Source organism: Amphiura filiformis, chromosome 18 (genome assembly GCF_039555335.1).
Source record: "Amphiura filiformis chromosome 18, Afil_fr2py, whole genome shotgun sequence".
In the NCBI taxonomy this organism is placed as follows: domain Eukaryota; kingdom Metazoa; phylum Echinodermata; class Ophiuroidea; order Amphilepidida; family Amphiuridae; genus Amphiura; species Amphiura filiformis.
Window position 1 is genome coordinate 45302074 of NC_092645.1, and position 144179 is coordinate 45446252.

General features: G+C 37.2%; 5 protein-coding genes and 1 long non-coding RNA gene across 9 annotated transcripts in view; 5 read left to right on the top strand and 1 right to left on the bottom strand.

The window, feature by feature from the left end:
• LOC140138715 (sialidase-3-like) overlaps positions 1 to 4726 on the top strand; it is a 20034-nt gene extending 15308 nt beyond the window's left edge. For both annotated transcript variants that reach the window (XM_072160466.1, XM_072160467.1), the window contains exons 8-10: positions 1 to 21; positions 2577 to 2822; positions 3703 to 4726. The exon at positions 1 to 21 is cut by the window's left edge and continues 113 nt beyond it. In XM_072160466.1, the coding sequence (XP_072016567.1) occupies positions 1 to 21; positions 2577 to 2822; positions 3703 to 3885 (450 nt within the window). In that variant the 3' untranslated portion in view covers positions 3886 to 4726. The remainder of the gene's footprint in view (positions 22 to 2576; positions 2823 to 3702) is intronic.
• A 16799-nt stretch (positions 4727 to 21525) lies between these two features.
• LOC140139483 (sialidase-3-like) lies at positions 21526 to 33332 on the top strand. 2 transcript variants are annotated; one of them, XM_072161219.1, is made up of 9 exons: positions 21526 to 21766; positions 23647 to 23686; positions 24060 to 24230; positions 24590 to 24725; positions 26569 to 26659; positions 28250 to 28336; positions 29074 to 29207; positions 30231 to 30479; positions 32765 to 33332. In XM_072161219.1, exons 1-9 carry the CDS (start codon positions 21586 to 21588, stop codon positions 33125 to 33127), a joined length of 1452 nt encoding a protein of 483 aa, XP_072017320.1. In that variant the 5' UTR covers positions 21526 to 21585; the 3' UTR covers positions 33128 to 33332. The 2 variants fall into 2 exon arrangements, with proteins under 2 accessions (XP_072017320.1, XP_072017321.1); XM_072161220.1 differs by lacking the exon at positions 24590 to 24725 and adding an exon at positions 24774 to 24909.
• A 24984-nt stretch (positions 33333 to 58316) lies between these two features.
• Positions 58317 to 83179, top strand: LOC140138724 (sialidase-3-like). Of its 2 annotated transcripts, none has more exons than XM_072160480.1 (10): positions 58317 to 58369; positions 64733 to 65009; positions 65442 to 65481; positions 66847 to 67017; positions 68204 to 68339; positions 68869 to 68962; positions 71954 to 72040; positions 76027 to 76160; positions 80640 to 80885; positions 81813 to 83179. In XM_072160480.1, exons 2-10 carry the CDS (start codon positions 64832 to 64834, stop codon positions 82206 to 82208), a joined length of 1482 nt encoding a protein of 493 aa, XP_072016581.1. In that variant the 5' UTR covers positions 58317 to 58369; positions 64733 to 64831; the 3' UTR covers positions 82209 to 83179. The 2 variants fall into 2 exon arrangements, with proteins under 2 accessions (XP_072016581.1, XP_072016580.1); XM_072160479.1 differs by lacking the exon at positions 76027 to 76160 and adding an exon at positions 76209 to 76342 and having other exon boundaries at positions 81813 to 83178.
• Positions 83180 to 96556: 13377 nt separating this feature from the next.
• LOC140139185 (uncharacterized) lies at positions 96557 to 116504 on the top strand. Its single transcript, XM_072160966.1, has 4 exons — positions 96557 to 96651; positions 108328 to 108600; positions 115042 to 115158; positions 116302 to 116504. The coding sequence occupies exons 1-4, from the start codon at positions 96576 to 96578 to the stop codon at positions 116502 to 116504; spliced, it is 669 nt and encodes a 222-aa protein (XP_072017067.1). The 5' UTR covers positions 96557 to 96575.
• Positions 116505 to 118181: 1677 nt separating this feature from the next.
• On the bottom strand, positions 118182 to 118676 carry LOC140139187 (uncharacterized). The gene has a single exon (XM_072160967.1). It carries the CDS (start codon positions 118674 to 118676, stop codon positions 118182 to 118184), a length of 495 nt encoding a protein of 164 aa, XP_072017068.1.
• A 19540-nt stretch (positions 118677 to 138216) lies between these two features.
• LOC140139485 (uncharacterized) lies at positions 138217 to 142601 on the top strand. Its single transcript, XR_011857141.1, has 4 exons — positions 138217 to 138339; positions 139369 to 139442; positions 140742 to 140883; positions 140985 to 142601. It is a non-coding gene; the product is annotated as an uncharacterized lncRNA (long non-coding RNA).
• The last annotated feature ends 1578 nt before the right edge of the window (positions 142602 to 144179 follow it).

The following is a 144179-nucleotide window of genomic DNA, read 5'->3' on the forward strand; positions in this document are numbered from 1 at the left end:
ATATTTAGCAATGAAGCAACAGTAAGTTATTGTAGATGTTCCACTTAAAATAACACCCTTTATGGGAGACATGACCTTAATCTACCACACAGGGGGTATGAGTTTCAAATTGGGTTACCTGAATGGTGATTCCATTTGAAATCTACACTCCCTGTGTGGAAGATTAAAGTCATCATGTCTTCCATAGGGGGTGTATGGATTTCAACTGGTGTAGCTTATTCCAGGGGGTTACCCGGGATACCTTGCACTGTGGGTTAATGTCATAATAATTATATAATTTCGTTAAAATTTTGTTACTATTTGCCCAAAATTATGAAATAATATTAATAGCAGAGGGTGTTTTGGCCATTTTAAACATGGGTTTCAAAATGTTTTACTCTGACAATTACATTTGAAAAACATACTCCCTCTGTGGAAGATATTTCCGAAATCTTCCACAGGGGTAGTGTGGATTTCAGCTGGAATAGCCCAATTTAGCCCAATTATTTAAATCTTTGCATGCAAGATTGTTTTTTTATTTCGGCCAAAAAATGTAAAATGTATTTTTCAGCACTTGGTCCCAAAACAAAGATGCCTGTGGTACTCATAGGCAACAAACTGGTTTTTTTTAAATGTCATATGCTATGGCTGATGTTGTCAACAAGGCAGTTGTCGACAAAGCAATTTTCCTGATTCTCAACAAGCATGGACCAATTGTCGGTAAAAAGTTACAAGTTACCAATTTGATTACATGTAATTGACAATAATATTTTGATGTAAATAAACAGCACATAACATGGTTTCTGTACTTAATATTTTGACTTTATCAATGTATTGCTTTGTCTGCAACTTGGCAACGTCGGATCTTGAGATTTGATGATGGTCGACAACGAAAATTCCACTCGACAACAGGCTTCGCCATTTGAAATTTGCAGGGGAGCTTTTGATCACTCTCCTTGAGTGCTTCAGGAGAGCACTAGGAGAGCATTTTTAATGTACTGGATATGTTGTTATTATTGTTACACCAAAGATAGGCAAGCAATAAAAAGCTCTTCTCAGTTTCATTTGATGGGAGTGATGGGGAGCAATCGCTCTAGCTCTCCTCAAACGGCAAAGCCTGCAACAGCCCTATAATTAGGGATGACCATCATAATTTCATGTTGCCCCTTTTGCTACAAAAGATTGTTTTCTGGAAAGAACTCATCAACAGAAGTATTTTGGTGGTTAAATGGTCAAAATCGGTCAAAAACTTTTCGAATTATGAATTTTCAAAGTTTCCCATTCTGACCGGTCATTGGGACGAAATAAATTGACAAAGTCTAAATATAGCAATGTGAGCAAAATTGGTATAAGCATATATTTACCTTTTTATATTTCTGTATTTTAATATAATATGGAAACATGAAACAAGCATATTGTGAAAGTATCAAAGGGTTTCTTATGAAATGGCACTTTACTAGTCAATAGCATTAAGTATTTCTTCAAACCGAGGCACTGAAATCATGCTTTTAGAAAACATTTGCCAAAAATCATCCATAATGGCCAAAGTGGCACAAAATCAAAAGTCCAGGTGAACTTTTTTTCCACAACAATATACACTACACATAAGAAAATTACTAATGTACTACAAGGGATTTTCAACATAGGAATCCAAACAATCAAGTACCAACATGCACAGCTTTGTCCTGATATCACTTCTGGGGTTTTAACAAAATGTTTAACCTCTATTGTGATTGGCAGCAGCATAAGGTATCTCTTTGATAGCTGATAATGCCCTGCCATTCAGCAAGTGGCTAATAACAGACCTTGATAGGCTTGAATGAATACTGTCATGTGCTACAAAACCATCACACTCCAGGGCCTGGTCACTCCATATGCTACTGGGAGCACAGTACTTTAACAATGGAGTGAAAGACTCATTATTGATTAGGCGCATATTTTAAAAGTACAGCTCCTGTGCGTGTATAGCAGCAAGTCAGTGCAGATGGTATAAATATAAGAAAATGTTTAGGGTTGAGATCAGGTGAATAATACAACAAATGAGCATGAAACTTCACATTTATGTTCAGAAAGGTGTCTATTTAACATGATTCGAAAGGTGTTTGGAAATTCCAAAGGGAAGCTGGTGATTTAATTTTTAACTCGAGATCTACTTGTCCGTTTTTTTCCTTTTTACAGAGGGTATGATAGAGGTAATAACAACAACTCTGCCAAATTACAGCTCAGTAGGTCAAGGTGTTCACCTGATCTTTTTATCTGAATATTTTGTGCCATTCTGAGCAGTGCTGCACTGGGCCACTGGCAATTAAGCGCACTGTGGCGATGGACCAATTTTGACTCACACTTACAGAAAAACCAAATAAGTTATGGTGCTGTAATTTGCAGGATAGTTACAAAACATAATTGGCATTAACATCTCCAATTTTTACAGAAAAATTATGAAAAATAAAAGAATGAGCTCAATTTAGAAATGTCTGTGCAAGCAGTGCACAGTTGAGCTCCCTGCATGTCTATGGGAGTGTTCTAATCAAGTTGATGGTTCATTGGTCATCCCTACTATAATGCCTCATACATGAATTTCTTTTTCCCTCAAACAGGTAGTAGAGCTTGACAACGAACTCTGTATAAATTCAAGGACACTACATCCAGATCAGCCTCGCGTTTTGTCATTCAGTAATGACAAGGGCGCAGGTTTTAGTACGCCTAAATTGGAATGGTCACTGCAAGAACCAGGATATTACATAAATGACACAGCATTTTGGAAGAATCGTGCCAACTTACTACAGGGACCTTTCTTATTGAAAGATAAAATCACAAGTCCAGCATTTGTTGGTGGATGTCAGGTATGTATAGTTCAGGTCTTCCTGTGACCCAAATGTTATAAGAAAAATATTGTGCAACCTACAACATAGTGCAAATGCTGTTACTTACCAAAACTTATCAGCGGTGGACCTGGCAAAATTTGTAAAGGGAGCACAATTTTCAAGGCTCCCAGAATGGCTTTACCGGGAAAAGTGCGTCCGAAAGCTCACGAAAATGTGCATTTTTAATGCTAAATGGGTCAAAATTGGGTTACATGACCAATATAATGGTACCCTGCACTTAAATGCATGAGACTTTGTTGCTTTTTATAGAGGGTATGCAATACGACGTCACTCATGACAGAGTCATCCTCATTTAAATAAAATTCTGTCCTCCATAAGGTACCACAGGAAAATTCGCATGATAATACAATATAACGTGTGATAGGTATGAATGGTTGTGGAATCGATCTAGAGACCTGTCCCTCTGTCATCTTAAGTTATCTTAGAACTGTCCGCCAGCATGGCTGCCATTTCAATTGTTATACCGTTCCGGTTGGTTTATTGCATACACTCTATTGAGTCCCATTGTCATTTGTGGTAACCATGACAACTTTTTTCAATTCTGACGATGTTATCGTTCAGATCTTGTTTCTTGTTATTAATTCCGATACGGGCTTGTGGTATTGAAATATAATTTTGGCATTATATATATCATATATTTTTGATACAATAAACTTTTAAAGCTGTAAATTGCATTTGATAGAGGCCTTAGAACTTTCTTTCTTTCTTTTTTTATTTTTATTTAATTTTTTATTTGTTTTTTTTAATATTTATTTATTTATTTATTCATTTATTTTTTTAAAAAAAAAAAGAAGTCTAGTCCTCATTGATAGTATTTTCCATGTTTAAATTCACACAGGCCAGCACGATAGGTTTTACAGCCCCACAGCCACTCTCACCATCCAACACATGGGTCGTCTTTTCTAACCCAGCATCATTTAAAACCAGACGAAACATGGCATTGAAGATCAGCAAAGATGGCTGCGAGCGTGGAGCAAGCCATGGGTTATCCACGCAAATGCTAGTGCCTACTCAGACTTGACTTATTTTGAGACCTGGGACTCGGATGCTAGAGTCTACTCACCAAATATTGCAATTTTATATGAAGCCGGAAAAGAGTTTCCATACGAATCAATTCAATTTAAAATGTTTAGTTTGGAGAGGATGTTGCAAGGGATAGCGCAATCATAGCATTTTCTTCAGGATCAAATTTCTTACGAGGACCAAAACCAAAAGTATTGCAGCAGTATTTATAATCTCACTCTATCGCTGAGTGACAAGCGGTTGGTATTTGACCAATGAGGTAGTACACTTTTCCCAACACAACAAAAAGCATGCTACCTCATAGGCTTGAAACCAGTCGCTCATCGCTCAGCGATGGAGTATAAATTCCGCTTTAAAATGTGACACGATCTGGTCCATGGGGCTAAAGGTGGCACATTTAAAATTTAGATAAATGCAAAAATATGGAATAAAAAAACAATAAAATACTATAAGAAAATAGACATTTAAAACTTCAGAACTTTAGAACTAAATATGCTAGACATTTTGGGCCCCTTGTTCTCGGAGCGTGGCTAGTGTACTATGTTTAGGCTTCCTAAGCCCCCGGACCAAAGCCATCAGGATTTAGCCCAATTAGTTGTAATATATCAGTACTTACAATGTCACATCGTACATCACCTAGAAAGATAAATCAATAAATTGGATCCACATAGGACTAGCCTGCTGGCTTAGGAAGCCGGACCACTAGCCCTGCAAGCTTCCAGAAATCGGACCTTGGTGTTTACAGTATATGATAGCCTAATGTTTGTATAAGGTAATATTTATAGTGTAACTCAATTTTCAAAATGTGCCCTTCCTCCCCATGGAGCAGATTGTGTCACAGATATTAGCACTTCACGAATATATGTAATAATGTATGGCAAGTATAGGGCAAAACTGGCCAATCGCGTAAATAACAATCGCAAAAATGTCTTTCTCACTCCAAATCGTGAAAATAACTGTACGCGAAAATTACCACTTACATAGTAATTCTTGAAAGTGATATATTTTATGTGAAAGCTAATTCTGAAGTATTTTTGAGTGAACATGATAAGGGGTGAATGCATTTTTCTTCTCCTGAAATTTGAATTTCCTTTTGGTATAAGTGTTGGTATTGTATAAAGATTGCATGGTTTTTGTGGTCAGTAAAATTGGTGGCTGAATGTCCAATATTTTATCACCTAATGACATGTATAGATTAGGTGTATGTTGGGATAAATTGGAATTGTCTGTAATTTATCTGAAAGTGAAATGTGTCAAATTTCATCAGACTTATACATCCACAGTTTTGACCCAAATACTGGTGTTACCTGTCTGCAATATTTGACAACAGGGGAAAAAAAACGCTGTTTTACAGGCCAACTTACACTGATTTTGATTTTGAGAAAGTCTTTTGCTGTATGCATATAAAATAAGCCATTTTATGAGCAAAAGTGGACTGATTTTGACTTTCGCCCAAGCAAAGCAAGTGAAAAAAAATTAATGTGATTCAGACATTGTGAAGCAAAAATACCCGTTTTTAATTTTGTTTTGTTAATTTTGTTACAAAATACTGAAAAAGTTACATCTGTAACAAAATCATGATTACCGTATTTGTTCTGGTGGGTGCAGCCTGTCACTCAGAAGACCATAGTTAGAAGACCCGCTATTCAGAAAACCCATTATTCAATAGGCCCGCTAGTCAGAATTTTCTGAGTATAGCGGGCCTTCTGAATAACAGACTTTCTGAATATGGAGCTTTTTGTCGAATTTTATGTAAAAGTCCCACTACTCAGAATTTTTTTCTGACTAGCTGGCTGTATCCAACCCTAACCCTAAACCCTAACACTAAACTTAACCCTAACCCTAACTGTAATGCTAACCCTGCAAAGGGCCTGTTAATCAGAAGGCCCGCTACTCGGAAAATACCAACTACTAAGAAAATATTTTCTGAGTAGTGGGCCTTCTGATTAAGGGGATTTCTGATTAGTGGGTCTTCTGGTTAGCGGGTCATTTTGAATGAAAACAACCCTGCTATTCAGAATACGACAGATTTTCTGAATAGCGGGCCTTCTGAGTAACAGGTCTTCTGAGTGACGGGTGCCCCCCTCGAGGGGGATGTTAGAGTTACATAATCTATCTAATGTTCAGATATCGGTAGGCCTATATTTTTAGAGGATAGATTGGTATAACTATATATTTTACCGTCATGCAAATTAATTGCTAAGTTTTAGGTAAAAAGAAGCTATGTTTTTGCTATGCAAAAAATGCATATGTTGTAATATGGGTGGGTGTGAAGAAATTTCAACTAAAAGGCCTTTTATTCTGTATAGGAAAAAAGATCCTTGAATTTCTCTATTTTTGAGAAGCTATAGATTAGAAAGCTATCAACGAGTTTCGATTAATGGTGATCAAGACTTTGTTGATATTTTTATTGATCTCATCAGCTACATTTTACTCAGCTTAATATTAAGCTCACCTAGTATTTTAGGTCTAAAATGCCTAACTTTTTGACATTGGCAATTTGGTCCATTTTTAGTGACAGAATTTGTTTTTTTCAAAAATGGAACATGCAATGTCTATCATGGTATTGTGTAGGCCTATGTTAACATTAAGTGACAGAAACCATGTTCTACTATGAAAATTAAGCATGAGTGGTTTTGATTTCATTAAAATGGATGTCTTTTCTTCATTAGAAAAGAGTAGACCTAGTATTAGTAGGCCTACATAATATCACAATAATGAAAATCTAGTTGGGTACAATATGTATAAAGTTTGTATTTGGTATACACTGAGGATTAGACCCTATTATGTAAGTGCCTTCATATTGAATCAATATAAGTAGGCCTTTGTATATGCTATTTTTAGTCCATTTAATGAAATCCATATCTGATGCGATCAAGCAAAATCAGTTGGAACTCGGAAATATTAAATTTTCAGTTTCTTATAAGATAGTCACAAAACGTTTACAAAGCTGCATTTTGCAGAAAACGCCATTGAAATTGAACAACCATTTCCAAAGATATGAGCAATTAAAAAGTTTCCAAAACAAAAGGAAACAAAAGGAAATATTTCCTTTGTTTGGCTATATCTCAATATCAATATGTCTGAGTTCCGACTGAATTTGCTTGATCGCATCACATATGAATACCTGAGTGGAAGAAGGGCCCAACTCCATCAAAACTGTTTTTGAGATATTAAGAAAAAACTTAATATTTGGAAAAGTTTTATAGGCAGAACGTTTTTATCTTCAGGGGACCTTTAATACATGAACATACAATAGTACATACATTCGAATTATATATGATGTTTCCATGGCAACGGTACAGGTCTTAATACGAGCTAGAGTTGGGCCCTTCTTCCACTAATATACCACAAGTACCAGTTATGTGTTATAAATAGCTACAGAAATTAGATAATCACCATTAATTGCACAAGTAGAACTCATGTAATAGGTTGGCAAGAAAATTTATTGTAGTGAAAAGCAGATTTCATGGATGAACAAAATTCCTCTTTTAACACTATATTTGTGGAAGAAGGGCCCAACTCCATGGAGTTGGGTCTTTCTTCCATGAAAACCATGATTAAGTGTACGTGGAAGACTATTTGGAGAGTGAATTTTGGCTCATCCTTCACACACAAGGAAGATCAGTCTGCTGGCAATAAAATGCTGGGTCTAACTCATTTTTGTAAAAAATTGGAGTTGGGCCCTTCTTCCACTCAGGTATTCATATGTTGCGTTGCTTGGGCGCATTTTATATAATGGAGTCATTTACTGGTCTCAGTAAAAAAGCATGATGTTTGAAAAGGTCACAGTAAAGAAATCACAGGCAGCTTAACCAAAAATTGTTTCATGAAATGACATAAACACATACTTTCATGAGATCTTGGGAGCCGATGATCAGCATAATAAGTTTTCGACTAGCAAGTCTTTGTGTCGGAGACATTGGGCATGTTTCAGAGCTAACATTCTACACTTGTTTTGTACAAAAGTATATATAAATAATTTCAGATGTTTTTAGCTGTTCCAGACCCTCCGTTCGCCAAAAACAGATATTTTTTCAAAGACACACTCTCAGGCATGGGCATGCAGGTCTCGCTCAGAGCCAGGAAGAGCGTGTGGAGAAAATTCAGAAATGTGTATGTAAGCTACTCTTGGAAAGGAGTATAAATCTTACTCAGACTCCCTTGCAACTCTGGATCTTGAGCCTCTACACACCCGTAGACCGCAGATTTGCATGAAGTTTGCCTCCAAAGCACATGCATCTGAAAAATTCTCCAGATTGTTCCCTGCCACTGACTATTCATCCTCAATGACCCTAAGAAAGGTGATTAGTTACAGGTGGAAAACCAAAAGATTCAGGGAAAGCCCAGTCTATGGGCTGAACTCCTGATGACTGATCTCCTGATCAAGCTTAGTGTTCTCCTGTCCACCTAGTAATTTGGTTGAATCATTTTATTGTGCGAATGGATGGATGGGAGGGGGCTGGTGTGATTTGGTAGTTCAAGTCCTCAAGTGCAATTCCCTCTCCTGTCATATAGTCATTTATCATATCTTTTTATTATGTTGTCACATTGATATTTTAATAGGTTTTTGTGCAATGATAAGTGTGGGAGTGCATCAGTGGATGTTGGTGGGTGTGTAAGGGTATGAGGGGGTGGGGGAGTGTGTGTGTGTGTGGGGGGGGGTGTGTGCATGTGTGTATTTGAAATATGGTGTTGAGTTGAGAACAGTTGAGTATGAGCAACATCTATATTTAATTTGACCTTTAATTTTTCATTTTATGTTTAATATTGTTTCGTTGAGTATGTATCGTGCAATAATTCAATAATGATCTTGTTATGTATTTTATTATTATTTGTCTATCTTTATAAATTTGATTGTAATTCACCAAGTAATTCAGCGATTTTTGGCAGCCATTTGAGTGTTCTATTAAATATACCTACCTACTGTGAAAGCGCTCTCACTAAGTGATCAAATGTTAGTTGTGGTGAAGTTTAAACAAAAAATCTTCTTATAGTCTATTCCCATTCTATTTCCAGTAATGTTTAAGTTCTAACGAATATTTGGTGATGTAAAATCGATAATATATTTCTACCAGATATTCTATGTAACATATTACTTAATACCACTACATTAAGAAGATCCAATTGGAACATATTGAATAATGAATATTGCATCAAGTATTCAATGTAGAATATATGGAGTATGACTCAGCCCTTTATGGATATTGTGCAGCTGGATAAATATCATTTAATTTTTAATACTCTTCGTGCTAGCCCCGGTGTTATCACTTAACATTGACTATGTGTACGCATGATCGTTCCCAATTTCGAGAAAAAAGGGGTTATGTTTAAACTATGTTCGCGAACATAAAATGTTCGCGATATTTAAAAAAAAAAAATAGGGTTGTTTTTGACGACGGTGTACTCGAAATTAAAAAATAGGGTATGGTATATTTTGTGAATCCTGATGTTGAAATCATTATACCATTTCTTGCTCAATTTACTCCCGGATTTCACTTTTGTGAAACTTTTGTGTATTCCCGTAATATTCAGGAACTCACTTCCCAGTTTGGCCGCTGTGTTCTTGGTATGTGTTCTAGAAATGTTAAAAAAGGGGTGCTTTTGTAAAAGTGTACTTGAAATGCAAAAAATAGGGGTAATTTTTAAGGCTAATTTGTACCCGTTTTTGTGTAAAATAGGGGTAACAAATGCTGAAAATGTTCTTGAAACCGCGCAAAATAGGGGGGTATTTTTGACTTTGGGAACGATCATGCGTTACGCCTTTGAATAGGAAGTGACAACACCGGGGTGCTAGCTATCTCATATTAATAAAAAGTTTTGAGATATTTTCTCAAAATATCCAGAACTATCTTAAGAACCACTGAACCAATACTAGGCTTGTTTGTACTCATTTGAATGCATTTTTCATGCTGATTCCAAATATGGTTATGAAAGTTTACAATTCTGGAATTTTTGAATTTTTTTGAAACTTGTCGTCTGCAGTCGACACCAGCGTGGAGAGAGTTAAGCTACTCATTGTATTGATGTTCATCAAAGTTCATCTGTTGGTATAAATCATGATTTTGATTTAAACTTTTGATCCAAACACAAGGAATTATTTCCTACCTCGGAATTTTCGGATGGTACTCCATCTTTCATCAGCGTGTGAGTGACTTTATCAGGTCGTGATATTTTTGACCTTTGACCTGATAACAGACTCATAGACTCGTGGGAGTTTGAACTGGCTCCCGTCTTTGTCTACTCATTCGCTGATGAAAGATGGAGTACCATCTGAAAATTCCGAGGTAGGAATTAATTCAAAATCATTGTATTGATTTGATGTTAAGTTTTCTTCTCTAAAAAGGCTTGGATTTCTTAAAGGCGGTAACCCTATTGGTTTTGGATATGGATTGTGGATACCAAAACCTCATCAACAATTTTAAAAAATCGGGGGTGATGCTGTCGATCGGGTTACGGACCTTTAAGGACCCAGCAGACTTTTTTGTGGATGTAGAAAATTTGATGTAACATCAACGTTATTTAATATATTCCCATCCGAAATAGGGAGGTCGCAATTTTATTGATGTCGACTTTTTGTAAATTTGAGACCCCCCCCCTTCTGAAGAATATGATAGCCCCCCTTAAGTAATGCAAGAATGGATGTTTTATATATGGTGCTAAATAAATATTATGTTTTGATTTGAAAGATTCTGGACTGTTGATGTCATTGTATTTGATGTTATGTATTTTGTGATAAACAGGGACTTGAAAGACAGGTTTGATAGTGTGTGCATGCAAAACTGAGTTGGGGAAACAATAATGAGGTTCTATAGTCCAGTTGGAATACCCCTTATGGAAGAGTCCGTTTATGGCTTTAACCAGTCTATAATATCGAATTGATTAATTCGAATTAAATAATTCATCGAGTGGCCATGGGCAGCGCCATTAGACATGTTACAAGACTACCAAGTGACAGGTGATGGACCGTACACACACAAAAGAATAGGCACTTTTTTGATAATTTTCATCAAGGTTATTCAAAACTTACCTAGCTAATTTTAAAAATATTTACCGACGGAAATAAAAATCCATCAACGGATAGTCTTGCTTAATATGCTCTCACAAACGTAGAAAAAAATCTGAAAAATCCAAAATTTTGATCTAAAAATTGGCCAAGGTTACTGCTGTCCCATTCAAAAGCACAGGAAGACAGACCACATACAGCATTGAGGTAAACTTTCTAGACTTTCTGTCTACTGGCAGTAATGGCTATATACTATACCCAGTGCTATTAAACATCAATGAATTGTTTAAAACGAATTAATAAATTCGATATTATAGACTGTTAACAGGTACTATGTATGTGTGGTGTGTGTCTGTGTGACCGAAGAAAGTTTATATTGGTATTTTCATACCTTTTATAAGCTCTTTCAGAGACTTGCTACCTGCTTGCTTGTGATCTACTTAAGATCACAGAGATCCAACCTGAAAGGCATATAAACAAGATACATATTTGCTGTTTACTGAAGATAGTAGACAAAATAATAAGCATTGATCAGTTCCCTCTAAATTAAAACTGATGAAATGGTCTTCTGGTGTGAGGAGATGGAGTGCATGTGTGGATATCATGAATATAGGTGTACCTAATCAATTTGATCCCTTCCATGACCAATATTTAAGGTCTTTCGCAAAGTTCCTCACAACCATGACAACAGGTATCAGTGAGGAAAAAAGAACTCTACTTTTCCACCACTCCATGAGGACAGGGTCTTAGCTAGAAATTTAGAGTTGCCCGTCATTTGAATAAAATTGCCTGTCCTAATTTGACCTTTAAAACATTTACCAGACATCGATAGCCCATAGAGTTCAAATATGTGCTGATATGGCCTTGTTCTACAAATTGGGTCTACTAAAAAGGTCAATTAGCTTCTCAAAACATACAATTTATAATATAGCATCTGTCAAAGACATTAATTTTGCCCAGGAGCAAACTCCACGTCTAAAATGACGGCCAGACGGGTGGCTAGCTAAGACCCTGCATGAGGAGTGCCTCTTATCTTCTTAGGCTCGAAAAGGGTATGTATGCATATAACATTGGACCTTGAAAGGATGCACAAGATTATATGGCAGTGATTACTTGAGTTTCCAACTGTCATTTACCCCCCGGTGCACACACACACCCCACCTAATCGCCAAACGTGGATGCAAACGTCAGTAGTGTAGCCAGCGAAGGGGCGGGGGGGGGGGGCACAAAAAAATGAAAGAAAAAGTGCCCCTCTGACAAAAAAAAATGAAGGAGAAAATCAGGAGGGCATAGGAAAAGAAAAAGGGCAAGGAGCCCCTTTTCTAGCAAAATTGTGTAAGATACAAAAATTTTCCGCGCTACACGCGCATAACAATAAAGCCCTTTTTAGCCGGATAATGGGCGAAAATAGTGTAAAATACCATTTTTTTGGCGCTACGCCCGCACATCATCCCAATAAAGCCCTTTTCGGGAAGCTCGAAGACATACAGTCTCTATGTATTGTATGATGCAACTGCAATTCTTTTCGTCTGTGCCGCAAAAATTTAATTCCCCCCCCACCAAGAAAGCTGGCTACGCCCCTGGCAAACGTGGTTGTCTGAATTCAATTGACACACCAAGGATGTTTTCTGCCATTTTCGTTGTGTACACACCCCTCATACACACCCCTCCCCCTCACACCAGAAGACAGTTTTATTGGTTTTAATTCAAGTAATTGGAGGGAAGTGATCAATGCTTATTATCTTGTCTGCTATCTTCAGTAGACAGCAAAAAGGCATGGATAGTGTTTATGCCTTTCCATCTTTGCGATCTTGAGTAGATTGTAAGTTCTTGAAAAAAGCTCATATAAAAGGTATGAAAATAGACAGAATACCAATATAAACTTTTCTTTGGTCAAACACTAGACTATGCCATAGTCGAATTTTATTAAAAATACAAAATGTATGTTATTATTAGTCATGATGAACCCATTTCGTTGGACTCAAAATTATACTGATGTTTATTAAAATTAAAGTATTCAATAGTAAAATGGTCATAAAGAGTTAAAAATATCAGATGATTAGTGACAATAAAAGTAATTGAATGCAACATTATTATAATGGCTCACTTTAATACTGAACAATTCTGATTTTGGAATCTACCAGTTTATTGCTAACAAAGAGAGGGAGTAGGGTGACTGAAAAGATCAGATGTGAAAATCTATCAAGTGGACTACGGGGTAGTCTAGTCAAACACCTAACACGCCATGCACTCCCACCATTCCAATGGACCATTTTATAGGTTTTTCTGTGGTTTTTATTCAAGAAATTGGAGGAAACCGATTTGGGTGTTCTTTTTTCATTTATTTATTTTTGGTCTGCTATCTTCAGTAGATAGCAAGGGGTTTCCAAAAAGGTTTGACGAAAGGTTTGAAAATACCCAAATAAACCTCATTGTAAACTACCAGGGCACTCATTTTTTATTGCATGTTCTATATTTTAGTCCAACTTCGAGAAATCAAAAATGGACTTTTTCACAAATTGTTTAGAACTTTATTCATTTCAAAATTTGAAAATGATCTTGTTACTAAATCTGCAGTCTACCCGATATACATTAAAAAAATTTGGAATGTGCATGCCTTGTCGTATATTTTTGACCCCCTCCCCATTAGGGACTGAATTTTTTTTATCCCCCCCCCCCTTTTTAGACCCAAATTTGTTTTGATCCCCTATGCCATAGTCGATTTTTGATAAATAAGTTATTAATCATGATGAACGCATAGAGTTGAACTTGAATATTTATACATCATAAATATGTAGGCTTATGCAACATTATAATAGCTTATAATGGCATAGGCCTAATTATAATACTCACTTCAGTGCTGAACAATGCTGATTTTAGAATCTATCAGTTTAATCGTGAAAGCACTTGGGAAGGTAACAAACAGATTGAGGGACCTGAGAGTAGGCCTTATATGGAGCGGTGACTGAAAAGATCAGATATGAAAATCTAGTTGTGCATACAAATCAAAAATTTATTAGGCTAAGTGAAAGTTGATTCCAAGTTCCCCATCACCTTTTCAATTTGACCAAAACGTATTATTTTCCTAAAAAAAGTAAATAAGGCTATCTGAAAATTTCATAGATGGAAATAAGGGGATGTGCAATAATTATACGTAAGGGGCTGTCCAATAATTATGAGCGGGGGGGGGTAAAAATTTCCAAACAGCTTGCCAAAAAATCAAAGGAAAAAAGGGTGTTTTTTAGGCAAAGCAAGTTACGCGAGTTTTCAAGAATAAGGGTACAATGTAGTTTACTGAAACTCAACTTGTTTATTTAGGTACCTTTCCAAATTGTTGGTAAATTACGAGTCTAAAAAGGGTAGGCCTACATTTTTTTCATTTTTACTAGCCAAAAAACTCATTATTGGGTAAATTTTATATTATAGGCCTATTACCTTATTAAGGGCCTAATTGCTGGTAGGTAGGTAAAACTCATTTTGGGGGTATTTAAACAACGTTAAAGGAAATTTGGTCACGCATGCGTACACTATCATACTTGAGTACCCCCAGGGTAGGCCTATTTTCACGTGTAGGCCTATTTCAGGGTGCACTACACTAAATCCTTCCGCATTTGGTGTAACCCTTCATAGTTCCGGTAAAAAATAGCGCCTATGCGAAATATATCGGCGTCCCGAGGGAACCAAATTTGAGTGACTCTTGGTTATTTTGATAAAAACGATAGAATAAGAGCTCAACATTACAAATCTGTTCAGAAAATGTTCCGAATCGAATGTACATAGGCCCTCGGAACAATATCATGGCCGGAACTGGTAAGGAGGCGAGAGTGTCGGCTGAAATTCGGGATGGCGATTCGTATCTCTCAAATTTGTCTCAACTTGTCCCAAAAAATCAAATTGAAATAAAAGTTTAATCTTTATTTAATACGTTGATTCGATCAAAATATTAAAAATGTTGTTACATGGGGTAGAAAAACAAACTTACTTTCTTGTATTTTCCCGTGTATTTCAATGGGACGATTATTTAGTGGTGTGCGCCCTTCAATGGGACCTTTATTTAGTGGTGTGCGCCCATTACTGACAGCTCGTGTGACAGAATTAATTAATTAATTTTTTCAACATTTTTCAATAAGAAAGCGTGATTCGTGTAGATCCCTGGCGTGATGCGGCTGATGCCTAGTACATGTAGTAGTACAAGGAGACTACAAGACTGTGACCCATTGAAATACACGTGAAAATACAAGATAATAGTTTGTTTTTCTACCCAATGTAGGAATTGTACAAGGACAAGGTATTTAAAGTACGGGTCATTTTACGGGGTCATATTAAGCTTACCTGTTGACAGTGAAACCTATAGGTTCTTCACTGTCGACTCAGTAAAGCCATAACTCGAGATACTCTAGCTAAAATACAGGTTACATTTACTATCTTACATTATCTTGCTGTATTTCAGCTAGAGCGCCATAGGTAGAGCAACCGGGATTTTTCTAACAATACCTAGGCTCTGCATCACAAAGACAACCAGCTGGTGGAAAAAGTCCAAAGAAGGGCCAGTAAGTTAGCACCACAGTTGAAAGATAAGTTGTATGAAGAAAGATTGAGAGAATTGAGACTCCCTACACTGGCTTACAGACGTTTGAGAGGCGACATGATCCAGACTTACAAGATTGTGCATGGGATTAATGATGTAGCCAAATTAGCCATGTTTGAAATGACAAGCGCCACACGTCGGTGACCAGAGGACATATAGTAGGTATGCTAGGGGAATTCAAATTTGCCATCAAACTGCATCATTTCATATATATCAAATTAAAGCCCTTGAGTAAACAAAGCCAAAACTGAAAACCATTTTTTCATAGCACTTTCCGTAGCAAAGTTACATCTTGTCAAAGATTGACTTTCATCAAAAAGTTTCAGCTAGCAAAATTCCCCAAAACGGCATTTCGGGGTGTTTCTAGATCTTAAGTCTCATTATGATAGCAGCTTTTTTTTTTTTTTTTTGCTATCCAAATCCCTCTAAAATTCCATGTGCGGGTGACTTATCACCATAAAAAATCACATATTTGGGTCAAGTGAAGTATAGAAAACATTTATGTAGGTTTCTTTCTTCGGGCACTTGTTTTAAATTTCTATGTAAAAATGCATTGACATTGTCGGCGAATTTGGCTGACTAGTAAATGTGTTAACTAAGGTTTGCCTGGGTTACCTACATATAGTAAAATGCAGCAAACCTTTGACGAGCGTGACTACCGTGATGTTTGCAAATTTGGCGCTAACAACGCGTACGGCGCACAGTTCATTCATAAATTTCCACTCAGCAACAACATATCGCCTTAGCAGCCAATTAGAGACAAGTGCGTGCAACGCAGTAAATATGCGATGTATCCTTACAATACGCGCTCGTCAAAGGGTTACTGCATTTTAGTATAGCCTCAAAATCATGAAGCAGCACTCAAGACTTATCCAACAGAGTAGTAAACACCTGGAATGACCTGCCAAACGAGAGAGTAAATGCTCCAACAATGAATTGCTTCAAGACAGCAGTGGATAAAGCCCTAGCCAAGAAGTTTAACAAATTTACATTTGGAGTTGGATGTCTCTGGCAACAAGTTTCCAATTAAAGTATTTTCCATGGCATATATCTAAGTTATCATGCAGTGAATAATAGGATGAAATTGGGTGGGCATCACAAGGCAACAACCCTATTTCCAAAGCCCGAAGAACAGGTGAATACAGGTGAACACGCCGATTTTTAGTTGGGTCAATCATGAATTGCCACAACGTTTTAGTATTTTACTGCATGGCATTCCGCAAGCACCATGACAAATATGTAGATATGACGGGTGAATTCAAATTTGCCATCAAATCACATCATTTAAATGGTAGCCCTTGAGTAAATAAGAAAGCCTAAACAGAAAACCGTTTTGTCATAGCACTTTCTGTAGCAAAGTTACATCTTGTCAAAGATTGACTTTCATCAAAGAGATTCAGCTACATGTACATGTAACAATGACGTAGAAAAACATAGATCGCTGAGCTCGAACTGGTACGTTGCCGTTTCATTGACAATCACACACTGAATACATGCGCCGTATTTTAGGGGAAGGCTTTGGGCGCCAGCCCCGGGTCAAAGTAGGGGCGGCAAAAAACGAAGGGCGGCGGAAGAAGAAGGGCGGCAAAAACAGGGGCGGCAAAACGAATTAGCAAAGAAAAAAGGGCGCAAACAATTGAAAAAGCGTAACAGAGTTTGTAAAAAGGTTGCTGTTAGGGCTCTTCACTTTTTCAAACGACCGTGAAAAAAAATTGTGTCAACCTTTTCGGGCTGTTAAGGAAGGGGCGGCAAAATTGTTTCTTCTTCAGCCCCCCGGGGTTGGGGCTGCCACGGTACGCCACTGGAATAAGCCATTATGAAATGAAGGGACCTAACAAAATTAGCATCAAATGCAACTAAAATGGGAACTGAATTTACTCTAGCATGTACAGGTGTATGGATTAATAAAATTAAATAAATTACCGTACTGACGCGAGTATAGTCCCACCTTCGAGTAAAGTCCCACCCCCAAAGTTTCGAATGCTAGGATCATTCATGGTTGACCTAAAAAAAAATTATAAAAAAAAAAAAAAAAAAATTCAAGATGTTTTGTATTTTTAATATGAAAATTGATACTTATATTCATGTCATAATCTATTAATGATTTCAAAATGCATTCAAATTCAATGCATTTTGAAATCATTAATAGACTATGACATGAATACAAATTATCAATTTTTATATTATAAATTATACAAAATATCTTGAAATTTTTTTAATTTTTTTTTTTAGGTCAACCATGAATGATCATAGCATTTAGGTCTAGGTCTAGGGACACTACAAAACCGAAAAAATAAAAAACTTAAAAAAAAAAAATAAAAAAAACCCAATTTTGAAAAATGTTCACCCAAAAACGGGGTGGAACTATACTCGCGTCAGTACGGTACTTGTTTTAGCATATTCAACTTTACTGTGTAGGCCTACCATTTTTTTATCAAAAAATTGCTGAATAACAAAGGTAAGCACGCTCCTAAATCTAGTTCATTCGCCCATCGAGGGCTCTACAGGAACGGCGACTGAAGGCAAAATTTCGAAAAGTGGTAGCGTTGTTTAGCGAGGCAACACTGGTCATATACCAGATTCAGGCGTGCTTGCCTTTATAATTCAGCAATTTTTGATAAAAACAATGGCATACTGGGAAATTTAATGCGTTTTAATACATGATTTGTTCAACTTTGTGTGTTTATACAGCACCCAAACCGGGACCTAAACCGGCTTCACAGATTCGGCGAGCAGGGCACTCTATCCTTTCTACCTCATTGACATGTAACAAAACAGCATTTCGGTGGTGTTTCTAGAGCTTAGTCTCATGATGATAGCAGCTTTTCTATGGGGAACTGGTATCAAAATCCCTAAAATTCCATGTGCGATTGTCTCATCACCATCAATATTCTAGTATTATATTTACATGTATTATCATGTCATTATTATTATTTCAGTGATTTATTATTATTATTATTATTATTATTATTAGGCCAAATAAAAAAAAAGAACATGAAACGTATGTATGATGTATATCGTCAGGAATTTTTCAAAAATCGGTGACTGAGGGATGTCCGAATTTATAACCAAGAACTTCTAAACATTTCTTTTTATCACAACATTTTTAGATTAGAAACAAAGTAAGTAAACGCAAATGAAATATTCTATATAAATTCATCCATAAAATACCAAAATGTCGTTTTTGGCCGGCACCAACTCATTTTTCAACTGATTATTTTTTTCAAAGGTGTCAAAATGCTCAGGAGGATAAGCTGCTTCAAATTAGCCTTGATTTCAAGGCGTAAGTGCTTCTAAGATAGTGGTTTCTACACAGATACTACTCTGAGATCTCTTATCATTATGCCACAGTTAATCCATGGACTACCAGTGTTTTCATGGTTTTTATAATATTAAATAATATAGCCACAAGTCATCTATGGTCAACCACTATGACCATATGTCCAGATATGTCAACTGTCACTCCTTCCTTCAGTTTTTCGGACAACAGCAAGAACTCCTTGAAGGCCTGTCACTATATAAAACAGCTGGAGGGGAGGGAGAACATATCACACCTATTAATCTTCAGCACTTAAAAAGAGATAAGGGCAATTAGCAAAGATAACTAAAGATTATTGGCACACGACAAATATTATAGTAACCAGCATGATCAGGGACTTTGGACACTGGCTGGGTATAGAATACCAGTGGATAGAATACTATTACCAAGTAATTTGGTATGTATTATAATATAGGCCTATTCTAGTAGGCCTATTTTAAACATGTTTAAGAACTTTGGCTTGGTGATGGAGTGACCAGGGCCATATAAACGAAACAAAAGAACAAGATATCATATCACAGACCTCGGGTCCGAAAGGACTTGAGCAAGTCTACTTCAAATAAGACTCTATTTACCATCTGAAACATCAAGGTTTTATAGCCAATCACTAATCATAATTACCTTTGTACAATGCCACACAATCTGGCGACTTTTTAAGTTGTAAATACTTTTTACAGTGCATATTTAAAATACAAACTACCTCTTTTCTTGTCACGCTATCATGTCACATTCAGCTTATTTTAGAAATGGGAATTTCCAATTTGCATTAGGCAGTGCACTTAGCATGTCATGGAATTCCCAAGATCAATTTCTAAACATTATCCTTCATTACATCACTTCCTGGGGCCGGGGGTTTCCCAATGTGATGTCATACCCACTCTGCAATATTGGGGAACACTGGACATTCTAGAGAGCAGGGAATTTCCCAAGAATCCCAAATTTATGGTTCAATTTGTTTTGATCATGAGAGGGGTTTTCCAAATTCTCACATGTAAACTAAGATAAATAACCAAATTAAATTACTCAGGGCACAGCACAACATTAATTGCTTTACTATCATGTAACTTAAATCTTATTTGTATTGCATGAACAATTAGTGATGATTGATATTAGTCCGAATAATCAGACCCAGAACAAAATATTAATTTCTGACATGATCCTGTTCTGGGTCTGAACTGTTTTCATTCGAAATCTTGATGGCAAATAGGACAAAAGAAGCACATGGTCCTACTTCACAGTTTTTGTCTCGCCTGATAAGGCAGGAGACTATATAATCTTTTTTCCGTGCAGATGTGTGTAGGCGGGGTGTATGTGACAAATTTGGTTAAAGTTTTGGTTAAAGTTTGCTTTCCGCCTATTTTCTCGGAGACTATGAGTCGCACGTTCCTCAAACTTGGTGGGTGGGTGCATCTTGACCCGAGACAGAACCGGTTTGTATTGGTTAGTGGGTCAAGGTCACTGAGGTCATCTAGGGTCATCTGAGGTCAAATTAGTAAAACTGTCATATGTCCATGACACTTGGTGGGTCCATTCAACATTTAAAGCCAACTTTTTGGAAGGTCATTTCGAGGTCACCAGAGGTCATCTGAGGTCAAATTAGTAAAAACTGTCGTATGGGCATGAAACTTGGTGGGTACAGTCAACATTTAAAGCCAAATTTTGGAAGGTCATTTCGAGGTCACCAGGGTCATCTGAGGTCAAATTAGTAAAAAGTGTTGGATGGGCATGAAAATTGGTGGGTACAGTCAACATTTAAAGCCACATTTTGGGAAGGTCATTTCAAGGTCACCAGGGGTCATCTGAGGTCAAATTAGTAAAAACTGTTGGATGGGCATGAAACTTGGTGGGTACAGTCAACATTTAAAGCCAAATTTTTGGAAGGTCATTTCGAGGTCACCAGGGGTCATTTGGGGTCAAAGTAGTAAATACAATCGTATGGGCATGAAACTTGGTGGGTACAGTCAACATTTTAAGCCAAATTTTTGGAAGGTCATTTTGAGGTCACCAGGGGTCATTTGAGGTCAAATTAGTAAAAACAGTCGTATGGGCATGAAACTTGGTGGGTACAGTCAACATTTTAAGCCTAATTTTTGGAAGGTCATTTCGAGGTCACCAGGGGTCATCTAAGGTCAAATTAGTAAAAACTGTTGCATGGGCATGATACTTGGTGGGTACAGTCACCATCAGCCAAATAATCGTGCCCAGCCGATAACCGCCAAATTCATTTACCTCTACCAAAAGTAATTGAAAAAGCAGGTGGTCGCAAAAGCAGGCGAGACTCGTGGTTCGAGAACCGCCTTGTTTAATCCCCTATTCATGTTGCATGAATCACTCTGTAGTGGACCATCCTTTTGATACTTGAGTATATTTGGACAAGCGGAACAGTTTTGACAGGCCCTTTGTCTACCTCTCTGTTGAGTTTAACTTCAACACTGCACTATATTTTTCGCTCACTTGGAACGTTTTCACTATGGTAGTTCGACTAGCGTCTTCAGCAGATGGTGATGCTGTGATGATATCTTGTCTACAATCTGCTGAAGACGCTAGTCGAACTATAGTGAAAACGTTCCAGGTGAGCGAAAAATAGTGTAGTGTTGAAGTTAAACTCTTTAATCATTTTATCTACCACTACGTATGAATATCCACTCGTATTATGATTGATATTGTTTCCATTAAATCTGCAGTGTCATGTCACAACCAGATTATATACGAAAACACAAAAAACCCACAGACTACAAGCCTAAATTAAAAAGTAAAACTAGGAGCAACACCATCGTTTATCATCATGAAAAGCAGAGAGCTACTCGTCATATTAGGCTGTGGAGTGTTGGCGTTGATATGGCTAGCAAGTCGTATGAGGACACCAAGGAATAGGGTATATGATGATACATCAGGGAAAGTCAGCAACGATGATGTACGGGCTAGAGGTTTTAAACCAGCAACACCTGTGGAAACAGAAGCAGAGGGTAAGCAATATTAATGGTTAATTCCAGGATTAATTGAGTATATAGGGATGCACAGCTGGGATTTAAGAAACCCAGGGGGGTACTCAAGTTTGGTTTTGGTAGGGACGTGCCGCTGAGACTTTGGAAGTGCATGGACCCATAAATATACCAAATTTTCAAGAAATTTGGACCCATTGATATACCAAAAGTCACAATTTTAGGCCAAATTCAACCAAAATTGTCTTAGTTTTTACAAATTTCTTCAAAATTTTGGGAAAATTTTGGCTAGATTAAAGAAAAATTGGGCTGTTTTCCGAAAAAATTGAGAATATTTTGAAAAAAGGACCCATTCATATACCAAAATAGGCTTTGAAAAAGGAGTCATTGATATACCAAAAGGCTGAAAATGCTACCCATGTTTATGCACGTCCCGTATGGTCATTTGTACTGAGTATCCCCCGGTAAGAAACATGCCCCCAAAATATACCGAAGTTGACAAATTGGCCCACAAATGTGTATACTCATTTTTGGTTATATACAGGGTGTCCCAAAAGTCATGATATTTTTGAACTGTCATATCTTTCCTTAGGATTGGGCGAGGGGAAATCAAAATACATATTTGGAAACATTCATTCATTCATTCATTCATTCATATTTATTTTGCAAAATCGACAAGAACAATAATATAATCAATCACAAATTAACATAAATTTAGCATATGAAATACATGGATACAAGCAAAGACACCAAAAAGCCGAAATGCCAGGATAACCCATAAAGTCTAGCTGCAAATGTGTAAACTTATTTCCAATGGGGTCCAACATAAAGACAAGACGGAGCCTGGGACGTACGGAGGACAAAACAAGCAAAAGGACAGAAAGGAACAGGTTACACAAATGCAGCTGTCTCTTGGGTTAACGACTTCTGGCAAGGTGTTTTTTATGGCATATTTAAAAGTATTTTTGTCAATAATAGCTTTGATTTGGGATGGTAAATTATTCCAATCAAGTGTGGATTGATAGAAAAAAGAATTTTTGGTGTAAGATCCTACTCTCGGGACATGGAAATTTGAAGCACTAGACCTAGTGGTATAATTATGAACATGAGATATTTTTGTAAAGAATTGATCAAGATAAGACGGGGCCAGTGAGTGAAAAATATTAAACATGTGATTTAGCCTTAATTGTCTAGCCCTGTTTTGGTAAATCACAGTAAATTGATTTATTTTTTAATGAGTTCATGTACGTTTTACAAAAAAGTTGTTCTTTCAGCCCTCTTTACATCATAACTCAAGAACCACAGGCCCTATGAAAGTATGTGATATTTTAATTCTTCTACACACTTGCTATGAAATGATCAATGCAATTTTTGCCAAAGCTCACTACCATTTGCAAGATGCTGTGAACTAACAAACTAGCAACAGTTTAAAATTGTTACTAACCTTAATATGCCCAACTGTTTCACCATTGATATTTATTATGTTAGTGGGTTTATATATGTCAAATTTGGTGTTAAAATGATTGCACAAGTTTTGTCTGTGCAACGATACATACATTTGTCGCTTGCTGTATACTAGAGTTATAATATATAGGCCTACGTTTAAAATGGTATCGAGACTTTTGGGACGCCCTGTAACTGTTCAAAATTACATTTGCCAAATTCTGGAAAAATTTAAAAACATTTGCTAAAAAAACAATGAAGAAAATTAATTTACATGTTTTCCAGAATTTTGGGGAAATTTAAAATTGAAAAATATTTAAACTAGGTCATCCACCTTTAATTCTGTATTCATTTATTTCAAATTCAACATAGATTAAGCAATCCTTGTGTGTTTTAATACAATAGAACATATTGTGGAGTTGCCACTGAGACATGTTTCATTTGTTTTACTTTTATTGCAGTATTGTTTTATCAAGATATGAATGGCTACAATACAACAAGGTAAGGAGTCGACCCCCAATATATATATAGCCTCTACAACTTCAAGCAACTCAAAGAAAGTCAATTACCGTATTGTCTGTAATAAACACTCCCCCCCCCCCCTCTAATAAACGTCCCCCTCCAATTTTTCTGTGAAAATTTGACAAAATGCAAATATTTCCATGATATATTGTGTGAATATTTATATTTCACAAAGCCCCTATATGTAGCCTCCCGTTGTGCCTGCAGCAATTTTCTGCTTCAAAATGCACTGCTAGCCTGCGTTATTACACAAATTATGCATTTTGCTGTCCACACACATTTGTATTGCGCTTGTATAGTTTCCAGGGCTTGCATACACAACATTCTTTTTTTTTTCTTGTTTTTTTTTCAGAATACCTGCTCTAGTCTACCATCATGACATGTTCTTTGCCTTTGCTGAAGGGCGTAGAGAAACCTTTCGCGACATTGGAGAAATGGATATTATCTTACGACGTGGAAGAAGAAAAGACTGGAAAGTTGAGTGGGGGCCAGTGCAAATTGTAGCAAGGCAGAGCGGTTACAGGTAAAGAAAATAAAGGATTGAAATTTATATATTGACAACTTGTTGATTAATTCAAATGGACTCGCCCATTCAGATAACCCCATATTAAATATATTCTCCCTGTGTGAAATATTATAAGGTTGTGAAGGTTCTATAGAGAGTGTATGGATTTCAACTGGCTCAATGTTAGAAACATGAGAATAAATAAGACATTTGATGAAAAATAACGCCAATCAAATAACAAAAAAACTTTAGAAGTTATATAATACTTTCCCTGAGAAATTATCTTACACTTCCCACAATGCATTTCTTCCCTATACTGATTTGCTATCCAGTGCAACATGGCTCGATTACTTTTGCATATTACTTTTATTACACAGATTGATGGATCCAGTTCCAATTGTAGACACAGAAATTGACATGATCTTATTGGTTTATAATGCACATCGATCTAATGTTGAAATATGGGATGAGCTTGCCGATGAAATACTCACTACCGAGCTTAAGGTTATAAAGGTATCTCATAAACAGTAATTATTATTACATATTACTTTTGATGCGCAGAATGATGAGTCCGCAAGCAACAATAGACACGGTAGTTGACATGATCCTACTAGTTTATAATATCCATCCATCCCATGTTGATGTATGGGATGAGCTTGGCGATGAAACATTCACTACCAAACTGATGGCTATAAAGGTAAGCCATGTGCTTTCGCATGATGATGCCATCGCATCACATGGAATACTTGTGCTCTCAGTTTCTTGCTCTTGTTGCTTTTTGTGGCTTTTGGTATGGGGTTAGTGAACACCCCGGCGAGGGAAAGGGTGGTTGAATACTTGCGCTTGCAGTTTCTTGCTCTTGTAGCCTTTTGTGGCTTTTCTCCTACACAGGGGGTGTAGATTTCAAATCAAGAACCCATTCAGGTAATCACATTTGAAATTGTGGGGAAGATTCCCGGGGGAAGATTAAGGTCATATCTTCAATCCATAGGGGGTGTATAATGGGTTTCAACAGGAATATCTCAATGTAATCTTGTTACTGAGGGTGGGTCGTTTTGTGAAGTGTACAAATCAAAATTGCTTCTCTATAATGTCACTTTCTTGATATCTTGTCACATAAATGCAAAGGCACAAAACTCCACAATGAGTTGTTAGACACAGGCAGGGTCTTAGCTAGCCACCCGTCTGGCCGTCATTTTAGACGGCCAGTTTGCTCCTGGGATGGGCAAAATTAATGCCTTTGACAGATGCTATATTATAAATTGTTTGTTTTGAGAAGCTAATTGACCTTTTTAGTAGACCCAATTTGTAGTACAAGGCCATATCAGCACATATTTGAACTCTTTGAACCCCCAATGGGCTATCTGGGAAATGTTTTAAAGGTCAAATTAGGACAGGCAATTTTATTCAAATGACGGGCAACCCTCAATTTCTAGCTAAGACCCTGGACACAGGTGATGGAACAATAGACTCTGATGCATATGCTAGAAACTGGTGTATCCTGGGTGTAAGATATGCATGAGTTAGACTAATGCCCCCAGCATACTTTCCTGCCTCTTGCCATTGCGGCAAGCGGCAGGGCGTTTCAACCAATGACAAGCCTTGATTGTGTCCGTTTGTCTGCAATGCGCGTGCGCACCTTGGTCTAGGGCGGACATTTTAAAAATGAATTTAGAAGAGCAGCAACGACATCACTTGCATTACATTCCAGATGTTAAATCTACATCATATGCAAAATTTGAGGAAATTCGCACGAGTCGGTTTTATTTTAGGGCCATTTGTCTATAACTGGTCTTTACATGTAGCCCTATGGAGAGAGTGCCCGTTGAGGGCGCTATAACCCCATTTTAGGAACAAAAATGTGATTTAAAAAAAACAGACTCGTGCGAATTTTCTAAAATTTTCAGGGTATATAGTATGAACATGTAGAAATATAATCAAGTAGTTGCCCTACCTGCTCTTCTCAGAAAAAATAAAAAGTCCTATACCTCAATGATAATGAAACCTAGGTGCGCCACGCCGCTCAGCGGCAAGCGGCAGGGTAGTATGAAACCAGCTTAAGTTTATAAAACACTATTGATGAATTAAGGAACATATAGAATAAAACTGTATAAGGCCAAAAAATTAATAATATTTCTTAAAGCTTTGCAAAGAAAATAAAACTAAAATTGCCAATTTTTCTGAGACAAATGCGCACCACAATATCTGCTTGCGCCAGCTTTATGAAACTAATAATTTGGATGAAAAGATCGAATCCGCGGATATAGATTGAGATTCTCCCTATAACTCTGCATAGGATGTACTCTGTTAGCCCATAAAAGATTTTAATTTGTATTTATGTTACTCTTTATTATAGAGTTATGATTTAGGTTTAACTTGGACAGAACCACAAGATTTGAACCATGCAATACAACTCATCAAACCAAGGGCATCGCTATATGGTCCAGGTACAGTATAGCTTTATTGAATCATGAAGCAATACAACTCATCAAGCCAAGGCCTTCACTCTATGCTCCAGGTACAGTATTGCTTTATTGAATCATGAAGCAATTATAATACAACTCATTAAGCCAAGGCTATCACTCTATTCTCCAGGTACAGTATAGCTTTATTGAATCATGAAGCAATACAACTCATCAAGCCAAGGCCATCACTCTATGCTCCAGGTACAGTATTGCTTTATTGAATCATGAAGCAATACAACTCATCAAGCCAAGGCAATCACTCTATGATCCAGGTACAGTATAGCTTTATTGAATCATGAAGCAATACAACTCATCAAGCCAAGGCCTTCACTCTATGCTCCAGGTACAGTATTGCTTTATTGAATCATGAAGCAATTATAATACAACTCATTAAGCCAAGGCTATCACTCTATTCTCCAGGTACAGTATAGCTTTATTGAATCATGAAGCAATACAACTCATGAAGCCAAGGCCATCACTCTATGCTCCAGGTACAGTATTGCTTTATTGAATCATGAAGCAATACAACTCATCAAGCCAAGGCAATCACTCTATGATCCAGGTACAGTATAGCTTTATTGAATCATGAAGCAATTCAACTCATCAAGCCAATGCTATCACTCTATTCTCCAGGTACAGTATAGCTTTATTGAATCATGAAGCAATACAACTCATCAAGCCAAGGCAATCACTCTATGCACCATGCAGGTACAGTATAGCTTTATTGAATCATGAAGCAATACAACTCATCAAGCCAAGGGTATCACTCTATTCTCCAGGTACAGTATAGCTTTATTGAATCATGAAGCAATACAACTCATGAAGCCAAGGCCATAACTCTATGCTCCAGGTACAGTATAGCTTTATTGAATCATGAAGCAATACAACTCATGAAGCCAAGGCCATCACTCTATGCTCTAGGTACAGTATAGCTTTATTGAATCATGAAGCAATACAACTCATCAAGCCAAGGCTATCACTCTATTCTCCAGGTACAGTATAGCTTTATTGAATCATGAAGCAATACAACTCATGAAGCCAAGGCCATCACTCTATGCTCTAGGTACAGTATAGCTTTATTGAATCATGAAGCAATACAACTCATCAAGCCAAGGCTATCACTCTATTCTCCAGGTACAGTATAGCTTTATTGAATCATGAAGCAATACAACTCATCAAGCCAAGGCCATCACTGTATGCTCCAGGTACAGTATAGCTTTATTGAATCATGAAACAATACAACTCATTAAGCCAAGGCCATCACTCTATGGTACGCAGTGGTGATTGCGCATGCTTGTTTGCGCGTTAAGAAACGATACACAAACACAGGTTATTTGTTAGTGAGATTAGAACAATTGCATCCCCGCAGTCAGTTGTGAGATATGGATGACCTCCATATACGATCACAATTTTACAAATAACAAAACATCTTTGGATCACATGCATTGCGGATATTCATGACATTATGAATTAGTCCCTGAGTTGTTTGGTTTATGGAATGATTGCAGTGGTTCATCTGTAAAGTGTTCACACTATTACCCACCAGGTTTTTTTTTCTTTTCTTCTTTGTAGCTCCTGGGCATGGCATTCAGATGAAATCAGGCAGACTGATAGTGTCCGGTAGATTTTGGTCAAAGGTGACTGACTCAAAACAAAAAGGTATGCAGCACATTAAGGAGAATCAAACGGTATGCAGAGGAGGGGGGGGACAAAACAGCAAATAATAGGCATTAAAAGTTGGTAAAGTTTGATAGCCAAAAATTGCCAGCTCCAAGGCCCACAGAAGTGCCACATCTGCAAAAACAACATGGATCAATGGGAATACAAAAAGTGCACTAGAAATACTGAACAGCAGACAAGGAGGTGTTTCCTGCTGGTTTCTGCAGCTTCACAACACAGCAGGCATGGGGTTAATGTTAAATTGCTTGAACTTTGCCCTTTTCCCTTGTCAGAAGTTTTGCTTTTATTGTTACTCTGTAGACGTCCCCCTGATTTGGTTCATATGTTTCGTATGTTGGGTGTGTCTAGCCAATAGAACATATTACTGGAGAAGACGTTATATTTTACTTAGACTTAGCACTCAAATTTAAACCAAAATGATAGAGCACAGAATATTAACGGCCATCGCTCATTCAATGGAAGCATTGTGGCTGCGTAAGCTGGAGCTTGGCTGGGGAAGCATGTGCATTGGTAAATAGGTATGGGCCCTGAAGAGATATATACCGACTTGGGTGTGCAAGAAAACTGTATGCACTACATGAATGTACATTAATTATTCTTCCCTACTTTCTTCCCTGTTCAAAATGTTTCCAATTCATTATTTTTCTGCCATTTTCTATTGTACTTGAGCTAACACCCATTTCTCACTGTCATTATGTATACATTACACTTTGCAGGTTTTAAACATGGGACATTCCCTCAAACAAATGTGATATACAGTGATGATCATGGTAAAACATGGCATCCAGGAGGCCGCTTTGGCTATAGGGAAGATACAAATGGCATTGCAATATTTAGTGATGAAGCAACAGTAAGTTATACACTATGAGATATTGAGACTGAAAATCACACTGAAACTGCACAGTAACACTGAAAATTATAAATTAGATAATACCATTGGAATAGCACTGAAAAATGCGTCTTTTGTTATGTCTAATCACACTGAGAAATCAACCGCAAAACTTCTGAAAATGAGTGGTCATTCATTAATCCCACTGAAATTGTTGTGTTCCCTATTAAAGAAAAATATAGCACTAATTTTTTGGGATTCAAAAAATATTATCAAGTTCTCCCAAAGTGAAACATAATTCAATCCTAATCAATCGTTTAGTACTAACTGAAGATAAAAGAAAAAGTTCACTATTTTACTAATTTCTTGAAAAAAGAGCCAAAAGCATGCATTTTCGGCATATTTTCGAGTCACAAAAATCAAAGACTTGGAACAAGTCTAAGCATTCAAAATCTTGAGAAAATGCCTAAAATTGCCCTACTTTTCACTTTCTGGTGTTACATTAATTAAATGATTGGTTAGAAGAATGAAACATGTCTTTTCCAAAAACTAGAATGCATAAACTGAAATTAGTTTTAGTGCAAGTCTTTGGGCTTGATTGTCACAGTATATGGAGATGCCGGTTGACCCGGCGAAAGCACTAAGATGAGTGTACCAAATTTGAATAGCGTATAAGTTTGCTTTACATCTCCACGCTATTCCTTTTCCATAGACTTCCATTTAGCCAATAGAAACAAATTAGTTCGATCTTTCCATCGACCATTGATGCTTGGTCGATCCTTATTATTAATTATGAAATCAATTAATTTACCATTGTTAATTTTGATAAAATAGTAATTTGTGCCTGTAGTGATATTGACCAATATAAATTTAGCTTTAACTCTGATTAATTAGTTAATAGTTCATTAATAACAAGCATCGAAGCAGCATCGACAGTCGATCCAAAGATCGAACAAATTTGTTTCTGGTGCCTTAGGTAGAGATACATGTATATGTCATACCTTGATCGTACAAAATGAACATGATTTTTTCCCCTTCAAACAGGCAGTAGAGCTTGACAATGAACTCTGTATTAATGCAAGGACACTACATCCGGATCAGCCTCGCCTTTTGGCATTCAGTAATGACGGGGGCGCAAGTTTTGGTACACCTAGGTTTGCTCGGTCCCTACAAGAACCAGGATATAAACCACGTAATGACACATCATTTGCAAGTAATCATACCAACACTCTGCAAGGACCGTTCCTATTGGAAGATAACACAACAAGGGCAACCTTTGGTGGTGGATGTCAGGTTTGTATTATTTATAATATATATATATATAGCAGTTACTTGCTCTTTGTATCTGTGCAGTAGGAGACAATTTTTACTGCAGTTTCTATGGACATCCGGGCCCTACTCTGCCATACTTGCCCGGGGGGTACTCAAGTTCGTTTTTGGTAGGGGTGTGCAGCTGAGGATTTGAAAGTAGACCTATCAATTTTGCAAGAAATTTTGACCCATCATATATCGATGTACCAAAAGTCAAAATTTTCGGCCAAATTTAACCCAGATTATCTTAGGTTTTTACCAATTTTCCCCCAAATTTTGGCGAAATTTTAAAGATTTTGGCTAGATGGAGGCAAAATTGGGGTATTTTCCGATGAAAATTTTGAAAAAGGACCCATCCATACACCAAAATTGGCCTAGAAAAAGGGCCATTGATATACCAAAAGACCAAAACTGCTACCCATGTGTGCGGCACATACAGAATTATAGAATAGTTTTAGTGGTGGGCGGCATTTAAAGAAAATCTTGCATATTTGGCAATTTTTTGCCAAAATGGACAAAATTCTTGACTTATCCAATAAAATAGTGCAATTTTGGCCTCTGAGTGGTGGGCTCCAGTGCCAAAATTGAAGCTGTGTGATGGGCTCCAAAACGTGAGTGGTGGGCTCTGCCGCCCACCACCGCCCACTGTAGCTACATCCCTGGATTTGTACTGAGTATCCCCCGGTGTTTGGCTGAGTAATGGTACATGAACACAGCCTTTTGTCACTATATTAGTCATTGTGTAAAGCTGAGTTTACTTTATACTCCTTGTAGACTGAATCCTTGTCGTCACAAACTGTGCAATGTGTGCAATGCTTGTTAGTGAACGTTGACTGACTGAGGGCGTCAGTCCATACCCAGTCGCTTTTGCAGAAAAACGAATTGCTTTTGCAGAAAAGCAAATTGCTTTTGCAGAAAAGCAAATTGCACGCATGCTCAGCACGATGGCGATTTTGTACACTGATCATTGGTGCGATTCACTTTTCCACAAAAATGTTCGAGTATAAATTGCAGAAAAGAGTATGTGTTTTCAACAGACACACATTTGTATTGGTTCATTCAAACATTCAATCCCTGATTGGCTCATTATATATGATATAGGCTTTCCAATCTAAAAAATAGTTCTTGAGGCTGAAAATTCAGCTAGTAATGCCTCTGGAGTTAAGATCTCGGATAGTGACGTTTTCACTATTGAGAGCACATCAAACATATCAAACTATATTTGGAATATACGAGGAATGTCCTGATGATGATTTTTTGAAATTCGCAATGTAATACATATTTTATGGCAAACGATTAAAAATTGATATTTTGAAATTTGACAGTCCTCGAAGTAAATTGTATAAATCTAATGATAGGTATTTAAAGTGTATGTAGCTGGGATGAAAAGCGTCCATATCATATGAAAACTTTGACCTTTCATATTGAAAATATAGATATATATTTTTTCCCAAAACACCAAAGAAATGCTAGACTATGCCATAGTCAATTTTTGATAAATAAAAATATGTTATTAATCATGATGAATGCATTCTGTTGAACTTGATATTATACTGATATTTATTACAATTAAAGTATTCAATACTAGTAAATGGTCACAAAAATGTTTATATTAAATTGGTAACAGTAAAAGTAAAGTATACACAGTCCGATATTATTGAATGGAACATATTTTAATGGCATAATTATAATGGCTAACTTCATACTGAATAATTCTGATTTTAGAATCTACCAGTTTATTAATAGCAAAAGCCCAAGTAAAATGTTATAGTTCGAGCAGGACTTTGTCCCTAACACACACCTGAGACGAGGTATATTCGTCTCAGACACACACTGTCAATCATACTTGTTTATCAATTCAATGTAACCGCAAGCACTAAGCATGGAAGTACAAGACGTGCTAGACGTATATGTCCCTGCACCAAGCGAGAGTTTATCTTTCACCTGACTTTTGTGCCAACCGCCAACACAAAGCGCCGCAAATTCCACAGATGTGTCGATGTAGTTAATGGTAATGGCACATGCCCGGGGATTTAAACCATATCAAGATCTTTTGATCTTATTGTCTTGTCCATCACAGATTTGTTTGTTTTTATGTGATGTCTCTTTTCTTGTTTTACCTTTGTTATTTCATTTGACTGTCCGCTATAGGCTTGTGGTATACATGTACATTGCTTGCTTCATATTGTTTTGAAATATAGTGCTTTGAATTTAATTGAAAAAGCCTGTGCTCATTAATCTTATCATCCATGTTTATATTGATACAGGGTAGCACGATAGGTTTTACAGCCCCACAGCCACTTTCACCATCCAACACATGGGTCGTCTTCTCCAACCCAGCATCGTTTACAACCAGACGAAACATGGCGGTGAAAATCAGCAAAGATGGCTGCCGAACGTGGAGTAAGCCATGGGTTATCCATGCAAATGCTTGTGCCTACTCAGACTTGGCTTATTTTGAGACCTGGGACTCAAATGCTGGAGTCTACTCACCAAATATTGCAATTTTATTCGAAGGTGGGGGAGAATTCCGGTACGAATCAATTCAATTTAAAATGTTTAGTTTAGAGAGGATGTTGCAAGGGATAACGGAAACATCACCATTTTCTTCAGGATCTAATTTTTTATGAGAACCAAAACCAAAAGTATTGCAGGAGTATTAGGCAAAAAAAAATTGTTGTGTTGCCCTCAATCGACCGACCCTAAATCCTGAAAAATCAGAGACGCAATTTTCTTTTTGAATGATGATTTTCACAAATTTGTTCAAAAAGTCAATGTTTTTCACTTAAGATTAATGTTTTATTGAAAGACTAGTCTTAAATTGATTATATTACATGTTTATTTATAACAATTCGGTCAGAGACCAGGCGAGAACCCAATAGTGCCTATGCACTAAATTAAAGGGTGGCCTAATTACACCAAACACAAAATAAAAGGGACAGACAAAAATGGATGAGAAAAATAAATCAAGACAAAACAAATGAGGTGGAGAAGGAGATGGCTAGCACACCTGGTCATTAATGGCAGATTTGAAGGCAGCCAGGGATGGAGATTTGACTACAGTGTCAGGAAGGTAATTCCATAGGGTAGGTGCATATGGGAAAAAAGATTTTTTGAGACAGGAGAGACGGGAAAACGGAATAACAAGGGCGCAGCTGTTGAGATTATGAAGGCCAGGGCGCCGGGTGCAGTTTAAATGGGTTTGGCGAAGAGCAAAGCTTGTGAAGGATTTTGTACAAGTGGCAGAGTGTGGCCAGATCGCGACGTTTGGAGAGGAGGGGAGGTCTACTTTTGAAAGTAGATCCTCATGGGAAAGCTTCCATTCCTGCAAGATCATACGGAAGGCAAAGCGCTGGGTGGATTCTAACCGGTTTGTGAGCGTCAGGTTTAAAGGGTGGTATGTGATTGAGCCATATTCAAGGGTTGGACTTAACAAGAGCCAGATATAGAGAACGGCGGATATGGAGTGGGGCATTGTGGAAAGATCTGTGAAGGAAGCCTATAGTTCTACGAGCTTTCTTGCAAATGCTATCAACATGGACTTTCCAGGAGAGATTGTTACTGATCCATATGCCTAGAAATTTAACAGAGCTAACTCTTTCAATGGGCTGTTGATTCATATAGAGTTGCATCTGTGGGTAGGGTTCCTTTTTTGTTGATATTATCATGGTCTTGGTTTTGCTGGCATTGGCTGAGAGATGGTTGGAACGGAACCAGTTATGGATAGCATTAATGTCCTCTTGGAAGCCCGTTAAATCAGAATTGCAAGTAAGAGGCTTATAAAGTGTGGTGTCATCTGCATAGAGCACCAAGGCACTGTCCTGGGAGAAATTAGAAAGGCAAAGATCGTTAGCATAGATAAGAAAAAGAAGAGGGCCCAGGACAGAGCCTTGAGGTACTCCAGAGATGACAGGGGCCGGATCAGAAGTAACGCCATGAACCGCTATTACCTGCGTTCTGTTGGAAAGATACGAACGTAACCAGGACATGAGTGGACCAGTGATGCCAACAGATCTGAGTTTTAGCAGCAAAGGACCATGGGGTACTCTGTCGAAAGCCTTTGTAAGATCAAAGAGGGCCACAGCAACATCGTGCCGCTTCTCCAGAGCATTATACCAGTCATGAAGGGCTGTTGTTAAGGCATCAGAGGTTGAGGACTTGGGGAGAAAACCAAATTGCCGGGAGTGAGAATGTTGTTCTGATTGAGATGTTGGAGGATGTGCTGGTAAATGACTCTTTCCATGAGTTTACTGATGATCGGCTGAAGCGATATAGGGACGGTAGTTGGAGGCAGACTGGCGGTCACCAGATTTAAAGATCGGAATCACACGGGAAAGCTTCCACGCGCTTGGGACGCAGCCAGTATGAAGGGATAGATTGAACAGTTGAGCAAGGAGAGGAGAGACAGAAAAGGCTGTGTTCTTCAGCATCACACTGGTGATCCCATCTACACCGGCGGCAGAGTTGTTTTTCAGTTTGCGGATAAGCTTATGGATTTCACCAGCTGAAAGCAGCTGAAATGAGAAATAGAGGAAACTGTATCATAGTTAGAAATAAAAGGATCAGACACTTCATCTTGGTTGAACATGTCTAACAAGTATCCAGAAGTCAAAATTGACAAATGTCCCCTAATTGGAGAAGTATTATTTAATATTTGAGGGGATTTTTAAAAACTGAAGGTTTAAAAAAATTTAAAAATAAAAAAATCCGACTGACCCAACTTTCCCATTTTCCCACTTGAGGGCAACACAACAATTTTGTTGGCCTTTATACTCCATATCTGAGCAACAAAGGTGGCAAATTTGAAATTGGAATATAATAGGAATAAATGGAATTAAAAAAACACACACAATAAAATACATAAGAAAATAGATATCTCACAACTTCAGAACCAAGGTAGACCTTTTGGGTCGGTTTCTCTGAGCATGGCTAGTGGTCAGGTCAGGCTTCCTAAGCCAGCAGGCTAAGCACAATTAGTCCTATATACCATTCCTTACCATTTAACATTGTACATCATCTACAAAGATAATCAATAAAATGGATCCACATTGGTAGGACTAGCCTGTTGGCTTAGGAAGCCAAGCCACTAGCCAAGCTTCCAGAAATTGGAACTTGGTGTTTTTAGTATTATGATAGTCTAATGTTTGTATAAGGTAAAAATTATAGTAACTCATTCAAAAATGCCTCCTTTGGCCTCCATGGAGAAGATTGTGTCACAAATTATGTATTATGTGAGATATTTTGTCGGTATCAGTTATATGGCATGAAAGTGATATACCGTAAAACCTCATCTACAAGCATATAGAGTGCTTCTGATGAAAGCTAAATTAATCCATGCGCCATTATGGAGTTTGAGCAAATAAATTATATTACAAGCATATACAAACAAGTAGTATTGTAAGAACAATCTATTGTCTTGGCATATTTACGCTTGTTTTGTAATAATTGAATACCTGAGTGGAAGAAGGGCCCAACTCCATCAAAACTGTTTTTGAGATATTAAGAAAAAACTTAATCCTCATCTTCAGAGGACCTTTAATACATGAACATACAGGGTGTCCCAAAAAAAAGAGGCCCCTCATTGCGCCCTTTTTTCTCCTATTTCTGACAAGTTGATTAAATATATTTTGGTCTGTAAAGAAACCTTTAATCGTTAGCTTTAATAAACCGAAACAATTATTTCAATCGGCTCAGAACTTTTGAAGATATGCTCTTTTGAATAAAAGTACCTGTTTTTCACTCTGTCCACGGATAGCAAACAGCGTGGTTGGGATGGCTCATGCTGTGGAGTGGCCTGCACGATCACCAAACCTCACACCACTTGATTTTTTTGTGTGGCAATATGCAAGATCTTCGCAAACGACATGAATGCATTTGCAGGTATCCGGGCGCACAAGGATGGTACGCAAATGCAATTGATGCAATGAGGACCAGGGCTGAAACCTGTATTCGCCAAGGAGGCAACCATGTAGAGGGCAGAGCAGCATAGTAAACTCACTTCAGAAGAACCAAAGACAACCCAAACAGCCGTTTAGGGCTACCTTTTATCCTAAAAAAATAAATGACTTATGTTGTAAATAAAAAAAGAAAACAAGAAACAACAAAATAAGAAAGTAAGAAACATAATAAAAACAAAAAGGCATAAATAACCAAGAAAAACTAAGTAATTGCAAGTAAAGCAAAAGAAGTCTCATTCGGCATCCATTTTACCCACAAATTAATGACACTATTAACAAAATCCATTGCCCATAAACCCACCGGCAAAGCCCATTCCATAAATAAAGTCATTTTATAAAGTTATCATTGAGAAATGTTTGATATTCATGCATGGTATGTGTACCTTTTCAATCTTTGAAGTAGCCAAACCTTCTCCGTGGACAGAGTGAAAACAGGTACATTTCTTTAAAAGAGCATAACTTCAAAAGTTGTGAGCCGATTGATATAATTGTTTTGGTTTATTCAAGCTAACGACTCAAAGTTTCTTTACATATCAAAATATATTTGATCAACTTTTCAGAAATAGGAGGAAAAAGAGGGCGCAATGAGGGGCCTCTTTTTTTTGGGACACCCTGTACAATATTACATACAATCAAAATTATATATGATGTTTCCATGGCAACGGTACAGGTCTTAATACGACCTGGAGTTGGGCCCTTCTTCCACTAATATACTGCAAGTGCCAGTGCTGTAAGCAGATGTGTTAAAAATAGCTACAGAAATTTGGTAATTATCCATTGATTGCACATGTAGAAGCATGTAATATGTTAGCAAGAAAGTTTATTGTAGTGAAAAGCAGATTTCAAGGAAGAACAAAATTCCTCTTTAACCCAATATTTGTGGAAGAAGGGCCCAACTCCATGGAGTTGGGCCTTTCTTCCATGAAAACCATGATTAAGTGTACTATAGAGAGTGGATTTTGGCTCATCTTTCACACACAAGGAAGAACAGTCTGCTGGCAATAATATGCTGGGTCTAACTCATTTTTGTAAAAAAAATTATGGAGTTGGGCCCTTCTTCCACTCAGGTATTCAATTTAGCTTTCATCAAAAACACTACATATGTTTGTAGACGAGGTTTTACGGTATGTGATTTGATCAAGCAAAAAAAGTTGGAAATATTGATTTTCAGATATAGACAAACAAAAGAAATAACTTCTTTTGTTGCCTGTTGTTTAATTGTTTCAACTGTTCATATCTTTAAAATTAAATGTTCAATTTCAGTGTGGCAAAATGTAGCTTTACAAATGATTTATGCAATCATATAAAAAACTGAAAATTAAATATGCCTGACTTCAGACTGATTTTGCTTGATCACATATTATGTGAAAGCTAATTCTAAAGACAAGTACCATATTCATTCCATTAACTGCCTAGGGCGCTTAACAAAGTCACTTAAAGCCTTAATGTACGATCTTTTTAAATTTTTAGATTTTTCTTTTTTCTTCCAAAATGATAATATGCAATCATTATGAAAGTTCCCAATACATTAGGACGCGAAAAACATTGGGAATTTGCAAAGAAACAACATCATAAACTTCACCTCTATCACTCAAACATCTTGCACTATTTGGATTAGGACAGCGAAAAGCGGCCTCAGAGTTAGTCTCCTCACGAGTTAAGTTTGGTTACGCCCCTCTACATGTGGAGGGAGCGTAACCAAACTACCGTAAACGTTCGCCTAATGGCGCTATGGAGTGCATGGAAATGAGAGAGCGCCATCCCTGTAAAAGCTGACTATTATCACTGATCATTAAGGGTACGTGTAGTTAAAGGGTGAAACCTATCGACACATACAATTATGAACAAGATCGAACAAACTTGTTCATGATAATGCGGTAATCATTCACCTGATACGCTAGGCCCTGTGAGCAGAGCATTAGACTATAGTGCGAGGATAAAGAGAACTTGTGGAGAAGATTGATGGTTCGAATCTCATGCAGTAATTTCTGACAGATTATGATGTCTGTCAATGTTTTTTTCTGATTTGAGGAAATTTTATTCTCTATTTTATCTTTAACATTGTTTATATAATTTTATTATTTTATCTTGGATGTGTCTTTTTTCATGCTTTGTTTTTATCGTTTCATTTTAATCAAATGTTGTAATGAACCTATTTAATTGTATAAGCATTTGTTATGTGTGTGAGACGAACTGTCGTAAAGCGACAAGTCTTTCAATTCATGCGAGTGTCCTTGCCTATGCATCAGTGGTCATAAGAGGTATATCATTTTATTCGAAAGGGGAGGGGTGTCCCAAATATACGGGGTCATAAAGTCTTGGAAAGAATAATAGGAGGGGGTCATAAAATGTTTTATTTTCTGATTTTATAAAATGTTTTATGACCGAAATGTAGGGAGTCACACGACGACCACAGAAAGTGTGTTATTTTATTCAAAAAGACGAATTTCAATACAATTTTGGGGTTTGGTATCATAAAATTTTTGTTGTCGAAATAGGGGGTGCGCAATTTTATTGACGCAGACTTTTTGTAAATTTGGGACCCCCCTTCCGAAAAAAATGATAGCCCTCTAAGAGGATTCAAAAGATAACCTCTGCCCCAATAATGCCTAGCTATATTTGTTTGAAACTGTTCCACAGAGGATGTATCATAATAGGCTCAGTCTTCAAATGATATAAATAAAATTTGAATGAGTGAACGAACAAAATCATACAACGACCAACTGAATAGAGGCTGTGCATATGGCGATCATCCCGTAAATATGGCGGACTACTCAAATGCATTCAACAAAAGCATGATTGCATCTACCGCGACAGTTTGTCTCACACACATAACAAAATGCACTACGATCAAATAGGTTGATGACAACATTTGATTGAATGGACTACACTGCGCCATGATTACGGGGAAGAAATCGGTTCAAATCCTTTGTTTGGAGCCAATCGATAAACGCAAGGCCTCTATAGCTATCATTGAATACTGGCTAGGATTCCACAACACAATGAGAACATGTTATAAGGCTTTGGAAGGCACACAATACCCAAATGGCTTTCCATATTATGTGCACTCAACAACTATTCAGTATCGAAGCCCGCATCGGGTTACGTAATGTTACTATGTCAACGGGATCACGCGCTTAAGTAATGAGCCACGATCGAAACAATCAGTACACAAAAAGGCATATCAAAATAGCGTGATCGTAATGATCGCCATTCAAACAGTGCTTGGTTCCGATACCATCACAGAGTTACGTAACTACTTCGTGGGTCTGATAGTTATATGATCAATGGTCTGATCTACTTGGGTTCGATCCTTTTAATAAAAGAAAAATAGCTGATCATTTATAATGCATAAATGAATAAAGTAATGTAGTTACACAATTTGAAACATTGAGGACGTTCTATTTTTCAAAGGTCATTTAACTGTTAAATGTAGTGGAATATATCACGCATTGATAGGTAGCAGGTGGAGCAAATTTTGTCAGCGGTTTTTGTTGCCGTTTGTTCGCAGTGCCTATTTATCTATAAAAAATAAGAAAATTAAAATTAAATTAAAAAAAATCACAATATTCATTCAGTAAAATGGGGACAAAATCCAAAAACATTTCTTGACCCTTCTTCACATAAAAGTGGGAGCAGAAGTCAAGATTCGAACAAGTACCATTCACCATTCAAGGCGCACCCTCTACCGACTGAGCTAACGGGTCAGACAATAGAAGGTGTAATTTTCAACTGAAGAATATTAAAAAATATGAAGAAATTACAATGTTATAAAAAGATTTACCAAAATGAGTTAGGTATAACGTTATGAATCGATTTACAAATTAAGTCAAATGGCACTTTGAGAAAGAATACCTGAAGAAACCCCAAAACATCTGCTGCTCTAGCAACTAACCTAGTGACCTAAAGTATTGGGTCATGTCACGATATTTTTTCTGAGGCATTATGTCCAGGTTGCTCAATTCCACATACACGTATCCTTAATGCTGTTGAGATTTTACAAGGATGGCGCCTCACATTTCTAAGAATCCAAAAGCGCCATTAGGCGAACGTTTACGGTAGTTTATTAGGAGACTACGTAGCCGACATAAAATCATAATCTAAAAAATTATGATTTTATGTCGGACCAACAGAAAATCATCCTGTTTTACTACAAATAGGGGGAATTTGACAGTTTGCTCATAGATTTAAGTTAGAACATGTGTAAGTATTACAAATATGCCAAAAAAAAGATTGTACATTTGTGCTACTTTTTTATATTGCTTACATAATAGCATAAAAATGGCACAAACTGGATTTTCCGGGTAGATATGGTTCTGTGTTTGATACAATGGGCTATTCCATTTAAAATCCACACTACCCCTGTGGAAGATTTTGGAAATATCTTCCACAGGGGGAGTATGAATTTCAAATAGAATAGACAGTTGGGTAACTTTCATTTGAAATACTCACTCCAGTTGTGGAAGAAGTAGGTAAAGGCATAATACAGGGGGAGTATGGGTTTCAAAATGATTCACCCTGACTAATTATATTTGAAAAACATACTCCCCCTGTGGCAGATATTTCCAAAATCTTCCACAGGGGTAGTGTGGATTTTAAATGGAATAACCCAATTGTAGTTGGATCCTACAATAATGATGGATGATCATATGTTAAGTATTTTCCACTCTGATGTGGCAGTGATACTGATGTCAAAGCGTTAATTCCACTTTTTTCGCGTGCACATCTATGCGGTGTCTTTAACCGTGTGTGCGTGTACATGATGAATGCCAGCGCTCTGAGCGAACACCAGAGATTTTTAGCAGGGCCCAATGGAATGCGCACTGACGTCACTGACGTATCAGGGTGGAATATGCTTTAGTAAAGTATCTGGGTGGGTGCTTATTGGGGCATGGGCGGTAAATGAAACAAATACGTTATTACAAAAGTTTATTTTGTCTTCAGAAAAAAGGTAATTTTGTTTTTTAGAAATATTTGTACGTAACAATTTCACAGGGTACTACATGTAGGGTACTGTTAAGCATGATATTTTTGCAACATTAAATGTCAGGTTTTGGAGAGATCACAGGAGTCTCAGGTTTCTGTGACATGAAATGTTTTTGAATTTGTACATTTCCTTAAAGGTCTACAGGAAGAAAAAATATTTGTGTGCATGAACATTTCGTAAGTCAACTGCACTCATCACAAAATTCATGAACGTTTCATACATGTGAAAATTTCATGCTTTACAGTATACCCCGCTGTTTTTCAGGAATTTCTACTACTTGCAGGATATTTCACCAGCTTTGAAACCTGATATCGGGAGTTTTTGTGGCCAAAAGTTACGAAATTTTATTGATTTCAGGCCATTTTGGGGTGTTTTAGCCCAATTTCACACTCTTTTTCAGGAATTTCTACAACTTTCAGGATATTTCACAAGCTTTGAATCACACCTCTGAGATTGTGTTTTGTTTTTGCATAGGTCGGTAAAATTGATGGATGAGGTCCAATATTTTTATCAAAATGTCATGCTCAGGGTCCGGGAAAAAAGGATAATTGTATCCAGAAACCATAGACCCATTAAACAGCAACCCAGAGGTGGGCAACAGCAAGAATAGCCTCAAATGCCCCTCAAAATAGGCTGGTTTTTAGGCATTGATGCACACACACCTTCTGCAACCACTGGATATCAGTACTTACATATGTCAAAAGTGTTCATTTTGAAGTGGTAAATGTTTGGTGCAGTACTTTTAAGGAAAGAAACCAAAAAACGGATGAAGTCCTATAAACATAACTAGTTTTGTTTCAAAGCTGATCTAACCGCATGCGGGGTCAAAATAACATTTAATGTGACCATATAGGAAAAAACAATCAACATTTTTAACCCAATCCATAACCAAATTAGTTTATAGGACTTCATCAATATTTCGGTTTGTTTTGTAAGGATGTGGTTTATGCGTCATCTCTTATTGAAATTGTATTCAATATATTAAATGAATATGGACAGGTGCCGTATCTTGCACTTCCCATAATGCATTTCTCCCATTTTAATTCAATGTACTGATTTGCTATCTAGTGCAACATGGGCCGATAGTGATAAAAAAAGTACCTCAGTGAACAGAGCACATCCAGATCTTGCAAATTATGTTTATTTCTTGACTCTCGACCCATGTTCAACTTTAACCAGTGTATTCTTAAGATCAAAACAAAAGGAATCTGAACAAAGTAATGTGACTTCTCTCTAGTCAGAAGGGTTGCAAGGCCGAAGATTCGATCTCTAGTCCGAAGAGTCGCTAGTCCGGATATAGAATAAGGATTAGTGTTAGTGTTTAGGATTAGGGTTAGCTTTAGGGTTTAAGGTTAGAGTTAGCGAGCCTTATTCTATATTTCGGACTAGAGAACATGATATTCGGACCAGCAAACCTCTTTCAGAATTCGGACTAGCGATGGGTAAATTATGTGTTCGGACTAGCAAACCTTCGGACTAAGGAGCCTTCGGACTAGGGAACCTTCGGACTAGAGAGTTTTCACCCAAAGTAATTGGAGTGTCATTTGATGAAACAAGCTGATGTATCATGTTGCAAAGGATTCTGGGAAGGGTAAGATATCTTCCCTGTAGTCTCCTCCGCAGCCAGTTTGGTTACGCTCCCTCCACACAAACAGTCTGCCAATGGCCACTTATAACGCCGTTTCTGATTGGCTACACGTAAGTAGCCGTGAGAGCTGTACATACACGGGAACTTGATTGACCTCAGTCTAGCTGGCGAGATGGCGGGTCAAACTTGCTCATGAATAATAAAGTAGCCGCTCTAGCCGATCGACCAATTGAAAGCTTTGTTTGACGCAAGCTGGATGACGCCGGCAGAAAACCGTTAGCGAATCAAAAGGACCAGTTCGTGACCATTGGCAGACTGTTTGTGTGGAGGGAGCGGAACCAAACTGGCTGCTGTGGAGACTATCTTCCCTGTTGCAGAGGATTTTGAAACTGAAATAATATGCATATTCTGAAATAATAAGTATTCTGAAATAATAAGTATATAATATGTATAATCTGATTAAGTATACGGCCCGTTTCATACTTTTTATTCAATGTCAAATATTTGATGCAACAATTTTCGTTATTCAATCAATTTCTCTTCTATATCCGGTCATTTTGAACTTCTAACAGATGTTTGTTGATATTTGGCGTCAAATATAACTGATTTTTCATCATTTGTTAGAAGATAAAAATGAATTGGAACAGGTTAGAAGAATTTTTTAAACTTCAACACTAGTAAAATTTGATCGCTTACCGGGAGCACTTTCACGGTACCAGCTGCGTCCTCAGCTGGATATTATGGCTGTGATGATTTTTTGCTTGACACATTGGATGACGTCACACTTTCTGATGATGTTAAGGTTGTTTTTCTCGTGCCCCTGGTGGTCTTGGGAATGAGGTTGTCGCAAAATGTTTTGTTGATATTTGGCGTCAAATATAACTGATTTTCCATCATTTGTTAGAAGATAAAAATGAACTGGAACAGATTAGAAGAATTTTTAAAACTTCAACACTACTAAAATGTGTTACATACCGGGAGCTCTTTCACAGTACCAACTGTGTCCTCAGCTGAATGTTATGGCTTTGATGATTTTTTGCTTTACAACATTGGATGATGTCACACTCTCGTACCCCTGGTGGTCTTGGGAATGAGGTTGTCCCAAAGTGGAAAATGAGGAAAACACCTTTGACAAGCAAAAAATCATAACATCCAGCTGAGGACGCAGTTGCTACTGTGAAAGCGCTCCCACTAATAAGCAATCAAATTTTAGAAGTAGTGTTGAAGTTTAAAAAAAAAAATCTTTCAGTACTACTACATACGAATATCCAAATACTTGTTGCATAAAATATATGATGTCAAATACATGTCTGTGAAGTGGGGATCTTCAACTTCGCCCAGGGATCCGTGAAAGTGATCCTACCGACCAAACTTTCTGCTGCCAGTATACCTAACCCTCGTACTAACTTTTGTGTGTGTGTGCAAACTAGTGACAACTGTGATATAAGTATTCACCAAGTGAACTATTTAGTGACTATCTTGTGATTGTGAATAAGTGTACTTGTTGAACATAGATCTACTCTTCGGAGGTGCTCCTATTGAAAAGAGGAATATCCAACAACAACAACATTGCACATGAATCAGCCCTCAATAAATATTTTGTATAGTTGCATAAATATTTATATCTTTTAATCTTTAAGCTACTCTATATTGTATTGAATAGTATGTTATATATTCTCCTCTAAAAGGCTTTGACTTTTTGAGGACCCTACCGGGGTGGGGGCACTCAAGTTTCACAGTGTACACATGTCAGTGTGACGAGAGATTTTAAAACATATCCCAAACAGGATTTGCCCTTTTGAGCTAAATACACCCAAACAGGAATTTAACCAGTTTCGTAACAAATTTTTGGCACTCTGTATCCCCTAAACAGGATAGGATTGTACCTAAAAGATACCCTAAGCAGGATGTTATCTGAGCGGTAACACCCTTACAGATTTTTTGATTAAATAAACCCTTATAGTACATGTTTCATGTTTATAATTTTGTAATATTTATGTTTGGGTGATGGTCTTAATGCAAAATATGCCAGGGAAGCAAGCTCTGTGAAATATCGGGATCATTAAGATGACCCCTAAACGCACCAACTAGAAGTATAAAAACAACCATTTTTCTTGAAAACAGGGATTTTGACCCCCTGAAAAGGACCCTTAATTTGTGTTTTTCTGGTCACACAAGTGTACACTGTGAAACTTGAGTGGTTCCCAGGGACCCTACAGACTTTTTAGTGGATGTAGAATATTCGATGTAATATTATCAACATTATTTTTCTATTGCCATTCTATTTCCAGTAATATTAATGTTCTAACGAATGTGTGGTGACATAAAATCAATAATATATCCCTACCAGCTATTTTACATGACATAATATTAAGAGGGTACTACACCCCTGTGGTAAATTTGTGACTATTTTTGCATTTTTCTCAAAAAATAATAACACACAGGTAACAAAAGTTACAATTGGGGCAAGGAATCCAATTACTACACTGACATTTCAGTGACTCAAGACAAGCGATTCCGCATATATGATAGGAAATGAGGTACATCCTAGGGGTACCTTATTTCTTTAACGAACCGCTTGCCTTGGGTGGGTCACTGAAATTCCAGTGTAGTAATTGGATTCCTTGCCCCCAATAATATACATAACTTTTGTTACCAGTGTGTTATTAGTTTTTGAGAAAAATGCAAAGTTAAAATAGATACAAATTTATCGAGGGTTGTAGTACCCCCTTAAATTTTACAAAATGTCAAAACGGTTCATTTTGAAGTGACAAATGTTTGGTGCAATTATTTTATCTTAAGGTGATGGTGTTATGTCACCTGTTTAATATGCAAATTGTATTAAATAAACAAAAGTTAAATAGATATGGACCTGGGGTGTGTTTCCCTAAACTTTTATAACACAGAATAAGTTAAAGCCATATTATAAAATTTTCATACAAAATAGATTAGCATTTCTTTGTCATAAAATGTTCGGTTTTACTGTCAGAAGGCTTCCCTTACCAAACATGAATGCCTATTTGGCATTCTGTAGGTATTCGCCAAGCCCTCGAGTGCCAAGGATAGCGGTACTAGGTGGTCACTAGCACTCAGCAGCTAATGAATGCCTATAGAGCTGGTTCACAGGCATTCCGAATGCCTCACAAGAATGCTTCTGAATGCCTATTTACTCATTAAGCCCTCAATAAAGTTCAATACTATTAACTTAGGCATTCCTAAGCATTCATAACTAAGTGGTTCTAGGATTAGGCGGTTTGCTATAGGCACTCAGTGGCATTCGGATAAGTCATAGGCATTCGGTTAAAAAAATTCTTAAGTAATAGGCATTCCACTGAAAAATTTCTAAGTATTAGGCATTCGGTTAAAATTTTTTAAAGTAATAGGCATTCCACTGAAAAATGTCTAAGTGTTAGGCATTCGGTTAAAAAAATTCTAAGTAATAGGCATTCCATTCAATTAGGCATTCTGCTAATAGCCTTGACTAGCATTCCTTAGTGGTTGACCCAAGGGTCAAACAGGTGCATGATGGGAATATATTTCTAACTGCCATTTTGAACTGGTGTGAATGCAGAGATGATGGTTTCTTAATCCTTTCATGTTTCCAGCTTTATTATAGGCCTTATTTTTCACTCTTTACATTTGGGATGTTACATGACAATGCCATATTATGTGGACAACATCATACATGTATGGGATCCATGTATATTTATCTTTGTGTGCAATAATATGCCACAATATGGATGGTGTAAGTATAGGTAAGCTTAAATATGACTAGATGTAACTTTGAATATAGGTTTTTATGTAGGCAGTTTCTTGAAATATGGAATGGTCTAGTGTTAGGAAGGAGGAGCTAGTTAGCATATTGGGGCATTATTATTACATTAATAATAATTGTGTACATTTATACCACGCACAAATTCACTAAAAAGCACTCATATGGCACAAAATTAGGGGAAATTGTCTTTTTTTTCACTTTTGACTTCATTTATTATGAAGGGAATAGTTTAGACCTCCACAGTTGTTGATGAGAATTATTTAATTTGTTTCCAGGAGTCAATTTGGATAATTACATCAAAGAATAAAAAAGATAAACTATATAACAACCATAGCAGTGGCCAGCTTTCTGGTGTTTGCATATGGTTTATGTGTTAATTGAGACAATAATAATTGTATCCTTTGATTCTGATATATTCGTTCAAGGGCTAATACAACCGTGTGATTAGAGGGCTAAAGCAACTACCTTTATGTGATGGGAATTCATTGAAGCATAGTTTGCATTTGAATTGGAAGGCCCAAGCCTCAAATTTACTCACTTTTTTCCATAGACAAAAGACGCAGTGATTTATCCATCGGATGTGATTTAGCCACCAGATGTTACATCTTTGCGTTCACTCAACTTATGTCAATACTGAATTCTAAGCTGATCTCCGCTAGTGTCTACACTAAAAATATCATAGACTCAACAAAGACAGACGATGTACTGAACTAAAATGCCTCTGCGCCTGTCACAATGGATAAAAAATGGAGTACATTCTGGGCTTACCATGTGCAATTTTCTGCAGTGCATTATATTATATATATTCCTATTCGTCACTCTCGTATAATTGCTTAGCCAGCATATAGCTATATAATTATATAGTGGTTCAAGTGCTTCACCTGTAAGTGGTTGGAATACCTATAAGCGGTTGGAATGCCTATAGGCGGTTGGAATGCCTATAGGCGGTTGGAATGCTTCTGAGGCGATTGGAAATTTCATTGGCGGTTGGAGTGCTTCATAGGCGGTTGGAATGCCACTAAGTGGTTCGAGGGCCTAGCTCATTTACATATTTCGCCTCTGAGGAGGGCTTATGAACCACTTACGAACCACTAGTAGCGGTTGAGGGCTAAATAAGTGGTTCGAAAAGCTAACCTGTAGGCGGTTGGAATGCTTCCTAGCGGTTGGAATGCTTCCTAGCGGTTGGAATGCTTCCTAGCGGTTGGAATTCTTCCTAGGCGGTTGGAATGCTTCCCAAGCGGTTCGAATGCTTCCTAGGTGGTTTAAATGCTAGGCGGTTTGAATGCCTCCTTGGTGGTTCGAATGCCTCCTTAGTGGTTCGAGTGCTTAGCTCATTTACATATTTCGCCTCTGAGGAGGGCTTATGAACCACTTATGAACCGCTATAAGCGGTTGAGGGTTAACAAACAGGCGGTTGAGTGCTAACAACCGCCTATTAACTCAATGTTATAGTATTGGAAGCATTCACCATTTAGGCATTCATTACCGGTTCTTTACCATTCAATGGAATGCCTAGTGAGTGGCTAGGGAATGCTAGTTTTTTAGGTAAGGGTTGTCAGATATATCCCCTTTTATTTTTGAGCCGAACAACTACGGCAAAGCAAAGAAAATTGGAATTTACTACCAATGCATATGTCGCCAATACGTATCATTCCTTCAGTCATGTTATAGTACGACACTTTGTTGTGTAGATCACCGTCCCACACGCCGTGTACATACTGTGTGTTATGAACATTGTGTATGCGTTCGACTAATAATTCCATCGTAATAATAAAACTCCGGTTCCATCGTTTTATTCAAACTCTCGGATTTTGACAAAACTACAGCACCTAGAGTCTTGATTTTTGCAGGGTATATTGGTTTAATAAAGTACAATATAATCGTGTAAAAAATGAATTTTAAAAAATCAGTGAGGGCGTCCTCCTCAGCAAATGTTATAATATGGCTTTAAGTTACGATGACGCTTCACTCGTTGTTAAGAATTGTTTCTGTGACAATTACTTTGATGTATATCAATCGTAAATCTTCTTAGTGAAATTAAATTGCACTCAATTTTGATATTGACGATGCGACTGAGTGAACATGCCCCAGATACATAATTCAACTGCTCAGTGCCGGAAGTGGGTAAGTGCAATAGCTGCCATGTGTAGATGAGTACAATATACTGTGTAAATTGCCAAATGTTCACAGGCCAGCTATTGTACCTCTGGCACTGAGCTGTCAAATTACATGAAGCAAAGCTGCACATGGCCCTATGATTTTGAAACTGAAATAAATTGTACATGGTATACCTGAAATAATGTTACTGCAGATTGCCTTAAATAATGTAAGGCCATCTTAATTTAATATATTTTTAAAAATTTAATAATATTTTTTTTTACTTTTAATAATAATTTTTTTTTTATTAAATTTTTTTATCTGTGGGACGAGCTTTTTGATCACCTTTTCATCTCTCAATGAGGTTTCACTGTGTTCAAGATGATCAATTTTATTGAGATTTACAATTTAGGCTATTTTGACGTCTGGAGATTTTTGTGTGGTGGATTTGGAAAACAATAGCGGAAAAAAACTGATTAACACGCAAAAAGTGGACGATTTTACTAATGCCTGTGGGTTTGAGACAAACTATTAAATTAAGATAGCCTAAGCTAAGAATAGTTTATATAGTTATAGGGCCTATATATATGCTGCTGAATAAATATTTATTATGTTTTGATAAATCTTCTGGACTGTTGATGTCATTGTATTTGATGTTACGTATTTTGTGATAAACAGAGCTAAACAGGGACTTCATACTTGGTCAATTCTAGCAAAGACAGATTTGATAGTGTTTGATAGATTTGATAGTTTTATCACAACATCCCCAAACATGTTTAGTCTTAATATTACCCCCCAAACCAGGAAAGAAAGCTTATATGTGCCTATCCACCACAAACTGGTCGTAAAATCGGCATTTTCCATTTTGAGATATCAAAAACAGTATAATGGATTTAGGAATTTGACCTTTAATGAACCATAACTCCACTTCCATATGTCCCATGAAGCTTGTTGAGGTGTCAGTTTAAAGGTGACAATGCATTCTTTCAAAATCTGCAATAAACAGAAAATGACCTACCCAGATAGCAAGACAACGTTGGCCCAACGTTGACAATGGTTGGCATGGTCGCGGTCGGTAAGCCGACGCCAAGCCAACGTTTGACCAACGTTGACATGCCAACATTGAATCAGGGTTGGTATGGGAACGTCAGGACAACGTTGGGTCGACGTTGTTATGCCAACGTCAATCCAACGTAGCCAGCCAATATTAAAATGACAACGCCAACGTTGTAGCGCCAACCTTAAATGATGGTCGGTAGGCCAACGTCGAGCCAACGTAGCCAGTCAACCTTAAAATGACGGTCGGCATGCCAACGTTGGGCCAACGTTGTTGTGCCAACCTTATATTGATGGTCAATATGCCAACGTTCGAACCCCGGTAGGAAAATTAAGGTAAGTGACTTGTGTAAATAAAGGTAGTTAATTTGTCTGCGTTTTAAAATAGAGAGCCAAGTAACTTAAGACTTAGAAAAAGCATAGTATACACAAGTAACTATTTTTTTTCATGATTTTTGTCTCATTTGGGCTTGTTTGCCAAAGGTTGGATTAATCGACGTTGGCCCAACTTTATGGAGGTTGGATGCCTGGCCAAAATCACGCTAATAACGTCGAAAAGCAACGCTATTCAACGTAGAAAGGTCAGTTCGCTCACGTTGGACCAACGTTGGGCCAACGTAGTGTTGCTATCTGGGTAGAGCCGACTTTACTACCACTTCGTTGGGGATGGTCACATATATCAAATTCTGCCACAGAACAAGTTTTTGGTAAGAATGAGGGTTTTCTACTCAAGTTACAAATATTTTTGGTCACCCCCTAAATGCAAATTACTTGATTAGTAGTCCAGCTGTCAAACGTAATTTTTCCGCAGAAGCTTGTTTTGGTGTCCATAGTTTTGTTTTTGATGGTTGTTGCTTCGCAAGACCACCAACTTCAAAAATGAGTCTACTGGACCTCTGTCAGCATTGAGCACTTTGAGATATGGAGGGTCAAAGTTCATACCGAGGTCACATTTCAAACTGCTCAAATGCTGTTGAAAAGTATACCATTATTCCTTTTGTCACAGCGATACAGAAAAAGTATATTATTTAATACTTATCTGTGACATTCCCTTTCAGGGTTATAAGGACAAAGGTCACCATTTGACCTCCACAGGGGCCAAAACCTGAAAAATGATCCGATTTACACCAAAAATAGTCTCTAATTGTTTGTCTTCTATAAACAACTAAAAAAAAGAATAGTTTGTGTTGTGTATGTTTCCTTACATGGGTAACCATGGTAACATAGCAAAAAATGCCAGGTGTATGATTCAATGGGCATTCACCTTTGTTACAATGTTACCATGGTAACGAAACATCCTGGCTATGGCAAACTATTCTTTTTTTTTAAATTGTTTATAGAAGACGAACAATTTGAGATTATTTTCATCAAAATCTGAGTATTTTTCTGGTTTTGTCCCCTGTGTAGGTCAAATGGTGACCTTACAGATGGGATTAGATAAATATTTTTGAAATATCAGAATAAGTTTATGGTACAATTTGCACGAAGCATGTAAATAATTTTGCTATTTTGAAGCTAAAATGGTGATGGAGCAAATGTGGAACAAATTCGCATGAAGAGCGCAAAAAAATTGCACTTTAAGACTAAAATGGTGAAATATGAGGTTAGTTTGTTCAGAAACCCACATCATAATACTGGGGAGGTTCATTGCATAGGGCCTGCACTTTGGCTCGTTTTTTGCAGGTTTACATGGTCCAATAATCACAAGATGACTGACATGTGGTAACAAAGGAAGCAGTCACTGCAATTTGATTATGTCCCATATGATTGGCCATTCAAGACACCCCTGTGAATATACTATAGCGGCCTTTTCAAAATATAATACCTGTTTGCTTGACTGCATTGACAATACCTGGGAACAATACACACAGTGTATGCATTGGACAAACTTTTACAATAAGCATGATAAGTGATGATGTGACCTCCAGATTTATACATCGTTCGTCTCGCACACTGACGACATTTGATTGAATGGACTGCGCCGTGATTACGGTGAAGGACACCGGTTCAAATCCTTTGTTTGGAGCCAATCGATAAAAGCATGCAGGGCCTCTATACCCTATAATACCCATGTACAGTTTATCCCTTACATAACCTATGTCTTGAATACGCTGGCAACGTTATGTAATAATCGGATTAATACTATATAGCAGTAGGTAAAAACAAGTTTTGAATAATCCGCGCTACAAAGTCCCATTCAGTGATCCCAGCGAAAGTGAAAAAAAAAATCAAATTGTTACGTGTATAAATTTTTAATGAAAACAAATGGCAAAAAAAAACAAAACAGGAAAACGACAGTATTGACGAAGTTGAAGCCCCATTCAAATACATGTAGCTAATTTATATACTGTCAGTACCGGTATATAAATTCCAGACTCACGTAAATGCATTATTGTTTTTGTCTTAGACACACGGCTTTCGGCTGAACCACTACACTAGCAAGCTATGTTAGCACATCTATGACAATGACGAAACGTACAAAATCAGCCATAGGCCTTTTATGACCTTTGACATTCTTTTGTGGCGAGTGACATGGTCTTTCAATTCACGCCGAGTGTCCTTGACAGGTTCGACTATGCTTCAGTGGTCATGAAAGAATTCAAAAGATAACCTCTGCCCCAATAATCCCAGGCAATTATCTGAAACTGCTCCTCGGATCATAAGAACTCAGTTCTCAAATGATAGTCATAATAATGTCCAAAATATAAAAATTACTGACTATCATTGAAGACTGAGTTCCGCAGTATAGTATCCAAAATCTGAATTTTGATGATTTTTACGATCGTCGGGATGAAAAAAAAAATCAAAAAATCACTGAATGGGCCTTTAGTTCCCTACTCTCCTTACCCTGGCAATATAAATCAAAGAAAAAAAAAGAAAAAAAAAAAAAAAACAAGAAAAGAAAAAAAAAGACAAAGAAAACGCATTCTGAATACTGAAGAATGTCTTTCTGATATCAAATAAATTTCATTGTTTGGAATTCACGATATAATACAAATTTTATGACAAATTATTAAAATTTGATATTTTTCACATTTTGATATATAACAGTCCTCAAGTAAATATCATAAATCTAATGATATATTCTTAAACAGTCCCTGGCATACCATACATGTATAGGCCTATGTATAGTACATTAGTCTGCTTTATCTGTTTTGTGCTGTTTAAGCAAATTTAAACATAATTTCCATAAAATGTAAGCTTTTACTGTCAGATATGTCCCCTTTTAATTTTGAGCAGAACAAGTGAGGTAAAGCAAAGAAAATTGGAATTTACTACTACTAGCGCCAATGAATGTTATACGATTGTAATGCGGTACGATCCTCTGGGTGTGTGTGTGTGTGGGGAAGTGCGATGTGTGTCCTGCACGCGTATTTTTCTGCAACGATAACGGGACGCAATACGATACCGGTATGTTATAAGAATCAAACTTACAAGAAAGATGGCGCTTGTTAAATCCTGTAATTCAGTCAGAGATGATATGCATAGTGGCATAAAGTTTTTTATTAATTGACATAATTGATTAATTAATAAATATTTTATTTAATGATTTACCATAATTCCAAACATGTCAAACAATATGTCAAATTAAAGCTAATGAAATGCTTTATAAATTGGTCAGAGCACATTTTGCAGAATGCATTTAGTATTTTAGTTACATGATTCCAAACATTCTATTCCAATTTTTTGCTACACACGCATAGGAGCTGTACTTTTAGAATCCGCGCCTAATCAATAATAATAGTCTTTCACTCCATTGTCAAAGTACTGTGCTCCCTGTAGCATTATTCGCCACTTGCACGGTTCCGCCATTATGCACTATATGCGGGAGAGCCTCGAACTGGCAGCATACATGAAAGGAAGAATTACGTAACCTTACACAGAATGTTATATGACTGGTTCAATTCCCATTCATGTATGCTGCCAGTTCGAGGCTCTCCCCGCACATAGTGCATAATGGCGGAACCGTGCAAGTGGCGAATAGTGACCAGGTCGCGATATTTTTTTCCTAGTCAACATTTGCATCACATAATACATTTACATGATATAGGCCTATATGAGGCTGGATTGAGCTGTGTTCAGTTTTATACGGCGGATTTATTGCCATATAATTATTACCTCTTACTTAACAAAAGAAAAACAAATTTATTCCAATTAAAATTCTACCAGGGTTCGAACCCACAACCTTTTATTTAACAGTCGAGATCGAATACCACTACGCTGTGAGTGCTTCTGCCAGAAATGCGTTTGTTCATCATACTTATTGATTACGGAATAAATCGCAAACACACGATATATATATATTACTTGTAATAAATACGTATAATCTCCAATCAATAATGAACCTTGCCTCCGACTATGCGGTTCCTATGCAAATGTTGACTAGTAAATTAATATAGGCGACCAGGTCCTAGAGTGTGATGGTTTTGTAGCAGATGACAGTGCTCATTCAAGCCTGTCAAGGTCAGTTAGTAGCCACTTGCTGAATGGATGGCCATTATCAGCTATCAAAGAGATACCTTGTGCAGCTGCCAATCACAGTAGAGGTTTGATAACATTTTGTTAAAAACCCAAATGTGATATAAGGACAAAGCTGTGCATGTTGGTACTTAATTGTTTGGATTCTTATGTTGAAATTCCCTTGTATTAGTATTTTTATGTGTAGTGTATATTGTTCATAAATTATATAGCTTTTAAATTTTGGGCATTTTTGCTCTGTTGCACTGTACCATTATGGAATTTGAGCAAATCAATTACCGACACAAGCAGGTATACAGTGTATTGTTTTATTTTTATTTCGTATCTCAGGAGCACAGCTCACTTGGTAAGGCGTCAGAATTTGGTACACGAGCGCTTCGAACTTTAAATCGGAAGGTGGTGAGTTCGAGCCTCATCACGGTCACATTAATTTTATTAACCAAATATTGTTCGAACTTTTCATATTTGTTTTTCTTTTATTGTTTCTTTTTCTTTGTCTTTTTTTTTTTGTTTTATTTAATTTTTTCATTATTTTTCTTTGATTCATATTGCCAGGGTAAGGAGTGGAGGGAACTAACGGCCCATTCAGTGATTTTTTTCATCTGGACGATCGTAAAAATCATCAAAATTCAGATTTTGTACAATGATATAGTCAGTAATAATCTTTTGATCATTATATGTGATGCGATCAAGCCAAATCAGTCGGAACTCGCAAATATTGATTTTGAGATATAGCCAAACAAATGAAATATTTCCTTTTGTTCCCTTTTGTTTTGGAAAGTCTTTCATTGCTCATATCTTTGGAACTGGTTGTTCAATTTCAATGGAATTTTCTGCAAAATCCAGCTTTGTAAATGCTTTTTCCTATCCTAAAATAAACTGAAAATTTCATATTTCCGAGTTCCGACTGATTTTGCTTGATCGCATCACATATGACTATCATCATCCGAAGAGCAGTTTCAGACAATTGCTTGGGATTGTTGGGGCAGAGGTTATCTTTTGAATTCTTTCATGATCGCTGAAGCAGAGTCAAACCTGTCAAGGACACTCGGCGTGAATTGAACTGATTTGATTTATATACTGACAGTATATATAAATTAGCTACATGTAGGCCTATTTGAATGGGGCTTCAACTTCGTCGATACTGCCGTTTTCTTGGTTTTTTTGCCATTTTTTCATTAAATTTTTTTATAAAAGTAACAATTTGATTTTTTTTTCACTTTCGCTGGGATCACTGAATGGGGCTTTGCAACGCGATATATTCAAAACTTGTATTCACCTACTGTTATAGCATTAATCCGATTATTACACAACTTCGCCAGCGTATTCAAGACATCCAATGCAAATAATCACCTAGATTATGACGTTCATACCGTAAATATGGCGGAGTACTCAAATTCATTCAACAAAAGCATGATTACAAGCTATTGCAATCTACCGCGACAGCTCGTCTCACACACATACCAAATGCACTATAGGATCAAATAGGTTGACGACAACGTTTGATTGAATGCACTGCATTGCGCCATGATTACGGTGAAGGACACCGGTTCAAATCCTTTGTATGGAGCTAATCAATAATTTCACGCACATCCTCTATTATTGCCCAATTATTGCCCGGGATGATTGCACACTGTAAAAGAGCTATTGTTATAATGTTTGATGAAATCGTGTTTAACTATTTGCTTAAGAAAGGCACAATACAGATAAAGCAGACAGATTTACTACATGTGGTACATGTATATACATATAGGGAATGTGTTCGAGTATTACCTAATTATAATAGGGGCGTATCCAAAAATGAATTCACACCCCTTTCAAATGTCGAGCCAAAGTGCAGGCCCTATGGCATTTATTCATGTTGTAATATTTTCTGGTGTAGAAAATGGGTAGGCCTACACTACAGACTTAGTATCAAGATCATTTTAAAATTTTGAAATGAATAAAGTTCGTATGAAAGGGAAAAGGTTAATTTTTTGACTTCTCGAAGTTGGACTAAATACAGAACCAGTGGCGTAGCGTCATAGGGGCACGGGGGTGGGGGTGCCCCCAATCGATCTGAAATTTTAAAAAATCCCATAGGAAAATGGCCGAAAAACGGCTTATGCCCCCCCCCATCAGACCCGGTGCTCCCCAATCGGATGACCCACGCTATGCCACTGTACAGAACATCGAACATGCCATATTTGAGTGTTGTCTTTTTTGAAAGAAAAGAGTGGATTGCATTGAGGTTTATTTTGGTATTTTCACACCTTTTGTCAAACCTTTTGGAAAATCCCTTGCTATCTACTGAAGATAGCAGACAAATAAAAAAACATGAATTGTTTTCCTCAATGATTTCTTAAAATCGATAAACCAAAAAAATGGTCATTTGGTATGGGGGAAGTGTGTGCGTGTGGTGGTGTGTAGTGTAGGGTTCGTGCCCAAAGAAAGTAATTTATTTTGGTATTTTCATACCTTTTATCAAACTTTCTAGAATGTGACATTCCCTTCTGGAGTTATAAGCAGAAAGGTTAAAGGTCACCATTTGACCTACACAGGGGTCGAAAAAAAGGCCTACTCTTGATTTTTAGGGGTGGTGCAATAATTATGTGCCAAAAATCTTTGCCCCCCTTTCGACGTGCCAAAAACCTTTGCCCCCCTTTTGATGTGCCAAAAATCTTTGCCCCCCCTTACACATGCAAGATTTTGGGGAACCTGAATTTAAAACCTTTAAATTGTCTTATCATATATTCCATTTCCAGCGAGCAGGAAATTTTGCATATTTGAACGTGTTCCTAACGTTTTCCTACGCCTTTTAGGGCGTAATATAGAAACAGTGCCCAAAATATCTGTGCCAAAATTGCTTGCCCCCCCCTTTCGACCTGCCAAAATCGCTTGACCCCCTTTTGACCTGCCAAAAATGCTTGCCCCCCTTTTGGCCTGCCAAAAATCTTTGCCCCCCTATAATTCACCCCCGGGGTAGGCCTACACATAATTATTGCACCACCCCTTATGAAAATAGTCTCAAATTGTTCATCTTCTATAAACAATTTAAAAAAAACCCAGAATAGTTTGCTATAGCCAGTATGAATTGTTATACCATGGTAAGGTTCTGTGCAATAACTATGAGCCCTGGTGGGAGGGAATTTTTTGGCAAGCCAGAAGGGGAAGGGGGGGAGCAAGCAATCAGGCCATCCAAGAGGGATGGGGGGGGGGGGATTTTTGGCACACATTCATGCCTTTAAAAAGGCCTAGGCCTATATAAAGACCTTTTTTTTTTTTTTAGGTTTTCAAATTGGGATCCCAAAAATTTGGCATAGGCCTATGTGCAAAGGGGGGGGGAGATTGGCAGGCCAAGAGGGAGGGGCTGAGACAAGCGATTTTTGGCAGGCCGAGCCTAGGGAGGGCAAGCAATTCTTACAAAGGTTAATGCTTATTGACATTTTTTGCTGTTAGGAAACATACAAATCACTCTGTGCGTGATGTAGGCCTATGTGGCTCAGTGTGGATGAGTTCCGGTAAAACTTTTTAGTTTTAGGTATTTTAGGCCTTTCTGTGGAGGTTGGAGGCCTATTAAAGAGAAGCATGACTCTTATGAACTTGGATGATCACCCAAAAAGATACAAAACACAATTTTTGAATAAAGTAGGCCTTCGGATTAAATAATGGGCAGAGGCAGATTTCCAGGGTAGAGACACGCGTACATTGAAACATATATTAAATTTTCATTGATTTGCAATCGATTGATAGTATTTTTATAGTCAATTTGTTGCCGAAAAGTTTTAAATCGCGGAAAGGAAAGGCGAGTTTTCACGTGTGTTTCAATGGAACGCTGAATTGGTGGTGTGCGCCCTTACGGGCAGCTCGTAGGTTATACAGCGCATGCGTATAACGTATTGTGTAAAATTGCAGAATAGTTTTGCAAGCAACAACATGAAAGACAAGGACAAGGTAAGGGTTTAAAGCTTATGTGGAAAACATTTCTTCTTTTTCTTGTTCTTGCAGTTTAACTTTAAATTAATTTGGCCAACATTCCAGTGCAATCAAGCGGTCAGGGGTTGTGCGTATGCTGAGTGATGGTATATTAATTTTTTCATGTCATGTGTTTTGTTGTACTGTAGTCATCAAGACATCATCATCATGTAGGTATGCTATGTGAATTAAAATTTGTCATCAAACAGCATCATTTTACATATCAAATTAAAGCCCTTGAGTAAAGAAAGCCAAAACTGAAAACATTTTTGTCATAGCACTTTCCGTAACAAAGTTACATCTTGTCAAAGAAAGATTGACTTTCATCAAAAAGATTCTGCTAGCAAAATTCCCCAAAACAGCATTTATGGGTGTTTCTAGATCTTAGTCTCATGGCGATAGCAGCTTTTTTAATGGAACTGCTATCAAAATCCTCTAAAATTCCATGTATGCGACTTGATTATCCCCACAAAAATCATTTGGGTCAAGTGAAGTATAGAAAACATATTTATGTAGGTTTCCTTCACCGACCTGTTCTCGAAAAAAAATCAAATTTCTATGCATGTAAATATGCATTGTGTTTGGGCCCCGGTCTAGGCAAATTTCGCTGACTAGCAAATGTGTTAACTAAGGTTTGCCTGGGATACCTACATCATGGTCATAGACTCAATAATATACCAAAAAATATGTAGCTAGTAAACTAAAACTATTTAAAGCTTCGTAAAGGCCTTAAAAATAACATAATATCGTCCGGACTTTATCGGTGAGGGAGGTCCTTATTATTTGTTATTGTGTTATTTTTTTACCATTCATTTCTGTGTAAAATTGAAATTGCAAAGTGTTTGTCATGCATGTCAACACTTGCTCGAGAAACACTAGCCACGAATTTGCTCATGGATGCCCTCGCATTGCGTGTTAGAGATATGCTTGAACAAGTCAACACCAGTCATAGCATCATATTTCGAGGCGCGGAAAGACACCAAATTGGTGTCGTATAACCTTTGACATTCTATTGCATGATTGTGGCGAGTGACATGGTCTTTCAATTCACGCCGAGTGTCCTTGACAGGCGTGACTATGCTTCAGTGGTCATGAAAGAATTCAAAAGATAACCTCTGCCCCAATAATCCCGAGCTATTGTCTGAAACTGCTCCTCGGAAGATGTATCATAAGTTCCGCAGTCTATGTCAACACATCACAATCATATGGGAAAGTTTAGTGCATTTGCTCAGCGATTGTAAGTAGGCCTGGCATTTTTTTAAATTTTTTTTTTTTAAGTTTTTTATTTTTTCGGTTTTGTAGTGTCCCTGGACCTAGACCTAAATGCCAGGATCATTCATGGTTGACCTTAAAATAAAAAATAAAAAATAAAAATTCAAGATATTTTGTATTTTTAATATGAAAATCGATACTTTGTATTCATGTCATACTCTATTAATGATTTCAAAATGCATTCAAATTCAATGCATTTTGAAATCATTAATAGACTATGAAATTTTTTTTTTTTTTAGGTCAACCATGAATGATCCTAGCATTTGGGTCTAGGTCCAGGGAAACTACAAAACCGAAAAAATAAAAAACTTTTTTTTTTTTTTTTTAAATTTCGGGTACCCGGGGAGGGTATTTCCAACCCGGGTAATGTAATCTCTGGCGGGTACCCGTTTACCCGACCGAAAATGCCAGCCTTAATTGTAAGGCCAAGTAACAAAAATAACATGTATATCATCCCCGCCCTCACTGATTGGAGATTTTCAAATATTTTTGTTATTTTTCCTATTTGCTCCCTGTTGTTGTGATGAAAAGACATGTGGCCACGCGTTTTAAGTTGGGCCCATTTCGTGTGACACACTTTAAGTTTGCGCAAATCGCGTGTATTTTCGTTTCAATGGCTATAACTTTTTCAAACTATGCATTAACCCCACAAAGTATACATTTTCTGGAAGCAAATTGCCTGAGGAGTTCAAAAATGCACTTAAAATTAACATAGGATGTATAAAAGGTTATGAATTTGAGAACCTCCAAAATTCATGAAAAAAAATACTATTGGAAAAAATTTTTTTGAAGAAATGCTGCATACCCTACAAGATTAATTATTGCAGATTTGAATTCCTCACAGTCAGAGCTTTCCAAGCATATATAACTTTCTATACCTCGGCAATGTTTACCATATTTTGCGAAGAAAAAGAAAAATGACCCAACAGATTTCATTTTTTTAACAGAAAATTTTACCTTGCCATGTTCTTACTGTAACTCTCCCTTGAGGACACCAGACATGTATTAAATGGTCCAATTCAATTTGATAAGGCATACAGAAGCAGCAAACCTACTAAAATAGGTATTAATACCTTGTAATAAACTGCATTATCTCGTTGTATACAAATGCGTTGACTTCAGTGAAAATTCTCCATTTTTTGTACAAATTTGCTTTACAGAAGAGTTATACTAACTACGTAGATACAAAACAATTCAAATCATTGCTAAAAACAAAATTTACATTTTTTGTACTGAAACGGGGGTTGTTAACAAGCAAGCAGTAATGATGGTCATGTTCATTGTCCATTGTCCAGATTTATAATGCACTTGTACACATAGGGCCCTAATGCCTTCATGGTCCTCTTTTTGTTCTCGATCTGCTTTTTGTTTTGTTGAAGACTGATACCACAATATTTTAAAACACACTTCTGTGGTACTACATGTATGGCCTCCTCTCTTCCTTAGCAAACCTTCCTTTTTCCTTTAACATAACAACCTTTGTACCTGAGTGCTATACATATTTTAATTATGACCATAATCTGACTGCATATTGTTTTCAAGAGGAACCACGCCATCTGATATGACATGAAGCAAGAAATAGGAATATAGCATCAGATGATGGTTGAATTGCAGTGACAGCTACATGTAGGTCCGAAACAATCAAACTGGTATAACCTGTGTCACATTTGAATCGGTTTCTGTTTGATCTGCAGAGTCCTCTGACACCCCCTCATCCATATCATCACTTGCATTCACTCCATCGCGACAAATAGGCCTAGTTTCTCTTGGTTTTTTTTATTTGCTCAAGTCATAACCAAGTTTGTCAGTAATATATGCAAATGCTTTTTAATTGGCTTGATTATGCTAAATATACATGTATGAGAATCTATGAATCAATTTGAGGCCTTGACTGCAAAACTATGACCGTCCTGATCAAAGTACTTGACGTACAGTCATAATTCTACCAATGCAACGTAGGCCTGTAATTTTAAAATAACTTTAATTAAGGTAATTAACACTCATTAACAAACACCCAAATGATCAAAATCTGATTAGTTTTAGTAATTAGCCACAGTTTATGAACTCAAATGCAATAAATCCTAATATGAACATGATTTAACTTAGTTACACCACAGATGCCAATTTTGCTGCGCCAGATCCTCCTGCGCCAGATCCTCCTCCACCCTGGAGCTTCATTAATTAACAAGTAATTAACAGAACATAATAATTTTTTTACATGTGTTATCACTTCTATCCTCTTGCCCTGCATGAGTGCTTTAATTTAATACCAAATTTAGCTGTATATCTTCCATAATTTAAGAGAAAATTAAATAGATGATGTCATTTGTGCTGCGCAGATGTCACAACTCCACCTATATATGGGCCCAGTTCAAAACGCATGGCCATGTTCATAAGTTCTTGGTTATCATTTATAAACACATTGCAAACACTTTCTTCAAGCTAGGGGTAGGGCTTTGGGGAAATAACAAAAATATCTGGGGGCCTCCCCGATTTGATGATGTGTTGACAAACACTTTGCAAAATTTTACACAGAAATGAATAGTAAAAAAATAACACAATAACAAATAACAAGGACCTCCCTCACCGATTTTTGAAAAAGTCCGGACGATATACATGTTATTTTTCTTACTTGGCTAATGCATGCCGCTTAACCACGGGAAATCTAGTACCGGTACAAGGAACTTATACAATGTCCTCATTCACAAACTGATACTATCTGTCCATCGTATAAGACTACCGTACAGCAGCGTGTTGAAGGAATATTACACAGTCAAGAATAGGCTCAGCTCCGTCACCCGCTGTTTCGGATCCTCAGTCACAGTCTCCCAAAACATCAAAAGCGACGTTGCATACATACTACTTAAGACTGTCCTTTTTCACATAACGCAGACAAAGTAGGGCCAAGTTGCCTAGAAATGGTCAAATTTTGGCATGAAATATCTCTGTGTAATCCTATGCAAGTCCCACATCACATCAAAATCGGCGATCATGTTTTTGTACTGAAGTTAGGCTAGGCTGGTTCCCACCAGCGTCATGCACGTGACGTGACATAGCTAAAATAATCGACCGGAAATCGGGGATCATTTTACGTCAACAATTTCAAAATACGCAATGACAGTAAACTTAATGGCGAGCGGTCCGAATTTTGAGCCATACAAGTTTACGTGGTGAACTACGGGAAATCATGGGTGAATTCACTCTCTGCTGTTCTATCTACCCGCATGCTGCTCATGTCTTGATCAAATTTACACCAACACGCCCGGAATTGGCATGTTAAAAGTATCTTTATCAATAAAAACCTCACTTTAAAATTTTTTAAAAAAAACAGGGTATCTTTTTAACTTTAGTTTAAAACTTATTATTTCGCTCAAAATTCCGTGCCGTCAATAGAAAATGAGTTAATTTTTCACTTTTTTCGAAGGGGTACTACACCCATTGATTTTTTTTGCATTTTGTGAAGAAATTACAAAAAAATTGGGCAAAGTGGTATGCAAAATGAAGGGGCAAATCTTCTCGTTTTATTGGTGGCATCGGTATCAATGCTTTTGAAGATAGAAGCCAAAAGGAGGTACATCAGTGATGATTTAAATTCACTTCATTTTGGAAAGCTTACTATCAACAGATTTCGTTAAAATTTTGGATATGTGTTGCTAACACATTAGGGAAATAATGTTGATATGTAAAATGGGAATAAGTGGTCCCTGATTTCTTTTATGACTCCATGAACTTGGTGCTCCACAACTATCAAAAAACGAACCGGTTAAAATGCTTCTATTTTCAATGTCGAGCTATATTTTGTATTTTGAACTTGCGACACTGTGTCACTGAAACTTAATTAAGCCATAGGTAGCAGGTTACCACAACCACACTACAGCAATGTTGAAAAAGATTGTATTTTTTGTCACCTATACCACCATATTAGGTACTTTTCTGTAAGCTTCATTTTTGTGATTTTGGTAACTATTTTATATTTATTTGCCCAATCCATCTCAACTAGGCAATCTAAATTGTACTCACCATTTACATCCCAAGGTATAGTATATCCACCTCACACATTTCCATTATATATCCAGTAACAGACAAAATATCAAAATTGATGCCTCATTATGACATGTATGATATCACAGACTATCACATGTATTCCAAATTGATGCCTGAATTTGACCTGAACCAATTGACCTATAACCTGACCTTTGATGACCTTATAGCCTTTTTTAATCTCTTTTCCTAACAACATATTATAGAAGATACATACATGGTGTAGTATTAAATTGTCTATGTGGAAGAGATTAGGCCTATTTAATTTATTCAGTGTTATAATCAGTGAGTACATTTCTATAGATAGTATAACAAAGGATTTAATGTATTCTATTCATGTATTCTACTTGGACATGTTCAATAGAATAAATTATGGTTTGTTATGAAACACACATCTCAGTTACCAGGATACAGTAAACAAAAAATATATATAGGGCTAAAATGATTTTCTAAAATGGTTTAAAACCACTTTGTATGTAGAGATATTTTATAAGTTCAGAACATGAGATGATGAACATATAAATATACTTCATAAATTTGCAACAAAAAAAAGAAGATGGGTACTGATGAAAATCAGGGTATTATATCGCCTTAAATGTAACAGCCAATTAAAGTGACGGAACTTTTTCTAAGAACACGGCTGGTTTGTAAATTGCCCTGCTTGAGCTAAGGATTCTTGTGATATAAAACTTGTTTTGATTGGATAAGGGGAACAGGGTGACATTTTGCCCTAAAATACTTCCCAAAATTAAAAGGGGACAATGTAATCAGTAGCTATCAGTGAAAACTAACATTTAAATAGGAATCTATTCTTTATGCAAATCACACATTTAATATTGCTTTTTAGTACACAGCTGTTTTCGCCGAACATTTGACAAATGTTTATAGTCAAACGGGCAAGGAGCCACACACTATCTAGTCTGTCAACTCAGAAGTAAATCATGTAAAAGATATGTAACATCATGCCCACAGACAGAATTTGCATATATGAACCAGTGATGATTGATATTTTGTCCATTGAATCTGCAGTGTTACAACTGACGTATGAAAACAAGAAGAACCCCACAGACTATATATTAAAGCCTAAATTAAAAAGTAAATCTAGTACCAGTGCCCCATTTCATCATCATGCGCAGCAGAGTGCTACCCGCCATACTAAGCTGTGGAGTGTTGGCATTGATATGGCTAGCAAGTCATATGAGGACTCCAGTGAGTAGGGTATATGATGACCCATCCGGGAAAGTCAGCGATGATGTACGGGCTAGAGGTTTTAAACCGGCAACACCTGTGGAAACAGAAGCAGAGGGTAAGCATAAAATGATTTAATTTTTGTCAGGAATTGGGTATAGGGATGTGAGGCTGAGATTTCCGAAACATGCCTCCAAAATATACTGAAATTGAAGTAAAAGAGACCCATAAATATACCGGTACTCATTTTTGATTTTAACTGTTCAAAATCACATTTGCCAAATACTGGAAAATGTTTGAAAAGTTTGCTAAAAAACAATGAAGAATAATTTTCTTATTTTCTAGAGTTTTGGAGAAATATTAAAAAATATTTTCACCAGGTCAGATAAGGTCAGGTCACCCACCTTTAATTAAAATATTCTATTTTGAATTCTGTATTCATTTATTTCACAATTCAATGTCGATTAAAGTCCTTGTATTTTTTTAATTCAATAAAACATGTGAGGTTGCCAAGAGACAAGTTACATTCTTTGCACTTTTTCTATTGCAGTATTGTTTTCTCAAGATATGAATGGCTACAATACAACAAGGTAAGAAACTGAAAGTTACAATAACCATAATCATATAACCTCTAACAACTTCAAGCAACTCAAAAAAGAGTAAATTCAAGGCACCTCTTCATGTGCCCAGGCTGTTTTTGTGCAATTTTAAAATCTTAAGCTGTTCAGGTTTCATGAATAAGCAGTCTGCTGTGGGTATATTTCAGCCACAGTCCCCCAGGGTGTGCTCACATCAGCCCCAGCCTCAGTGAAGGAATGATTCTGTACATGCCCCTGTATATCTTGTCATCGATACAAATGTTCTCTAGTGATCATGACACTCTTCTGCAGCAAACTGTTGTTATAAGCAGGGACAGGCGATTTGCGCGGAAAAAAATAGCAAATTGCGCGGAACTGCGCGGAACTCTTTTCTCAGTGCAAATCATGTATCCCTGCCCATAGGAAAAAAAATGGCCAATTGCGCGGAATTGCGCGGAAAAAAAGTTCCGCGCAAAATCGCCTGTCCCTGGTTATAAGTTGCCATGTGTAGACAGTAGCGCCCAGGGCAACACCAACTAGAATTCACAGTATCAAACATTGAACTCCATCTGATAATAGTGGGACCATTCTATCTCATCTCATCCAATGAGTTGGCTGGTCACCCTCTTAGATTTTGTTTTAAATCACTTCTATCAATGCCCTATGGGTCATATGAACATATTTCAAACATTATGGCTCGTTGAATTTTGGCTTTTTTTGACGGGATATGGACCTCATTAATAATTAATTACAGAAATTTGCTTAGGCTTATTTACATTGAACATATTATAGTCTTGGTGTCTTTTGGCATCATTTCACATAGCCTAAGCAAGTTTCTGTGATTAATTATTAATGAGGTCCACCATGTTGTCAAGTGATGTCATTTTAGTATCTTATTTTTAATTTTATGAAGCCCTATTATGTAGCATGCGGTTTTTTTTTTTTGGGGGGCTTTGTATGCCAAAACGAAGGGGCAACGGAAGAAGAAGGGGTGGCAAACAAAGGGCGCTGGAAGAAGAAGGCGGCAAAAAGAATTAGTAAAGAAAAAAAGGGGGAAAATTTTGAAAAAATTGTACTATACATGAAAATGTGTTGCTTTTAGGGCGCTAGCGTGCTTATAATCCTTTCTTTTCTTTTTTGCTCTTCACTTTTTCAAACGACTGAAAAAAAACTTGGGTCAACCTTTTCGGGCTGTTGAGGAAGGGGCGGCAAAATTGAATTTCCTTCAGCCCCCCCGGCAGGAGCGGCCACGGCACGCCACTGTGTAGCCTCCCGTGTTGCTGCAACAAATTCCTTTTTATTGTGCTGGTATCTAGAGAAGTTTCAAGGGCTTGCCTATACACTATCAACATTATTTTTGTTTTCCCCTTTTTTCAGAATACCTGCACTTGTCTACCATCATGACATGTTCTTTGCCTTTGCGGAAGGCCGTAGATTAACCTTTGAGGACATTGGGGAAATGGATATTATCATGCGACGTGGGAGAAGAAAGGACTGGAAAGTTGCATGGGGACCAGTGGAAGTTATAGCAAGGCAGAGCGGGTACAGGTACAGAAAATAAAGAATTGAAATGGATATAATTATAGCAGCTGTGTAAATCTGAATTTATGCTCAAGTGCTTTGGCAAATAAATCTTTTTCTGAGTTCAAGAAAAATTAATTCTCAAGTACAGTGACATGCCATAATGTGTTTCAGGGGGACATGGGGGGGGGGGAGGGGCTGAATTTCTGATGAGGTATACCTTTGATATTTCCAGTAATGATTTGCAATAGGCAATATAAAAGCAGTAGGTACACTCTTTGCCCTCCATGAGCCACAAACCAAAAAGGTGAGCCAAGATGTACCTCATATTCTCGGGTTCTCGGGTAGAGAAATGACTAGGAAATAAGAGTCTCACACACAATCTGTATATTTGTTATGATATAGAGTTATTATTGTGCTTGGTATGCATAGAAGGTCATAGATGTTAGCTGGTCACAAGCCAAGCTCTGAATGAATCTCAACCCTGGTCTACTGCTCCTTTTATAGCTTTTCAGGCTCTGCTGCACGATTGTTTGATGGGATCATTTATTAGATTTTCAAACAAAACATCGTGTATAACCAAATTTTAGGCTTAAACAGCTAAAAGTGATATCGTGCTAATGTATACAGATGCTTTTGAGTCGTTCTCAACTTTAATTTCCCCTCTTTTACAAAATTATTCACTTTTATTGTATTTTTTAAAGCTTTTTCTGATATAAAATGTATCTATTTATGATAAAATTGGTGGCGCTATTTAGTTACTGGAAATTACCCTTTCAAGCTTTTAATACAAATAATTCCTTTTATTGTTTGATAAAATATGTTTATAAAATTTCATTGTTGCTTGTTTCACCTATTCCAGCTGTTTTAATGGCGATATTAATCACCTAAATAAAGAAATATGATTTAGGATAAATAGCGCCATCTATAGTTTGCATTTAGTTAATAATGAAGCCAATTCTATATACATCAAACAGCTGTGGCTGGGGGCCCACTAAAATGAGTCATCCCGCAAAATGATGGCCCGCAAAATAGCGGCCCGCAAAATGATGGGATTCTGCCATCCCGCCAAATAGTTGGGTTTGCACAAGAGATAGACTAGGGATAAACAACAAAATGTAGGATGATTTTGATAAACAACATGTGGGATCTCAACAATATAAGCGGTAGAAACAGTAATTATTTTTTTTACTATATTACTTTTGATGCACAGAATGATGAATCCGGTTCCAATAGTTGACACAGTAGTGGACATGATCCTACTGGTTTATAACGCACATCCATCGGATGTTAGTGAATTTAGTGAGCTTGTCGATGAAAAATTCACTACCAAGCTGATGTCTATAAAGGTAAGCCAGTTTGGAATATGTATCTCATAACAGTAATTATTATTACATATTAAGTAGGCATGGTTGGATGCACTTCCGCGTCACTCACGCACAGTCGCACACACTGGCGTGCATCGCGCAGTGCACATGTAAAATCGTCACGCTATGTCAGGCTGTGTTCATTCAATTGGAATTTCCACTGTAAGTAAGCTGCAGATGCTCGGAACTTTCAAAACTTACATTCTTATACACTTTTAATGAAATATTTTTAAGAGCATATAATGTTAATCACACAATTCTTCCAACAAATGTTTTACCGATATTTTCTTTTAAAAGATTGAGAAAACAAAACTAAATTTCTAATGAGACAAATGCGCACCACAAAACCAATGCACGAGGCAGTATAGAAACTGATAATTTAGATGAAAAGTTCAAATCCGTGGATATCTTTTCTGTGATCATAGATTCCCCCAACTCTACATAGGATGTACTCTGTTAGCCCATAAATAATATTAATAATTTGTTGTATTTTTGTTTCTCTGTACTATAGAGTTATGATTTAGGTGTAACTTGGACAAAACCACAAGATATGAATCATGAAACAATACAACTCATCAAGCCAAGGCCATCACTCTATGCTCCAGGTATAGTATAGCTTTATTGAATCATGAAACAATATAAACTCATCAAGCCAAGGCCATCACTCTATGCTCCAGGTTCAGTATAGCTTTATTGAATCAAGAAGCAATAAAATTCAACAACAACAAGCCAAGGCTATCACTGTAGGTACAGTATAGCTTTATTGAATCATGAAGCAATACAACTCATCAAGTCAAGGCCATTACTCTATGCTCCAGGTACAGTATAGCTTTATTGAATCATAAAGCAATATAACTCATCAAGCCAAGGCCATCACTCCATGCTCCAGGTACATTATAGCGTTATTGAATCATGAAGCAATACAGCTCACCAAGCCAAGGCCATCACTACATGTATATGCTCCAGGTACAGTATAGCTATATTGAATCATGAAGCATATATAACTCATCAAGCCAAGGCCATCACTCCATGCTCCAGGTACAGTATAGCGTTATTGAATCATGAAGCAATACAACTCATCAAGCCAAGGCCATCACACTATGCTCCAGGTACAGTATAGCTTTATTGAATCATGAAGCAATACAACTCATCAAGCCAAGGCCATCACTCCATGCTCCAGGTACAGTATAGCGTTATTGAATCATGAAGCAATACCACTCATCAAGCCAAGACCATCACACTATGCTCCAGGTACAGTATAGCTTTATTGAATTATGAAGCAATACAACTCATCAAACCAAGGTCATCACTCCATGCTCCAGGTACAGTTTAGCTTTATTGAATCATGAAGCAATACAACTCATCAAGCCAAGGCCATTACTCTATGCTCCAGGTACAGTATAGCTTTATTGAATCATAAAGCAATATACCTCATCAAGCCAAGGCCATCACTCCATGCTCCAGGTACATTATAGCGTTATTGAATCATGAAGCAATACAGCTCATCAAGCCAAGGCCATCACTACATGTATATGCTCCAGGTACAGTATAGCTATATTGAATCATGAAGCATATATAACTCATCAAGCCAAGGCCATCACTCTAAGCCCCAGGTACAGTATAGCGTTATTGAATTATGAAGCAATACAACTCATCAAGCCAAGACCATCACACTATGCTCCAGTTACAGTATAGGTTTATTGAATCATGAAGCAATACAACTCATCAAGCCAAGGTCACCACTCTATGCTCCAGGTACAGTATCATGAAGCAATATAACTCATCAAGCCAAGGCCATCTCTCTATGCTCCAGGTACAGTATAGCTTTATTGAATCATAAAGCAATACAGCTCACCAAGCCAAGGCCATCACTACATGTATATGCTCCAGTTACAGTATAGCTTTATTGAATCATGAAGCAATACAACTCATCAAGCCAAGGTCACCACTCTATGCTCCAGGTACAGTATCATGAAGCAATATAACTCATCAAGCCAAGGCCATCTCTCTATGCTCCAGGTACAGTATAGCTTTATTGAATCATAAAGCAATACAGCTCATCAAGCCAAGGCCATCACTTTATGCTCCAAGTGCACTTAGTGCAGTGTAGCTGATCAAATCATGAAGCTATACAACTCATCAAGCCAAGGCCATCACTCTATGCTCCAGGTACAGTGCAGCCCTGATATGCTGTTGTAATGAATACGTCAAAGCTTAGTTACTGGTTCACGGTTGATTTGCACACCTGTTAGCAACCCAATGATTTTGTGTTGAGATCATTTTGATCATGGTTGTGAACACAAATATAGCATGAACCAGGTGACCTGGCAATGACCAATTTTGACGTCATACTATGACGGTGTATATGGATAGTGTATCTTATATTTATTCCACTAACATGATACTTTGTTTTTCTATAACTTTGGTCATCTTTTTTCAATAATCCTCACATGGTAAAAGGCTGGAACTTGTAAAGACAATAAGAGGACAATACTGTCTTTGTCAAAGTATCAGGGCTGTAAACTTTTTGGAATTGCTTGGCGTGAGACAGAGGCCGACTCCAATGTTCATTTTGACCCTTGATTATTTGAGCCACGGCGCTCGAGAATGTGAAAAAGGGGGGGTAGGAACATCAAATTATTCATGACGACGCGTGAGATTTTACTAATTTTCCAGCTTTTTGCGTGAGATTTACTACCTAGACGTGAGATTATACTACCTTGGTGTGAGACCGTGAGAAAGTGACCCAATGCCTGAGACTCACGCCCAATGCGTGAGAGTTGACAGCCCTGAAGTATGTGCCATGCAATTAACTAACCTATGGCAAAAGACAATAGCATTGTTTAAAGGTACACCGGATCGATGTTTCCACGCTTAACTTATGTCTTTTCAGTCAATATAAATCCACTTTTTTCGCAAAACAGCTGATTTGACACACATGCAGCAATTTTCGTCAAATTCAATCAATTTTTGGTCAAAGAAATAGCAATACATTCATACAGTAAATTAAAGAAAAACAACATCCCAAGATGGAAAGTCTTGGTCGGATGGGCCCTATATTATTAAAGACACAGATAAAAAGAATTTATCGCGTCTGACGTCATCTGCCAATCAAATTGGAGCACGTTTGTTTACAAGTGTCGTGATGATGACTTGCTGAATGCGGATTTATAACCGGGCGCCTTATTGTTAATTTTGCACCTTCAAACATGCAAACCATCTCAAAAGTTATGTCTTTATAGTAGGAAACTTTCTTAACCGAAGGCACCATGTCCACAATGCCTAGAAAAGCTGCTTTTTGCCTTGTAAAAGTACGGAATTTTTCGCCATTTGCTGCTATTCCTTTTCTCCGATCAGCACCAGCTAGATCGGTCTTCTTTTTACGCACTGATTAACCTGTGTTAACCAATCAAAGATCGTAATTGACAGTGACATCAGACGCGATAAATTCTTTTTATCCCCGTCTCTTATTATAGAACAGTGTTTTTTGGGTTTTTTTGGTCACCTTATATGCAGCTACATTTATATTCTGAGAATGATGGGTTTTGCATAGCACATTATAAATCACTAAGGGATTTTTTCTTCTTTTGTTGTAGGTCCTGGACATGGAATTCAGATGAAATCAGGCAGACTTATAGTACCAGGAAACTTTTTTTCTGCGGTGACTGACTCCAAACAAATAGGTACATATACACACATACATAATGCATCAAGAAGGAGAATTGGGACTCATCTGACTTAAAGTGCCCTCCGAAGCACTAAGCAAGTAGAGTGAAGTGCCTTGCTCAAGGACACAAAGAGGCAGCCGAGCTCAGGCGTAGCTCGGATTCAAACCTGTGACCCTTGGATTCACAGTCCAACGCCTTAACCGCTCAGCCACGCTCCCCTCTGACTTGATGCTCAAATCAGACCCTATCATTAGTCTATCACTGATTAGATACCATGCAACACTGCATGGTCTGAAAGAGGTATCTGTTTAAGTCTCAGATTTGTCCTTGTGTTTGGTCTCATAATTAAGGGTCACTTTCAGATTCATGGGACCAAGCACGCACTTACCTGCCTCCCCTGAGCAGTGGCATAGCCAGTGGGGGCCCCCACCCCACCCCCTGCTCGTCATGGCCGTCGGTTCATGTAAGACCGTCGGTAGACGGAAGGTGTTGGATGAAAAATAATTGCGTTAAAAACAGTCTATTATTCACCCAAGGTGATAGAAATAAGGGGAGAATTATCAAACTAGAAGGCTATATATTTGTACACAAATACGGCTATACCCGCATGTTATTGGTGTGCCCAAACTTACAGTCCTTATTTGTTGAGGCCTTAAAATAAAGAAATTATTGTATGTGTAAAAAGTGAAAGTCCAAGTCACAAGCTTTAATTGAATGTAGGTTGCACTGTCGTAGCACTTAAAATAAATATATTGTAAAAAGTTCCTCCCAGGGAGTCGCTCTCTTATTCTCCATAGGGTGCTGTTGTCAGTCTCTCTTACTCACAGTGAGGCTATGCAATATGATTCAGGGGAAACTATTCCAGAGGGAGTATGTAAATTAAATGGAACAGCCATTTCAGAGGGCGTATGTAAATTAAACGGAACAGCCTTTTTTTGGCGCCATTTCAGAGGGAGTATGTAAATTAAATGGAACAGCCAATGGGTATGTAATTTAACTGGAACAGCCTTAACGCATCACGCTGGTATTTCCAATTATGATATCATACGATCTGTCTGTATAGTCCTCCGTGTGTGGGGTGGATGTGTGTGTGGGTGTTAGTAACAATATAATTCTCAGGTGCTATCTGTGTACAAATTCTGAGCCCGGAAGCTGCCTTATTTGATGAGAAACGGCCCGCCTTTGTTTTAACATTTGGGGCCCTGGGGCCCATAATATTTGACTTATGAGACCCATGTACATAATTATGTTGAAGTATAATTCTCAAGTGCTATCAGTAGACTCAAGCTGGGCACTGTAGCTGCTTTATTTACTGAGTAACGGCCGGCCCTATGTTTTAGCTTTTGGGGCCCTGGGGCCAATATTATGTGATATATGGGGCTCATATTTACATATAACAATGTAGTTCTCAGGTGCAAACTGTGTACCAACTCTGAGCCATAAAGCTGCTGTATATAATGAGAAACGGCTGGCCCTTTGTTTTAACATTTGGGGCCCTGGGGCCCAATATATATGACTTATGGGGCTCATGTACATATGTTGAAGTATGCTTCTCAAGTGCTATCAGTAGACTCAAGCTGGGCATTGTAGCTGCTTTATTTACTGAGTAACTGCCGGCCCTATGTTTTAGCTTTTGGGGCCTTGGGGCTCATATTATGTGACATATGGGGTTTATATATACATATGACAATATAATACTAAAGACCTATCTGTGTACCAAGTCTGAACCCTGTAGCTACTTTATTTGTTGAGAAACGGTCGGCCCTTTGTTTTAAAATATGGGCCCCTGGGGCCCCAGCCTTGTACATCTGGGGCCAAAATGGGCAAAAGGCACATCTTCAACTTAGGGCCCATACATATGCCACATAAGAGCCCTAGTGATCTTGTACTTTTAGAGCTAGGCTTGTCAATCTGTCGCGCCATATTTTAACATTTGGGCCCCTGGGGCCCATAATATATAACATATGGGGCTCTTGTATATTTGTAAATATAGGCTAAATATATGTAAAAAATGAGGCTGCTTCATTTGATGAGAAATGGCGTGCTTTGTATTTTCACATTTGGGCCCCTGGGGCCCGTGACCTTGACCTCTGGGGCCAAGATGGGCAAAAGGCACTTCTGACGGGGTAAGGCCCATAAGTGTACCACATATGGGCCCCAGGGCCTTTGTAGTTTTAGCGCTAGCCTTGACAGAATGATGTGTTTGATGGAGGAGGAAAAGGAGGAGGAGGAGGAGGAGGAGGAGAAGAAACCACAGGATGGGAAGATACCCTGCATGCTATTGCATGCGGGTATAAAAAATGATGAAAAATTGTACCAAAAAATTGTGTGTTTTTATGTTTGTATTGCCTTTTATCCTTTTTTTTTTTTTTTTTGCTCTTCAGTTTTTCAAACCATGCAAAAAAAATTTGGGTCAACAAATCACAACTTCCGTCGGCAAAAAATATTTCTGTCGGTACATTTACAAGTTGTGCCCCCTCGGTTCAAAAATCCTGGCTACGCCACTGCCCCTGAGCAATAAAGATATTTAATGTTGATGCTTTGTATTTGCAAAATATAATTGATAATAAATATTTAGCAAACTGCAAACAATCAATTTCATTCCATTTCATGTTATATTATGCAGAGGTGAGGTGAGTTTTTCAGATGATAACCATGTTTTGCAAATCAGTTGCATTATCATCACAGTTTTGGATTTCCGGGTTTTATTTTAAAAAGAAAAAAGAAGATAAGATTTTGCCCCGACCAAGGGCTTGCCGTCCTTCTCTCCCATATTTTCCTGTTTCTTGTTTTTTTTTAATCGAATTTGGAGAGGATGAAAGGATAAACTTCAATTTTAATTTGCAATTTAAATCATTGAACCATAATTGGTACCCATTAATTTTGATGTTTATTGGAAAGTCTGCCTCTGGCAAATGCAACATTGGACACTCTTGGAATATATGGATAGTTTATGATGTGTTATGTAATTAATCTACAAATTTTCGATCTTATGTTAAATTTTGATATGTCAGACTCGTCCATTATCAATGAAAACTGATGAAAATTGAATGAAAGCCAACCATTTGGATACAGCTTGTATTTCCAAATATGTACTTCCAAATATGTACTCAAGTACTCAAATAAAAACCAAAATGCATAGAGGAAGTAAGTTAAAACTGTTTTAATAGGAACAAAGTTATTTTTGTACCAATTTAGGTGTTCAAAAAAGCTGTATACACTATATGAATGTCAATTTGGGCAGCATTGCTCTTACCTACTCTTCTTTTCTGTCAGCGATATAGAATAAAAACTAGATAACTAAAGGACCAATCACAGGACGAGCTACCTGGAGGAATGGCGACCATTATGCTAATTAGGAGATTGTTGTTTATGTCCGTGACGTCACTTTTTGCCAAAAATTTTTGTGCCGAAAAATGACGAACAATTTCAGTTTCTTTCCATTACTGTTATATTGTGAAAAACCATATAGCTGTGGAGTTAGTCCAATATGTTAGGAAAATATTCAAACCAATGACCCCATGTTGACACTGGCTAAATAAGCTGTATTTTCACTCGTAAGGGTGACAGTCACTGTTGCAATTTCGTCATTTTATTTTTCACAGACGAAATGAGAAGATTTGACCTTTTGAGGTCATTTAGTAGATATGTTTACCAGTCGTTTTGATTTTCGTAACAACAGTTCGCCCTTTGAAAAGTGAACTTCGACGTATGTGGTGCGAAACTTTCTTGCCACCAGTTGCCCAGTTTTTTTACGGTGCTTCCCGATTCTTCTTATCGTGTGGTTGATCAGTGCATGAGCGGTAATGAAACACGGCACCAGGGCATTCGCTTAACTGCCTTGTTTCCTGTGCAAAATGTTGCCAATTCATTAGTGTTCTTCTTGCTGCCATTCAATTCAATACAAATTGAATTGAAATGAAATTAAAATTGTTCATTTTAATTGAGCCCACTCCCATTTCTCCCTACCTTACAGTGTATGTATACCTTACACTTTGCAGAGTTTACAAATGGGACATTCGTTCAATCCAATGTGATATACAGTGATGATCACGGTAACACGTGGCATCCAGGAGGCAGCCTTGGCTATAGGGAAGATACAAATGGCATTGCAATATTTAGCAGTGAAGCAACAGTAAGTTATTGCAGATATCTATCATTATGTATACCTTACACTTTGCAGAGTTTACAAACGGGACATTCAATCAAGCCAATGTGATATACAGTGATGATCACGGTAACACGTGGCATCCAGGAGGCAGCCTTGGCTACAGGGAACATACGGATGGACGTGCAATATTTAGCAATGAAGCAACAGTAAGTTATTGCGGATGGTGTTCCACTTAAAATCCATACATCCCCTATTGTAGACATGATCTTAATTAATCTTCCACACAGGAAGTTTGAATTTCAAATGGTTACCTGAATGGTGACTATAATCTACACTCCCTGTGTGGAAGATTAAGGTCATGTCTTCCATAAGGGGTGTATGGATTTCAACTGGAATAGGGATGAAAACAAGCACTGATTTAATTTCCTGAAGCTGCTTTAGCATTTCCTGAAAATGTGTATTTCCCTATACTATCTAAGCAAAATTTCCTGAAATCAGGAAATTTCCTGACAATTAACAGACCTGAGTGGAAAAGATCATTCCAGGAGGTTACTTGGGATCCCTTGCACTGTGGGTTAAAATAAGAATATGTGACACGATCTGGTCCATGGGGGCCAAAGGCGGCAAATTTGAAATTGAGATCAAGGCAAAAATATGGAGAAAAAAACCAATAAAATCCATAAGAAAATAGACATCACAAAACTTCATAACTTTAGAACAGAGAATGCTAGATCTTTGGTGTTTTCAGTATATGAAGAGCTTATTTCCAAACCGTGTTAATTCTTCCACCCACCTTCAAAATTGAGATTTTGATGAAAATGGGTAGTGAGTAACTAGGGCTATCCAGCAATGTTTGTATTTTTTACAAAATTAGTCAAGTTCAAATATTGACACACAAAGTATCAATTTTTTTCCAAAACGTGTTAAGTCCAATCCAGTTTGTTAGCAAACTGTGTTAAGTCCACGAACACTGCCCTTGTGGGCAGCTTGTAGGCAGGTAGCACGGCATAGGGCTTCCAATAGTTAATCACCCAAGTTCTGCATGATTGACAACACTGCCTTGCTTTGCGTCTTCATGCTTGTTTGGTCCTGAGACTGGTATACCTGAATTTGGTCTGAATAAAAAGTTGTTGTTGTTGTTGTTGTTGTTGTTGTTGTTGTTGTTGTTGTTGTTGTTGTTGTTGTTGTTGTTGTTGTTGTTGTTGTTGTTTTTTTTGTTTTTTATATTAGTAGGCCTAGTTTGTATGGGAATTCTTAAATATTTGATAGATACCTCCAGAAAAACATGAACAGGTTGGGAATGGGAATGGGGAGAGGTTGTGATTGTAGAATTAATGTTAGAGTAGGGATAACCATCAAAATTTCATGTTGCCCCTATTGCTACAAAAGATTGTTTTCTGGATAGAACTCATCAATAGAAGTATTTTGGTGGTTAAATTGTCAAAATCTGTCAAAAACTTTTCGAATTATGAATTTTCAAAGTTTCCCATTCTGACCGGTCATTGGAACGAAATAAAATGACAAGGTCCAAAAATATCAATTGGGAGCAAAATTGGCATAAGCATATATTTACCTTTAAATATTTCTTTATTTTAACATATATGCAAACATGAAACAAGCATATTGTGAAAGTATCAAAGGGGTTTCTTATGAAATGGCACTTTACTAGTCAATGGCATAAATTATTTTTTCAAACCGAGGCATTGAAATCATGCATTTAGCGAACATTTGCCAAAAATCATCCAAGATGGCCGATATGGCACAAACTCAAAATTGCACTAAGTCCAGGAAAACTTTTTTTTTCACAACCAAAAATGTCGATGTTTTTGGGTTTAATATGACCAATTAGTAGGTGTAGGCCTATGCAAATTAAATCTTAAGTGTCATTGAAGGTCATTGACTCATTCACAACACTTCACTCATCATGCTCATGTGTGACTTCTAACAAAAGGTGCTGGTTCCCGTAGTATTCCTCATTCAAAACAATTCAATACATGACCTTGAGTTACCTGCATGACTTTCAAGGGCTATTGTGAAACAGTTATGGTTGCACATTCAGGTATTACTTTCGAAAGTTCTAAACAAGGTATAGCCAGCAGCAAGTTGTAGATGGTATAGGCCTAAATATAAGAAAACGCTTAGGGTTGAAATCAGGTGAAAAATACATCAAATGAGCACGAAACTTCACATTTATGTTCAGAAAGGTGTCTTCTTAGCATGATTTGAAAGGAGTATGGAAATTCCAAAGGAAAGCTGGTGATTTAATTTGTAACTCGAGATCTACTTGTTCAATATTTTAACCTTTTTACAGAGGGTATGATAGAGGTATTACTGGCAACTCTGCCAAATTTCAGCTCAGTAGGCCACGTTTTTCACCTGAAATTATTGACATGAATATTTTGTGCCATTCTTGAGCAGTGCTGAACCCAGCCACTGGCAATTTAGCGCACTGTGGCGATGGACCAATTTGACTTCGCACTTACAGGAAAATGAAATAAGTTATGTTGCTGTAATTTGCAAGATAGTTACAAAATATAATTGGCATTAACTTCCCTAATTTTTACAGAAAAATATTGAACAATAAAAGAATGAGATCAATTTAGAAATGTCTGTGCAAGCAGTGCACAGTTGAGCTCCCTGCATGTCTATGGGAGTGTTCTAATCAAGTTGATGGTTCATTGGTCATCCCTAGTTAGAGGATGGTAGTAGAGTTAGTTTTTGATATTATTATTTTGTATGATTATCAAAATTCAAGGTATTATTTAAAAGTTAAAGGTATAAAAAAAACTTAGGCCTTAAAGACTTAAAAACTTACGACTGTCAATATGAGATTAGGGTGGCAGCATGGGGGAGGGGGAAATTTCGATAATGTGGTAAAACAAGTGGATATTTCAGGTCATCACTTATTGTCAGTGAAAATGACGTTAATTCAATTCTGAGAAATGCAATACAACTAAGTTTTGAATTTTGAACTATTTTAAACGCCAAATTTTGGTAAAATGGGCGGAGGAGGGGGGTTCGAGATGCAAGGTGTTTTGTGGCAAAATTGTGTTTTATTAGTAGAGAGAATAACATTTTGTATGTTTTTAATAAATTTGTTATCTTTTAAGACTAGTTTGAGAAATATATGGTTAGTTCTGTGTTACAGATACTATGTTTTGTGTCAAAATGTGTTAAGTCCATGCCAGAAATTGTGTTTTATGTTTTAAAACAAATTAATTCATTAAAAAAAATAGAAAGTCTCTAGATTTTAACTTTACATATTTTTATGCTCCTATATATGTCACCTTCACTTCAACGATGCGTTTGCGTCGTCTGCGTGGTTTACTTCGCAAGGGCAGCTTTAGTTTTAGCTTTAGATGCCCTCGCGAAGTAAACCACGCAGATGACGCAGACGCATTGTTGTTAATTGATGATGAACAACGGCGAAACATGATCGAATCCCTTTCAACAACAAAAATAAGCTAAAGATCGTCTGATTCACCCGATTATTTCATGAGGAATGGCCAGTTTAGTCATTGCAACACAAGAAGATTGATGCTTTCCTGTTGATCAAATATTTTTCGATTTATTTTAAAAAGTATTTAGGGGGAACTTAGAACTTGTGTTATGGGCTCAAACGGTCTCTTTTCTTACATAATTACTGAACGCAGTAATGTGTGATGCTATAAATTGGTCCACAGGGGTAAAACAAACAGGGCTATACATATCTTTTTACATTTTTACATTTCGTAAAATATTTTTCGACTTATTTAAAAACGTATTAGGGGGGAACTTAGAAGTTGTGTTACCTGTATCATGATTTTTTTTTTGAAAAAAGAACAGAATGTAGTAAAATTGGTTCAAAAACAAAGGTGTGCCTGCATGCTGTACCCTACAGTACACAAACCATTTTTGTATTCATTTAGCTCCAAATGTTGCAATTAAACTGGACATTATAATGAAATCCCAGTCAGGGCACAACCCAACTGAAAAAAAAGCAAGGAAATGCGCCGGCATGGGATTTGAACCCACAAACGTCCATTTATTTATTTGATTTGTTTGGGTTTTGACAACCCTGGATAACCCAAGAAAGCCTCTATTGAAGCTTATTTCCATTGGGGTCCGTTTGAACACAGGGACGGGTTGGGAACAGTCAGGGGTTAACACCCTACTCTTTTCGAAACTGGCTGCGAGATACATGTACAGGTATGGCTCTCTGTACATGGGACCGACGGCTTAACGTCCCCTCCGAAGGATGGAGTACTTTCATGATTCATTTACCCAATTCTAAATGAACCATGGGGAGAGCGGAAGTCTGAATTTAATCTACAGGTGATTGCCAATTAATTTCAGACTTTTTTTAAGTCAATATCCCAGCAAATCGCCACCGCAGGGAATCGAACCCGGGACCTCATGCAATAAAGGCAAGTACCCTAACCATTGCGCCACACTCTCCCGCTTTAGCCTTAGGTCATGCCTCGTACAATGTACTGTATATGAATATCTTTTTCCTTCTAACAGGCAGTAGAGCTTGACAATAAACTCTGTTTAAATGCAAGGACACTACATCCGGATCAGCCTCGTGTTTTGTCATTCAGTAATGACAAGGGCGCAAGTTTCGGTACACCTAAGTTGGAGTGGTCATTAGAAGAACCAGGATATTACATAAATTACACAGGATTTTGGAATAATTTTACCAACACTTTGCAGGGACCATTCTTATTCGAAGATAACATAACAACTCCAAAATCTGTTGGTGGATGTCAGGTATGTTTTAGTTAGAGCTTCCTGTGACCCAAATTTGAAACCATGTTGCTTGTTATGGAGTCCCATCGTCAGGTGTGGCTCTGACTTCTTCAAGACTGTTGATGTCAGAGACACATCTGATGAAAGCTTGATAACTTTTCCAATTCTGATAGTGTTATCATTGAGACCTTGTTGCTTGTTATTGATTCCCATCATAAGGTGTGGCTCTGACTTCTTTAACACTGATGAAGTCAGAGACGACATACCTGATGAAAACATGAAAGGATTCACTCCAAAGAGAACCATACCAATGTAAGAAACCACTGGTGGTGAAACCTATTCTCTGTATCTGGGAAACCTGTACTCTGTATCTATTGCTCCAGAGCTCCTTGTTACATTGATGCCATACACTTGAGATCGTTTCTTGTCTAACCCTCTTTTAATCTTATCTTGTCGAGCCCTCTTTTGATCTTATCTTGTCTAGCCCTCTTTTAATTTTATCTTGTCTAGCCCTCTTTTAATCTTATCTTGTCTAGCCCTCTTTTAATCTTATCTTGTCGAGCCCGCTTTTAATCTTATCTTGTCTAGCCCTCTTTAATCTTGTCTAGCCCTCTTTTAATCTTATCTTGTCTAGCACTCTATTAACATTAAATTGTCTAGTCCTCTTTTAATATTATCTTGTCTAGCCCTCTTTTGATCTTGTCTAGCCCTCTATTTGTATAGTACCTTGTCCATCACAGAGTCGGTTGTTTTCTTGTCAATTGTGATCTCATTTGACTGTCCGATATGGGCTTGTGGTATACATTGCTTGCTTCTTATTGTGTTTCTAATGTTCTGGCATTATATATCATGTATTTGTGAAGTTGCAAATTATATCACACAGATTTAGTTTATTTGAAAAAGCCTGTGCTCATTAAAATCTTATCATCCATGTTTATATTGATACAGGCCAGCATGATAGGATTTACAGCCCCACAGCCACTCTCACCATCCAACACATGGGTCGTCTTTTCTAACCCAGCATCTTTTAAAACCAGACGAAACATGGCAGTGAAGATTAGCAAAGATGGCTGCCGAACATGGAGCAAGCCATGGGTTATTCATGCAAATGCTAGTGCCTACTCAGACTTGACTTATTTTGAGACCTGGGACTCGGATGCTGGAGTCTACTCACCAAATATTGCAATTTTATACGAAGCTGGAAAAGAATTTTATTATGAATCAATTCAATTTAAAATGTTTAGTTTGGAGAGGATGTTGCAGGGGATAGCGGAATCATCACCATTTTCTTCAGGATCAAATTTCTTACGAGGACCAAAACCAAAAGTATTGCAGCACTACTAAATATTTTGAATTTTTTTGTATGTCAAGCATATCTAGGCATTAATAGCTTAGGAGATAATGCTGACAAAACTTCAGCAGGCACAAGTGATCTGGTGAAGGGGGTGATCTGGTGAAGGGGGTGACCTGGTGAAGGGGTGACCTGGTGAAGGGGGTCACCGTAGATAGCTGGTCAGGGCATTTTTACAGGACAAGCAAGTGTAGCCAACAAGCAGGCTTATTACTCTGATCAGAACCGATTGAAACTAATTTTTTGTCTTGTAGAAGTTAAAACTTCTACCATCAGTTACCAAGCACCTCCAAAATAGGTATTACATGTCATATATCAATCCACATGGACCATGCCATATTTCTCACACCCGAGAATGTGTCTAATGCACTCCTCCGTGTGGGGCTTGTGCAGTATAGACACATAAACATCTCGGTATGTGTGCATTATTTTGTACAATTTCTCTCCCAGCAAGTGATACACATTTATAACTAGAAGTAGTTAGATCTTGCACTTAATGATGGATGATCATATGAATTAAAGTCTGGGTAGGCACTTAATGGGGCATAGACAGTTAATGGAATGAATACATTAAGGGGTACGCAGGATCACTCAAAGTCAGAAATTTTAAACATTATTTTGTATCTTTAAAAGTAATGATGATAAGTACATAAAAGTATACATATTCAGAAAGGAAATGACACAAGGAATCCAACCAGCATGTCAGATTTCAGATATATAATACAAAACAATGTCTAAAATTTGCCACTTTGAGTGATCCTGCGTGCCACCTTAATACAAAGGTCATTTTGTCGTTAGATACAAAAGTTTATTTTGTCTTTAGAAATAATTGTATAAGAATCACTTTCATCGGGTACTGTGAAGCATGACATTTTGGCAGCATTTAAGTGTTTTCCTTGGGCCTTGTATCATGGCAGCTGTCATATTCTAAGGACAGGGAATAAATTCCCAGCAAACACAAAAACGTTTTAAAAAACGTTTTAAATAAGTTATATTTTGGCTTTTGGTTTAGGTAAAAATGTTTTAATAACATTAAAATGTCGGATTATATAAAGGTCATGAGTCATGACAACGTTTTAAAACGTTTTGTATGAAAACACACTACAACAATATTTTTAAATGTTTTCAAAAAATGTTATTGTAAACTATTTTTGCAAACATTTTTGCCAAATATTGTGTTTTATTTGCACCCAGCAAACACAGAAATATTCTTAAAATGTTTTTTCAAAACATTTTAATAACATTTAAATGTCGGGTTATATAAAGGTCATGAAAACGTTTTTTAAAACGTTATTGAAAATATTTTGGGCAAACATTTTTCGCAAAATATTTTTTCAACCCCAAAATAACATTTTGTTTAGAATGTTTTGTATCAAGTTTTCAAGAATGTTTTTGGAATGTTATTAAAATATTTTTATACCCTTTATATAACCCGACATTTAAACGCTTTCTGTAAAACATTTTTGTTTGCTGAGCAGTAGATTATCAAAAATGTTTTTTAAGGTTATGAAAACGTTTTATACACCCTTTATATAACCCGACATTTAAACGTTTTCTGATAACCTTTTGCGAATGATGTCGAAAACGTTTTGTGTTTGCTGGGTTAATATTAATTAAGTTAATATTAATTTTCCAATTTTAAAAGGGCATTTTACAATCCACAGCCTCATCTTCTGACTTTTCTCAAAAAAACGTTTTATTGTCCGACGTTCAACAATAGGATTTTGCCTTCATATTTTGAAAGACAACTCATAGCTGAATTTATAGCAAAAAAGCCAATGAGAACTCTGGGAAAAGCGAGCTACCTTCACCGAGTGTGAAATATATATAAATTCAGTTTATTTTGTAATTTAGCAGCTACGTACTCTCAGCAGCCTGCGGGGCATTTTATGAAGCCAAATGCTTTGCTGCTGGTCACATTTCTATTGGCTCGTTTACTGCCTGTCCAAAATAATTATTTACCTGGTGTGGACAATGTGTAGTCTAATTCATGACTGCGAAGAGTATTATTATCTTATTGTCTTTCATATTGACTTTAAAAGTCTTTAAAATTAAACAAATGTCATGCTCAGGGACCTGAAAATGCAGGGGTGTATGGCAAGAATAAGCTCAAAACACGCCCCCTGTGCCTCTGAAACGCATACAAAATGTCACCAGTGTTCATTTTGCTTGGTGCAATAATTTTACTTTTAAGGGACCAAACCAAAAAACAGATGAAGTCCTATAAATGTAGCTATTTTTTTTTCATAGCTGACCTCTCTCTCCCCATTTAATGAAACCAGTCATATGGGTCAAAATAACACGGATATACATCCATGTTTGAAACTAGTTTAAAGGTCTTCATCAATGTTTTGGTTTGTGGAATCATGTTGCAAAGTATTCTGGGTAAAATATCTTCTCTGTTGTAGACCCGGGGGCCACTTACATTACGTGATGGACACCATGCTCAGGTATGGACTCTCAAAACGCACCCTAAACGAGTATTACTCTGCGCGTGCAAAACTTACCCTAAACCAGTATTTTGCCATTTTTTTAACACTGAGAAAGTAAAAATGCATGTTCAGGTTCTTGTTTAATATAAGTAGTTTGATGTTTCTTTTAAAATGTTTTACCCTTCGATGTGTTCTGATAGAAACCAAACATAACCTATTTCATCCTATTCTATTTTGCCATTAAAATTTGGTACCCTAAGCAAGTATTTTGCTGGGAAAAGTATACCCTTTTTTGGCGTTTTTGACACCCTAAACAGGTACAGCTGTACTTGCCCAATGCTGAAAAACATCCCTATTTTCTTGTTTTTGTACCCGAGCATGGTGTCCACCTTGATATACAAGTGCCCCTCCCCCCCCCCTCCCGGTTGTAGACTTTTGTGCCACATGGCCTTATGATTTTGAAACTGAAATAACATGTATGTCATGAAATACCGTATTTCGTCAAATAAATGCCCGCGGGGGCGTTACATTTTCCCAATGGGGGGCATTTATTTTAGAACGATAATTCCCGTTAAAATCTTTAGGTAAACTTAAAACTCATGCTAAAATGTCGAACTATGAACTAGAAACACTGACTTCTGGCATAGATGAACTCCTGGATGGGGCAGCTTTAATTAGCATGAGGCCACATTGATATGTAAATAGCGTATTGTTATTTAAATTTGCGCCCAGACGTATTGAGGGCGACAGTCATGTTATCCAGACGGAGAATGGCTGCATATGCCGGGCATGTCAATATGCTGAGTGAAGGCTGATAATCACCTTTCTGTATAGGTAATAAGCTACTTATATTTCGTGTACCAGTTGGTTATAACAAAAAATTAGTATCATATTAAATATATTAAATGTATAAACTTTGAAATTTACATGAATTTGAAGAGCAGAGCTTCGAAATCTAGCTAAGTCAGGTGATGTGAAATTCTGCTGCGTAACCCCCTCTGCGTGGTAGAATTATATTCATAAAACATTGAATTTAACAGATATCATTGGCAGCCAACCACGATTTATCAGCATTTAAAATATATATTAATTAACAAAGATAAATAATAAAGAGTACAAATGGCAATTAACTAGTAAACAAGCCTGAAATCTTAAAATGTTGCCACGTGATTTCCTAACACATGATATGTCATATGTGACCACTATTCAGATTTACCGTAAATATTTGGAGTATGGTGCACGGCTTGTACATACACTGTGCATTTCTTTACCTCCGTATAAAATCAATAATTCATGCTGGGAGCCAAGTAACATTCTGTCTGCTTTGTGTAGATTGGTATTTTATTTTACTTGAGAGCATAATAGAAATACATAAGACGAATAAGGCGCCATGATGGAAGGTCAGGTCGGGTATCAAAGGTTATTATAACTTAAATACTACTTGTATTTCACACCTTGCCTCTGTCACATATTTCCTTCATATTATTGACAGCAAGTCCTAATTTTGACTTTGCTATTGCAAAATGTCATTTCATATCAAATTAGTAGACTTTCTTAGAAAAAACATATCACTGGTGCCTGATGGGAATACCCGTCCGCCATTTCATTAAACTGGATCGTTTTCGCCTGGTTTGTGCCCAGATGTATTGGGGCGTGCTATACTCTCATTGAACAGGCAAAGTTCGCAAAACGAACAACGTTGTTATTTGCCAATATCAATTAACATGATCCAAGGGGTCGAACATGAATTATTCATAACGGATCGATAACTGGCCTCACTTTCTAGCTAGTAAACCAGCGGAATTTTTCATAAATTTTGCGTTGCTAATAGAACAACCGTGAATTTAGTGTCACCCCCTTGCTTCTGGTTCACTTCCGGGTTTCCAATCCAGATTTTCGCCAAAAAGTGACGCTATTATCGACCATGTGTGCAACTTGGTAAGCTTACTACACAAGATAGCATGGAAATATCGGCATTTTTGAAACATCTTGGTTGAAAAAAGTGGTGGGGCGTTTATTTGGGGGGGGGGGGACTATTTGACGAAATACGGTAATAAGTGTAAGGCCCTCTCCATGGTTTTTATTCAATGTCAAATATTCGATGCAACAAGTTTTATTCAATAGTTTTCCCTTTTATATCCAGTCATGAATTTAACTTCTAACATAATGTTAGTTGATGTAAAATCATTAATATATTTTCACCAGATACTTGGCATCAAATTATTAGTATGTGGTGAAAATATATTAATTTTTGATGTCTTTCCAAGGATTTTGAATGCTTCTTTGATACCTCAGAGCAGTGGCATAGCCAGGGGGAAAAAGGGTGGGGCAGCTGCCCCCCTCTGAAAAGTCTTGTTCCCTCCTGTGAAATTTTTAGCCCGTTTGAGTCAAAAATATATAATCTGAAAATGTCCTGGCTACGCCACTGCCTCATAGGAATTTCTTTAGGTTGCAAATATACACTTTTTTGGAGTTGTGGACCAGGAAAAACTTGCATGATGTTAAAAGGGTTCATTTTGAAGTGACAAATGTTTGGTGCAATTGTTTTATTTTAAATGTTGAAATGTTTTAACTGTTCATGTGTTAGCCGGCAAGGAATATTGATTATTGATGAATCCCATGCATGTGGAAGCTGAAATCTCATTCCCCCTCATTTGTTGAGGGATGGCTTCGCCACTCGTTCCATAGCTTCACGAACTCCCCCGTTCAAACCACATCTCCTTACGACAGGGCTGTCAACTCTCACGCATTGGCCGTGAGTCTCACGCATTGGGTCACTTTCTCACGGTCTCACACCAAGGTAGTATAATCTCACGCCTAGGTAGTAAATCTCACGCAAAATGAGTAAAATCTCACGCATCGTCATGAATTATTTGTTACTCCTACCCCCCCGCTTTTCACATTCTCGAGCGCCGTGGCTCAAATAAATCATGGTACAAAATGAACATTGGAGTCGGCAAATCCCGGTACGCCTCTGTCTCACGCCAAGCAATTCCAAAAAGTTGACAGCCCTGCCTTACGATCTAGTCACGGATCTAGTATGGTAAAATCCTCTGAATCAATTTGGTGTCCGGATGTTTTCAAGTGAGTATATAGCGGAATCCGGCTGCCAATCACTAGAACTCGGACGCTTATGCTGTCCAAGCCTGGCTTTGAGGGATTGTTTTGTTTCACCAACATAATGATTCCGTGCAGTCCGGATCCCCGCACTTAAAACCGTAAACAAAGTTGGATGTTTGTCTCTCGGATGCTTGTCTGAAAACATCTAGACACCAAATTGATTCAGAGGATGTTCCTACTAGACTGTTTTGTTTTAAGGTGATGGTGTTTATGCCATCTGTTTAATATCCAAATTGTTAACCTCTGAGCACTACCTGCCGATCTAACATCGCCTCTTATCGTGCTTATTGGTCAATTACATGATGTCTTTACTTCAATCACCTATCAGAATGGAGCTTTGCAAATAATTCACCCCATTTTTTTTGCATGGTGAAATTATTCGATTGTTCCAATTGATAATGAAAACTTATTTTTGGCAAATCGGCAGGTAGTTCTCATGGGGGAATGAATATGGACCAGGGGAGTGTTTCAAGTTTTAAAACATAGCGTAAGTAACCTGTGTAAAGTTACGATGACGCTTCACTCGCGTTACTTTAAGAATTGTGCCTGTGACAATTACTTTTGATGAACTATTACAAATTTTATTACAATCATAAAACTTTTATTCCAATCATAAATCATGTCAATCGCATAATCTCCTTAGTGAAATGGAATTTACGATACATCATAAATTGCGATCAAATTTTATATGTACGATGCGACTGAGTGAATCACGCCCCAGGTGCATAATTCAGCTGCTCAGTGCCAGAAATGGGTATAGTGCAATAGCTGCCATGTGTAGCTGCGTACAATATACAGGGTGTATCAAAATTAAGTATACAGTTTGAAAAAATGCCGCTAGATTAAAAAGTATGAGGTCTGTGGTCAAAATTCTCTAGTTGATAACTTAATCAACATCTTGTCCTCCTATAGCTGAAAATCACTGGCGTGTGACCAATTATAAGGGTTTGGTGGCTACTTATGTGAAACGAGTACAAAAAGCAGTTATTTTTGACAGTTATTGACAGTTATAGTCTTAGTCTTCCACATGCACAGAATTCTTTTGTATGCAGATTTCGGCTCTTCTCAACATGGCGTTCACACCACGTCTAATGAGAGGTCTGTCCTGCCTGAGAATGTCAACTTGTGCAATTATGCGCTCTGAAGTTCATCACGGTCTGCCGGAGGACTTGTGAAAACATTTAATGCAAACTCTGCTTCATCACCAATGATGAAATCTTCCAGTAAATGTAGAGGACGGGCAAGAAGCCACTGACATAACGTGATCTGACGTTGGTGATCTGCTTGCTGAAGTTGATCTCTCTTTTTCGTCTGATAGTGATGAAATAGCAAGTCTGTTAAAGGTTGCAAATGGTATTCCAAGTCCATTTCGACAGCAGCTAATTTAACCTCCTGCTTGACCCGCCTGCAGAGTGTTACAGACTGCTAGGGTATTAGCAGCAGATCTTCCAGATCGGGGCGACCACAATGTTCTCTGTTCAGATTAGGACTCGTTCCAGTTATCTGATACTTCGCAACATTTTTGTAAATAGCGCCACGTGAAGGGGGGACATGCATTTGGGTACTGCTAACGGAATCCCCGAAGCACTTCTGCTGGACTTTGGGTGTGATGGTACACTGCAACAAGGAAGTACCTTTGCTCTGGTGTGTACTGTGGAGTATCCATTTTAATGTTGCTATTCTCCTTATCAAGTAAAACCTAGCATATGTAAGGAGATAGTTGCCCAGATTTACCAAAAGTCACATGTCGTCGGCCGCATCACATACTGACGTATTTGCAAAATACGCATTTCGAGAAAATCGAACTTGAAAATTTAGCGATTTTCATTTGCCTTCTAATCTTGATTAAAATATTATTGTCGATTAAAACCAGGTTAACAGTGATGCAAATATGCCATATTGTCAATATAATTCACTTATCACTATCAGAGCATAACTCATTCTGCAAAAAATCCATATTAAATAAAATACGTCACTATGTGAAAAGGACTAATGCCAGTTTCGCCGTTCAAATGACAAATACGTCGCGCAAATACGTCAGTATGTGAAACAGTTGCGCATGTTTCTCTTGGCTGCACAACAATAACAACCACCGGGCATTTAATCCCAATTGACTTTGCGCAACTGCTTTTTGTACTCGGCTCACAAAAGTAGCCACCAAATCCTTATTAATGGTCACACGCCAGTGATTTTTCAGCTGTAGGAGGACATGATGTTTATTAAGTTATCTACTAGAGAATTTTGACCAAAGACCTCATACTTTTTAATCTAGTGGCATTTTTCAAACTGTATACTTAATTTTGATACACCCTGTACTGTGCAAATTGTCAGATGTTCAAAGGGCAGCTATTGCACTTCTGGTATTGGGCAGTCGAATTACAAAGTGGCATCTGGCCCTATGATTTTGATACTAAATAAATTGTACATTTATATACCTGAAATAATATTACTGTAAATTACAGTGTAATATGCTGCTGAATAAATATTTATTATGTTTTGATTTGAAAGATTCTGGACTGTTGATGTCATTGTATTTGATGTTATGTATTTTATGATAAACAGGGACTTCATACCAAAGACGGATTTGATAGTGTACACATTTATCACAGATTTATCACATCCCCTAAACAAGTGTGGCCCTAATATTATCCCAAAGCAAGGACAGAAAAGTTATATCGAATTCAGGCACAGAAAAAGTTTTCGGTAAAAATGAACTTATTCCATCAAGTTAGAAATATTAATGTTTTAAAAACTCAATCGTGAACATCAGTTTGAATTACATTTGGACAGGGGTGTATGTATCATTTACATATCAGAGAGTTACGAACATTTGCAGATGCCCCACCTACTCGGTTTTTAGCCTACATGTAATGCATACATTATTCTTGATTGACAGCAAGTACAAAAGATATCCGTCAAGTAGTTTAGCTTTAATGCCCTTTGGAAGAGAGCGGTCAACAAGTGATTGATAGTCACTAAAAGTTGCATTCGATTTACACAGGGAATTTTGCAGGCCATGCCTTGCCCTTCCTTACTAAAACACCAAAGTGCGAATATTTCCAAATATCTAAATTGGCTGAAAATTATGGACATGCTACAAAACTATATTTTTAAGAATTACAGAGAGTACAAAAAAATATTGGATGGTTATTTTTCTTTTCACACAGTGACGTTAATTAGGAAATGCCCCATACCTCTAACATACACTGTTTGTAGAGGTCACGCGTCAATGGTGAAAGCACTGTGTATTGTGTATAGGAAAATGAACAATAACTGCAGTATGAATTGCATTATATCATTTGCCGAATAAACACCAAATAGGTTGAAATAAACTTTTTGTACTCTGAACACTGGATTTTTAGCTTCTAATATGCCAAAACCATGAGCTTCAGGGGACTCGGCCCCTTGATTTCATACGGGGCTTTGCCCCTGACTCATCAAGGGGCCCTAAGGCGGGCCCCTGGACCCCATCCGTTTATCACTTCGCGGCAAGCCGCTCGCGATGCACACATAAATAATACAACTTTTGGTCAACAATTGGGAAATTTCAATCTTGCCCCCCCCCCCGGAAGGTCAGGTCTGGTTACGCCCCTGCCTATTCCCAAAATTTCAGTTGATTCCGATTTTGCTTTCGCGAGTTATGCATAATTATGTGTATTACACTGCTCCATAGACAATGCGTTGTAATTTCGTTCTGGTGCACCAGAGCGAAATTCAAATTTCACGATATCTTGGCTAAACGAATTAATCTGCAAGAAATATTTTGTACATAAACATTATGTAGCCAGAGGTTTCCAGTACTATAAAATCTCAACTTTTTTGAGAAAAGTGGGGGATGAGGCTGTGGATCACGAAATGCCCTTTTAAGGACCACTGCGTCCATATCATATTCATAATGTTATTCTCAAAATTATAGCATTTAATGGTGTGTTTTGTCTTCGAAAAGTGACAAATTTCACCAGTTTGTAGCTCTAGTGTAACAAAAACCCAACAAAATATAATGGACATCGGATAAAATAGTGATTCCTTGGCTAAATAAAGTTTCATGTAGGCCTACGTAAAGGCGCAAGTCTCTTAAGAAAGACCACGGAAGTCGCAGAACTGCTTCATTTCACAACAGCAAAAAAACAAAACAAATACGACATTTAAAATACAGGGATACACGCATTCCTAGTCGATCGGCATGGTTGGTCAAGCTTTACGAAGATCGATTTGTTTTCTAGCCTTGAAATAGTTGCAGCTCACTACCCACGACACAACAAACTCAGGCGCGAAATTCTACACGTATTTTAAGTAGCACTTCTTCAATTAGTAGTCATGTTTGTTGCGCGCCTGGGCTGCAGTCTGCCGCCTGGACAACCAATTCTTTAGAAATGCTTAGTCGCGCTAAAAGTCGATCGATACATGTAAAAATCAGCACAATTCATTTTCTCGGTCAAATATAAAGCAATATTTTTTTTTCTTCAGTAATGTCAGTTAAAAACTTGGTGCTTGGATATACATTTTTTTTAAATCCTGGTGTTAAAATTAAGCATCAAATTGTGTCTTTTAGTGTGATATTTTGATTTTATAGGCCTTGAATTCGCCTGCGAGCTTTTTACGGAATTCATGTTTTAGCGTCTCAAACTAACATAGTTTGCTAAAGAAAGATATTTCCCACCTCTGTAAAGCACATCGTGTGGGTCTATATGTTATAGTTTTGTCAGAATTTCCGTTTTTGTTTTACCCTATTTCCATTGATGCTCCGAAAATGTCAAACTAAGTAAAAGTAGGCAATGGTGAGTCCTTTTATCTCGAGAGCAACCAGCAGAAATAGTCGATATTTCCTTTGTTGTTATCCAGGTCAATTTTTCATTGAAAGCAAATTGCCCGACCAGCGATTAACAGTCACCTACCTGGACAACCGATTCTTTAGAAATGCTTAGTCGCGCTAAAAGTCGATCGATACATGTTAAAATCAGCACAATTCAGAGATGATCCTGTGTCACATACTGGGGTACCCAAAAAGGTGGCTTTGTTACATTTTGATGTGCAGCTTGGATTTCAAAACACTGTCTCTTCAGTATTCCTTCACTTAGAAGATTCAATTAGGTCTTAAATTGAGGCTAATTTATACTAGATTACTCATGTTTTTATCCTGTTTTAAAATATTTTTTAATTATTTTCTTATGACGTTTGCCATGAAATGTGCCAAGGGTGGCTGAGGATTAGGGGAGGAGGATTAGGGGAGGGATTCACATCGTAAATTTGATTTAAAACCCCCCTTAAAAATTTGAATCTTGTAAAAAATGTCTAAATGGACTCCCAGACATCTAAACCAAGTAAATAAATACAGAAGTTCATTTAAAAGACCAATACTTGCTCAAAATGATTGTAAATGTGGAAAAAAGAGGTGGGTTACATCCTCCCTACTTTGTGATTGTTTTTGCCCTCACTCTCACATTTTTCAACCGATTTCCATAAAAAAGGTGTCAAAATGCTCAGGAGGATGAACCACTTCAAATGAGATGTGTAGGTAAAATGTTTGAGCCATTTAATTTTTTTACTATGTAACACAAAGGTACCCCAGGTTGTGACACAGGACCAGATACACCTTTTTGCTATGAAATTAATTTTCTCGGTCAAATATAAAGCAATATTTTTTTTTCTTCAGTAATGTCAGTTAAAAACTTGGTGCTTGGATATACAATTTTTTTAAAATCCTGGTGTTAAAATTAAGCATCAAATTGTATCTTTTAGTGTGATATTTTGATTTTGATAGGCCTTGAGTTCGCCTGCGAGCTTTTTACGGAATTGATTTTTTAGCGTCTCAAACTAATATAGTTTGCTAAAGAAAGATATTTCCCACCTCTGTAAAGCACATCGTGTGGGTCTATATATTATAGTTTTATCAGAATTTCCGTTTTTATTTTACCCTTTTTCCCTTCATGCTCTGAAAATGTAAAAGTCGGTGCTTTTATCTCGTGCGCAACCAGCAGAAATAGTCGATATTTTCATTGTTGTCATCCAGGGCAATTTTCCATTGAAAAGCAAAGATCATGAAGATTGCCCGACTAGCGATTTGGTAGCCCAAATCCCCAATTGGGTTTTCTGGTAAATGAGGTGAATTTTAAAAATTTGCTCCCGTGATAGCCTGCAATTTCAATTTATATGGATTCCATGATTATGAAAACCATTTTGTCTGTCTGTGTGTTTGTTTACCTAGGTTAGTCCATATTAAGAGACGCACGCTTGAGGTTCATGAAAATCCACGGTCCAAACCTAGAAAAATTAGCGTGTTATTATAGGGGATTTTAATCTTCTGTCCCTCCTATCTCCATGTGAATTTTGTATGACCTACCCACCCCCCCCCCCCATCGCGGGTTGCCATTTTCATTACACCCTTCAGACTTGTGTTCGGGTTTTTGTAGAGATTCATCAGTGTTCGGGTTTGTTTTTGATTTGACATGTAGGCCTATATATAGGCCTAAACCATATTTGTCATAATTAAGCGCTATACCTAAATGTATAGCTATGCTATATATTATTATGTAATATCATGTACATGTAGGCCTATAGGGTGGGGTGGGTGCAGAGGTGTGTGAGGTGGGTAGTGGGGGTGTATGTAGGGAAACTTTAGTGTGGTAATCAACACACTTTCACCATGACTTTCAATGCAAGGCTTATTGTTGCCATAAATGTTGTTTTTTTTCCTTAAGGTTATTTAATAAGTTTTTATAAACTTCCATGTTTAACCTGGTATTGTTTTGGCTGCTTCATTAGGGCCTATGACTTTCGATGGGTTTCCAAAAGCAGTTTCAAACAAACACAAACAAAAGGCACCATACCCAGTCACCTTCATGACAATTGAAACACTACGTCAAGTATTAACATCCAAGTTATTCTGTTTTTAGGCAAGCAATTTTAAATAATTGCTTGAACAGGTTTTTGTTTAAAAACAAAAACCTGTTTAAGTTAACAATGAAAATGAATGGTTCTTATTAGGCACAATCTCTGATGAGGAACTCAAAGCGCGTAAAGCACGAAATTTACAAACAAACATAAAAACAATCAATTTATAAAAATGTATAAAAACAAAAACCTGTTTAAGTTAACAATGATAATGAACGGTTCTTATAAGCCACAATCTCTGATGGTTCTTATAAGGACAATCTATTTCTGGCGTTTAAATAACGAAAGTCTGGGGCGTTACGCCGGGGCGTCACGAAGACTATTTCTTTGGAAGTGTGTTCCAAACAGTTTGCTTGATCATAAAACATACAGCGTAATATAATGTTTTGTAAAGAAAGTTTTGTTTAAAATATTGCCCAATTGCATGTAAGCCTTCGGGCAAAGTTGTTTTGAGGAGAAGCAAATTTCAACACATTGGTCCGAATCACTCACGTGATGATGAAATATCCTCATCGTGCTATAAACATGATCAGTATAGGAGCGCTATTAGGCCTGGGAATTTCGTTGCTATATTGAAGTTCTGGCAACACTGTATCATGCCGGTATTCCTATTTAACCCAGGGATATCGATCCACAATGCTAGTATTATTAGCCTTATATTTCACGCGTTGATTTTGAAAAAATTTCAGCCGGTGAAAAAATGGTGAAATCAAAACGTAAATTCTGACAAAACTATGATATATCGCTCACGGTGATGTGTGTTAGAAAGTTGGGAAAAATCCTTCATTAGCGAACTATATTACTTTGAAAAGCTAAAAGGTTGATCCCAGAAAAGGCTCGCGGACAGAGTTTAAGCCTATCAAAATCGACAATCTTACACGAAATGACTGAATTTCACGCCTAAGTTTAACACTAGGATTTGAAAAAAAAATAAGTATCAAGCACTACAATTTGACCTGACATTTACTTAAAAAAAAAAAGATTGCATTTCATTTGGCCGAGAAAATTAATTTTACATTGAAAAGGTGTAACTCAAAATTTAGCTCGTTTCAACACCAAATTCGATCGTTTGTATTGCCACACATTAAATGACTGAGTGAGCCTTGCTAAACAAAAGAATCTGTTGTCCAGGTTGCTAACTGTTAAATCCCCAATTGGGTGTTCTGGTTAAACATGATCAGTAGGAGCGCTATAGGTCTGGGAATTTCTTTGCTATATTGAAGTTCTGGCAACACTATAGCCATGCCGGTATTCCTATTAAACCCAGGGATATCGATCCACAATGCTAGTATTAGCCTTTAGATTTCACGTGTTGATTTAGAAATTTTTTCAGCCGACAGTGAAAGATGGTGAAATCAAAACGGAAATTCTGACAAAACTATGATATATAGCTCACGGTGATGTGCTTTAGAAAGTTGGGGAAAATCCTTCATTAGCGAACTATAATACTTTGAAAAGCTAAAAGGTTGATCCAAGAAAAAGCTCGCGGGCCGAGCTGAAGCCTATAAAAATCGAATATCTTACACTAAATGACTGAATTTCAGGCCTAAGTTTAACACCAGGATTTAAAAAAAAAATCAGTATCAAGCATTATAGTTTTTCCAGCCATTTACCGAAAAAATGAAAATTATTGCTTTTCATTTGGCTGAGAAAAAAATTTTTACACTGAAAAGGTGTAACTCAAAATTTTGCTCATTTCAACACCAATTTCGATCGTTTGTATTGCCTCATTAAATGACTGAGTGAGCCTTGCAGAACAAAAGAATCGGTTGTGCAGGTAGCTGACTGGCTGCATTATTTACAGATGAAGATACAACTTGCAATTGATCATATCACTGGTGTCTCCCTATCTAAAACCGAATGATTTCATAGGAATATTTATACAGTCAATACTAAAATCTGCAGATTTTTGTGCAAATGGATAAACGCAACATTATTAGAATGGAATTGGACGTTTATTCTGTTTATTTCATTTTGGTTAGCATCGTCGCAGGTAAGTTTACATAATTTGCTCACTTTTTCATTCTCAGGGAGATGTAGAAATCTAAATGTTTTAGCTGATGACGGATCACAAAATGCCGTTTAAAGGGCATATATATTGCTCGGACAACGTCATATCATTGGCAAGCTAATATTATGAGGACAATGAAAATGACTTCTTTTTGAGAAAATAAGCCGTTTAAAATTGATATTCCGCAAAAACCAACTGTAAGCGGTGAGTTCCTTCTAACGAGACAGATTTGACCTAGAAAAAAGTTTGACGTCATGAAATGAAATGTGCCCGCTTTGAGAGAATGGAATGTAAACACTCTCAATGCACAGAACGTATACTGTTGTTGTTATCAGAAAAAAACCCACTGAATCAAGTATTACAAATTTAATGGTTTTTAAACATATGGATATTATTATGTATTAGTAAATTGTGATATCACAATTCATATGTATATCAAATATTTGGACTAAAAAATATTTTGAGCTTAGAATTGAGCGTGATCAATATCCTATTGCAAGGAGCCGGTAGCTAACCTTTTGTTGACCATTGAAGGCCGCGCATTTATACACGAACGAACATGAAAAGAGCTCTAGGCTCATGTGTTATCGTGAACATAGGGGAACGGCGGGTAATCCCACTCTTGTTATTGGTATAATGTATCAATCTTTATTTCATTCAAAATACAACAATACAATAACAGCAAAAACATACACATTTGAATGAGGAGATGCTCAGAAGGCTAAAAAGGCCTGAACAAACACCCCCTTAACATTAGCCTGAGTTTCCCAATTTATCTACTAAAAAACAATTACATACAAACACCCCCGCCCACCCTCTTTCATACATTCATGTAGAACTAAGCAGAAAAAAATGATGAATATGCAGAACAAGTTAAGATTTCATAACATTTACTCACACATATCGCGCAAGAAAGCTGATATTTTGTGAATATGTGAATATAGTATAAATGTTAAGAGATCGGTTAATTTTAAACGATTTTTTTAAAAAAAAAAAAAAAAACAATTAAGAAGTAACCCAAACTAAGAGGTATTAAGTGTACATTTCCATAAGGTTTGTTTTAATTTGTGACTGTTTTTGTTAGACAGATCTTGTAATCTTCAGCGTTTCTTGTGTGATACCTGTGGTGATTCCTCTGCTCAACAAAATAACTATTGAAGGCCTTTGGTAACTGATTGGTATTATACTTGTACATAAAAGTGCTTAATTCGAGATCATAAGTATCATAAACATTATGCAAATTGTAATTCTTGAAAATAGGGGCTGAGTGACTTAAAAAGTGACTATTCGATATCTTTCAAATGACAAGTATTTCCCCATGCTAAGATACCTTCCTCTTCATTTACTTACCTCATTCAGCCCGTTGCCTTGAAAATAATTTCGCTTCGAACGGGGGAAGGATCCGTACGAGCCCGAGTTTTACCAACACGATTTCTCTTTTTTTCAGGAGAAACACGCATACAAAATTGCAACGAGTGTCAACTTGTAATGTAATTACTATTCTCTTCGAATGGAGTTAAACTAAGTCTTGTTTTTGCAATAGATACACCCTTTAATAGCATCCGAGCAAATACAAAATGTTTCACAGAAAGCGTTCAAATGTTGGGAAAGGCGGGGATAAAATGCAAACGTAAAAAATATGAGATTTTTTAACACTTGTAACACACAACGAAATAATGGATACTAGATGTCGATTAATCTATAGAGGAATCCAAATTCACGCATTCCTACACCTGCCTAGCAGCCTTTAGTTGGGTAGCCGTCGGCTACAATGCACTCAAAATGTGAAATGATTCGGCCTTGGCGGAAATTTTTAACTGCATTCCATCACCCGTTTTACACCTTCCGCGAAAACACAGGCAGACAAAAGAATAACACAATACAGTTCCCTTCGACAAAACACACAGCACATACTGCAGTTACTGTCCGTTTTCCTATACACAATACACAGTGCTCTTTCCCATTGACGAGTGACCTCTACAAATAGCCCTACGTTAAAAGTATGGGGATATGACTAGTTAACGTCGCTGTGTGAAAAATAACCGGCCAATATAAAAAGTACTCTTGTAAAGTTCTAGAAAATATAGTTTTTAACATGTCCTAAATTTTTAGCTAATTTAGATGTTTGGAAATATTCGTACTTTGGTGTTTTAGTTAATGTTATAGGTAATAGTACATTGCCTAGTTAACGTCGCTGTGTGAAAAATAACCGGCCAATATTAAAAGTACTCTTCTAAAATTCTAGACAATATAGTTTTGTAACATGTCCTAAATTTTTAGCTAATTTAGGTGTTTGGAGAGGGTCGTACTTTTGTGTTTTAGGAAGGATATGTAAACGACAGATAACACCAAAAATACGAAGAAATTATTTCCAAACCGTGTTAAGTCAACAATCATTATGTTGCTCATTTTCAAGAATGCTGGTTTACAAAAAGCACGCCATTGTCTCATTTCGTGAACAATAGCCACATATACCATTGTTTCCTTTCGTTTCCTTTATAATCGGTTACCCAACTGAAGCTATAATAAAAACTTTATTGCGATATCGCACATGAAAACAGTCACATGTGCACAGCCAGAGAAGATCCGATTTAATCAGTTGAGCTGTTTCAATGAGTGTTATCTTGGTTTAATAGCTTTTAATGGGGTTAAGTCCTGCAAAGGTCGAGATGAATTCTACTGTAGACATGACTGCATCATGATGGTCTATATTCGCTGTTGAAGTGACATAATAATCGGATTAACTACACGCGATATCTATGCATTGATGTACTTGTGAACAAAAGGACTATGTATGAATAGATGCGACGGGAGTACCTGCGGAATTATCTCCATTATATATATTATTAGCTATTATTCTATTAACCCTCCTCGTCCTTGCATCTTCTCTAGGTGTTAGGCGGCTTTTATTTGCACAATTGGATGCTCAAAACACCAGGTTGGTGCTAGCGGCTACCCAAAGATGTCCGACCAAATCCTGACCATGACTTGGCTCCTTGGATTCGTCTATAGTATGATTTTTAGGTAATTGTAGGTTTAGCTTTGTGCACTTGGCACAAATCTAATGTCTTGAGCTTTAATAATATGAAAATACGAAATCAATGCTAACTCCTTCAATTTTATTATTGAACACATACCGAACTCAGCTCAAGCCATGCATTTTCTCTACAAATATATCATCATAAAATATTCATTTCTAAAATGAACCACTTTGCGCTCACAATCTAACAGGAGAATGTACTTTTCAATGAACCGTACGGCTGTTGTCAATAACGACCGGAATAATAACGAGAGTAGATATATTATCCTACCTTTAAAGGTCATATATATTGCTCGGACAACATCATATCATTGGCAAGCTAATATTATGAGGACAATGAAAATGACTCCTTTTTGAGAAAATAAGAGATTTAAAATTGATATTCCGCAAAAACCAACTGTAAGCGGTGAGTTCTTTTGAACGAGACAGATTTGACCTAGAAAAAAGTTGACGTCATGAAATGAAATGTGGCAGCTTTGAAAGAATGTACTGTAAACACTCTGAATGCACAGAACGTATACTGTGGTTGTTCTCAGAAAAAACTCTCTAATCAAGTATACAAATTTAATGGTTTTTAAACATATGGATAAAATCAACCACTTCTTTATTATATATTAGTAAATTGTGATATTACAATTCATATGTAGGCCTATATCAACATCATGAGAAATATTTGGACTAAAATAAAAAAAAAATATTTTGAGCTTAGAATTTGAGCGTGATCAATCTGAGACTAGTATATTCAGGTATACTAGTCTCAGCATGGAAATAGTAGATGAGAAGGAATCACAACGAACCATCATCAAAGTTCCAAACACGCTCCCTCATTTCAAATCACAGACTTGGATTCATCAAAGCATAATAATGGTTGAAATTGGGTCAAGCACCTGGCACTAGTAGCATTTAGTATGACGCAGTCCCTAAATTCAGTAAATTTTCATCGTCAACCGTGTAATTGAATGGGATTATTTTGAAATTTTAAAACGCTTGAAATATCACAAACAAATAGGCTTATGTTGATAAATAATATAAATACAAGCTAAAACCGTTGGGGTTCGTTAATGAACCCCACAAAACTAACCGAGTATATGGAAAATGCCATACGGCCGGGCGGTTTCACGAGTTGCCGGCTCGATCATGTCATCCGCCGCCTGAAAGATTTCAACATAATGACCTCTAATAACCCCTACATGACGTTTCACCCCTAACTGTGTACAACTTGTAAGGAGCTTGGTTCAGTGCGTCTTGAGGCCAAGTTTGGTCGAGATTACCGCAAGTGTCTGGCACAAGTAGCGTTTTAACAGAGGGTTTGACGAAATAAATGGAAGAAGCAGAAGAATCAGATTGGTCTGCTCAGATATATATCAGTTTGGCATTTCATGCCACCTGATATAAAGAGAGAATATATTATTTGAAACGCATTTAATGCTATAGAAACTCAATGTCTAATGACGCACATCTTAATTTAATTTATAGCAGTCAGAATATAATTTACTTTTTCTGTTTAATGGTGGCTGGAATTGCTTTCAGCAGGTTTTGACAGATTAATTGAGTAGGGCAAAGTGCTCTAATCAATATGCCTTTGTTTGAAGCTATTAAAATATATTAGTTTCATCCATTTTTAATTTCTTTGTATTTAATTGTTTGTGCCAATAATCAGTTTACATCAAATTGGTGCAGGTGCTGCAGCTCAGATATCCAGCGCTTCATTATTGGCTCTTTCATTAAATTTGGTGAGATATGCCATTTAAATATTCCAATGAAAATACATGTTGTTTCCCTTTACTGCATAAAAAGACATTTTGTTAAGGGGGTACTACACCCCTGCCCAATTTTGTACCTATTTTTGCATTTTTCTCAAAAATTATAGCGCATTGGGGACAAGTAAGATATGTATATTATAGGGGCAGGGACTACAATTAATGTACTGGAAATTTTATTTCAGCACAGGCAACAGTTGTGGAGTAACAGTCAAAAATGAGGGAAAACCAATATTTGATCAATAAATCAATAACTACTTGCTTTGAGTTGCTGAATTTTCAGTACAGTAATTGTAGTCCTTGCCCCTATAATATACATATCTTACTTGTCACCAATGTGCTATAATTTTTGAGACAAATGTAAAAATAGGCACAAAATTGGCCAGGGGTGTAGTACCCCCTTAACCAACTTCAAAGGTTGATTTCTCAAAAGTTGAAAGGTCTGTATGAAATTGATGTATTCTGAAAGAACATTATTCTGATAGCATTTGCAGTGGCGTAGCCCGGGGGCGTAGCTGGTATTTTTTTTCCAGGGGGGAGGGGGCAAGCCAGTATGGGGCGGTGGCCCAAATCCACCAAACAAAAATGGGGGTAGGTGCGGGTGGTGCGACGCACCCCCATCGTAAAGAATGTGTACTTTCAGAGTAAAAATATCAAAGGAAAAATAAGGAAGTTTGCAATACAGTGGCCCAAGAGGGAAAATGGTAAACTGGGGGTATACATTTTCAAAGAAATTGCGTGCTACACGAAAAAATTCGCCTTTTTACTACTAATTTGGTCTTAATAATTCTTACTAATTTCCTGGTTAAAGTGCCCAAAATGAAGGTCAGTTTTATGTTAAGGCCAGTGCGCGCGAATTGTGCAATGTTACCATATTTCGGTCCAAAACATGGCGTTTTGGGGGACATACATTAGGCAGTTTTAAGTGCCTGGGCCCGGACCCATCTGGTCTAATGGTAAATCCAGCCCTAAGTTGAAATAGCTCTAAAGGTAAATGATTAAATCGGCCAATTTTGTGTCGATACTGACAATTTTCGGTTGGGGCATGCAATACAAGAAACATGTCGTACACAGCCTTCTTGACCACCTTTTTCGATTTTTCTTTTTTGGTTGACCCTTTTATTGTTTTATTTTTATTGGTCAATATACTGCTCCTGTGGGTGCTTTTGTGCAATTAGCATTTCAAAGCTTTTTATTTCTTTGTCTTCAAGAAGTCAAGTAAATTGTCGAGTATATTGATAATAATAGGGATGTCACAGTGGCTGCACAATAATTCTGCCACACTGTGCATGCAAGCACAGTCGAAAAATGAATTTCCTCATATGTTCCATTTATCCCAATTGTTTGAATTTTTAATATTATGGCGTGTGGAGCCTTTCTGAGGCTACCATCGGGTCCGATAAAATTAAATATTGCTTTGTTTTAGAGCTTCTGCCTGTTTTATGGATTTTTTGACGATCGCTCATTAATCAGTAATTATAGGCCTATTGAAATAGTCTGACCTACCACCACTTAGCTGAAATAGTAATCTTTCTTAGGATGTAAATTATTATTTCTGTCGACATCAATGAAGCACTTGAGGAAAACTAGTTGAAACATAATAATTATCAAAGATATTTCATAGAGAGTAGTTTTCCAAACCACAATAGCTCTAAGCCATTGTGTGTGTCCAAGGCCATACTATTTTTGTATACGCGGTAGAGTGGAATGGCGGTTCCTTTTACCATTTGCCCTCCCATGTTAATCCAGATTTAAAGTCTTTTTATTTTTACTTTTCAGATTTGGCCTTGAGTGCTGGTGACAAATACAATGTTTACAGTAAAAAAGAAAATTCTATTCCAGACACCATCAAAATGTCAAACTTTGTATTTTTTTGGTATTATTTTTAAGTAATTAACTGCAGTTTCTTTATTCAACATCATAACAGGTTCATACTTGACAAATTCATGATGAATAGACTTGCATTAAATATTTAAAAAAATACTCATGCCTAATTTACATAATAATATCATGAATAAATAATTAGCTGTAATTAGCTAATTTGCATAATTAATTACTTTTTGTGTATTTTTTTGTCATCAATTGAAAGAACTTTGTATACGTATGTGTGCAAAAAAAACCGCACCCTGATATCATGCACGGTTATACCCGCATGCGACGCATGCGACGCATGAACGGGTATGTTGCCATCCTGTGGTTTCTTATACCCGCATGCGAAGCATGGAAGGGTATATTGCCATCCTGTGGTTTCTTCTCTTCCTCCTCCATCAAACACATCATTCTGTCAAGGCTAGCGCTAAAACTACAAGGGCCCCAGGGCGGGCCCATATGTGGTACACTTATGGGCCTTACCCCGTAGATTTATCCTTTGCACATTTTGGCCCCAGAGGTCAAAGGTCAGGGGCCCAGATGTAAAAATACAAAGCATGCTGTTTCTCATCAAATGAAGCAGCCTCAGGGCCCTGAGTTTTTACACTGATAGCTCCAAGGGTACTCTATATATACAAGTATACATGAGCCCTATATGTCATATATTATGGGCCCAAGTGCCCCAAATGTTAAAATAAGGGGCAACAGATTGACAAGGCTAGCTATAAAACTACAAGGGCACTAGGGCTCTGTAAATGTGCCTTTTGCCCATTTTGGCCCCAGATGTTTAAGGCTAGGGGCCCCAGAGGCCCAAATATTAAAACAAAGGGCCGGTAGTTTCTCAGCAAATTGAAGTAGCTACAGGGTTTAGATTTGGTACACTAATAGGTCTTCAGCATTATATTGTTATAGGTATATATGAACCCCATGTGTCACATAATATGGGCCCCAGGGCCCCAAACGCTAAAACATAGGGCCGGCCGTTACTCAGTAAATAAAGCAGCTACAATGTCCAGCTTGAGTCTGCTGATAGCACTTGAGAATTATATTTCAACATATGCACATGAGCCCCACACACCGTCATCATCCCTATATCTTCGTGTTAAAAATTGCCGTGATAGTACGATGAATCCTCACGTTTTTCAACAACTACGCATGGTGATTTTATTCGAGATAGGCCGTGCAACTCAGGCTAAGCATACAATTTGAGATTTTGAGCGCCTGCCACACTGTTTCTATTCTATGTTTTACGATTTTCGCATGATCAATATATGGCTGGCCGTAACCGCCACAACGTGGAGCTGCTACGCGTAGCTTACTTTTCGCTTCGCGGAGCTAAATTGACCAATCATGTTAGATCTTTTCATTACGCGGAGCCAGTGGATGCATCCTCGTTCCAGAGAGAGAAAACTATTGCCAAAATTAATGTTTACTATGGGGATTTTAAATGAATCGATTGTAAATAAACCACGACCAGTTGTACAGGATCAATACCATTGTTTGATTAGTGTATAGTCAACCTTGCATGTATGTGTGTGGCGTGTTTGTTTGTTTGTTTGTCTACTGTGTCAGGCCAGGATCACTGACACCCACGGTACTGGTACTCTCATACTATCACGGTGATCATATTGTTGAATGTTGTTGACTTAAAAATAATCATGATGCAGTCATGTCTACAGTAGAACTCACCACGACCTTTGAAGGACTTAAACCCTATTAAAAGCTATTAAACCAAGATAACACTCAATGAAAACGGCTCAACTATGTTACATCAGATCTTCTCTGGTTAAATACGCACTGCACTTGTGTCTGTTTTACCTGTGCAATGAGCAATGAGCTGGTATTATAGTTTCAGTTGGGTGAACGATTATAAAGCGAACGCAAGGTAACAATACTGTGGGCTTTTGTTTACGAAATTAGACAATAGTCTGCTTATTGTTAACCAGCGTTCTTGAAAATGAGAAGCTTAATGACTTAACACGGTTTAGAAATAATTTCTTCATATTTTTGGTACAAAAGTACCAATATTTCCAAACACCTAAATTAGCTAAAAATTTAGGACATGTTACAAAACTATATTTTCTAGAATTTCAGAGAATACTTTAAATATTGGCCGGTTATTTTTTACACAGTAGTGACGTAAACTAGGCAATGGCCTATACTTCTAACATACACTATTTGTAGAGGTCACGCGTCAATGGTGAGCGCACTGAGTATTGTATATAGGAAAACGGACAGTAACTACAGTAGGGCCTATGTATGGCCTACTACTAGATCGCAGAACTGTGTGCATAGTTTACCACCACTCTGCCTAGCTATATAGTTATGTACAATACTGTATGAGTCCCGGTATGAGTTTCTTATGAGTGCATGTCCACCTTAATAATAAGTCAGTTCGTACTTTTCATAAACTACTTTTTGAATCATAACTTTCGTGACCGAGGATATCTTGCAACTACGTGACGCTCGTCTGGCAAATTCTTAATGAATAAATTCGCTTCACGTAATGAGTAAGTCGTACTTAATTAGTCAGTTTTACCTCCGAGTAATGAAAAACTCTAACATGATCATGATTGGTCAATTTGGCTCCACGGAGCAAAAAGTCAGCTACGCGTAGCAGCTCCACGTTGTGGCGGTTGCGGCCTACCATATCAGTATCCCATATGATATTTCTATTGCAAGAAAATTTTATTTGTTGTCAGGTTTTATCTTAAATACACTAACTGGAAATTAAATACACTAATTAGTGAGGACCGGTATTTTGCTGTGGATATGTTTAACTGCAATTTGCGGGTAAAAATTTGAAATCCTGAGTAAAAATTTTGATCATATTCAACTCTTTGAGAAAAAATTTATATAAAAGAATGCATGTAAAATCCAGCTGCAATACAATGTACATTATTGACACACTATCACTCTCTTTATCTACGGCAATAATAGAATATCGATTTCAATCGAATTGAATACGATGCTCAGTTTTGAGTTTGTAGTTGACTACTAAGCGACCTAAGCGATCGATTGCTAGCCAATCAGATAGAACTCCTTTTCTTGCATTCGGTGAAATACCAGTCGCCCGTCGCTCACCAACGGAGTATTAAATTTATATTTATCGAATAGGAAGTCGACACTGTGCCCCATAAGTCAAATATTATGGGCCCCAGGGCCCAAATGTTAAAGCAAAGGACCGGCCGTTTTTCATCAAATAAAGCAGCTTTAGAGCTCAGAGTTTGTACACAGATTGCACCTGAGAATTATGTTGTTAATAACACCCATCGCACCCCACCCCATCACGGCCCTGCACTCCTTAGATCGCCTTGATAAGAGTTCGAAGCCCTGTCGTCAACAGAGGGCAGTAAACTCGAGGTAAAGAATATCCCATATCGCGCTATAAATGAGCTGGGCAGTAACCGTAGAAAAAGCTCGTTTCTGGCGAAAATTGGCAAGTAACTTGCACAAATTTCTAGATACAGTTACTATAAGGTCGTGCGATGTATTCAAACCATTTGTTAACCATTTCTTTTTTAGGGAGCAATAATTATTTATCATGAATATTATTGTCATGCTGATGACATCATAGTTACTCGCATTTTGTTCATTTTAAATTTTGAAACATTTAACGCTCAAAAGTCACACAAAATCAATCACATATATGTGACCGTACAGCACGAATGAGCCGTAAATGTCCTCAATTGTATTCTGAGTTACAGTGTAATGGGCATGAAGGTCATATTCATAGGTATTTCAATTTGGTGCTACGTGTATCTCATTAAATGAGGTACACGTATCACCAAATTGAGGTACCTATGAATACGACCTTCATGCCCATTTTACACTGTAACTCAGAATACAATTGAGGACATTTACGGCTCATTCGTGCTGTACGGTCACATATTTTTTTTTATTTCACCAGATTGTCCTTGCCAAGATTCTAGCATCAGACCATGCGCTTTCTCAGCCTTCATAAGTGTTAGGTCACTTCTGTACAATTCTTATAATTTGTTTCATGCATACACATAGTGACGCACGTTTTTGTTGTGTTTTTGATAGGTTTTCATGTCCGATTTTAACGATAAAACATTATTCCCTATAGAAAAACAATATGGCAAAACATACAACAGTTTGTAACATTCTCCATGAACTTAACCATCTATGTTTGGATTGTGATGTAATTAACGTGTGTAATGAGATTTTCTCTTTCTGAATCTGACTTGTAAAATATTATTTTTCATCACAATTTCTCATCAAATTCATACATTTCTGGGTCAAAAGTCAGGTAAAACACTTTGTGGTTTTGAAATTTGGTTTAGAAATAACGCTAATAAAATCATTTGGGTTGATCAAGCAGTTGCTTTTTATGATTTTCAAGGCAATATGCATAAATGATGAATCTGCATGTGCATAATTTTTCACTTCAGTAAGCTCGTCTTTTGACCAACGTTCATTATTGATCACGGGTTATATTGTATGCGATTGACATCAAAGAACCACATGTGTATGAGCTTCAGGTTATTGATCGCTAGATGGAAGCGAACATGATACATATTACGTAGGATTCCATGCCTGTGCGGGGATTTGAACCGTAACTATGAACACTTTGAAGTGTTAGCACCTTGCAGGGCCGTGCCATACACGTAGGACTAAAGAGATTCACAGACAATAGTGTAATTATATATAATATAGATAACATAAACGTTAAGGCTGTTCCAGTTAAACTACATACCCATTGGCTGTTCTATTTAATTTACATACTCCCTCTGGAATCGCCACAAAATAGGCTGTTCCATTTAATTTACATACTCCCTCTGAAATGGCTGTTTCATTTAATTTACATACTCTCTCTGGAATAGCTTTCCCCTAATCAAATTGCATATTGTGAATTTCAATAGCATATTATAATAATGATGTATTTAATATGATATGCATTATTTTGTTGTTGTTTTTTGTTTTTGTTTTTGTTTTTCGAATTAATATTTCCTTCAATTATTACAGCTCATCTGGGTGTGGTTCAGAGCCACCTTTGCGTTCTGGAAAAAAGACCAGATCCATCAAGGGGCGGTGCCTTGAGATGGTCTCTACCATTTGCAGAAATATGTCTTTGTCAAGGCGTAGTTGCACCGGTACGTGGCGAAACATGTCAAAGAAAGGATGCCCAGTACAAAGAAGGCGATTTGTGGTTTCTCGATGACCCACATCCACTCACCATGCGTCATAACTGGGAAAAATATATACTTGATGACCTCTTGAACCGCACTACATATTGCAGTAAGAAACTTGGTATACTAAAAAATTCAAAAATAAAATCTCAATACTCCCAAAATCAACCCTAAAGGCCTGCGCGCAGCTTTCGACAAGAGTTTTTCTCTCACCGCACCTGCACTCTGGAACTCACTTCCATCTGAACTCCGTACTACTGTCTCTCTGCCAAGTTTCAAGAAAGGTCTCAAAACCTTCCTGTTCCCACAATAATCTGGTGGCTTTGTTTCAGTTTGCTGTTTTATTTTGCCTTTCAAATGTTTTGTTTTCCATCTTGGCGTCGTGGTCTTTATGAAATGGCGCCATATAAATGCTTATGTATGTATGTATGTATGTATGTAGTAAACCGGCAAAATGATAGATGAAAATAAGGTTTGATAAGCGAATATTTATCTACTTCTGCCATTTTACTGATATCATAATTATTTTAATCTCATCCCATGATTGATTTTACAAGGAATAGCTTAAAATCGATAACTCCTGTTGTTGCTATTCGCCTCCGATTCAAATGGCGAGTACGGGTATCGCATCGAGGCACACTCGCTGAATCGTGTTATATCGTGTCATATCACACGGTAAGATTGAAGGAAGGTTTTCAATAATTGTTTAAGAATCAAAAGTATTTTATAAAGTAAAATCATTTTTCGAGCTGTAGGATCTTGATAAAACTCCCCATAAACAGGAATAAGAAGCTAAATATTTTCACTACTGCAATACGCCTGCATTCGCGATGGGTGGGTATTAATTACGATGCATTATTATATGGGATATTAAGGGGGCTATTATTTTCTTCGGAAGGGGAGGGTCTCAAATTTACAAAAAGTCGGCGTCAACAAACTTGAGATCCCATATTTTGGCAACAAATATTATATGACCCCCTCTTCCCACCACAACCACCACCGATACACTTTACCCCCTAAACAGGTTAATTGAAATCAGTCTTTTGAATAATAAACACACTGTGGTCATCTTGTGACTCCCTACATTTTGGTCATCAAAAATTGTATGCCCCCTATTTTTCTTTCCAAAAATATCTGACCTCCCAGTATATTTGGGACTCCCCCCCCCCCCGGACTCGAAGAAAAAACTAGCCCTTATAATTAAAGACGGAGATAAAAAGAATTTATCGCGTCTGACGTCATCTGTCAATCAAACTCGAGCACGGTTGTTTACAAGTGTCGTGATGATGACTTGCTGAACACGGCGGTATAACTGGTCGACTTATTAGTGGTTTACTTCGCGATGGCCTCGAGCGAAGTAAACCACGCAGACGCGCCGGTCTAATTCTCATGATTCCTCCATTCGGAATATCCGTTTCTTATTGCCATTCAACCTTTATACATAAGTGATTTCTATGTTGATAGCCTACAGCAATAAAACAAAAGAATGAAGCGGTAATGTTTAGCTGCTACTTACATACCATTAAGAAAGAGTTTAGGTTCCAGTCATGACGAATTTTACTCGCTCACGGGTAACGCGGACGAGTAACCCTTTGTTCGCGTATACGCTACTGGAAAAGTGTGGATTCATCACGGATCAACAACACTTGACTCCTGTACAAAGGAATAGGAAGAGTTGTTGAAAAGTAATTTTTTATACCCGTAACAATTTTTGCTGAATATTTCAAATATCGGCTTGTCGTAGCACGAGTCAGAGTTGCCCGCTGGAAACAGTCATATCAGACCTCAATATTATTATCATACGCATTACTGACAATGTTACCCAAAACCTTATCGCTAGTATTAGCATCATTTTTTGGAGGCATGAGTTTGTGAAAAGCTTCTAATTTCACTCTTACTAGATTTACTCCGCAATTGTTTTGCTATAATTATGCCCTTGGTCAGAAATAAAACCACAATATGCTTGGATTTTATTTTATTATTGTTTTCTGATATGCACGGAATAAAATGGTGTGCGTATATTCTTTGTTTAAAAGACAAAATTAATGGACTTATAAAAACACCAAATAACGGAGACCTTTCCCAGTGGGCACAATTGGTTGCTACTATGTTGTGTCAACGTCAATATCTAACGTTGGACGACGGTTGTGTGGAGGATGGATATGAAAGTTTTTTTGACGCCAAAATAGAACGTTGGTGCGACGTCCACATTCAGCGTTGTGCAGACGTTAGCCAACGTCGATCCAACATTGACCCAACCCTAATAAAGATGTAATTTGTGACGTTGGGCTAACATAATATCGTTGATGTTGGGCCAATGTTATTAATCCATCCATTGACCAACGTTAAACCAACCATTAATCCAACGTTGATCCAACCATTGGCAAGTAACCCCAAAGAGACGAAAAATCATGAAAAAAAGAAAGAAGAATATTATTTATTAGCATATACTCTGCTTACACAGAGTCCAACACTGAATACTGTCTATATTACAACGGAAGCAAATTTCCTAGCCTAATTTTATACATAACACTTACCTTGATGTACCTGCCGGGATTCGAACCCATGACCTTTGGATTATAAGCTGATGCCCTACTGACTGAGCTAACGGGGTTTAAATATTCTATGAAGTGTTTTAAGTTAATATAAGCAATATTTTGATGGCTAAACCTGCTAAAGTGCATTATTTAAAGGATATTGATCAAATTTACTGTAAATATTGATAACATCTTACTATAATTCACCAGAATCTGTACATCTGTTTGTCTGTACATCTGTTTGTCCGTTTGTCTGTCCGCCTCTTTTCTCGGAGACTGGGGGTCGCACGTTCCTCAAACTTGGTGGGTGGGTGCAGCTTGGTATGGGGAAGAACGAGTTTATATTGGTTAGTGGGTCAAGGTCACCCAAGGTCATCCAGGGGTCAAATTAGTAAAAACTGTTTTTCTCAGAGACTGGGGGTCGCACGTTCCTCAAACTTGACGTCTTGACCCGGGACAGAACAAGTTTGTATTGGTTAGTGGGTCAAGGTCACCAGAGGTCATCTAGGGGTCAAATTAGTAAAAACTGTCATATGGGCATGAAACTTGGTGGGTAGGTGCATCTTGACCTAGGACAGAACAAGTTTGTATTGATTAGTGGGTCAAGGTCACCCAGGGGTCATCTGAGGTCAAATGAGTAAAAACTGTTTTCCGCCTATTTTCTCGGAGACTAGGGGTCGCACGTTCCTCAAACTTGGTGGGTGGGTGCATCTGGACCTCAGACAGAACAAGTTTGTTTCAGTTAGTGGGCCAAGATCACCAGAGGTCATCCAGGGGTCATCTGAGGTCAAATTAGTAAAAACTGTCGTATGGGCATGAAACTTGGTGGGTACAGTCACCTTTTAGAGTCAATTTTGGAAGGTCATTTTGGGGTCATCCAAGGTCAAATTACTAAAAACTGTCATATGGGCATGAAACGTGGTGGGTACAGTCAACATTTAGAGCCAAATTTTGGAAGGTCATTTCGAGGTCAAAAGGGGTCATCTGAGGTCAAATTAGTAAAAACTGTCCTATGGGCATAAAACTTGGTGAGTACAGTCACCATCAGCCAGGTAATCGCGACAGCCGAGAACCGCCAAATACGGGTAACCGCCTAGTTTACTAAATTTGTTGATTTTTTCCTTTTTTTTTTTTTTAAAAAATTTTACTGACAATTTAATTCCAAAATTTTTTTGTTAGTATAAATATAATTATATATTCATTAGGTTTATATATTACATTATCACTAAGCATTATATTCATCACCATCATCATCATCATCATCATCATCATCATCATCATCATCATCATCATCATCATTATTATTATTATTATTATTAGTTTATCTAGTGGGCTTTTATAGTCTTTATTTAATGTTACACTTTAATGCGCCTAGTAAATAGAACATTTTGGACCAACTTGACCATTCCGATGACTTGGAAACAGTAGGCCTGTCAACTATCATGCTGTTTACCAACGTTGGTCCGATATCGCGGACGGCATTCTGACCGTCATATTAAGGTTTGTGCGACGACGTTTCCCCAATCTCGGCGTAAGAAACTGTCATTTTAAGACAATATATAAGCCAAATGCAACATATTTATCGTCGGTCGTACCGATGTCGTCAATGAAGTGTTACTTCAACGTTAGTATTGAGGTCATACGACAACCAGCGTATGGCAGATGATGTCGTCAATGAAGTGTTACCTCAACGTTATATTGAGATCGTACAACAACCATTGCACGGCAGTCATTAATATGTGACCTTAATACAACGTCTTTATCGCAGTTGTACCGATGTCGTCAATAAAGTGTTGCTTCAACGTTAGTATTGAGGTCATACGACAACCATCGTACGGCAGACATTGTTGCGACGTCTTCAATCATTGGTGTACCGATGTCGTCAATGAAGTGTTACCTCAACGTTGTATTGAAGTCGTACGACAACTGTCGCAGGGTAGTCAACAGGTGACGTTAATGTAACATCTTTATTGTCAGTTGTACTGATGTCGGCAATAAAGTGTTGCCTCAACGTTATATTGAAGTCGTACGACAACTGTCGCAGGGTAGTCAACAGGTGACGTTAATGCAACATCTTTATTGTCAGTTGTACGGATGTCGGCAGTGCCTCAACATTGTATTGAAGTCGTACGAAGATCGTCTTACGGCCGACATTACCACAACGTTTGTGCGACGTCGTCACTAATAGGTGTACTGACGTCCTAGATTATTACTTGTGTTAACGTTGGAATTTGGTTGCCCGACGTCCGATCTTATTACAACGTCCATACAACGTAGTTTTTCCCGATTGTGCCCACTGGGTTGTATGCCTTGAACCAGTTCACCGTCTGTCTTAGAACCAGATAGACGGTGACATTTGACCATAAGATCAATATCATAAACTGATGGCCTTTGCATATTCATGATATTCACTAGAATCTACAACATGCTCATCTATCAGGGCACAGTTCTTTAACCCCAATACATTTGTACATTCATTGAATGACCATTGAAAATTTGAGTACAAAAATCATACTCTGCAACTTGAGTTTAAATTTTGCACTATGATTGTTTAATTGAGGTTATTGAAATATGCCACTGGAATGAGGCCATTGTGGTCCATAGTGATTGCAGTGCATTGTAACAACAAGACCTTTGCACACCTAATCCTTAAACAAACACCAATCAATTATAATTGACTAACACAACCACTGACCAATCATGAAATCACTAATTGGTTTATGTGCTTCACTGCTAACTGATGGTGACCATATTTGAACACAGCTCAGTATCTGTGTGGTGACTATCTCTGATAAAGAACATTAATTAACGAAGTTCAATTATTCTGGTCAGCAGAGAAAGGGATAAATTCGGAAGACATGTTTGTGTTGAACCATGGGTCCATGCTTGAAGGTCAGAAGTGTATATTTTCAACCAGAGTTGCCAACCCCGCGATATGGTAGCCCAATTAGGCGACTTGTGACTCGTGGTTCGCCGTTATTCGGGCAGCTTATTAAAGCAATGATTTACGATTTACGTCATTTTGTTAGTGTTTACCCAAAATGCTGAATGAAATAATATTTATAGTAATATGCCTATCTGCTAGGAAGGGTTCCTGACAATTTTAAGCTGGAATAGCAAGGTAAAGTGAAAGAAACCCCAATGGCTATTTTGGCCGTTTAAAATAGAGTTCTATGACCGACTTAAAGTCATAATTATGACGTAATTTTGTTATTGATTAATTAATTTTTAGCAGAATTAATAACATAAAAAATGGGCTGTGCCCGTATCATGATGAATAACGATCGATCTTACCCTTGATTTAACAGGCCTGCCAATTTCTTGGAATTGTTTGATATGAAAGGAGGGTAGGCCTGTGATTTTTTTTATTAGGAACTACTTTAAGTATTTCTCAGCCTTTCTTAGCCACAGGGTTGGTGGGCTACAGAAAGCACAGATTGTACCTCAGGATAAACTGGCATGAGTGCGCCGACCCCAAATTTTCAACATTTCAGGATTGTTTTTGGACAGAGGTCGGGTGAAAAACTAAATTACGTTTAGGCCTACATGACTTTGTCGAAATGCGTCGTGTGACAAAAATGAGTGCATATTTGACTAGAGGGGAGCTTACTTTCTTGTGTCTTCTATACTATCCATCATATACCCTAGGCCCTGCATAACGAAATTCAACAATATCCAAAGCAATAGGTCCTCACTACAATCATGACAATAGGCCCAAAAACAGACCTCCCATCCCACATAATCGGAAATTGTCACGAAAGCTTCATTCCATGACGTATTTCTCTTGCATTTGATCATCTTCTACTTCCCTAGAAAAAATCATAATACCAAATCTAAACACCATGACGGGAATTCACCATATCACGTCCAGCTCACATTGGGCGCCCCATTCCTTTTTTAAAGGAATTTTTATTTCATATAACGTAATGCATCACTTTATATAGACCAGAAACTGATAATTCTTTCCAAAAACTTTTGTGGTCCATTTCTAAAATGTTTCTTATTCCATACAGAATGTACATTGGGTACTGTTAACTGTGGTGCCCATGCTGTTTGCACCAACATCCCCGTTGGTTCTTTCACATGTGAATGTAACGCGGGTTACAGTGGCGATGGAGTAACATGCGCAGGTTAGTATATTTTTTGCCATGTCATAACACTATCTATTTCAAATCATTGTCGCATATATGTGCCCTCTCGGACAAAACCAGGAACAAGTCGCATTTTTGACACTTTATGAATTGAATATTAAGCTTTAATATGATACCAAAACTATATTAATAGCATCAATACTTTTCAAGATATGGATAATTTTGTACAATTAATAGTACCTTGATATTTTCCCAAATTGGTATTCTGAGTAATGGGCCTGAGTAATTAGTTTCCTGCCTTACACAGGATTAAATAAGGATGATCATAGTTCAACTGTTATTTATTGGTTAAAGGCATAATGTACGATCTTATAATATGAAATTGGTTAGTTTTTTTTCAAACCTGATTTTTTTTGGCATGTTTACACATGTCCCAACGTATGTTAAAGGGTTAAAGGGCCAAAATATCCAGTAGGGTTTCTTTCACTTTACCTTGTTATTTTAGCTCAAAATGGGCAGAAACCCTTCCCTACAATTATTACTAGTATTATTGCAGCATTTTGAGTATAGAATAGCAAAAATGTAAAGGAAATCGTACATTAAGGCTTTAAATAACCTCTAAATAATACTTTAATAAGTACTTTCAGTATTTCATTTTATTTTATTTTATTCATTTATCAATTCATATTATTTTCATACAATTTATGTTAAATTGAAACTGTGTGAGACTTCAGTTGAGTGAGAACAAAATGCTGTAGAAAAGATAGTGTAAATACAATACTTATATCTGAGACTCATGCCCGTGTGCAACATCGTTTGTGGTGTGTTTTCCAAGAATGTACGTGTATTCAAAACCATATATATTAGATGTAAAGTTTTTTTCAAAATGTAACAGGAAACATATTATCCGGGATATTATCCTATTACAGATTGCAATAACAAATGATTTCAATGTCAGTATTTTCATTTGAAGTTGGGTACAGATCATTTTAAATCACCCTGTAGTACCATTGTGATGTGATCATTTAAAAAGGATACACTATGTTGCGAAGTAAAGCCAATTTATTCGAGCATTATCGAATTTTAATTGTGTCATGTTTCAAATTACTTTCCTTTTGATGATAACTCAAAATGTGTTTTACCTAATACACTATGACTTTAATTCCATAATTTTTTGTACAGATCACAATGAATGTACTTCGAGTACTGATAACTGTGACGCAAATGCTAGTTGTACCAATACCGTTGGTTCCTTCACATGTGTATGTGATGCCGGTTACAGTGGAGATGGCGTAACATGCACAGGTAACTATGAAAGACAGAAATTGAAATACTTTATCGCGTCTGACGTCACTCCTGGACGTCACTGTCAATACGTTCCTTGATTGGTTAATAGCGCGTAAAAGGAAGGCCGATTTATCTGGTGCCGATCGGAGAAAAGGAATAGCAGAAAATGGCGAAAAATTGCGTACTTTTACAAGACAAAGAGCAAATTTTCTAGGCATTGTTGATATGGTGCCTTCGGAAAAGAAATTTTCCTACTATAAAGACCTCACTTTTGAGATTGTTGTATGTGCAAAATTTGAAGGTGCAAAATTAACAATATGGCGCCCGGTTATATCCCTGCGCTCAGCAAGTCATCATCACGACACTTGTAAACAAACCGTGCTCGAGTTTGATTGACAGATGACGTCAGACGCGATAAATTCTTTTTATCGCTGTCTTTAATTATAAGGGGCTAACATGTTCTTCGAATCCGGGGGGGGGGGGGTCCCAAATATACCGTGATGCATAATATTTATTAATAACATACATAATGTTGTCAAGCAGAACCATTTTATTCAAGCGTTATTGATTACGAATTGTGTCATGTTTTACAGTACGAGAACCATTAAAACTTTTCTTTTCATCATATCTCAAAATCTTCAAAATACAAAAATATTCTAACTTTTCTTTTCAACATACCAAGAACAATGTGTTTTACCTACCTAATAGATATGATTTATTTCATACATTTTTGTACAGATATGAATGAATGATGTGCTTTGAATACTGATAACTGTGACGCAAATGCTAATTGTACCAATTCCATCGGCACCTTCACATGTGCATGCGATGGCGGTTACAGTGGAGATGGAGAAACATGCACAGGTTAGTCTATATTGTGCCATATCACCAATCTATTTATTTTAAATAATAAATGGTATTAACCTCTATGCTAGCCATACTTTTTGGAAATGGTGCATTCCTATGTAAATTGCTTACTTATGTCGAGTGGTGTCCTCAAACTGTGACGGCCCTCCATATCTTCCTGTCTTGCATTGCTGTTGCTATGTCAGTTGTTTCTAGTCCGGTGTCTTGTTTCAGAATGTCGACATACGTTAGGGCAGGCCTTCCTTGTTTCCTTTTCCCATGCTTCGGAATCCTGTGTACCAGTTTTGCTTCTATAGCAGTGACCAGCAAACTGAGTCCTTCTCTCTCTGATCTTGTCCGATAACTTTGGAAGGTCGCCATACAGTTCTCTGTTTGTCATATGTTGTTTCCAGTGGACATTGCGCATTGACTTCAACAGTCTGGTATAGCAGCCTGCTCCTTTGCCAGTTTGGAAGTGACTGCCCATGCCTCACACCCATAGAGCAGTACCGATTCCACTGTTGCTGTAAATAGGCGCTGTATGAATCTTCCTGAGAGCGACCGACTTCCAGATCTTGGCCATCCCATTACACCTGTATTCACCTGTCTTCTCGGGCTCTGATGGAGGCTATAAAAGCCTATAAAATGCCCACCTTAAACATCTAAATTACACTGCATAGCCTAATAAATGAGTAGGAGTTAGAAAACTGACTTCTGCTGCAAATCGGGTCCAATTCCATATGTATACTTGTTGTACCACTTGGAGAGAACCGCGTCGACACCATTCTTGAACTCGTTGACTGATTTGGCTTTTACTACATCGTCCGGGAGCTTATTCCACGGAGTTACTACTCTTTGGGTGAATGAATTTGATGAGTCTTGAATGCCTCTTCTGAATCTTCATACTATTTCCTCTTGTTCTCTCTTCTTTAGCCAACACAAATAAAGCCTCTTTCTGAACGTCGTTGAAACCATGCATTATTTTGTAGACTTGAAATCAAGTCACCTCTTACTCTCCTATATGCCAATGCTGGTAACTTCAATGCTTCTAATCTCTCTGCATAGCTGAGTTCTTTCAGTTCAGGGACTATCTTTGTGGCTCTCCTCTGTACTTTCTCGACACTCAATAAGTCCTTATGAAATGCTGGGTGCCATATGCAATTGGCATATTCCACATGTGGTCTGATCAGGGTTTTGTAGAGACTCTGAAACGTCTCTCTGTCCATATAATCAAAAGATCTCTTGATTACACCCGTAATCCTGTTAGCTCTAGATGTTATAAGGCCAACATGCTTACTGAACTTCAGTGAAGGATTAAATAGCACACCAAGATCTTTTTCTTTATTTAACTCAACTAAATTTCTGCTCACACCATCTTCCTGCATACTGTAAACATGTTTACTACTCTGCTGGCCATAATGCATGACACCACATTTTCCTACGTTAAATCTCAGCAACCATTTGTCTGACCATTCACATAAGCTGTCAAGATCCTTCTGAAGGTACCTGCAATCTTCTTCACCATGGACTGCCGTGACAACTTTCGTATCATCTGCAAATATTTTCACAATCCCGTCTACTATATCCGGCAAGTCATTAATGAAGACCACGAAGAGGATCGGGCCTAGCACACTGCCCTATGCACTCACCACATCCTCCCATGTAGACCCTTTGCCATTAATCACCACCTTCTGTTGTCTTTCCATTAAGAAGCTCTCAATCCAACTCTCCAAGCTGCTCTCACTAGGAGACACTTTTCCTTGTAAAATCACTGATCGGTTGAAAAATCCTTGTAAAATCTGTAATCCAACTTGCCTATAATAATTTCACGGATATTTCACCCTTTCATGGATATTTCACAGATTATAACAGCATACCCACTCATAGCTGCCGCCTGTTGGTCTCCAACAATAACTGTACAAGGTCGGCGAGCCAGAGCAGATATAAACACATAACACATGTGTTTTGTTCATAGTTTGTTGTTAGTAACCTTGGCGGCACGTGCGAACTTGTACTTTGACCGCTATCTGGTAACATTAAAATATTTTGCTAATTTTAGAGAATTACCACATATCCCCTTGAGGCACTGACCATACTGTCTGCATACGCTGACCAGTTAGAGCATATAGCTAAGGTTACAGTATTAAGTTGAAAATCCTCGGGTGAAAAACATGCAGTCAAACTGCACTAGCCCCACGCGAAACGAAATAAGAGTAAAGCAGAGAAACGGAGAGAAACTGCTGGTGAAAGAATAATTCCACCTTCCACACCATTCATTCATGTTCAATACTCCGGACTTGACCAGATGATTAAAGGGGCATTTCGAGATCCACAGCCTCTTCCCCAACTTTTCTGAAAAAAGTTGAGATTTTTATACCACGGGAAACCTCTGGCTGCATAGGCCTACAGTAGCCCTACACAGTACACTCTAAATTTTGCAACGGATAAATGTAGTTGTATTAAAACAAAGGGTTGAACCGTTTGTTGCGCAGTCTTGATGAGTCTTTGATGCTACGTACTTTGAATAAACCTGTGTACATAAAGTGCCTAGGCCTATGACAATATAAATCCAATAAAACAGGTGTCAATTGTCTTTTGGAAAAGGGCTCGTAATTGATCAAAGTAATTTCTTGGCTATTTAGGCCTATTACACTAACACATAATTGACCCAAAAATACAAACGCATACTTTCGGGACAGCTATGTGTTAGTGCATAAAAGAGCAAGGAAATTGTCTTCTAACTATTACGAGCCCTTAAGACTAATTTTGACACATAGTGCCTAAGCACTGCATGTACACACATCTATTCAAAGTACGTAGCATCAAGAGAGTGCAACAAACGGTTCAACCATTTTTTCACAACTACATTAACCGTTGCAAAATTTAGAGTGTAGGCCCTACTGTATGAACAAAAATGTCTTGCAGATTACTTTGTTGGTATGGAGCAGTGTAATACACCTAAGGCCCTTCACAAAAAAATCTGAGTTTTACTGTTTACCATGTTTACTGATTTCACGAGGTAACTTTTAATTATTAATTATTAATTACTTATTATTTTCTTTATTTTTAAATGAGTGATCACAGCCCAATATCAACGGTAGATTTTGGCACAGCGGATTTAATTATAATTGCCAATTACGGTTGATTTTATACATTGATAATAATGCAGGGATGTTATTTGCATTCAGCATCAGAGTTGAGATGATCAAAGTAAGAAAGTAGCAAATTAATGTACTTAGAATATCATTTAACAGAGAAAATGTCTAATAATAATCAAATAATTAAATATTTTGCAAGTCTCAATTTTAGAGGCGGAAGGGAAACATGCAGTAAACTCAAAATCAATTGTGATGGGCCTATTAATCATACTCGCAAACGCAAAATCGGAATCAACTAAAATTTTGAACAAATCTTTATTCATGGACACCTATTGAAACATTAAAAGAGGATGTTAAGATCTCGAAATACTTCTGTAAGTGTTGATAAGTAATTACTGCAGCTGTGAGTTTTGCCATGCTCATGATGCTGGCAGCAATCAACCTGTCCAAATGTTGTCCTTGATCGTGACTCCGGTGGATGCAAGCTGTACTAAAATACTTCATAAGATTTGTCACTATTTTAGTATGGCTAGCATGAGGAGGGCCTTCCCATAGAACAATTCTTCGAAAATTCCACATTTAACGACAACCGGGAACCTTGTCATTGAAATACATGCCAAATACGATCATGCAAAAAACAGCTTAATATGTATATATAAACAAACGGGCGCTTCAAGATATCTTTGCTTGTATCGATTTATACCGTTTAGATGATGCAACCATGTCCTTATTGTTGGAAGCGCTCCATTATTTACATCATTTATCCATTAAAAACAGTATGTATCCATAGGAATATGAAAACCAGCGAAATGTTTACGAAACAGGTTAGTCTCGTATCCTGTAGGCTAGCATTGTGTATGTCCGTTACACTCCGGCGCAAGGTCGGAGCGGCGGAAGGTCGTGTGAAATGTCGGAGAAGTGCCAATGTGAACGCTAGGCGTAAAGCTACTTCCACTGCAAATTTACTGACTTTTGTATTATATTCAATCTAAACCGGGCTCAAAAAGAAACTTATAATATTTTTTTCACACAATAAATACTAAAAGTAATTAGTAAACTTCGCTCTGGAATTTGTGTACTGATCAAACTATAGATGTTCTGATCATAATGTTCTACTGATCAAACTACAGCTCTCGATTGGCATATTATTGGTCTGAATTCAATACAAGTTCCAACCAACACCTATTGTATGATAGTCAGCGAGTAATAAATAAATGCTGTGCTTTCAACCCGAGCATGAATCATAAGCCATAAATGTACAATTTCTGTCAAATTTTAATTTTGTTTAGGGGCTTTTAGGGCCTATTCTTTACCCAAAATGTTGAAGTATTTCAGCATTTTTCCCAATTTAAGCAGAAATAACTAAACGAGGCATAAAATTGAAAGAAAGAAACTTCACTTGCTATTTTGGCCGTGTATAAATGGGACGTTCTGTGGACCTTATGTCAAAATTGGGCCTAAAAATTGTTTGATTGGGGTAACCGGACCGACACTAAAATTTGGCTCGACCCTAAAGTTTGTTTTTTGTTTTGTTTTGTTTGTTTTTTGCAAAAACAAATAAATAAATAAATAAATAAATAAATAAATAAATAAATAAATAAATAAATAAATAAATAAATAAATAAATAAATAAAAAGTTTAAAAGAAAAGAAGAAAAACAGTTCCTTTATATCAAACGCAATTTACAGCTTTAAAAGTAAAAAAAACAAAAACAAAAAAACAAAAAAACAAAAATCCCGACCTACTTACCATATTTTTTATGCTGCGCCAATCAAACAAAGTTTTTAGGCCTTGTTCTGTTGTTTAGTACAAACACAACGAATTTGGCTGATACGGAAGTAACTAAGTGCCATGCGGTTAGCTTTGTAACCAGGGCTGGATTTACCTTTTTGGGGGCCCTGGGCCAGGCCAAAATTGAGGCCCCAAACTCACCGTGATGAAGGCATGTGCACCCAAGTGAGAAAGTTTTGGTTTTCAAATAGCCTACTATAAGATCGACAGTGGTTTCAGAAGCATTACAATTCAGGGCTGTGCAATAATTATGAGCCCCCTAACCGGGGGTAAAATTTCCGAAAAGCTCGCTGAAAATCGCTTGCCCTCCCCCCCCCTTGACCCGCCAAAATCGCTTTCCCCCTGGACTACCAAAATATTCCCCACCCCACCCTTTTACACATGCCAAATTTTTGGATCCCAATTTGCAAACCTTAACTGGTCTATATGCATTTTGCGAACGCAGCGAGCAGGAAAATTTGCATATTTAAGCGTTTCCGTACTGTTTTGCCTTTTTAGAGCGTTTTATTTAAAAGGGCATTTCGTGATCCACAGCCTCATCCCCCCACTTTTCTCAAAAAAAGTTGAGATTTTTATATCACTGGAATACTCTGGCTACATTATGTTTATGTACAAAATATTTCTTGCAGATTAATTCGTTTAGCAAAGATATCGCGAAATTTGAATTTCGTTCTGGTGCACCAGAACGAAATTACAAGTTGTTACGTATTGTCTATGGAGCAGTGTAATTCACATAATCATGCATAACTCGCAAACGCAAAATCGGAATCAACTGAAATTTTGGGAATATGCTTTTTTCGTGGATATCTACTGAAAAATGTCATAAAAAGAGGAGTCTAAGAGGATGCTAGGATCACGAAATACTCCTTTAAGGTCGAAATTCAAAAAAATGAAAAAACGGGTCCTAGATATTTTGATCTAGTTTTTAAAATTAATAAAAAAAATTTTGGCCCAAGAATTTTTTTTTGTTACGATGCACGAAAAAGAAGTGGGCCAAAAACCGTTATTTTGGGGATTTTGGGCCAAAAGTGCCATTTTGGCCCAAATTTGACCTCACAAATGAACTTATCAAGTCTTTGCCATTCTAAATATGTATACTTTTATATACTTTGGACCAACAATTTAGAAGTTATGAGGCTCGAAAGTTTCCATATTTCCAGGGTTCAGACCAACCTTAAGAGGCGCCTCATGAATGTGTGTCAAAATTGCTTACCCCCCTCGGCTTACCAGAAATTGCTTGCTCTCCCCCCTTCGGCTCTTCAAAAATGGTATTAGTCTTTACTTCTGAATCGAACGTGGGGACATGGAGAAAGCCTGAATAATAGTCAATTATATTTACCTTCATTTAAATATTTATGATACTTTCTTGGAAATATGAGAGTTATAAAATGATATTCTACATGAATGGTTGTGTTTTGAAATTGGTTGTACGGATAGTTTTCATAGTTCAGTTACTCGGAATGTTCATAGGGCCTGCACTTTGGCTCGTTTTTTGCAGGTTTACATGGTCCAATAATCACAAGATGACTGACATGTGGTAACAAAGGAAGCAGTCACTGCAATTTGATTATGTCCCATATGATTGGCCATTCAAGACACCCCTGTGAATATACTATAGCGGCCTTTTCAAAATATAATACCTGTTTGCTTGACTGTATTGATAATACCCGGGAACAATACACACAGTATATGCATTGGACAAACTTTTTACAATAAGCATGATAAGTGATGATGTGACCTCCAGATTTATACATCGTTCGTCTCGCACACTGACAACATTTGATTGAATGGACTGTAGGCTACTGCGCCGTGATTACGGTGAAGGACACCGGTTCAAATCCTTTGTTTGGAGCCAATCGATAAAAGCATGCAGGGCTTCTATACCCATGTACAGTTTATCCCTACATAACCTATGTCTTGAATACGCTGGCAAAGTTATGTAATAATCGGATTAATACTATATAGCAGTAGGTAAAAACAAGTTTTGAATAATCCGCGCTATAAAGTCCCATACAGGAAAACGACAGTATTGACGAAGTTGAAGCCCCATTCAAATACATGTAGCTAATTTATATACTGTCAGTACCGGTATATAAATTACAGACTCACGTAAATGCATTATTTTTTGTCTTAGACACACGGTTTTCGGCTGAACCACTGCACTAGCAAGCTATGTTAGCACATCTATGACAATGACGAAAGGTACAAAATCAGCCATAGGCCTTTAGATAGCAGAAGACACAAAAGTGGTGTTTTATGACCTTTGACATTCTTTTGTGGCGAGTGACATGGTCTTTCAATTCACGCCGAGTGTCCTTGACAGGTTTGACTATGCTTCAGTGGTCATGAAAGAATTCAAAAGATAACCTCTGCCCCAATAATCCCAAGCAATTGTCTGAAACTGCTCCTCGGATCATAAGAACTCAGTCCTCAAATGATAGTCATAATAATGTCCAAAATATAAAAATTACTGACTATCATTGAAGAATGAGTTCCGCAGTCTAGTATCCAGAATCTGAATTTTGATGATTTTTACGATCGTCGGGATGAAAAAAATCAAAAATCACTGAATGGGCCTTTAGTTCCCTCTCCTTACCCTGGCAATATAAATCAAAGAAAAATAAAGAAAGAAAACTAGAAAAGAAAATTAACCAAATTAAGGGATCTGGAATGAGCGTTTTGAGCGTTTCGATAGTATTTTTGTGGGACATGAGAGCACATCAGACATATCGAATTGCATTCTGAATACGAAGAATGTCTTTCTGATATCAAATAAATTTCTTTGTTTGAAATTCACGATATAATAGAAATTTTGTGACAAATTATTAAAAGTTGATATTTTTCACATTTTTGATAAATAACAGTCCTCGAAGTAAATATCATAAATCTAATGTTATATTCTTAAACAGTCCCTGGCATGATACCATACATGTAGGCCTATAGGCCTATGTATAGTAAATTTGTCTGCTTTATCTGTTTTGTGCTGTTTAAGCAAATAGTTTAACATAATTTCCATAAAATGTAAGCTTTTACTGTCAGCTAGATATGTCCCCTTTTAATTTTGAGCAGAACAAGTGAGGTAAAGCAAAGAAAATTTACTACTACTAGCGCCAATGAATGTTATAAGATTGTAAAACGGTACGATCCTCTGGGTGGGGGTGTGTGTGGGGGGTGTGTGCGTATGTGTGTCCTGCACGCGTATTTTTTTTCTGCAACTATAACGGGACGCAATACGATACCGGTATGTTATAAGAATCAAACTTACAAGAAAGATGGCGCTTGTCAAATCCTACAATTCTGTCAGAGAAAATATGCATATTTGCATTAAATTTTTAATTAATTGACATAATTGATTAATTAATAAATATTTTATTTAATGATTTACCATAATTCCAAATATGTCAAACAATATGTCAAATTAAAGCTAATGAAATGCTTTATAAATTGGTCAGAGCGCATTTTGCAGAATGCATTTAGTACTTTAGTTACATGATTCCAAACATTCTATTCCAATTTTTTGTTTTACACGCATAGGAGCTGTACTTTTAAAATCCGCGCCTAATCAAATAGTCTTTCACTCCATTGTCAAAGTACTGTGCTCCCTGTAGCTGTAGCATTATGGAGTGACCAGGTCCTAGAGTGTGATGGTTTTGTAGCAGATGACAGTGCTCATTCAAGCCTGTCAAGGTCAGTTAGTAGCCACTTGCTGAATGGATGGCCATGATCAGCTATCAAAGAGATGCCTTGTGCAGCTGCCAATCACAGTAGAGGTTTGATAACATTTTGTTAAAAACCCAAATGTGATATAAGGACAAAGCTGTGCATGTTGGTACTTAATTGTTTGGATTCTTACGTTGAAATTCCCTTGTATTAGTATTTTTATGTGTAGTGTATAGTGGTCATAAATTATATAGCTTTTAAATTTTGGGCATTTTTGCTCTGTTGCACTGTACCATTATGGAATTTGAGCAAATCAATTACCGACACAAGCAGGTATACAGTGTATTATTTTATTTTTATTTCGTATCTCAGGAGCACAGCTCACTTGGTAAGGCATCAGAATTTGGTTCACTAGCGCTTCGAACTTTAAATCGGAAGGTGGTGAGTTCGAGCCTCATCACGGTCACATTAATTTTATAAACCAAATATTGTTCGAACTTTTCATATTTGTTTTTCTTTTATTGTTTCTTTTCTTTGTCTTTTTTTTCTTCTTGTTTTCTTTATTTTTTTCTTTATTTTTCTTTGATCCATATTGCCAGTGTAAGGAGAGGAGGGAACTAATGGCCCATTCAGTGATTTTTTTCATCCGGACGATCGTAAAAATCATCAAAATTCAGATTTTGTACAAGATCTGCGGAACTCAGTCTTCAATGATATAGTCAGTAATAATCTTTTGGTCATTATATGACTATCATCATTTGACGACTGAGTTCTTATGATACATCATCCGAAGAGCAGTTTCAGACAATTGCTTGGGATTGTTGGGGCAGAGGTTATCTTTTGAATTCTTTCATGACCACCAAAGCAGAGTTAAACCTGTCAAGGACACTCGGCGTGAATTGAACTGACCATGTCACTCGCCACAAAAGAATGTCAAAGGTCATAAAACATCAACTTGGTGTCTTCTGCTAGTGGTTCAGCCCTAAGCCGTGTAGGCCTATTTAAGACAAAAATAATGCATTTACGTGAATCTGTAATTTATATACTGACAGTATATATAAATTAGCTACATGTATTTGAATGGGGCTTCAACTTCGTCAATACTGCCGTTTTCTTGGGTTTTGTGCCAATTTTTTTCATTAAAATTTTTTATAAAAGTAACAATTTGATTTCACTTTCGCTGGGATCACTGAATGGGGCTTTGCAACGCGATATATTCAAAACTTGTATTCACCTACTGTTATAGCATTAATCCGATTATTACACAACCTCACCAGCGTATTCAAGATATCCAATGCAAATAATCACCTAGATTATGACGTATCATACCGTAAATATGGCGGAGTACTCAAATTCATTCAACAAAAGCATGATTACAAGCTATTGCAATCTACCGCGACAGCTCGTCTCACACACATAACAAATACACAAATACGATCAAATAGGTTGACGACAACGTTTGATTGAATGCACTGCATTGTGCCATGATTACGGTGAAGGACACCGGTTCAATTCCTTTGTATGGAGCCAATCAATAATTTCACGCACATCCTCTATTATTGCCCAATTATTGCCCGGGATGATTGCACACTGTAAAAGAGCTATTGTTATAATGTTTGGTGAAATCGTGTTTAACTACCGTATTTGCTTAAGAAGGGGCATAATACAGATAAAGCAGACAGATTGACTCCATGTGGTACATGTATATACATATTAATATAGGGAATGTGTGTGAGTCGAGTATTACCTAATTATAATAGGGGCGTATCCAAAAATGAATTCACGCCCCTTTCAAATGTCGAGCCAAAGTGCAGGCCCTATGTCGGAAACGCTTCAAACAGTGGCGTGCCGTGGCCGCCCCAACCCCGGGGGGCTGAAGAAAATTCAATTTTGCCGCCCCTTCCTCAACAGCCCGAAAAGGTTGACCCAATTTTTTTCTCGGTCGTTTGAAAAAGTGAAGAGGAAAAAAAAAAAAAAAAAAAAAAAAGGGTTTCAGGCGTAGCGCCCTAAAAGCAGCCAATTTTGATGTATACTACCATTTTTTCTAAATTGTTGAAGCTTTATCTAATTTTCCTCCTTTTTTATTTACTAATTATTTTTGCCGCCCCTTCGTTTTTGCCGCTCCTGTTTTTGCCGTCCCTTCTTCTTCCGCCGCCCCTTCATTTTGGCCACCCCCTGCTTTTAGGGGGCGCGTCCCATAGGATAACGTGTGAATTCGGCCTACTTCAAGCGCCATTTCTGGCGTCCCTGCAATACTTGGCAAAATAAATTTGGTATCAAATTATAGCTCTGTTTCTCTAGATTCCAAAACTTTTGTCGACATATCGATGACCATTGACTTTTTTCGCTATTTTGCGGTGCAAAAAACAAAATAGCTAAAATATACTAAACTCACCACTCACATTTCAAAATGGGGTTTTCTCTTAATCCGCCACAGAGAATTGCTTTCGAGATCAATTGTCCAGTTTTTTTCTGCATGTTATCATTAAAGACACTTGGAGTGACACGCGGAGTGATTTAGTGTTGCGCCCTCTTTACCCCGGGGGCTGGCGCCACCAAAGCCCCCCCCCCCCCAAAAAAATATGCGCATGTCAAAATATCTCCGTCAAACATATCCGTATATCAAGAGATGGCGCTATTTGTTGGGTAGGGAAATATCGCTGTACCCTGGGCTACAAATCGAAACCCTCCACTTCTAGGGATTTTGGGAGACAACCTTTTTGGAAACTTACCCATATGGGAAGTGTCGAATGAGTCTACTTTTACTCCCCATTGCAAACTCAAGTGGTCATCGTCATTTTCGCCTATAATCATAATTTTGCCTCTTTACTTTAACTAATTTCATTCGAGTTTATTCGCCATTCTTTCTTTATTCTTGATTTTTTCTTATGTATTTGGGCCACGTAGGTTGACATACAAATAATCATGATCAAAATAGTCTTCCAAACCTTCCCAAACCAAGAAACACCAAATGCATACCGTTTCGCATCCCAAGTTTGGAGTTTTATCAAAATGCTAAAAAGTACATTTTGCGCTCAATATACTAAATGGCATCTCACACAGTCACCTAACTAAAAATTATTATATAAATTGAACGATATGTAACAGAGAGTGTCGAATGAGTCTACCTTTACTCACCATTGCAAACTCACGTGGTCATCATCATGTTGGCCTATAATTTTGCCGTTTTATTCATTTCATTCGTTTATTCATCATTCTTTCTTATTCTTATTTTTTTTTTTTATGCATTCGGGCCATGTAGGTCGACATACTAGTAATCATGATCAAAATAGTCTTCCAAACCGTCCAAACCCAACGAACACCAAACATACCGTTTCGCATCCCAAGTTTGAAGTTTTATCGATTTTGAGCGCAGAATGATAAAAAGTACATTTTGCGCTCAATATACTAAATGGCATATCACACATTCACCTAACTAACAATTTACTGTATAAATTGAACGATATGTAACAGACTATAATTGCAAACTCATATGGTCATCATCATGCAAACTCACGTGGTCATCATCATGTTGGCCTATAATTTTGCCTCTTTATTCATTTCATTCGTTTATTCATCATTCTTTCTTATTCTTAATTTTTTTTCTTATGAATTTGGGCCATGTAGGTCGACATACTAATAATCATGATCAAAATAGTCTTCCAAACCTTCCAGAACCAACAAACACCAAATGCATGTCGTTTACGCAGCCCAATTTTGGAGTTTTATCATCATTGAGCGCAGAATGCTGAAAAGTACATTTTGCGCTCAATATACTAAATGGCATCTCACACAGTCACCTAACTAAAAATTATTATATAAATTGAACGATATGTAACAGAGAGTGTCGAATGAGTCTACTTTTACTCACCATTGCAAACTCACGTGGTCGTCATCATGTTGGCCTATAATTTTGCCTCTTTATTCATTTTATTCGTTTATTCATCATTCTTTCTTATTCTTATTTTTTTTCTTATGCATTCGGGCCATGTAGGTCGACATACTAATAATCATGATCAAAATAGTCTTCCAAACCGTCCAAACCCAACGAACACCAAACATACCGTTTCGCATCCCAAGTTTGAAGTTTTATCGATTTTGAGCGCAGAATGATGAAAAGTACATTTTGCGCTCAATATACTAAATGGCATATCACACATTCACCTAACTAAAAATTTACTATATACGAATTGAACGATATGTAACAGAGAGTGTCGAATGAGTCTACTTTTACTCGCCATTGAAAACTCACGTGGTCATCTTCATGTTGGCCTATAATCACAATTTTGCCTCTTTATTCATTTCATTCGTTTATTCATCATTCTTTCTTTTTCTTAATTTTTTAATGTATTTGGCCACGTAGGCCGACATATTAATAATCATGATCAAAATAGTCTTCCAAACCTTCCAGAACCATCAAACACCAAATGCATGCCGTTTACGCAGCCCAATTTTGGACTTTTATCGATCATTGAGCGCAGAATGCTGAAAAGTACATTTTGCGCTCAATATACTAAATGGCATATCACACATTCACCTAACTAAAAATTTACTATATAAATTGAACGATATGTAACAGAGAGTGTCGAATGAGTCTACCTTTACTCACCATTGCAAACTCACGTGGTCATCATCATGCTGGCCTATAATTTTGCCGTTTTATTCATTTCATTCGTTTATTCATCATTCTTTCTTATTCTTATTTTTTTTCTTATGCATTCGGGCCATGTAGGTCGACATACTAATAATCATGATCAAAATAGTCTTCCAAACCGTCCAAACCCAACGAACACCAAACATACCGTTTCGCATCCCAAGTTTGAAGTTTTATCGATTTTGAGCGCAGAATGATGAAAAGTACATTTTGAGCTCAAAATACTAAATGGCATCATACATTCACCTAACTAAAAATTTACTATACGAATTGAACGATATGTAACAGACTATAATTGTAAACTCATATGGTCATCATCATGCAAACTCACGTGGTCATCATCATGTTGGCCTATAATTTTGCCTCTTTATTCATTTCATTCGTTTATTCAACATTCTTTCTTATTCTTATTTTTTTTCTTATGCATTTGGGCCATGTAGGTCGACATACTAATAATCATGATCAAAATAGTCTTCCAAACCTTCCAAACCCAACGAATACCAAACATACCGTTTCGTATCCCAAGTTTGGAGTTTTATCGATTTTGAGCGCAGAATGATGAAAAGTACATTTTGCGCTCAATATACTAAATGGCATATCACACATTCACCTAACTAAAAATTTACTATATAAATTGAACGATATGTAACATACTATAATTGCATACTCACATGGTCATCATCATGTTGGCCTATAATTATAATGTTGCCTCTTTATTCATTTCATTCGTCATTTATTCATCATTCTTTCTTATTCTTATTTTTTCGCATGTATTCGGGCCACGTAGGCCGACATAGTAATAATCATGATCAGAATAGTCTTCCAAAGCTTCAAAAACGAACAAACACCAAAGATTTGAGCGCAGAATGCTGAAAAAAACCAACATTTTGCGTTCAATATACTAAATGAGCATATCGTCAGCCTGTTACGCTTTTTTGCCCAAGTCATTTTTGTAATTTTGAGAACGAAGTACAAATATGGTTCAAACATGCATTTACACATAATTTACCAATCTTTGCACAATACCAACTGATAATTATACAAATGAAAGGGAATAATCCAAAATAATTAGGTTGATTACGTAATTGATGCATGCTTGAACCAGATTGTCTTCTTTGTTCTCAAAATTACAAAAATAACTTTGGCAATTAGCGTATAGCAGGCTGACGATTATCACACATTAACCCACTGTGCATTAACCTAACTATAACTAGAGCGGTTACCGCACCATAGCTGAACCACGGGGCCAAAAAGAACCTAAAGGGTTATTTTTACCCTGCATGCGACTGCCAATTATGCACCGACTAAAAACGTTTCACCTCATATTTTTAAGTGTGTACCCTCGTAGGTGACTTGTGGGTGGTGGAACTTCTAAAAGCGTCATACAAATTTGATTTGTTTATGGCATACATGCTACCCAGCAAACACAAAAATGTTTTAAAAACGTTTTAAACAAGTTATATTTTTGGTTTTAATATAGGTTAACACGTTTTAATAACATTGAATGTCGGGTTAAAAGGTCGTGAAAACGTTTTAAAACATTTTGTTTGAAAACACACTGCAACAATATTTTAAAAATGTTATTGTAAACAATTTTTGCAAACTTTTTTGCCAAATATTTTGTCAATTCTTAATAACATTATTTAAACATATTTGCAGTAGGTTTTCAAAACATGTTTTTCAATGTTATTATAACGTATTTTAAAAATGTTATTGTAAACAATTTTTGCAAACTTTTTTGCCAAATATTTTGTCAATTCTTAATAACATTATTTAAACATATTTGCAGTAGGTTTTCAAAACATGTTTTTCAATGTTATTATAACGTTCTATGTACCCTTTATATGTCCTTTATATAACCCGACAAAAACGTTTTCTGACATCCTTTTATCAACCTATTTGAAAACGTTTTTTGTGTTTGCCGGGTACTTAAGCGATGATGATGGAAGAGATCATGAGTTATAAATTAATTAGTTGAAAGAACTAACCCCTACAAGTTCTTCAAGAACTTGACTCTGGGCTAAGGTTAATAACTGGGCTATATATATATAGCGAAGAGGCGTCAGCCTCGCGGACTCGGATTTGCCTCTGCTCGCCGAGCCGATAGCCGAGGTCATTCTTGAAGGAATTACCCCTACCTCTCCACTTCTCCTCTCACCTATATTACCTCCCCCCTCTTCCAAGTGTCTTCCCCCTCCACTTCCTCCTCTAATAGCTTCTAATTAAAAAAAACCACGAATGACTGACGAGGAACCCTTTTTTAAAGGAATAGTGTTGTTCAATCTTCAAAATATAGCAAGCAAAATACATCAGAAGCAGGCAAAACAAGAAAGCTTGTAGGCCTATGCAAATTCTAAGGTCATGTGTTTAAGTTTCATTGGCTGTTAAAATTATGATAAAGGTTAAATTCTTCATCGGAAGCCAAAATTCTAAGATAAACTTAATTAATTAATCAATTTACCTAAGATTAAAAAGAATAATGTCAAGGGTGAAAAACATCGTCACAATTTTCTCGCGCTTCAGACGAATTTGTTTCAATTTCTTCATAATTAATTATGTAATATTTTAGCTTCAAACTGGTATGCCTAAGTAGGTGTATTTGTCCACATTTGTTCGTGACTGAAAAGTTATTCTGTGATTCGCTCATTCTCTATTCTTCACAGATTTTCACCAAAGTCAACCTCAATGTCAAAAAGAAATCTTTTCCCGTACACCAAATTTAGGTGGTAGGCCTACAAAATACAACAATTGTAAAACAAATAGTCTTAATATTTTAAATCCGTTTCACAAAAAATAAAACAAATTGTTGAAAATAATAATAGAAATAAATATTACAAAAACATTGCTTCACCGAGGTATAGTGCGTCCAGCCAGGGTCTTACACAAACAAAGCATGTTTGGACCACAATGGCCTCACCCCAATGCCATAGTTCAATAACCTCAATTAAACAATCATATAGCAAAATTTGACCTCAAGTTGCAGAATATGAGTTTATGTACTCAAATTTTCAAAGGTCATTCAATGAATGTGCAACTGTATTGGGGATTAAGAAATGTGCCATATTAGATGAGAATGTTGTGGATCCTAGTGAGGGCTATAAATGAATAATGGAGATTTTATTGCTCTGCATGTCTGGCTAACCATGGTCAGTTAAGGACATACTTTTTCTATGGTCTGTGCTTTTTTTGACAAGTACAACTCAAATAGGGTATGTTCAGACCATTTATAAAGACGGGGTGAACAATTACATTTCCATGAAACCATGAGATCATCCCTTGTTCAACATTGTCAATATACGTTACCAGTAATAATATGGTGACAAAATTAAATTAGAATCAAACAGGATCTGATCTACCAGATTTTAATTTTCACAAACAAAATCATTAGTATAAAAAATCCCACCGTCGGTGCACCGAACATGGTACAAAGGTATAGGTACAACTCAAATAAATTCAGCCTATTGTTCCAAAAGTGCCAAAGGCCCCAGTCGCAGAAATCAAATAAGAAAGCTCTGAGGTTTAAGGGTAGATTAGGTATTGTTGGTCGAAGCATCCAAAAAAAAAAAAAGATTTTCATTTATCTAAATCAATATTGCAAAGGTTCATTCTACAAATCATATACTAGTACTTTGAGAACTAGCTTGATTTATAATTGTTGTTAATGAGTTGTGTACATTTACAAAAGTGTTGTTGTTTCAGTCCTCTTTACAACATAAATCAAGAACCATAGGACCGACAAAAGTGTATCTGTGATATTTGAATTTTTCTATAACACTCGTTAGGCCAAGGAAAGTCGATTTTGAGTTTCCCGTCACCCGCCCTCACTTCATTTTCTGACCTCACTTGAATTCATTATTGTGATTTTCCAAAAAAATACCAATAAAAACTGGTTATATTTGCCAAAAAAGTATGAATATCCCTTTATTTTTTGTGGAAAATTCAAAATCAAAACATACATTTTGCTGTCAACCTTGCAGACTCTAAATATACTTTTGAATCTCATTTGGGCTAAACATCCATCTTCAAGTGACCGAGCGGCAAATAACAACACATTTTACATGAGTGTTGGTCATATAATGAAAGGCAGACAAATAATGAATAATGAATAATGAAAAAGTTACCTCACTTGTTTTCAGAAATTATGTGACGGGAAACTCAAAATTGACTGTTAGGGGCCTTACACTCGCTATGAAATGACCAATGCAATTTTTGCCAAAACTCACTACCATTCGCAAGATGCTGTGAACTACCAAATCACAACAGTTTAAAACAGATTTAATACTAACTATACCATAGGATCTGTGCTGTATGAAATCATAGCTCCTTATGCATCATGTTTACGTCAATCAACATCCAATTATGAAGGTGTCAACACGGCATACCGCGCCGTACCATGACCAGACCTTTCTCGGTCCATGCGAGTTCAAGGATTTTTTGGTGAAACAAAACATTGATATGTAGCGTATAGGCCGCGCTGTAATGTGTGATCACACTTGCAGCAGCTATTCAAGAATCGCGAGAGTCAAAAACGTTCAAGGATTTTACAAGGACTTTTCAGTGGTATTTCACTGGTTTATTTCACCGAATTTACAACATCATTTACACGGATTTTACACAGGGTACTTAGGTTCACGGATTTTACAAGGAAAAGTGTCCCATAGTGTCTACAAGCACAAGCTCTCCAGGCTGCTGCTTTTCGTATTTTTACATCCTTTTCTGAGCTCTTCATCCACGCTCCTAGGTACTTGAAATTTTGAAATTGCTTATACGTTTTCAAAAGAAATTCGTTCCAATACCAATATTTGTGATGTGATCAATCAAACAATCTGCATTGTGTTGCCAAGAATATCCAATTTAAATTTATACAAGCGTTTTCAGGTTCTAATTCTGTTATTTTTTTTATTTTCAAGAAACTTTTGATCATACCTTAAAATCCTCAAAATACAGATATTGATGAATGTGCTTTGAATATTGATAACTGTGACCCAAATGCTACTTGCACCAATACCGCTGGTTCCTTCACATGTACATGTGATGACGGTTACAATGGAGATGGAGTAACATGCACAGGTTAGTGTATTCGATCAATAAAAATGATACATAATGTTGGAAGTAGAACGAATTTATTCAAGCTTTATTGAGGTCGAATTGTTTCATGTTTATAGTACAAGAAACATTTTAACTTTTCTTTTGAATAAACCTAAAAATCCTCAAAATACAGATATTGATGAATGTGCTTTGAGTACTGATAACTGTGATGCAACTGCTACTTGTACCAATACCGTTGGTTCCTTCACATGTGCATGTAATACCGGTTACAGTGGGGATGGAGAAACATGCACAGGTTAGTATTATATTGTGTGCCATATCACCATTTTATTTACTTTTAGTAATTGTAACCTCTATGCTAGCCATACTTTTTGGAAATGGCGCATTCCTAAGTATTGCTTACTATGATTGCTTATGCGTTTTCAAAACAAGTTCGTTTTAATACCAATATTTGTGATGTGATCAATCAAACAAGATGCATTATGTTGCCAAGGCTAACCAAATTAAATTTATTCAAGCTTTATTGAGTTCTAAAAGTGTTCTGTTTTTTATTCATGAAACCTTTGGTCATACCTGAAAATCCTCAAAATACAGATACTAATGAATGTGCTTTGAATACTGATAACTGTGATGCAAATGCTAATTGTAACAATTCCATCGGTACCTTTAGATGTGTATATAATACCAGTTACAGTGGAGATGGAGAAACATGCACAGGTTAATCTATTTTGTGACATAACACCATTCTATTTATTTGTATATGTGACCCGGCAGCACAAACGAGCCGTAAATTCCCTAAATTGTATTCTGAGTTATGGTGTAAAATGTGTACGAAGGTCGTATTCATCGGTCACTTTAGCTGGCGCGACATCTGTCTTATTTTGATAGTCACAACACCAATCAATAATCCTATTATTGAAGTGGATAATAAGCTTCTACCTTAGATGGCTATAGAATTTTTAATAGCTCTGGTCTTTGTTTGCTTTTGCTAAATCTTTTTCAAGTGGTGGGTTATTTGCATAGGTATGCATAACCAAAGAGCTTTTAAATAGAAATAGAGTCGCAATAGATTATATAATCTTTTGTTCGTTTGATGCCGATTAGAAGATGCGACAGGCTATTCATAAAAGTGGTACCATTGTTTCGAATAAAGGGTTCCGCCATTAAATTGGTCACTGATCCGGCATCATATTAACGCTCTACACAACAGGCGAGTATCAATAAGTGACCACACTACAGTCATGTGTAAGGGCAGTCATGTGTAAAGTGGTACCATTGTACTCGCGTATCCCAAATGTGTGCTTGTGTGGGTCTGGAGTCTATAAGGAGGCTTTAGCTGTCGATGCAATCATCTTTACCACCCACCTGACGTTAGGCGTTTCATTTAAATAAATTGAATGCTCTCGCTGATCGATTACACATTAGAATGTATGAAGGCTGCCATCTATATTACACTATAATGGTAATCGCTATACGTATACATGTAAGTATAAGTATAGGCCTATAAAGGTTGTTTTTAAGAAATTTCCATTTAATTTTATTTTAAGAAGGAGATTGGTATAGAAATAGTGGCGTACCCAAAGAGGGGAGGGGTTGGGGAGGGGCAGATTCACCTCTGTGAGAAGTCTTGGGAGGGGAGGAGGGAGAAAGAGGGGATATGGAGAATGAGAGAGGGCTGGAGGAAGGGAGAAATAAAAGATATAATAAAGACAAGTTAATAAATAGAAATATAGGGAAAATGATGGGAATGAGAGAGGGAGGGTGAGAGGGGACAATGAGAGCGAGGGAGTGATAAAGTGTAGGCCTAGGAAAGAATAAGTACAGAGAAAGGAAAAGAAAGGAATGATGAATACATTTAATAATAATTATTAGGCCTATATAATAACTAAATACATAACAGCACTGGGCAGCCATTCGATGATGTCAATGCCTTTATTCGTTACGTAATTAAAACGCCCAGTCAGATGTATTTCACACCTACCAAACACAACTCACCCAATTTCGCAAACTGGACGTTGAATGTACACTCTCATGAATATTGATTGGCATCATTTTCCAATATGTCAGCGCTCTAATCGGAAACAATAGAACAATAGACCCTGCAGAGCGTTGTGCATAACCAACAATTAACAATGAGAGAACCGTCTTAAACCTCGGTGACTTGGTGATGATTTGAAATGACCGCCAATTATGACTGTTTGATATTTATTGCCAGCAATGTGGAAAAAGAGACACACATAGAAACGAAAAAAGCTATAATTTTGTTGAAGGAGCAAAGTTTAACTAACCATAACTCCGCTTCTGGATATCGTTTGAAGTCAAATGATATACCATTTTGAAGTTTTTGATGTTTATTTTTTAAACACGAAATAACACAAAATTGACCGGGGGCGGAATTTACGGCTCATTCGCCTTGGACGGTCACATATAGTAATTGTCACCTCTATGCGAGCCATACATTAAATGGTGCATTCCTATGTAAATTGCTTACTATGAATGCTTATAAGTTTTCAGAACAAATTCGTTTCAATACCAATATTTGTGATGTGATCAATCAAACAAGATGCATTATGTTGCCAAGGCTAACCAAATTGAATTTATTCAAGCTTTATTGAGTTCTAAAAGTGTTCTGGTTTTTATTCATGAAACCTTTGATCAAACCTCAAAATCCTCAAAATACAGATACTAATGAATGTGCTTTGAATACTGATAACTGTGACGCAAATGCTGCTTGCACCAATACCGCTGGTTCCTTCACATGTGCATGTAATACCGGTTACAATGGAGATGGAGTAACATGCACAGGTAACTGTGGAGATGAGGTAACATGCACAGGTTAGTATTATTAGGTCAATAAAAATGATACATAATGTTGGTAAACAGAATCAATTATTTTATTCAAGCTTTATTGAGTTCGAATTATGTCATGTTTTATAGTACAAGAAACATTTTGACTTTTCTTTTGGTCATACGTCAAACTGCTCAAAATACAGACATTGATGAATGTGCTTTGAGTACTGATAAATGTAAACGCAAATGCTACTTGCACCAATACCGTTGGTTCCTTCCATTTTACCCTCCGCCCAGGGATCATAACTATTGCACAGCTACTTATAGCCCCCTCGTGTTTTCAATCTTGTATCAATTACCCCCGGGTATCTTTATAGAACTTAGGGCTTTGAATAATAGTTGCAATGAGTGTGTTTTTGGATAATAATCCAGACTCCCAGAGTGATAAACCGTCACCATGGTCACGTTACCCAATAAGATTGGTATTTTTGGTATTATTTGGAATATGCTGGCCTTGTGTAGATTTTATTAGAGTTATTACAAACATAGAATGTAGGCCTTAAAGGTAGGCATTTGATTCACATGCCATGGTTGTCTCCATTGTTTATTTGAAACGTATTTTCTTGAGAAAAACATGATATCTCTATTGTGAGATGTTCACGCATACTAGTATATCTAATAGAGGTTATACGTGTTCTATAAGCTACACATCCTATCAGCGACTGCTATACCTTGTTAGGACTTTCAAAAGAAGTACCTGCACGTGCAACCATGACTGTTTCAAAATAGCCCGCCATAGTCATGCAGGTAACTCTGAAATCATGCATTGAATTGGTTTGAATGAGGAATAATACGGGAACCAGCGCGTTTTGTTAGAAGTTACACATGAGTAAAGTGGATAACCTCTATTCATTTAGCCGATAAAAAAGGCTAACCTTGCAAACTGCATTTCGCAAACTCTCTTTTGATTTTTAAGTAAGCTCATCACTGTAGAAACAATGCAGTAAAAATGATGGTAGGTTTTAGGATATTGATGCAAGTCAGTTCTAATTTTGCTTATTGTTTTCCCTGAAGGGGCTGAGCTTGCTGCTATGATGACGATAGGCACAAGAGTGGTCAGAGGAAACGATTGGTCCTGGGGTGATCAGGTACGTTCCAATTGAGTCTTTCAATAGGGTAATCATGGGTTATACGTCATTAGGGTAATCAGTTGACAGGGCTGATATATCTAAGATTAAAGCTGTCTTAAATAAATTTGGTTTCGCAAACATGTTTATTGGTACCTTTGGAATCGCCATAGCATGCACTTTCGCCAGTAGTATAATGCCGCCAAATTACACCGCAATACGTCATGCTGACAAGTTTCTACAGGTGTTGTTTGAATAAAATAAAATACACCGTAGGCAACCTGATGACACTGGCTAATTTGCATGGCAGACTGTACACCCCCCCCCCCTTATTCTCCTCCGCAGCCAGTTTGGTTACACTCCTTCGGCATCAAACTGGCCGTGGAGGAGACTACCTCCATTGTGTTTGCTCATTTGTATAATAATTATAAGAGCCATTCTTTGAGTTTGTAGGCCTAAGGCTAGGTTCTCAGCTAGAGTCCGATGCCGCAGTATACTAGAAATTCCTTTTAAAGGCATTACATTAGTATCAGCCCGGCGGCTCCGTGAAATGGAAATACAAAAAAAGTCTTCAGAAATGCTTTGGTTGGGGGGGGGGGGGGTGGAAAATGGGTTCAGGGCGTTAGTCCGCTAGTCCGACACACCGCTAGTCCGAATCTGAAATGCACTGCACCAGTCCGACACGCCGCTAGTCCGAATCAAAAATACACTTCGCCAATCCGCGCTCCGACACGCCGCTAGTCCGAAAATGAAAACCACTGCGCGCGCTAGTCCGAATTTGAAAAACACTGCACTAGTCCGAAACTGAATTTTGGAAACACTGCGCTAGTCCGATATCCGCACTAACGCAGTGTTTTTCAGATTCGGACTAGCGCAGTATTTTTCAGATTCGAACTAGCGATGTGGTTTTAGGTTTTGGACTAGCGCTATGTTTTCAGTTTCGGACTAGCGCAGTTTCGGACTGAAGAAGTGTTATTATAAGATTGTACATTAACATCAAAAAACATCAAGAACAATACAATAAAAACATTTAAAACACTCAGGTCATAATTCTGCACATTACATCAAAGCGCATAAAAAAGCTAAACAGTATTTTTTGACAAAAACACATGGATATCAAAACAAATATTTTTCACTAGACGAATACATTGGTATGCTTTGTAACACAATTTGAGAAAATGATCATGCATGTGCAAAATTTCAATGACCTTCTAAAATGATGTCTTATGCAATTTTGTTGTCTAGAGAGCACAACTATTTATAAAGATATTACCAATAGAACAGTCATTTAAAATTAGATCTTGCTGCTACTGTTTACAGGATGGTCCACCACCAAGTGAGGGGACAGTAATAGAAGAACTAAATGGAGATGGCTGGATCAGAGTCCAATGGGATACCGGCAGTTCTAACACTTATCGAATGGGAGGAAGCGATAAATATGATTTGAAATTAGCTGACCCAGGTATGTACTTGATTGAGCATTAAATTAGACTTTTAACACAAGTTTTGATTCAGATTTTGTTCCATTTTGAGCGCTGATATACTACTGCCTTTCTTCAGCAGAATGATCCATTTCATTGATCGATTTGACGACTCTTCACTTGTGACGTCAGAACTGGATCGCAGACTCTTGATGAGTAGCGTCCCGTCCTTATTCAAAGAAGTTTGCTTAGCCCGGATGTGAATGGCCTCTTTGACTCCTGGGAAGTTCCGTAGTTGTGGACGTACATTTCACAGACATTTGAGGACCCAGATCTTCTAACTTATGGAGGCATATGGATTTTGAACACTTGTATTAGAAGTATCTCTGCTAGGAGTATAAAACCTGAAAATTTAATTCCAATCCTATTCTCGGTTTACATGACAGGTCACCAAAACACCCCCGTTGCGGACGTACTCACAGAAAGTGTACTTTTTGAGGTACATGTGTTTCATTAAGAATAACTCTGAACTGTACAGATCGTTGATGGAAACCAATACAGTTTTGTTTGCATGAGGGACCAAGCTAAAGAAACACAGCAAAGACAAACATCTGGTTTTCATCTTACAGGTTAAAATTACTTGGTTTCAGCTGTTGCGGACGTACATTTCTTGTGTTGCGGACGTACGCTCTGATTTTTGTTAATTAGTACGTCCGCAACGAGTTCCGGATGTTATTTCTAAATATTGGACATAGATCCATACAAGGAAACATTGTCAAAACAACGTACTTACACTAAAATTTGAAAATGTGCCAAATTAATTTGTTTGAAACAACAAAAAAGAAATGGTACAGGTGGTTGAAAGTGGCATTTTTGGGAATGTACTCCCGAAACGTGCCATTTTTCATATTTGCCCATATTTTGAAAATAAAAATAAAAATCATGTTAGATGAAATTCAATAGTAGATCGGTAAACTACATTCTATATCCTTCGATATGAGACATAAATCAAATTATGTGGACAATTTTAAAATTTTGACAATTTTTGAAAGTGTGTGACGTAATTACGGAATTGCCCTCCTCTTTCGAAGTACCATGATTCTCTGTCGAGGATCTGCACTTTATCTACAATTAAGGAAAAAAATAGTTGGCGCACCTTGACAATATGTTGGAACTCTTCATTGCCACCCTGATAGTTCAGTGAAATTAGTATAACTATGTTTGATGAGAAGTACCAACCTTGCCTTTTCCCCTTCCCTCCCCATTCCACCTCAATCAATGTTGGGGAGACTGGAGAGGCAAATGGAAAAAGTGCTTTCATCAACATTTAACTTGGGAGAGGGGTGGCGATTTATATATTTAGTATGCCAGAGTGTGCCAAAATTAATTTCTTTGATTGTAGATCCACGGGATGTCCTGGAGACTCTATGTGTATGTGTTGAGACTCACCCTGTATAGTTTTATTATTTTGGTTTTCCAAAAACGAAGAAATAATATCAGTAATAACTGTCAAAAAGCGTTTAGGTCCGTTTTAAACCAAAATAATGCGATGAAGATAAACATAAAACGCACTATAGGCCCTACTATATCTTGGAGCTGTAACTAAACCAACAAACCTATAAAAACAACAAGAAATAGACAGGCATATTATATAGAAAACGGTCCCAGCGCACAACTCACCGATAAGAAACTTTCTTATTCATTTTCCATTCATTTATCTAATGTAAATAACAATGAAACGCCTATAAAAAGCAAGACTGAATTCAGCTGCTGATAAACTGATCAAATCTATTCAGAAAAAGCATGTCAATATCCCTGACTTTAACATTAGTTTATTCCACAGACAATACAAAGCTTGCACCACAACTAGATCCAAAACTTTTGAACACAGTACATTAGGATCGAGGGCGTTATGAGAAAGAATTGGAATTCCAATTTCCAATACGCTGAAGGCATAGTGGCTTGTATATTTAGAGCTGGAAGCGACAAGCTATGGCAATGTTGTGGTATTTAACGTAGGACTTGGGGTGGTGTTCAGTTTTGCAATATTTGAGCCATTTTATAGAGTAGAAATGTTGTCAGGGATTTCGGAATATATACGATGGAACTGGAATAGGTATGACAGTACATTAGACGTTTGAAGTAAGTTCAAGAACATATAAAATATTGGCACAAGAACGTTACATTCTGCGAAAGTCCATATTTACATCACTTCGGAGAACACTTGAAGACCTGAGCGCAAGAAGACCGTAAGTCCACTTGGCCCCTGAATATGTATACACTAAAGTTACGTATAGTTTCTTAGGGTTTTATAATGTTTAATACATGTTCCAGGGTGAAAACATCATGAAAGGTTGTGAAAATTTGTTTTTGCCCCTGAACATGTATAAAACATTACCAAACTATACGAAACTATACGCAACTTTAATGTATACATGTTGAGGGGCCAAGTGGACTTACGGTCTTCTTGCGCCCAGGTCTTCACTTTTGGTTCTCGTTTAAATTCTACCGATAGCACAGCCGATCTAATGTTATCTGCTGTTGCAGTCTAGTTTTAGAAATAATGTGGCTAGTTATCATTTGGCTAAAAAACACCGATACCGTTTAAAATATTGGGATTAACGCAGGCGGCCCTTATGGTGTGCAAAAGCCGTTGCAAATTGTCGATGAAAGAGCAAATCACGGACAGTAAGATCCACAATAGATATCTACATTCCAAGAGGAAACGCTTGCAGACATATATAAATCTTGTTTTAGGAATCGCTGAAACCTAAGTATGCAATGCCAGGCAATCTGTAAAAAAACAGCGTAAGCGTAAATGACTTTGAATTTGGGACACCGAAAGGAATGTTTACATTGGTGTCAGACCACAGACCTATTACAGATCTCCGGTTTCCTCCTGCTTTCAAAATCTGTGATTAGTTGTCTGGTTATCAAAAACTTCCTTGACCCGATGGAATTTGGGGAGCTGTACAGATAATTACAAGTGCGGATAGGTTTGCGCCGGGTTTGGCTGTAACCAGCCTAGTTGATGCGATCTGATTGTAATGATTCACCAGTGGCAGCGAATTACAGCGCTTTGAATCCTCTTAAAATTTGCTATATAAATCCAACATGTATTATATATTTATTTCAATCAATTTTTGCTGAACCATGAAATGGTATCAGCCTATAACTGTGTATGTTACTAGGTTACTAAGTTACTAGCTCCCTAACTAACCATTTGGTCTGAAATGGACATATCTCTAAATGCCACGAAGGTATGACCCCATGAGTGGTGTCATATGAAAGAGGAAAACATAAAGAATATAATAAAAGTATTTCCAAACGTCAGAGG

Excerpts from the sequence above, each read along its gene's own strand:
- LOC140139483 (XM_072161219.1), top strand. The coding sequence starts at position 21,586 with ATGAAAAGCAGAGAGCTACTCGTCATATTAGGCTGTGGAGTGTTGGCG. Across the intron at positions 26,660-28,249 it reads GGCATCGCTATATGGTCCAG|CTCCTGGGCATGGCATTCAG; the intron begins GTACAGTATAGC and ends TCTTCTTTGTAG. Across the intron at positions 29,208-30,230 it reads TATTTAGTGATGAAGCAACA|GCAGTAGAGCTTGACAATGA; the intron begins GTAAGTTATACA and ends CCCTTCAAACAG.
- LOC140138724 (XM_072160480.1), top strand. The coding sequence starts at position 64,832 with ATGCGCAGCAGAGTGCTACCCGCCATACTAAGCTGTGGAGTGTTGGCA. Across the intron at positions 65,010-65,441 it reads TGTGGAAACAGAAGCAGAGG|TATTGTTTTCTCAAGATATG; the intron begins GTAAGCATAAAA and ends TTTCTATTGCAG. Across the intron at positions 72,041-76,026 it reads GACTGACTCCAAACAAATAG|AGTTTACAAATGGGACATTC; the intron begins GTACATATACAC and ends TACACTTTGCAG.
- LOC140139185 (XM_072160966.1), top strand. The coding sequence starts at position 96,576 with ATGGATAAACGCAACATTATTAGAATGGAATTGGACGTTTATTCTGTT. Across the intron at positions 96,652-108,327 it reads TTTGGTTAGCATCGTCGCAG|CTCATCTGGGTGTGGTTCAG; the intron begins GTAAGTTTACAT and ends CAATTATTACAG. Across the intron at positions 108,601-115,041 it reads GAACCGCACTACATATTGCA|AATGTACATTGGGTACTGTT; the intron begins GTAAGAAACTTG and ends TATTCCATACAG.
- LOC140139187 (XM_072160967.1), bottom strand. The coding sequence starts at position 118,676 with ATGCATTATGGCCAGCAGAGTAGTAAACATGTTTACAGTATGCAGGAA.